The sequence below is a fragment of the Vanellus vanellus genome (assembly GCF_965231255.1).
Source record: "Vanellus vanellus genome assembly, chromosome: 5".
Classification (NCBI taxonomy): domain Eukaryota; kingdom Metazoa; phylum Chordata; class Aves; order Charadriiformes; family Charadriidae; genus Vanellus; species Vanellus vanellus.
The window spans coordinates 63,339,059-63,441,146 of NC_138910.1; the positions used below are offsets into that span (position 1 = coordinate 63,339,059).

A 102,088-nucleotide genomic window follows, 5' to 3' on the forward strand; every position below is an offset into this window, starting at 1 on the left:
CCATTCTATCAGTAGGAAGCCGTGCACTGCCAGCAAATGTCAGACACTGTGAGCACCACAGCTTCCGAGGAAGGGAAAATGCCTCAGGGGTCCAGCACTGGGGCAAGAAGTTCTCAGGACAGCAGCCATGAAGGAAGAGAGAGAACTCCTCAGCAAACTTTCTAATTTATATTGAGTGTGATGCTCATGGTATGAAATTATCAAGCATGGAGCAAGTCAGTCCTCGGTGTGGCCAGGGCCTCTCCAGGGGCCCCTATCTCCTTTCCTCAGCCCTCAGGAGGAACCACGGCTGCTCCTCACCAGCCTCGCCTCACAGGTCTGAGGAATTAAGAGATGGCAAAAACCCCCTCCCAACGTCCAAATTAAGTGCACGTAACTTACTGCTAAGAAAATAACTCAAGCCTTGGTGGGAAGTGAGGAGGCACCTGGATGCACCTGGATGCAGCTGCCTGCTGCTCCGTGTTGCCCTGCAGTGTACGGGGACTGGTTTCTGCTGGGACACTGCTGAAAGCTCTGTCTGCTTGTCAGTGTCCCCATAAACGTCACCCAGAAACTTGGTGTTGGCCTGAAAGACTGCTGCCGTGCAAGTATAGATGGTGTGGCACATGATGAAAAGGACTGAAAGGACAAAAATGTGGAAGGGCACCAGGCAGAACAAGTGGGTGTAATAAACAATAATGGTAATAAGTCTACTTTTGCATAGGAAAAAATCTTGAGGGAGTGTTGTTAATGGACAGCTAATTCTGCAGCTATTTCTGGGGAAGAATACTCCAAATTGTTTTCTATGACATTCTAAATATAGAAGTTACATGGTACAAAGAATTAGCACCACTTTCAGTGAAAGAGAAATACTGAGAATGTTGGAGCTTCTTTTTTTATCATATAAGAGGAAACAGTACTTTTTTTGTATGGTAAAGAAGAGCTGGAGTGTAGAGTCATTAAAAGTACTGAAAAAGAACATTCATTTCCAGCTCTGCTCTTCACCCAGTATGTGATTCTAGGCTCATGCCTATCTACTGAAGCCAGTATTTTTACTGAAAATCTGAGATTGTAGTAAAAGCTTTTCCTTTTTAAACTCTTTTTGGACCATTTTAAAATAGAAGAAAGTGACCTCATTTATATATTAAAAATGATACATTTAAATAGCAAATTGTATGGCTTGCAAAGAAATAATTAGACATCTTAGTGATTTAAAGATGACTCTTCTTTTTGTTTCAGACAAATAAGAAGTGGATTCACATCTGATTTCCTATTTCTGTTGGTCAAATGCATCTGAGTTACAGTTACCCCTCACTGCAAGGGTATGGAAACATCATGCTACTTTTGATAGTAAGTCAAATATTTCTACTACTGAATTTCTAATTTCTGTGGAATATAAATGTGAAAGCGAGCAAATTAAAGGAAAATAACAGATGTATGAGGTATCCCAGCTGCATTGTTCTGGAGAGCGGTGACAGGACCAACAAACTGAGGCTGTTTCCTGTCACACAGTGGAGCCGTGTCCTCTGACTGCATACTAAAGTCAGGGAGTTAGGAACATCAGGAATTATTTTAAAATACATTTATATGATAATAAGGCAGTTTTATAATGAGAACTGATGATCCCTGACATCTGCTGACGTGAGTTTTGAATTCATGCACACTATGAATGAATTTGTGTTTCAGTACGAGAGAAATGCCAGCAGTAGAGAGTAGGAACCGGTTTGTTGTAGTGGTTATACTTGATTTATAACAACTATAGTGTATCTGAATTTGTATTTTGGAATATGTATAACATGTACATGCATTAATTGCATTACAACAATTCAGATGGAGAAAAAATAATACGAGGGAATAGAATGGAATAGAAAGACAATTCACAAAGTAAATATCTTTGACAGGTGAGTAGATTTTTGTTTCCTTCAGTGTAATACTGTTAGAAATGTATGGTACATAAAAGTAAGTATAAATTATTACATTTAAAAAAAAATACAGAGAAATTAGAACACTGGATTTAGGCTCCTGGGATACCAGCAGATGCCTTTTTCCCCTATAGCCATTTATCGTTCATGAAGTTGGACACTCCTTACCCCCCAACTCAAAATACCCATTTGAGAGGCATCAAAGTACAGTGATGGGTAAGTGCAGGATAATGAGAAAAAACAAAACCTTAACAGCTTCCTGTCAGTATTTTGACTCCAGTTGTTATATTTTAACTTGTGGAAATTCTGTGTATCTTAATTTCAGTTGGCAAAAAGTTATACTGGCAAATTAACATATTTCTGCCTGTCATCACATTTGATAATAGTTCACATTTGAATTAAGACTCTTTCTGAGTTAGAAATTCTGAGGGGAACAGATCCCACTGCCTCCTGGGTAAGAGCCTAATGCTCATCTGGTCCAAGTCTTATGCAATGGGACATGCTGAGCCCTGGGCTAGAACTGCTCAAGGGACAACTTGGGTAGTAGTTTGTTTTGCAATGCTATTTGGGTCTGAATCTCACTACATGACTTGACTTTCTCTTTTTTTATGCGCCTGATGTCAGAAGGCTAAAGAGAGCTTGGACTCAAAGAAAATAGGTTTTCCTGGACTGCGTATTCTTCAGAGTATTTTTCTCCCCAGTAGTTTCCCTTCCAAAAAGTGACTTTGAGGGATCCTGTGCTACCTGATGTTATGAGCAAAATTTATTTTACCATTTACAGTTATCTCTGCTGTGACAGATTCTGGAATTTTGCTAGTCTTAGCTTTTAATCTCAAAAGCATTCATTTTCCACATACTTACATGGTGCATTTCACATACAGGCGAAGCTGCAAGAGAGAGACAGAATAGAGCTGTGTCTGGCAGCACATCAACTCCTGGGAGCAGAGCAGAGAACCCCATTTAGGCAGCAATAGAAGGATCTTGGGATTAGAAATCCCATATGATAAAGATAATGGCTTAAACATGTGGATGAATAACTACTTTATGACAAGGCAAAATCTCTCATGAAATTAGTGTTTCTCTGCACTCTCCGGGGCCATATCCTCTATTTTTCGATTTTGTGGGGCATTTGCATAGGTATCTTCCTTCTCTGTAGATTTTCATATGAGAACTGATTTTTCATCTTCACAGACATCACCTGTCTTGTTCTCTGATGACATGTTCCAAGAAAAAGTAGTTTTTTTACTTTCAGAGGAAAAAAAGGAGTGAAGGTCCACTAAACAGATAGAAGAGGAAAATAACACTATTTTTTAAAATTTACAGAGCACAAATAAAAATTGATGGCAGCAGTCCACAAGTTCAATGAAGTACAATGACCCAGCATTTAAGTTACACATAGGATTTATTGTTTTCTGTCATACAAAAATCAACTAAGTATCTTCAGTATGTAGCATGGGGAAGGAAGCTTGTCAGAGTATGCAACCGTACAGAGATTGTGGAAACAGAAGACCATATTCACAAAGAGTCATTTGGAAATACGGTTACTTAGGCCCCAGCTAATTATCTAGGTTTGAAAAGCAAGCAGGTGGAAAACATGCAAGCATTCAGTTTGAGAGTTTAGCACCTCCCCCTCACCTTCTCAAAGACTGAGAGATCAAAATATTCTAGGACCATAAAGCCATGGACTACAGTTCGTGACTCAAACTTTTCTCCAAATGCATCCCATTATACATATATAGGATTAATCTTGATTACTAGAACATGATAACCCAGAAAATAGAGACTGTAGTTTCCTTCTCTACCACAAAGATGCAGGAGTACATTTTGTTACAGGTAGGAAGTTTGATCTATAGGTGGGTCTCATGTTCATGGAAATGAAAATTACCTCATTCTATGAGGGTAACAAAACGTTTTTACACTACCTACACTGAATCTGGCATGTACATATGGTTTGTCCTATTTATACTGATCTTAAACACATTGATACAATTCTTCTGAGAGGCAGGATGCCATGCCACACTCAAATGAAGGTTATAAAAAAAGAAGCGAAGAACTAAAGTAATTTCATTAAACACAAGCGTAAGAAAATCATACAAATGACTAAATAAGGACTGCATAAATGATGATACTGTAGAGTTAAGTAATTTGGTGAGATCAGTCTCAAAACTAGGTTATACAGTTATAAAGTAAGTCACATGAGCCAAAATTTTTACTCGGGTTACCAGTCTCTCTGTTCAGACACTTAAAAATATCCTGGTTTTTATAAATGTGGATCTGATACCACTCACGCTAATTTCAGTGTTCAGTGGGAGCTGAGAAGAAGTCAAGAGTCACTTTTACTTGCGTGCGTAAATATAAAACCTGGTAGACCACCTGGGCAATTGGGCTCAGTCCCCAGATTTGTGCATCTGAGCCTCTGTTCATATTCACCAGAATATGCACTCACTGTATTCCAGTTAACAGTCATCTTCTGTTAACACACAAAACCTATTTTGACCATCAATGTCCTTATATCTAGTTACTGAGATATAGTCAACCCCCCCAAATACTGAGGCTTCATTTATTGAAGATCCGATCAGTACTCATATTTTACTATGCAATAGTGAAAGATCTTTTGTTGCAGGTAATGCAAAAAGTTAGATCTTAGGACTTTGATTTCTCTAATGGAACAGTCTTCTGAGCTGGGAACTTCAGCAATAAATCAAGAACAGGGAAGCAACTTCATGGATTCCATTATTAATTATTTCATACTTTAACTGTGTCCAGATGGTTCATCAGGATTAGAACCTCATTAAGTACCATATAAAAACACAAGTATGCACAGTGCCTGCCCCCAGTGACAGTTCCATTACCCTTTCTGAAAAGTGAGTATTAACCTGAAAGCCAATCTGGAAATGTTTAAGTGGGTTCACTCCCACGTTTGCAGAACTCTGGCCTAATTGACTACACAGTATAGAATGCAAAGCAAAGTATAAAAGGAAAGCCAAACGCAAGAAATAAACAGGTGTGTGTGCATGCATGCACTGTATAGCTTCTTCAGTTATTAGTTACCAAAGTTAAAAATAATATAAAATATCAAAGCCAGTATTTTCCCCCAATGGATATCCACTTTGTATATAAATCACTTTCCTCTGTTACAGGTTTAGTTTCCTTAAATATACATAGTAATTTTTGATAGGAAGCTTGGTTTTAAATTAGCCGAAGAATAGATTTGAGCTGTAATTTTTCCCAAACTGAACACATCAAAGCTTATTTTTTCAAAATTAGCATACATAGCTTGTGTTCAAGAGATAGAGCTGAAAACCCCTGCAAGAGATGAAAGCTTAGATTGGTTTTCAAATCTAAAAGCCCATTTCCAAGGAATTGTCCATTGTAACAAAGCTGCTACTTCTCATTCATTTGTCCTCAGTTCTATGTAGTCCCGGCAAGAATGTCATCTATCAACGTACAAATGTTAAATCACCCCAGTCATGAAATATTAAAAAAATGCATACAATTATGACTTCTAAATTGAAGTCTTTCTAGCTGCAATTTGTCACATCTACCATTGTACAATGTTATTAGCAGAGTAAAACTAGAAAACTATGAAATAGATATATTGGAAAAATAGCATTTCTAGTACATGCATTTAATATAGGTAAGCCCTGAACCTGCTTCAGCTGAGGTCAACAGGAGATTTTCCTTTGACGCTAGTGGAAGCAAAATAATGACTTCTTCAATGTCTTGGTTCTGAGCAACATAATAGCAGTTCTTAATTCCTTCATGCAAAGGTTTAGATTTTCTGGAGCAAAGTAGAACAAACATGCTACTAATTATTTCCCAGATGGCAATAATATATATTCAAAGTTTTAAAATAGTCTCCTGCAGTCTGTACATAGAACAGGTGTGTTAGGGCTTGTTTGTTTGGTTGGGGTTTTTTTTACACGTTCCCTGAAAGAAACTGGGATGGACAATGTTAGGGGAACAAATCCTATCGACAGTCTTTGTGTGAGAAACATGGGAAGCTCTCTTGCCCACTAGTTCCTCCAAAATAATAATAAAATTTGCAAACTCAAAAATTCACTGTAATTTTGAAATAACTTAAAACTTTTAAAAGTGCGGAATAAGATTATTACATGTGTACAGTGCCATCACATATCATCCAGAACTTAAAAATATGGCAAGCAAGCCATATTTCTTGTACTTCATTACTAATAATTTCCAACAATACCCAAAGTAGTTTTATTATCTTTTTTTTTTTTATCTCAAATAAGTATTTCCGGTAAGCACTATGTTCTTGTCTGCTGTTTTTATTACCATTGTACGTACTATGGACCTTGATATGGCCCTAGCATCCTGATCTAACTTTGAAGTTACTCCTGCAGGAGGTTGGACTAGATACCCTCGGACATTCCTTCAAGCCTGCATTTTTCTGTAATTCTATGATTCTTCTGCAATTCTAAGCAAGTTTTTCTAAGAGAAAAATGATGAATATACAGAGTGTCCTTTCCACTACCCCTACCACAAAAGCAATGTTTGTCTTTTCTTATGCTCTTATCTGATCACTTGTAGCAGCCCAGATTGCGTGCTGATCTCATTTTATGCATACTTACCTCTCCTCATCCTCACTTTAGGTCTTAGTCTCCTCATTTCTTTTGCTACACTATGTAAGTATGGTATAACCTCATGCCTTTAAAAAAACAAACTAAAATATATTATGAACTGATGTGCTTTTCTCACTGTTGCCTCTCTCTCAATGCTTAAGCTCAGTTTCCTTTCTGCAATTCTGTCATACTCTACCAAACTGGGATCTGCCTGCCTTTCATTCTGAGGAAGCCAATATCTCATTTTGATCACAGTCCTGAAGAACCATGTCCTTAACCAGCCTCAAAACTACTATTTTATACTCATCTGTCTTATGGGCCACCTCAACGAAGCCAACAGTGTGTTTTCCCTTATTTCCCATCATCCTCAATTGACTCCTGTCACCATCTTTGTTTATTTCCTTTGCTTCCCTAAGTGTTTTTTTTGAGCAGATAATTTGGAAGAACCTCCACTTTCCTCAGTTTTCTGTAGTGATCCAAGTATTTGAGCCTCAATTTCCTTCTCCTTTTTCCCTCTGCAGTATGTCCACCAGTGATTTATTCCACAAATACTATTTTAGCTAGCATCTATATGTGAAAAACCTGCAGACCTGCTTCTCCAGTCCAGACTAGACTTTAATTTTCCAAGCAAAAAAGGTAATTATGCCTACTGACATAATCTTTTGTATGTCTGGCCTATTTTAAACTTAATACATCCATACATGTAAAACATCCTTCCTTATTTTTCACTTTCGTAACATGTCATTCAAGGTAGGCAAAACCAGGGTCATTGTCTTAAACTCTGATTTCTGCGTCCTCTCCTCTAAATTTCACTGAAATTTCAGTAAGTTTCTTGGTACTACCTGTAGGATAGAGACATCTTTACCCATTCACGTATAACAATCTTACCTAACTTCTCAGGCTTTGTCAAAGCAATTTCACTGCTCTCGCTCATCCGAAATACTTCTGCAAAGGTAAATTCTTAAACATTATTTTGACTATGCCATCTCTTTCTTTAGTTTCTTCACTGATGCCCCTTTCACTGTTTCATCAGATGTACATACTTTGTCTTTACTTTAGAGGTCATTCAGGACCTCTTAATCACTATTCACTTGGAGCCCATGACACTAGCTTTGATTGATTGTATATGAAGTTTTCAAACAAACCTTTGTCCATTCTCTCATGTTTTGGAGAAGAGGACAATCCAGCTGCAAAATCACTGTCAGGAGGCATGAGCAGGACTCCAGAGAACTCGAGTGACTGATAACTATTAAACAGATAACTACCTACACCTGCTTAAAGCTTGAACATCCTCCTGAATGAGGAAGGACTACTAAACAAGGTCAAACAGGAACAGAGTTTAGATGACACACAGGGCTGGTCAGGAATATAGATTCTTACAGCTCCCTCATTATCCAGCCTCCAAACCTCATGCTCCGATTTCCCCTTCTCAGAATGCATACAGAATAAAAAAAAAAAGACAATATTTAAACTGATGGTGTGCTGAAACCATTGCTAATCAGCTAGACAAATATTGACTCTCTCATTTTATCTTTCCATCCATGTTTTTTTTGTCTTTTGTCTTGACTTGGATTATAACCACTCTGGGAAGTCCTTGTTTTTATTCTGTGTTTGTACAACGTCTAGCCAGTGGGATGCTGGTCTGATTAAGCCTCACAGGCACTTTGGTAATGGGAATTAAAAACAATACTGCTTTCTATTCCTGCTACTTCTACAGAGACTATTTGGCTGTGGGAAGCTGAATTCTATGGCTGCATATGTACGAACTGAACAATACACCAAATCCTAATCACTGGTCTACTGCAAAACTATTAAAGGAATTGCAATAGCATCACTGGGGACTTGAAGAGAGAAGCTAATTTTCATACAACTGAAAAAGTAAATGCGAAGAAAAAAAAAAACAATTAAACCCCCCTATACATGATTGTATTTCATATGACAAACATGAAACTGTGTGCTACTCTTCAGTGTTATTTTTAACTTCATACTCAATTGAAAAAGTATGAGTAAAGCAAAATATAGACAAAAGGGACCCTTCTTCCAGTTTCTATCTCTTTTCCTAATCCTTTATCTTCTTCCTTCCATCATTTCGTTTTAACATGCGAATGCCCACTACCAGAATATCATCAGTATTTTAAAGTTGATTAAACTTTATTTTAAACAACTTTTACTTCAGTCTTTTACACAGAAATAGAGAAAACACCATTCCTCAGCTTTCTGTAAGAGCTTCTCTAGTTTCATCTTTTCCTAGGGCCAATACTGTAGTTCTTTCATTTATCCAAAAGATTATCCACTGTTGATAACTTATTTTTCACCTTCAAGGTATTTTTTGATGATTTGTGCTTCTAAAGGTTCTTCTCATTAACCCAAGATGAAGACTGGGGTAAATACAGCATATTACATTTAAAATATTTTGAATTATAATACCTCAGACTATTTATGCTCCTAAAAGCTAAAAGAGTAGGGGAAAGATTTTTATTATGAGACTGAACATCTTCCTTCCGTGAGTTTTGAGTCTTCATTATGAAGAAAAAGGAAGACTTTTCTCTTTCTTTTTTTCCTGCCTTGATATTAAAGAACTGTTTTGCCTTGGAGCTCTTTATTATGCCAAGTCCAAAGATAAGCCATAACTTCTTTAATCATACGCTGGGGCAACTTCATATTTCCACACAACTGAGAGTTTCTCACTATGAACAAAAAGAAATGACGTTTCTAAAGAAAATTAAGGTGCACTGTTGGAATTGTGCAGAAATTTGCAAAATTGACCATGTTAGCAGAGGTTACAGCTAGCTTAAGTTGTGCACTTATCTTAAATGGCACCCACTTCTGAAGGCACTTCTGTTAATGACTAAGAGGAGGTAGAATACTTCCTGTTTAGATTTTAAGCTATGTGAAAGAGAAGCCCTACTATTTCCATAATGCTGATATCTCAGAGGGTCTAACCTTAGCAGGGAAAACACCCTGTATGTTTCAGGAGGAGTTCTGACTTGGTAAGAATTACAAATAGCTTCTCACTCCCTCCCCTGTCAAATCAGAAAAGACAATAAACAGTCCCATCCACGCCCAAACGAATAACCGAAAGCAGCAAAATGAGCAGTACTGAGAATTTCACTCTTAGGCAGAAGAATTGTTATGCTGATGTTTAGTATCATTATAAAAGCTACACTAGAGATATTAATGAAGATGCAAGAATCCTGTTACCCTCCAAAAATGTATCATCTATGAGAACAAACAAAACCAAATTCCTGAGAATCTTGCTATGCCTCAGCCAGCATCAGAAGGGTGCAAGTATAATGAATTGAAGCTTGAAGGCAATTCTCGTCAATGTCACACTTCTGATGTAACACTGACCACGACTTCAGACTGAGATATACATCTGGAGATATCAGACATACTTTTATTTAGAACAGGAGCAGCATTCTACCAACTCCTCTGAATTCACGCACTATGCCATTAAAAATTTTTACTTAAATATGTGCATTTCTAAGAAAGAAACAGTGCTCTTCCTATAGCACAGACCCTCCAAAGTCTTATATTTAAAGGAAAGACAATTTAAAAAATTTATTGGAAACTTCTAAGCAAAACAAACCAAAAATACAAAAATCAAATCTGGAAGAAACAGATGAAACAAGCTGCTCATATTGGTAAGGCCCAAGGCAGATTGATATTGAAACGTTTTCTTTGAACATGAGTGTATCTTTCTGTCATTTAAAGCAGTGTTGGCACACATCACCTTTCGACACAACCATTCTGAATCTTTATTGTTGCAAAATGAAGTCACCATATAGAGAGGGAGGAAAAAAAGGAGGGGAATAGCTCCACTAATTGTGCAGTAATTTTTAAATCCTTGCTCAATGAGATTATTAAAATGTCAGAAAGGAAAATGAAAGGGAGGGTGGAAACCAAGATTTGTCTTTCATGTCATCTAATTTTTTCTAACAATTCTAGAAAATACATGCTCAAAGTTCATTTTTAGAAAAAGACATACATTTAAGTCTTGAAAAATTATTGTACTTGTGATTAAATCTAGATTATAAATTAACATATTTACCTCATTATATCAGAAAGATTGCCTCAGTATCAAGAATTGCTTGTTCTTGACTGATGCAGTATTTCATTACTGTATGGAAACAACTCATCAAAAATAGATTTGGGGAATGGGTTGGAGTTCAGCTGCAAACATTTGATGACCTTAATGATGGGTTTCCAGTTCAAGAATTGTCCATTCCCCTTGAGGGGACGAACAGTCTTCAGATGAAAAGCTTGCCACTGTAATGCTTGCTGAAGAATCGTCAAGTGGAGACATTAGTTCAGTCCACCTACTGAATGTGTCTACTTGTGATGTACCCTGAGGATTCGAACCATCTCGTGCCAGAAACAGTGTCTGATTGATAAGACATTGTGCTAAGTTAAGGTCTTCAGGAACAGAGTTTTTGAAACCTATATTTGAGTCCTGCTCAGATAACAATTGCCTGAGAAGAGTCCAGTCCTGTTCTGCAAACTGCTGATCTTCAAAATCCACATCTAGAACTGCTGTTTCTGAATCCATCCTCTGCTCAATTGCTTCTCCAACATCCATCTCATAAATTGGAGAAAGGGTTTTTGAAGGCCGATGCTCATACATGCAGGTTTGTGCCATTGTGTCATAATCATCTATGTCTCCTGAAATAATTCACAATACTGTACAATGTAAAAATTGCAGATGATCCTCCCCTCAGGGCTGTGTAGAGCAAAATTTAACTCATTCAGGAAGGACAATCCAACCAGGTTAAAAAAGGGGGGATGGAGGGTTATACAAAATTGACAAAATTTGAGGCATTTATTTCCTATATAAAAAACAAAGTATGATTTATAAATTAAGTTAAAGCAGCAATCACCACTGGTAATTAACAATAACCTCCATAATTAAGTTTCTGATACAGAAAATGACAATGTAAATATACACTTAATGCACATGAAATTTCTCATTTACTACATAAATTAAATTTAGACCAGGAGGTGCATGGAGGGAGTAAATAGAGAATGATTACTGAATGGTGACTTAAGCTATGTCAGCTTACAAGAGAATTAAAACCAAAATTGTTTATCCACAGGCTCATTTCTACACTGCACATGCAAGGGCAGCTGCAGGCAAGGGCAAGCAAACTTAAAAAAAAAAAGTACAGACTTTTAATGTCTTCTTGTTCTGTGGTCTGGCTGAACATAGATCATGATCAGCATTTCATTACTCTGAATACACAATAGTTGTAATCAACACTATTGTATATTTTTGATGGGATAAACAGACTGAATTATTGGCATAAAGAAGACAAAACACAAAACTAGACAAGTATTCATCTAGCTACATGAAACAAGTTAGAACTTTTCTGTATATAAGCATTAGTTCTAAGTATAATCTCTCTTTTAGGAAATAAGCTTTTACTGGTAAAATTTAGAATTTTAGACATCTCATAAGCTCTAAATCAGAGTTCAAGCCTGCTCCCACTGATGTATATGGCAAATATTCAGTTATATTCAGTGGGAGAAGGATCCAAATTTGTGTATAATATATAAATAAATAAATTACAACAATAATGCATATAGCTGTTCAGGTAAACAGTTCAGTGCGCTTTAGTTAAGGTTATTAATGTAGTTATTGCACATCCCATTCAGACATACTACATGTTGTCAAGCAGACAAAACAAATACTAAGATTCCATCAAAAGCTGATGCTGTCAATGTTAGATTGGATCAAAAATAACTGAAGTACAGACAAGTGCATCCAATCTTTCTTTTTAGCATTACATAAAAACTCTTTTCTTGTAGTCAAGTTTCTCATTGAACAGCAGGGTATTGACGGATATTTCAAACAGACAAGCATTCTCTACCCAAGTGAAATACTTAAAAATATTTAAATTTAATATAGTTTCAGCCAAAATTACTTCAGTTCAGGATTCAATCCCAGACAAATTGCCAAAGCTTTCCCTATTAATTTGGTTTTGAACGACTGATTGTTTCTATTTCTGTACATTACCTGGAAGTAAATCAGTATTAGCGCATTCAGTAGTTGCTGGTTGACTGTCTCTCACTTGACCTTCCTGAGTCAGTATCTGATTCTTACTGGCTTCTACAGGTTTTGCAGAGCTGCTCTTTTGCACATCAGAATTAGTTTCTATCTGATGAAGATCCAAATGACATGGCCTTTCTTGAGATTTTGCATCATTGTCTAAGTATTTATTGCACTGGTGCAATTCACTAGCCACATCATCCTTCACATTTGATATTTGTTTTTCTCCTGGACAGGGACTAGCTGCTGAACAGACTTTCTCTGGGCAATTTTGTTCAGTCATTGAAGCACCTTGATTGTCCTTCCCCAGGACGTCAGTGTCGTGAAGATGTAGGAGAGAACTTTCACTTTTATGCGATCTATTGTCCCTATCCTTATGCTGTTTGCAATCCAGGAATCCATCTTCAATTTCCAGTGAGTATCTTGAATAAAAAGTATTTCCATGGTGCTCTTGAGAAACACTGTCAAATACTTCTGAAGGAGTAAGAGAATCTATTGAATGCTGACGTGACGTATGAGCTTCCACTCTATCATCAGATCCCAATTCTTCGCATTCATCTACTGAAAGTAAAACAGATCGTTTGAAATGTTTAGTTTTAGAAAACTCTTGACTTGCAGTATCATTTTCTGTTGCATCTTCAAAAGCTAAATTATCAATTCCTTGGAACTGTTGAGTAGGAACATTTGATGGAGGAAAGTTTTCTGCAACATTCTCTGCTTCAGATTTGTCATCTTCTGTTTCATCAGCAGAAGAAGAAACTTGGTCTGCTTCCTGAGTAAACTGTGTATTGCCAAAAGTAGAACTTTTGCTTTCTCTGCTATTGGTCCTTACACTTTCTTGATGGGACCAAATTTCAGGTCTCTTTCTTGGTATTTCATCATCACTCGTTGAATTAACACGGAAGAGATCAGAACCCTCTTTTTTCATTTTCACTTCTATTCTTAGGCTGCTGTCATAAATTTTTAATTCCTCAGGTGTACTTGTGTCACTGCTGCTTCTTCCAAGAAAATCATGGCACAGCATAGTGCTGCATTTAGAAATCCCTCTTTCATTGGATCCTTCATCATCCTGAGAGCCTCCAGCATCATAATCTTCTGATCTTGGTTTTATATCATCAGAGGATGTGGTTGCACTGCCAGTATCTGATTCAGGACTCTCTTTTGGATCTAGTGCACCAGTATTCCAGTGGTCCACAAAGGGAATTTCTGCATTTTCATGGTTTTCTGGCATTTCTGTAGGATCTATAGACTCTGTGTAACTGGGTGAACATTTTTCTGTTATTTGTTCTGTGGAACATTCTGAAACATCATCTAAATCTGCTGTAACTGATTTGTATTCAGTCAAGGCTGATGTATCACACAGCTCATCAGCTGTAAGAAATCCCTCCATATGAATCTGAGGAGATGATGTCTCATCCTCTTTATTGGTTATCATTCTGGAAAAGCCTGGTAAAGCATTTTCACCGTAGTTAAGACCTGTTTCAGAGTTTAATTTATCACTTTGTTCAGTACAGACTTTTGTTGCTTTTGAATGTTTCACCAGTTCTCCTGAAGTCTTTTGATTGGTTTCCTTGGAAAAATCTGAGTATCCATCACTGGAAGACTGTGCATGGCAGTGAAATTCAGCTGTATTGTCATCTTTCTCTGTACCTCCAATCTGTTTAATTCCAGTCTGATCTCCACAAATCTGTCTTGCTTCCATTTCATTTTGCAGTGAAACATGCAGTTTAGAAAGAGTTTCTTCTGTAATTGGTGGAGAAGTTTCGGGTTGTATTTTGCATTCCACATTTTCAGAATGCTCTGATAATTTTTGATTATTGGGTTGACAGGACACCAGCAGTTTATCTTCACTGCTACTTTCCATCACAGATTTTAAAGATTCACTTTGCTTTGCAGAATAGCATTCATTATCGTGAAGCTGACCTGCCACAGCATCAGTCATGGTTTTTTCAAGTTTCTGTCCTGAACTTCTGTGCTCAGAAGAGTGCACATTCTTCTGGACAACAGGAGATTCACTCCTTGAATGTTTTGGGGCAGAGGACTGAGATTTTAACACAGATTGCCCAGCTGTTTTTGGTTTTGGGTCTTTATTATTCACAGTTTCAGCATTTTTTGATGGAGCCAGAGTTTTAGGTGTTATTTTTGCAGTGGCTTTGGCTACAGGTGTTTGCAACTGCTTAACACTCTTCTTCTTGGCTGAAGAATGTTTTTCTGAGGCTGTTGTCTGAACCAGATGTTGTAACACATTTTTTTCTTCGTTATGTTTTGGAGACATTCCTGATTTCAGCGAATTTGGCGATTCCCCCTGAAGTCCTAACAAACAGCAAAAAAAAAGACTATAAAGATTGTATATGCCAGTCAAAATATATTCACCAAATTTATGTGAGTTTGTTTATGTTGAGAAGCAAGTTACTAAACTTTTTATGTAACTAAAGAATTTAAGGCTTGTTAAAGACCTAAGAATTGAGATCTTAAACAAATACTAGACAAAAATACCACCTTGCATTTACATGCCATCTTTAGAACTAAAGCACTTTATGGACTGTGCATAAAGGGATTACTTCAACCTGTAACTGAAGTGGTCACCCCTGGAACAGAAAGCAGCAGCTATCTAATAGCGCAGAGAAGCACTGCACAGCAGCTTAACACAGGAAGTGATGAGTACTGTATTCAATTTATATTGTAGAGGAAATGAAAGCAGGCAGAAAATAATTACATTAGTTATAATGTGATTAGAATACCCGAATTAATATCCCTGCTCAGTCAGAAAATACTGCAAGATCTTTAATGACCACAAATTGACAGGACCTGTGTTTTCTGTATCATAATGCATTTAAGATAATACAACTTGAATATTTCCCTCCACCTAACAAGTGCCAAATCTAAATGGGATTAAAAACAGCTCCATCCTTAACACTTTGTATCTTTATAAAGCAGGGTTTCCTCTCTGTGGTCTACAATGTCATTTCCCATACTTGATACAAATAGCTGTTGAAATCAGATATTCCTTTATGGGGTAGGTCAGTATCAGTAGTGCTGCCCCTAGGGAGGGGTCACCAAAAAAGGGAGGCATAAACTTAACAGTTCATAAAGAAGTCTGAGGTCCAGATCTTTGATGCATATTATAAATGCTTGACCTACAGAATTTCTGTTGAACTCAGTCATGGTTCCAAGTGCAGAAGTGCAGGGGACCAGCAAATAAAAGACTCTGCAAAGCAGATTAAACAAGCAGAAGAAAACAACAATTGGAAGTGAAGACCATCTTTTAAATATTTTGAAGTTGACACACATTCATTTGCATTTTAAAGTTTAGGATCGCCACCAAAAGCAAAATATGGAAAATAAACAGAATTGTTCAGAAGATTTTGCCAAATGCTTGTGGAAAAAAAAAAAAAAAAAAAAAAAAGACAAAGCTTTGCATAATAAATGTCAGACTGTTTCACTGCTGTACGAAACTTTACCTTGGTTCTTGGGAGAATTAGCAGGTGTGTTTTGAGCCTTTTGCTGTGCTGCAGAATTGCTACTCACATTCCCTTTTTTCTTTAGAACAGCTTGTACATTTTGTTCATTACACCCTTTTCCAGCTGATTTTTTTGTCATGCTGCAAAGAAATTATTTCATTCATTATTTCCAAGCCTAAAATATAGCAATGTTTAATTATATTTAGACAATATAGATGTTTTAATATAAGCATTGAAAAGGCAACCTAAAACGTATACTAAAAGGTATACTTTTTGAAAATAAAACCTATGTCTGCATTTTTTTTACATATATATATCTACACACACACATATATATAAATGACCTATTTCACAATTTCATAGTGCTTCAGCTGTCCAGTTTCATCTAAACTATCCCAGAAATGGTAAGTTTACAACACCTTGTGTAGTCATTAACTGTTCCAGTGTGCAGAATTCTGAATGACCTATAACAATTTAAAAATGATTAGCATGAAACAATCCAACACAAAAGCCAAACCAATTTTATCTTTACGTTTCCAACAGCTAACTCAAATTGTTTTGCTAGTAACATGCAACAGACAACCATTCTCAGATTAAAAAGAACATGTTTACTTAACAGTAAGTTTAATAGTTCACCTGAAACTTTTTTCACAAACATAGACACACACATACCTCTATGTGTAAAGCAGCATATTGATATGTAACATACCTGCTTGTTGTGATATTAGCCTCAAGCTCAGTCTTCTTTTTTTTGTTGGTGACTCCATCTGATGTCTTCGCAGATGGCTTTGTTTTCACTATTGTAAAGTAAATTCAAAATTAACTATAGAGGAAAACGCATTGCAGATAAGTACTGAAAAAATTCTAATATATGAAGATCAGCTATTGAAAACAGCACAGATGCTAAACTTTTAAAACTTTTACTATTTTATATGGCTATCAGTTAATCATAAAATAAAGCCAGTTAATAGAGAAGAAATTTAATATTATCTCCAGTAATATTCATTTACAGTGGAAGAAGGTGACTTTTATCAACCTATAGTAGATTTTTTAAAGATTCCCAGGCTGCTTTTCAGTGTATGACCAGCCTGGGACAAACCAGAAGGGGACTTTTAAATAAATAAATAAATAAATTAATAAAACCCCAAAAAGTTACCAGTCTCTTTTTTCCCTTCCTCTACCAATTTATCCTCTTTGGGTTCCTCTGTCTGTTCACTGGGAGTCTGGATATCTATGCTTGCATTTGCTGACTTGCTGGAAGTTCCTGCCACAGTCACTAAGGAGGGAGATTCCTTCCCTGTCGTTTTTTTCAATGGTTTTGTTTTGATCTGCACACTTGAGGTTACTGTCAGCACTTTAGGTCTGGCACCTGCGATTTTTCCTTCATGGTTTTTTAGTCCTTTGCCACTTCCTGAATTTTTTTGTCCACTTGCAGATGATGTCTTTTCAACATCTTGCTTGCTAAGCATGCTTTCAGCCTTCACATTTCCATTATTTTCTATTTTTGTCTTTATAACAGCTCTAGCCTTTGGCGAAGCAGCTTTTTCCCCAGGTTTTGAATCCTTAGTAATCTTGGAAACTATTTTTTTGCCATCTTTCCCCTTTACATCCTCATGCTTTGAAGCCTTATTAGCAGTGTTTCTATTGGTGCTTGATGTATGTCCAGATGCTCCTAATCCATCAGATTTCATTTTATCCTGATTAGTGGAAGAATCTCCCCAGCAATCTTTCCTGCTGTGTTCTGTCCAGGAAGTATTCCTTATACCAACAGATTCAGTAATAGATTTGTTTAGCTAGAAAAAAAAAAGCATCAGGGAAAAAAAGAACAACCAGAAGACATTTAGAACACCAGACTATCCATTATCTTTCATTTCTGAAACACAGCTACTTTTTTAGTAGCACATGAATCTAAAGCAACAATATTCAGCATAGAAATAATTAAAAGGAATTTTGTATTTTAGCTCAGATTGGTGGCTTTCAAAGATATACAAGTACCAGAAATAACTGGAGTGTCTAGTAAATTTCATGTGAAATACTGCTCTATATAGAGGACATAAGTAGAGTTTCTATATAAGTAGAGTTTCACTTTTACTTTAGACAAATTACTCTGTAATATTTATTTGTATTATTAGAGTCTGCTGAAGTAAGAAAGCCTTTTTTTTTTGAGTTATATGTGCATATTTTCCAAAGAGAAATAAAGACTATGAATTATATTACAGACATAAAAGCAAAAATTAATTTGTAATACATGTGATGTTTTTAACCATTACCAACAGCATATCCACCAGATAAGTGACAATATTCATAACTCTCTCAGGTAAAGATATATACTGAAACATGGAGAATTGAGTGCATGAAAGGGAATCTTTGTGATACCAGTTTCATTGCAATGTATCCAAGACTGTCAAATCATGTGAAACCCATCCTGTTTTTCTACCAAACAGTAATGTAGTTTTGAGTGTGAGTCTCAATAGAAGAGTTGAGGGCCCTAAAAAAATATTTTTTCAGGGCAGGGAGCGTAACAGACTCAGTGTTGTGATGGCTTGTGATAATAGCAGAGATTAATTAGCTCAGTAGCAAACCATTTGCTCTGGGAAACAGATCAGTTTCATTACATAGCAACAGGGGAATGTGAGATTCTGAACACAAATTCCCATCTTTTATTTGAGCTTATCTCTTTGAAAATGTAGCAGAGCATAGGCTGAGTCCTAAGATGTTTCCAGTAATGGACATTACTGATTCTGCAGAAATAACAGTTCACCAAAAAAATACAAATTTATCAAAAGCAAGTTGCATTAAATAATACTGACAAAATAATACTGAATTTAAAACACACAATGAAAATACTTTTGTTTGCAAGATTCTCAGTATTATTAATGTTTGGATAGAAATGTTTACCTGAGAACTAGTGAATATAGGTTTTTTGCCAAGTCTTCGGTCATCACCCTTGTCAAATGCAGCTGGAAAAGGAACAAGCAGTTTCTTTACTATTTAGCAGGAAAGAAGCGAGACAGAAAACAATCCAGACTACTCAATTAACATCATCTGAAAACAGAAAGCAGTTCTTTGGGTCCTGTAATTATTCTAGGAAGGCTAATTTTGGTGACATGGCAAATGTTAAGTGGAAATACATGGTTTTATGTTCAGAACAAAAAATGTGGTATCTGTAATGATGTCACATGGCCATAATAAGCAAGTTGTTTAACTCTTCTGTTTCCCCATTTCCATAGTAAGACACACTTTTGTTTATCCAAGCTTAGCTCACTTAAAGCTTGCAGTGCACTGAGACCTTTGAAAGTGTACACAATTTACAAAAAAGAGAGACCTTCAAATTTAGAGTACTAATGACTTTTAAGTAATGTACTGTAAGTTACAGAATATTTATTTATACTATTTATAGGAAAGATTGATTAAAGTAAATTATATTAGTTTTCAAAAGTGGTAAAGTCAAAATATCTAAATGTACAAGTAAGATCATAGTGCCTCTAGACAGCATGCAGAGCAATGTCATGAGTTATCCCTGTGATTGTCATGTGGAATTTTTTTTTTTTTTTTGACTGGTCTACTCTGAGGGAAGCATTTTCCAATAAAGCCTTTAAATCAATTGTGCTTGTAGAATACAGAAAGTATATTTATAGACACTGTACAGACCCAGAATCAATAAGGTTTCATTTTTGTTTCCATTAATGTTTCAGCTGAAAAAAGGTTTTTCAAAAAAGGTATTAAAAAAATGTAAGCATTCAGTGCCTCATGTTCTGACATACTATTTATACATACAAAAAATGTATCTGTATAACACAAACAAAAATTCTGCTGAATTCTTATTGAAGATACTAAAAGTAATTTTTATATAAGTCTGTAAAAATCACACAAAAGGTATGCTGAAAATGGCACCCTAGGGATCTAATCCTTTTTCTAGCGATGACTCTGCACATTAATACATACCAATATATTAAGACAAAATCCACATAAACTTGTGCCTAAGAAAAATACAATACATGTTGTGAATTAAAAAAACCCACAATATCATCTGTCTTGTTTTGGCATATTTCCTCCTCTATTATAGCCTTCTGATTCTATGCAGGTTAAATCTCTAGAAGATAAACCACCACCAGAAATCATTAAGATGAAAGTTGATTAGAGTTATCCTAGATATATTTCACCTGAAGATTAAAATTTGTATACCAGTATTGTGTGATTGCTTTGCCTGTAATTAAAACCAGATAATTTATGCAAACATTTCAGCCTATCTGTTTACATATAAAATGTATGCTAGCTCTGAGTTACAATTTAATCTAAAAGAAAACAAAACAATTTCTGGCAAGATGGAGTTTGGACAACTAAGGCACACCTTCGTCTCAAATATTTTTTTGTGTTGAAAGCACTAGTGCAAAGCAGCCTAAACATTATTTACAATAAGGACACGATCATCCTAAAAATAAAACACCCCAAACAAAAAAAAACCACCCTTGTTTCTAAAGCCAGCTCCTCAGCTTCTGAAGGATTTTATAATCCAGAAAGAAATCATAAGACTGTTTGATACAGTAGCAGTGAGATGTTATTTGACTACATCCCTAAATCATGCTTAGAAAGACTGGCACTGCATCTTTCTTTTGGCATGTAATTGTAGAATAAAATTTTATCTATCTATAGGCGTAAACAATTTTATAACTATCATATCCTAGCTGCTAATGTCTTTAACAAAAAGGACAGCAAAATGTGTCCTTCTTCTATTTCTCCTTTGAATCAAAAGTGATTCAATTTTAGAGGAGCCTTCAACACATTCTTTTCTTTGATAACACTGTACTGTCAAAGCTAATATTCAACCATAACCCGAACTCCACCATCAGTTCTGCAGCCTTAGAATACTTGTGTACTTCAAAACAAAGAAACGTTCAGAACAAAAACTCCTTTTTGTTGGAAGTGCTGCCTGTTAAATTTTTGAGAGAATACCGTGCAGCTCCTTAGGGGCTCTCTGCAGTAGCATACACAATATCACAATACCAATCAACTGTGAAGCCAAGCTATCTGCATTTACTCACAGTGCACGAGATAAACATTATGCAAGAGACAAGCAATATTTATACATTATGTCGAAAATGATAAAGGATAGGAACTGAATTCATAGAATGGGTAATCTGCTTTGTGCAAATTTAATTCATCCACAGTGCTTATCTCCTTAAAAATAAGACAGATAAGGTTTTTAATCCTACTGCAGTATTTTCAGTAATTTAGACCAGCTGTAAATAAGAACAGAATCAATCTACATGGTTTTGGTTCCTATTATATACACACACCTAAAAAGAAAAGCAGAGGAGACTTTTCACAGAAAATGACTTACTGATTTCCACGTTTGAAACTAGCTAGGCATGCTATTCTGCTTCTATTCTAAAATACCACTTCAGAAACCTAGAGCATCACAATTCTTGCTTTAATATGTATCTGGCTCCACAATACCACCTACATTTTATCTACCAAACTGATTGCTAAAAAATTCTAATGCCGTTTGATGCCAGACATACCTGCTTGTATTTTCTGTTGATGGTCTGGCCTCATCAGCTTCCAGCCTTCTGTGTGACGAACAGCATAAAAAGACTGAACCAGGAAGACCCAGAGCTTATCACGCAGAGCCTGGATCTTGCACGTAAAACCCTGTGTTCAAGTAACAAATCAGCAGCTGGCGAGGGGCATATTGTCATAGCAACCAGTCATTATTCCTTTCAGAATCTACTTACTCCCTAAGCTAGATCAATGATGTCATCACTTATATTTTATAATGGCCTGGTAGATGGAGATGCTGTTTTTGAAGAATTATTGCCCACCACAGTAATTTTTACAATACTTTAAAACCAAGTCACTGCAAGGCATACTACAGCACTAGAAAACACCACATTGCTCTTTTTTTCCTTCCTTTTCTTTTTTCCTTTTTTTTTTTTTTTAAATGAACCCCATAATAGCTCTTCACTGTCAGCTGTGTCACAATAAGGTCAAATACTCTAGGGAAAAATAATGTATCTGATTAAATTTTCATTACTTTTACCAAGAAGATCTACAATAGCACCAGATTGCAGTAATTCATTTTGCATTTATTTTTCATTCTTTGCTTTTAGCATCATTCTGGATTTTAATCAGTATGTCATATTATTCATGAATTATCCCCAACATTACAGTCAACCACCGCTTAAATATCATTATTTAGATTGTGCGAATATACATGGCATATTACACACACGGAGACTGACAGACACCCCACCCCCCCACCCCCCCAGTCCAAAAACCACACTAGATTAAGAGACAGTCCTTGCTTCAGAGGACAGTCTTAAACAAAAGCAAATGTAGTTGTGACTTTTACCAAAAGAGGGAAAAGATACATACAGAGAAAAAGAATAGACCGTCTTCACCTGTAAGTTAAGGTAATGCAACAATTTGATAATTTTTTTCTCATCACAAATTTAAAGTGATAGCAAAGAACAACAGAGCAGTGGTGCCCATGGGACTTATGTTCTCAGTAATACACCATATTTTTTTTTATTGCCATAGACAGGGTTTCCTCTTTAAAAGAAAGAGGTGTTAATATCCAGTAAACAACTGCCAACATTTTCTGCACTTCCAAAAGGACCTTGGATTTATGCAGATGCTTTTCTGTGTGACCCCAACCGCAGGACTGAGCCACCTGAGCTTAAACCACATCATCTGATTTGAACCATTACATGAAACAACACCAGAACAGTTTCTCCTACAAACACTGCACATTGAAAAACCTACCATCTCCTTCACATTTGTGGAGTCCAACAACGTATCCACAGCTACAAGGAGAAAGCAGCTATTTTCGTTATTAATACTTTTTTCAATTGCATTAAAAATTAGTTCTAGAAGGTCAGGTTTGCTGCTCATTGCCTGTGCCTGAGGAAACAACAAAAGGCAGCCATTTAAAACAAAAGAGTGTACTTCATATGCAAAAGCATTACTGAGCAGAGAGGATCTGCTGTCACGCTGCACAGGAGGTATTCCAAAGCTGAGCATCTTCCTTTGTATCCGTTCCATAACCCCACCCCTCCCCAGGCCTCTACCAAATCATTCTGGGGCCTCTCGCTAACACAAATTTTAGGAACAAGCACACTGTGATGAATTTACAGCCACATGCAACTCTAGATTGAAAGACAAAATGCTTTAACATCTGCCTATTTATTTTTTTAAACCTCTATACATACTAAAAAAATCTTTCATGGGAGAAGTGAACCAGCTAGATGACTAGGTATGTTCTCACCAGGACCTGCAGCGTTGCCACATTCTTGCAACAAAAATCAGAAGAAGTCTGATTATGAGTATTAGTAGTATACTCAGTATACTCATTCTTCTAAGCACGTGCTGTTGTTCTAGGGGTTTTAAAGCTCGTTTGAAGCTTATGTATATACTTATCTCTTTGCAAGGCAGAAACTGTCCTGCTAAATTCATTGGAACTTTTGCTTAACTAAGGCATGTAACCTGAACTCAGTATCAACCCTCCGTACCAAAGTATTAATATGCTTTAAAACAACACTGTTATTTTAACAACAACAAACAACTTAGCACTGCCTGTTTTTGTTTTTAATTTTCCAGAAATCGTACTTTAAAGCAAAAGTTGAAGCTATTTTGATTATTTAGCAGCCTGAACTATCCAAAGTGTGATATAATTAAGTTTATTTGGAAACATACAATAACTTGGGGGCACTTTTACCTGCAACAAAATAGAGAAGCCTTCACTTTGTACTACATGTGGGAAGTTTGCCACAATAAATGTTACACATTCTTCTTGTAGCCTAGATGCCAAGGCCACAGCTGACTCCGTCCATTTCACTTGGGGAAGACTATTGATCAGCCGGTCACTCTCCATCAAAAGGAAAGCAGCATTCTTGTGGTTCTTAAAATAAAAACAGAAATTAGCCTGTTGCCAAGTAATCACCTAAAGAATTGCTGCTCGTAAAATAGCTTCTATTCAGTTACTGAACACTTAACACAAGGATCCAGTCACATATTAATTTCCCTTCTCTAAATAAATTTGGATTTTGATAATTCTGAGCACTATACCTACCTTCAAAACTAAAGCAGAAAAGGAATAATCTACTTCCTGCTGAAGTTGGGAAGTAAAGTTTTCAGCAGGTTTTATTGTGTTTTTCAATTGTGTTTCATTACACACTGCAGTCCTGAACAAAATAATGCCAATGTTAACTGGAGAAACTGAATAGAGAAAACCCTTTTAGGTCACTGAAAGATGTAATAATTTCTCAAATAAAATGGGTAAGTGAAAGTTTTAGGTGAGTGTGGATGGCCTAGCATTCAGCATACATAGATACCCAAACACTTTCACAGGTATGAACCCTTTTGCTTTATTTAAAGGAGTCAGACATCAAATATTTGTCTTCCCAGATGGAGTTTTAACTGAACTTACCCTCTTTTGTTGTCTAATGTTTCTCTAAAAAAATATAACTGTTATGTTTATAGTTACATTTAAAACAACCAAACGTATTTCCTAATATTTATTCCCCTGTTCCGTGCCTTTGGTTCTTTTGTGCATTGCATCAGCACAGTACCTAAGTGCAACTCCTACTGGCTAACACATCACTTAAAAAGAATTTGCAATTTATTGTCATCCACATTAGAAAGGATTGAAAGCTCTAGTCTACGTGACCTAGCAGGTCACTGATAAATTATGTATTAAGCTCAGTAACACTAGAGAAAGTAACAATTCAGACAGATATTTGACATAGAAAACCCTACTGTAAATTCAGATTATAATCATGTTTGTCCCATGCAAAGTAGAAAGCAGGGAGGATTTTCTTCATGTATATTGTAGTTATAACATCTGGCCAGCCATTATTCAACTACACTTTTTTTATTTTACTTATCTGTGAGCAAAACCAGTTTGCCTCTACGCATATAAAGTAAATTAAGGATTAAGTATATGCTTATTGTTTGATCTTGCTCCCACTGGACTCAATTACAAGCTTTTTGAATTGTCCAGAATTCAGCCCCTGCTCACAAGACAATAAGCATTTACTCCCATTAGACACTTCCACTGAAATATAGAATTCCTTCATTGTCCTCTAATTAAATCAGCACTTTATAGAGTGGCTCTAACTGAATTTTACTTCTTGTTATATTTTTTTCCTAACCATTCTATAGTGGAGTCCACTTTACTTATCTAAAAAAAAAGGTAATTTTCTTGCATGTAGTTGAGACACCAGGGGTAGGTACCTGTACAGTGTTTAAACTGCACTCCCTTTTTAATGTTTCTGTGTTCACCATTGTGGCTTCCCAAAGATTTTCTGACCCGCAATCTCCTTTTCTTTGCACCTTTTCATCCTCTAAAGGGCTGCCCCACATTAATTAGGTTTTATATTTCCAAGATTGGTAAATGAAAGCATCAGTAGAGTCATAGTATTTAACTGGGTGTAACTGTTAAAAACTTTTACAGCAGAGAACTGTAGCAGCAAAGAAGATCATAAAACATACAGTAGCCCCTTCAAAATTCATGTCAGACCTCTTCTTCTTCCTCCCTTAAGCAGCCTTAAGTATTTTTGCAGGTTGTAAAAAACTCCACTGGGAATTCCACAAGTTTTTGGACTGTGTGTCTTAAGAGCTCAGAGTTAAACGAACATTTACCAGAACTGTTCTGTGGGCAGAAGAGGCTTATGCTTTATTTTTAAATTTTGCAATTCTTAAAGCTTTCTAGGCTCCAGTCTGTTAAAATATCAGTGAATCTCGCAAAGCCTCACCAACACAAATTTTAAATCAGTAAAACGGGAACCAAAACACACTTCCGGCCAGACTGCAAAAATCTTCCAGAGGAGCTGAGTACACAGCTGGAGCTGTACTAGTACTACAGTGCCACGACTGTTCTGCAAATGCTGGTAGCTTAAACATAGCTCAGGTATTTCAACACAAACTGTAACCACAGTATCTTGATAGATTATAGTAGGCACAGAAGGGAAGGAAGGTCTGAAGTGGCTTAGGTTTACCTGTAAGCTGTTCTGATTATGTTGCACAAGGGTGCCTGGAGGGGAGCCTAAAACTGCGTCTACATACACTCTCACCTACACAACACACCTGAGCTAGTTCGGAGATGGGTGGATGGTGGTGTAACTATGAACACCTGTAGATCAGAATTAACTGATCTATAATCCATAAAACCTTACTTAAAACTTCTCAAATATTTATACAATATATGATGTACAAAGCTATGTATATATTCTAGGAATAACTGAGTATTCTGATCTAATATAACGGCACAACACCTAGAATCTTAAGAGCTATATCTACTGTCTTTTTTCTGTTAGAAATTATGCATTCTAGTAGAAGGACTGTTTGGTTTTTATAACTTTGGATACTCTCAAGCTTCTCTTGGTACAGCCACATAGCTCTGAAATCTCTTGTTTTTCAGGCTTTCACCAGAATATGTAGTAGCAGCCACCACTCACAGCTGACCTGCTGGCCTCAGTCCTTCATGGGGTAAGTACTTCACATCAAAGAGGTCTGGAAAAAAAAACAGTCCCAAGAAGCCTTTGCAGCCCTTTCAGCAAAGGGCAGTTCTTGGCCAGAACCATTTAAGAGTGCTTCTCTTGAACTAGGGGTATGTTTGGCAGTGTGGGTAGCCATACGTGAGCTATTTAGATTGGGTAACAACAGTAACAGACACGGGGACAAGGACATAAGCATGAGATGTATGAGACATCACGTAGCTGTCTGGTGTGTGCTAGAACCAAAATCCTCCTGTGAATGTTACCTGAGCTACCTAGATTAAACTTTGTATATGCCAATCCACATTACAGTCACATACATGCTTGGCAGTGGCTGTACAGCTTTAGCTTTAGCTCCTCTGCCTACTCTTTATACCTCTGTTACAATTCTGTGTATTTACAGGCTAATTACTAGACCAAATTCCTGTTAACAGGTCTAGCTCAAATCAGTTGCTTTTAAGTCAGCTCTAAGGGTAGTTTTAAACAGAAACCCAATTAGAAACCATTTAAGTTTAGGCAGATCTGAATTGGAACAATGTAAATAAGTGCCACAAAAAATGAATGCTGAACTCTGGGGGGACCAATTCAGTACTGTTATCTGAGAAGTAGAAGATATGTATACTATACTGTTACTTTATTTTTGAAATGTCAGCTTGCCTGTAAACAAATGGCTTGTGATCACCCGAAGTCTGAAAAAACATACATTTTTTCCAAATTAGAATATAGGCAAAGAGGAAAAGGACATCACAATGTATGCTGCCACCTAACACAGAAATTGATACAGCAATTTGCTGTTCTTCACTATCTGAATACATAATGTGGTGCTATGATGTCACAGCTGTGTTTCATAAATTTATTTTGTATTATTATGCTGGACTTGGATGCGATTATCACTAGACTGTGTGCCGTGAAGCATAACAATGACATCTACACATCAAAATCTGTTTTTAAATTGTTATTTTAATGGGAACTTTTGACATAGTTTAAGTGCACTGCAGATTTAGAATACTATATTTATTATCTCTTAAATTACACTGCACAGCTAAAGAAAGAATTTACATTGCTCTATTTTTATATAAAGCACACTAAATACTACTTACCAAAGAGTTAATCAACATAACAAGACAGTTGTTTTGAAGTTCAGTAGGTAAACTGGCAAAGCTTCTCTCTGACAAACATTTTGCAAAATGTTTTCCTACCCACCTGTTGAAAAAAAGAGCCTTTCTTAGGTAAGGAAGATAAGTGTTCTATCTTCACTTGTTAGCATCAGTGATACTTCTAAAGTATTGTGAAGAAAAAAATGCTTAAAATATGAACATTTTATATGCCAAAATAAACCAAATCTTGCAAAGTAACATAATGTCAACAGAAAGCAGAGAAATGAAAAACATAAACCATAATTTATTTTATTTTACTTACTTCATGCAAGCGGCATATAGGCTTTCCGCTCCCACTGAATGAGCAATAGCCATGCATTCTAGTACAGGTTGCTGTTTTCCAGGAACAGGCTAGAGTTGTTAGCAAATTATCACAATTATTATACATTCTGACTTACAGAAACTGAACAGAATTACAAAATCTTCAGTTCAACCAGGAGTACTATTAGGTACCATGTTATTTAAGTTTGTTTGCCTTTACGCAGAGTAGGGAAGTCATCTGCTTCCACACACGTCAATAAAGTAGTATTCTGCCTAGTGAGCCTAATGCATGAAAATGCTCGACTGTAAGCAGTTGTTCGTTTTTAAACTGATTTTAATTGAACAGAAATATTTTCTAAATACATGACCATGAAATCTGATATGCAAATATATAGTTTTTCCATACTCCTATTAAGAACAATTACATATACGATGGAATGCATTAAATTATACTCTTAGGTATATATTGAATTGATCACGTGGAATACTGGTTTTCATCACTTGTGGTTTACAAGCTTCTATAAATAGGTGGATGATACCACAGGCCTTACTCCCATCACCAATCCTAGTGAATTTGGCAGATTTACACATAAGAATAGCATCTGTTGACTTAAGCTAACACCTTGACCACACAGTTAAGTATCTCATCAATATGATGTAAGTAATAGAATGAAAATTATTCTTAGACTTACAGTTCACAAAATTGCACGAGAACTGACATACCTTTTGGAAAAAATTGCAGTAATCTCTTTTCAAAATGTAGATAGCCACTTCTTTCAGCCCATCTAGCCCATACATATCTGCAATGCCCAACATGCGACTAAAGAGAAAGCAGTTGCAACAGGAATCAAAAAAACTCGTTTTCATGTATGCATTTTGCATACAAGACAATTTACATGCTAATTTCACCTCTTTGTTCTGTCAGAATTTACTGTAGAAATAGACTGATAACCAAGTGTGAAACTTGGCAAAGAATAATCTTTGAACAGGAACATGTATTGACCTAATAATAATCTCCCAATCAGCGGCTCTGGTCTATATAAAAGTAAGCCTCAGCCACTGGCTGAGAAACTGTTTAGAAGACTCTCAATTTCTCTATTTTCAGGGTAGCAAGTGAAAAAGAGAATCGTGCCAGCAGAGTTTTGGCATTTTGTAGTTTTTTTTTCCCAAACATTACAGGATTACATAAAATGTTATTGATTACAACATATTTGAGAATTTTGTCCCTTCCAAATACTAAAAAGCACAGTGAGCAAACTATTAATTATTTTACATAATAATCAATACCATATTTTTATTTTTTATATCAATTCATTACTTAAACATTGACATTGGGGAATATTTTAAACAATTCCGTATTTTTATTTCGGATAGATGTGCTTTAATTTCTAACATTAAGAAATTGGAAATTGTAGTGTTTTAATATTTGGTGGCAGAGTTCAACAGCTAATGTATAAATAGTTTCAGGGAATAATTCACACATTTCAGAACTTACTTCACTAATTCAGGATTCTGTATAAAACTGATTAAAAGCTATCCCAGAAGAAAATGCCAACATTTATATTGTTTGCTGTATATCATATTTTATGGATCTAACACTAACTACTTGGCCTTTGCATCAACTCAGTTGGTTATTTAAAAATAAATTCCAAATATTAACTTAAATATTATCACACACTCTACATATTATTCTGAAAACTAAAAGGAAGGTACAGGCAAATTGGGAATTATTTTGGTATAAAACACCCTCCTGTTTTTCATTCTCCTTATATAACATTCCAAAAACGTCTGGCTCACCTTTTCCAGTAGCTGCCAAATAAACAAGATTTCTTCAACAGCTTTATTTTTGGAATTTCCTCAAGTAAGTTTAGGTGTAATGATCATTAGATTTGACATCTTTGTCTTATTTATACTACATGAAGAACTTTCATTTTGACACTTAACTGAGAAAATACAGAACAAGCACAAACTACAATTAAAAATAATAAAAGTTGACATGTACCCAACATCAACTTTGTCTGGGAAGTCCAGAACACCTCCATATATAAAATGCAAGATGACACTCATTTCTACATGGCTTATGCTGCAAAAAAAAAAAAGAAAGAAAGAAAAAAAAACCAAACAAACAAGTAAAGACTTGTCCAGAATAAACCGCACCACATTTCTTAGCGAAAGGAAGTTGGTCAAAAGGCTGAGACATCATCCAAGCCGTTCTGTGAATGGAAGGTAAATAGTCTGATAAAATTAAAGCTATTTTCAAGATTACTGCAATGTAAAAATATCTAAATGGACTACATTTTGGATGAATGCTGCTACTCAGTAGTCTTGCTGAAACTTTGTAATACTTTAAATCTTTGAAATTAAGTCATAAAGAGACTAATACTAGTATCTAGATTATTTACACTGAAAATATGAAGGGATTTTTTTTTCATCATCTCCAAGTTCTTTACTAGTAATAAGTCAATTATTAAGCAACTATATAGTTAAAAATTGTATTATAAAAATTATTTTTAATTCTTGATTTTAGGAATATATTTAAGCTTTTTCCACAATAAAAATACATTTAATAGTTTTACTACAACACTAAGTAGGAATGTTGCATCTCAAAATATTTAGAAAAAGTCTTTATGCCTAGATTCAGATTAAGAAATACAGAATTTCTACACAGAGTTGTGTTTGCATCCTTCCATTATCCCAGCACCATAACAGGGAAAGGCACAGAACGTCTGTTTTAAATGGTGGACACGATCTCCTGAACAATACATTATTGTACTTGTGTACGTCTCGGTATGCACTCTTCAGAACCCACAAGTGCCGTGTACATTAGTATAAATGGAACATAATGCAGATCGAGCTAAGATACTTTAAAACATTAGGCATGTTTAAGCGACAGACATTGATGACTAAAAACAAAAGAAAAAAAAAAGGTTGCAACACACTAAGAAGCAAAATCAACACAGTTGTCTCTCTATGTATTAGTACATGATAGCCATAAAATCAGCAAGAGTTTCCCCACAGTCTTGACAGCTGTTATCTTAGGCAGAATTTTCATTAATTCAGAATAAGCCATATGTACTTTATTTATAAGTGTTTAAAAAGACAGCATGGAAATCTGCACCAAGCAGAAAACTGAACTAGAAAAGGTAAAATAAAAGGATATGGTTCTTAATAACAGAAATTATGAGATTTTGGCATGAGAATATACTCGTATAAATACTAAGTACTTCTCAGGAGAAAGCATCTACTGAAAAAGAGCGATGAAAATTTCTTAGCCATATAGAAATCAATTACAGGGAGAGAAGTATAAATACCAGAGTCGTCGTTATGTATAGCATGAAAGCTAAGGAATCTATTAAATTAAAAGTGTATGGCTTTATAAGAATTAGGAAGCTATAACTAAATCAACAGATAACCTTCCTGATTTTGCAGCAATATTATTACACTGACAGAAAATTAAAATTATGAAAATATAAGAAAGTATCACTTGGCCAAGCAATTTTATATGAACACAAAGCAATTATATTTTGCAACACTGTAAGGTACACAGTTCTCCCTGAAGAAAGCTGAGTCAGCCAACATCATGCCTGAACTCACAAAGCTAACACGTACAAGTATCAGTATTGGTTTGCTTTAAAAGAAAATGTAGTATATTGCAATTGATTTTTCTGATACCAAAAAGAACTAACCTGACAGTCCCCAGTCTATCTACAAAGTCTTAAGTGTTCATCCTACACTGTCAGTTCCCTTATTTTCAGCTCTCACACAGAAAGCCATTGTGGACAGGCACACTGGTCAAAATTGGTTTTGTGTATGATGCTGAAATATCATTATTAAACACTATTTAAGAAATGTAATTGTTTATTTCTCTTTGCATTGTAAGCATACTCTTACTGTACTGTAGGAAAATAAATTACATTGTTGAGACATTTATACTACTTCTCATAACATGTACAACATGAAGTGAGAGAATTTTAAGACTGACTGTGAATACTAAAACATGCTCTACACAAAAGGATTAGTTCTCTTCTGCTGATGAAAAAGACTTATTCCCTGAACCATCTGACAATATTAACAAATACACTATACTCCCTGTTTCATACTGAAGTCGAAACAGCACTCAAGAAATGTATCAGGTTGAAGAAAAGTGTCAAGGAAGATTAATCTTCAGTGCTCTATACACAACACAGTTGTTACATATTTGCAGTGATTTTAAATTGCCTACCTTTGCTCCCACACGACTTGCAAAGACAACACTTACCCTTGAAGAGTGATGTGCTCTTGGGAACTTTCAGCCCAACTTCCACTCAGCATAGCAGCAAAGTAACTAGATCTGGCACATAAAATGGCCCTGAGAGAGAAAAAGTAAACATTATGCCACTAGATACAAATATTTATTATGAGACTCTTTGATAACGTTGACTTAAATCTTTGCCCTTTATGCATTAAGGTGTTATCTGTGTACTGCACACCTTTTCTTCCACTATGTTTGGAATTTCAAAATATGCTAAAGAAAAAACAGTATTCTACATTTCTCAAAGCTTGTTCCTAGTTCCTTCACACAGGATGTTAGTATAACAAGCATTTTCCTTTTATATAATATAAAATTGCAAATTTATTTCTTCTGGTTTATTTACCAAATAACAGTAAATAACCTTGTTTATACAGCCCCATTTTAACCAAATAATTACATCCTGAATTTCTTAAATTCTTTTTATACTACAAAATGTATAATTATTAAAATGAAAAGGGAAGTATGAAACGTCTCTTACTTGAAATTGGCTGTCCACCTACCAGCACATCCTAAGTCAAACAAACTTGATATTAACATATGATAGAACAATATGATGCGTGTTTCCAGCACTATTTGAGAAGAGCTATCAATTACTTCTTTTTAGACTTATTACCATCAGTTATTCAAAAGTCATAACTGTCCATAAAGGAGCTAATTCGATTTACTACTACTTCCAAAGACAATAAAGAAACCCCAGACCAGTAGTCTGTGTAGCTCAGTATCTCCACCAGTATCACAGTCTTCAAAAAAACAGATGAGAAGACCTTTGCAACAGGAACTTCTTAAGGTGGAAGTGGAAGGGCAAAAAGGAAGACAGTAGATGAAAACTGCTTTATGATTTCAGCCTTCCAGATTTACACCAGTTCCCTGTGTGTATATATATCTTTATATATCTTATCTGGGCTACTGCAGCCGTAGATAATATTCTCGTATATACAATTTTTTCCTGACACTTACAAAGCTTCCTATTATTTATAGAATTACTTAATGTCGTGTATTTCCTGTGGCAGAAAAAGCAAAGTGTTATATTAGGCATGAGAATCCTTTCTTTTACATGTATTTGTTGGCTCTTAAAATGTTTCAGAGCACTCTGATTTTGTGTAGGAAGTAGTAAGAAGAATGCTATTTATGGTTTCTTTTCTCATCATTATATATTCTGGAATCTCTCATCTCTCTTCCCTCCTCCTGCTTCAGAAGTCTCAATACATTAAATTAGGAATTTCTCGCCCATTCCTCCTATGATTCATCCAGCAATAATAATGAAGCTTTTACAGAATACTTCATATCTCAGTGAAATATGTCCACACGTAAAGGGGTACTACATCACAACTTTGAGTATGTGAAGTTCTGAATATACACACGATCTTGTTTTTATAAGATACAATAACACAATATCATGGAGATATGAAATACACTATCTATGATTTTGTCATCCTCTTCCAAATAAATTTTAGTAACAAACAGGGCTAGATCAAGTGCAAGAGCATAGTTGAAGTGGATATTTCAAAGACTCATTTAAAATAAGACGGCTACTCAGTAGAATATGGACAAGTATGTATTACATAAATATACATTGATAAAATTTGAACTTATAAAATACGTGGAGATACCAAAATGAATTTGAAGTAAATTTATCTGTGCTTTCCTACTGTCATGGTTTGTGCCCCAAGTTTATTACTGAACAAATTGACTTGCTCCACTGAGACCTCTGTAAGAATACAACACAGCACAAGGAAGATGTAACTTGGCAACTCTCTCAGAGCACTGCTGCTCACACTGTGAGGTCTACTGGAAGTTCATGGGACCTCATAAGAAAATAAGGAATGCTAAGATAAGTCGGTGGGAAAGGGTGGTGGCTTAAACTATGTCGTGTTTGAGAACTTAAAAAAAAAACCCAAACAAACAACCCTTCAAATAAATCAATCATACGGAATCAATATGAAATACTGGTGCTTTCACCACAATTATAAGTTAGATTTCCCTTATTCACTCCTACTGTTCACATGATGCAGTATTAAAACAAGCAAGTCCTGTGCCTGTTTCAGAATATCCTTGTTTTCTCTATGATTTACCGCTTTATTTTTTGATGCTGGTTAGACTAGATACACTGCTCCAGGCAATAAGTGGCCTAAATTAACGAAGATCTGCTGATGGAATCTTTTTGTTGACTTTCTTTTTGCATTAAAATATTTGTTTCTCAAAGTTATGAACCTGAGAACATGTCTTCTAATAGTGTAGACCAGAAGAAAAAAAGCGTGGCTAACTACACTACATTCTGGAAATTTAGTATATATCCTAACTCTATTATTAAAAAAAATATATTATTATTAAAAAAACCCCTATTATGACATATCTTCTGGAAAGATATTTGCCATGTCAGTAATACAAACCTCCCCACCGGTTTTGTGTTGAGAAAGTACTAAAAATAGCGGAGGTTTTTTATAATCTCTCAGTTATTTATATATTCAAAGGGAACAAAATACAGGCTGTCTAGTTTGCTATCTCAAGTCAAACAGACTCATATCAAAGGTGCAAGGAATTGCACTGACACTTTAATTTGCTTTCCCAAGCTACAGAAGTCAAATAAGCCAAAGTTCTTAAATGGTCTTGGACTTTAGCTCTAATAAAGGCTGCTGACAATCTTTACATCTACATGACTGAAGTAATGAAAGTAAAAATCACATTCTGTATGCACAGATTCTGAAGAGCAGAAAAAAAAATTACTACTCCAGAAATGTTATACCTGTATGGTAATTTTATTCAGCATTAATAGCTAAATAGCTTGTTAATAGATTTTTCATTTTCTTCAGAGAGCACAGATTGTTTAAAAAAAGGTAGCAAGGAAAACCTACAGGGTGCTTATACATGAGTATACTCATTGTAAACTCATTGTATGAGTTTACAATGGCAATCCTGAAAGTGCTAAAACCGCATTTGTTTCCACAATAGTTATCATTAATGAGAGAAATAATTTTCAATAGTATCAAAGTATGCCCACTTCACACATAAGACCTAAAAACTATAACAGTTCGCAGCTAGATAACAACACCAGCAATAACTTACTATAGATTTTATACTGGAAGGATTTTGGTTGAAAAACTTTACAGTACATACTTATGTACCTGTGAGCTTGAAAATCTTTGCCTTCTATGCAAATATTAATATCTGGACAACAGCACTTCTTGTAGAGCATCATTAAGTCTTCTCCTAACACAGATGCAGTTTCTAGTTTTGAATTACCTGCAGATGGGGAGAAATAGCTATTTTCACTTTGTCCGGTGTAGACTAGAGTATTGACAGTACACAGACAACTTACAATATTTGAAAAGAAATATTTTTTAATATTGCATATTCAAGCTAGAATTTTCCTTGAAAGGTTTTCCAGATCTTACATTTTACTTCTCGTTTTGAGATATCGGAAATTTCACCAGTGCTTCATATTTAAGTAAGAAGTGCTACAGGTACTCCGTTGTAAGATTATATAGCCAGTTCATTTTTTTCTACAGACATCTGGTACCTCTGCATTAAAGAAAAGTAGACTCTGAAGAAGTTCAGGGTCATGCAGTGCTACAAGCTTCTGCCTGAACAGTTGTTGCTTGATCCTATCTTACTGACACAGCTGTAGCAGGCAACACCTCTGTTGTAGATGCAGTTACACATTTCCTCGTGTTACTTATTTCATTCACAGTTGTTGTAGGGAAGATTCCAAAATCCTCATAAAACAACAGTGGAACTAGCATAATTTGCTAGAAAAGGAAAGGAATGGAGAGATTCTGCTCTGTGAAATCCCACATGGTAAGGACTCAAGTTTGCTGTATTACAGAGAAAAGACGGGACACAATGCTGATGAACATGCCCGATGCCTGGCAAGTGCTGTCAGATTCGTTATGCTACACACTGGCTGAGAAGTCCTCCTGCCAAACATCTGCAGCAGTTCCTTTTTTCAAAGTGTGAGAGAATGAGGTAGATCATAGCAAAGAATATCCATGTAAGCTGTGTTATAACAATGCCTTTAACCTTTGCCTGCATTTTTACATCTATATAAGTCTTTGGATAATTATTTAAAGAAAATAAAATCAACAAACAAAAGTAAAATTCCAAACCTACCTGGAGGGACATTGTTACTTTCTGCATCAACGACTACGTCTGGAATTTCCTCTTCAATACAAGATGAACAAGCAACTTCTTTCTCCACAGCTCCACTTGGAGTATTCTGATCAACAGGTGTTCTTTTGCCATCTCCAATACTATTTACATTTGTTTCAGTGTTCTGAAGAGTAGCAATGTTGTTTTCATGTATTAATTTGGGTTCCCATACTTTTTTCATCATAGCCAGCTCTTCAGCTTCTTTAAGATTTTTATCAGATGAATACACAAGCCTAGAAGATGACACTAAGTTTACTCCTGTAATTTTTTAATTGATCAAAACAAACAAACAAGAAATGACATTTTTTTTTGTCTAACAAAGTTCATGACCAGAAAACAAAAGCTGGACTCTACAGTGCTTAATAATAATAAAAAAATCCTCTTTAAAAATCTATCTGTGGAAAACTTATTTCTGCAATGCTTGAAAAAGCATACACAAGCACTAGACGTAAAATGTAATAATATCAGGCTAAAAGGAACAAAATTTTCTCTCTCTCACTTTGCTTTTTTAATTAAAGAAACTTTTGTCTGCTCCTTATAGCTCATCTACTGGCAAAAGCAGAAGCAAGCTGTATCAGTAATGACAGATGACCTATTTATAAGTCTTAGTATGACCAAAAAAAGGCATTTGATTGTCCTTTAATATCATCAAATTCACAAACCCAAAAATATAAAAACCTTCTAACATCAAGATTACAAGTACAAAACCATAAGAATGGTACAGAGATATAAGCGAATGGTATTAGAGATCATAGAACAGTTTAAGTTGTAAGGGATCTTAAAGATCATCTAGTTCCAACCCCCCTGCTGTGGGCAGGGACATGTCCCACTTGACCAGGTTGCTCAAAGCCCCATCCAAACCGGCCTTGAACACTTGCAGGGATGGGGCCTCCACAACTTCCCTGGGCAACTTGTTCCAGTGTCTCACCACACTCATAGTGGAAAATGTCTTCCCGATATCTATTCTAAATCTACTCTCTTCCAGCTTGAAGCCATTACCCCTCATCCTGTTGCAACAGGCCCTTGTAAAAAGTCCCTCTCCAGCTTTCTTGTAGGCCCCCTTCAGATACTGGAAAGCTGCTATAAGGTCTCCCCAGAGAGCCTTCTCTTCTCCAGGCTGAACCACCCCAACTCTGTCAGCCTGTCTTCATAGGAGAGGTGCTTTAACCCTCTTATCTTCCTGGCCTTCCTCTGGACCCACTCCAACAGGTTCATGTCCTTCTTATGTTGGGGGTTCCAGAGCTGGACACAATATTCCAAGTGTGTGGGCAGAATCCCCACCCTCAACTTGCTGGCCACACTTCTTTTGATGCAAGCCAGCATACGGTTGGCCTTCTGGGCTGCAAGTGTACATTGCCAGCTCATGTTGAGCTTCTCATCCACCAACACCCCAAGTTCCTCTCCTCAGGGCTGCTCTCGATCCATTCTCCATATAAATTTTAATTTCAAAGGAAGTGCTTGAAAGCATGAAAATTTGCAGTTAAGATTACCCAAGAGCTTTCACTTTGCCCGTATAGTCATTCCCACTTCCCACCTTCCCATCTGTTTTGCCAGCTTATTTTTGGATCAAGATCTGGAAAGGCTAACAAAGCCTCTGCAGCCTCTGACTGCAAAGATCTTGTATTTATAGAAAGACACTGCACTCCAGCAACTTAACGGAGCCTTAAAAAGTCAATATGAACTGATAACATGCTTCATCTATATGGTATGAAACCACTGATAAAGTTACCAAAGTTTAACAGAAGAACTACAGTTACTTTGGATTTAGCAGACATGTACTTACAGATCTGCATTTAGTCTCTCATTCCATGGCAAAGAGGCTTTATTGTTAATACTGGGAACACAGTAATTTGAGTATTCTATTTGAACACTGTCCTCTAATGGCACAGAGAAAACATACAAAGAAATCATCTTCCTTCTTAAGTCCTGTACTTAAAGGACTGAGTGAGGGAGAATTTTTTTTGTCTGTGTGATACAGGTTTGTACCAAGAGAGAATGACAAGAAACAATAACATAGGGAATTTTAACATTTTATTAGATTTTGAAAGCAAAGGCCAGGAAAACATGTGACAGGAGTAAGAAAATTTCACATTGAAAGAGTAAGATTGGTGGACCCTCTTTACATAGGTTTTTAAGGTTGTACCTGTGTGTGCTTTCAGAACTCCTAATCTGTGAACTTGGTTTGACCATCTATTGCTTTTCATATTTACAGTACTTAACATCTGTGTTTTACAGCTCTATGGCAGTAGGACTCAAGAACAGAAATTCAGAGTAGAAACCCACTTAACCTAGAGATGTCAAAATTCCACAGAAGTATTCTGAAGTTTCCTCTTCAAGTAATTTCTCCCAAGAAATTTCACTTAAAGTCACATAGACAATGCCACCACTAGACAAAATCCAATCATTCACACTTCACACCTGCACCTTCAGTGGATGTAAGCAAATACCACAATTACAGAAGTAAACTGGTAACATATATTGAATGTGGAAAAACTGCAGGAAGACGCATAGTAAGAGTTTGTTGAAAGAAAACTGCCATTCATAACACGTTAAATTTGCACTGGAACTTTACTTACCTTTCTGTTGCTACATAGTTATTGCATATTCAACATGTAAACACAGTGCAAATTGACTTGGAGGGAGAACAAAAATTAGCAGCAACAGATACACTGCTCTGCCATAAATTCACTGTTTTAATATTCTTGCTTACATTCTGCCAGTAACTGAAAAACATATCCACAGGGAATCTGATAAGCTAAGCAGTGAGGCAAAGATCTCCTGGGAATCCTCGGGGCATTTTCAGATAATCTACATAAGAAACCTGAGGAATGCAATTGTATTATCACTAGGGCTTAAGTCAATACAAATGGCACCCTTACCACAACAAGGAATTCTGTAAATAAAACAAGTGTAAGTGGCACATTGTTAAACCAGAACTAAGTAACTGGTTTCTAGATCTGAAAAAGTTATTCTATTAGAAATAATCTTTCCTGTAAAAAGTCAAGAAACCTTGATTATTTCAGTTAATGTTTAAAATCCAGCCACAGTCCAGATTTATTACTTCTGAAAACTCAGCAGAATATTTGTATGTTACAGTCCTGCTTAATACAGACTGTAAATTCACTACTTTGGAAGACTCATGGAGGCATCCATTATTCTGCTTTACAGGGAGCAATAATGTTTTTAGCACATCTTCTAGAAGTTTTCCTTTGTCTCAGTTAAATCTCACTAGATGTTCTTTCCAGAACGGAAGATTCTGCAGTTTTCTAAAACCTGCTATAGAAAACTTTGCTTGGCAACACCCTTTACTTTATAGGCTTGTTTCTAAAGGCAGAGTGAAGTTTTCTAGACTGTCTTCTACAGAGTATCAAATGGCACCTTACTGCATAAATAAAAGCTAGGGAAGCCTTTTATCCACAGCAAAATGCATAGCTCAGACCTTGAAGCTCAGATGTTTTAGTGATAATGTAAAACCATCTCTTTAAAACCCAGTTGCCGTAAGAAACCAGGACCCTTACTGCAGAATTATATGAATAGTTTTTACTGTTCCAAACCTCTTGAATAGGCATCATTTCAATGGGACACCTTAGTTTAGTAAGTTTAAGTGCAGAAGATTACAATTCTATAAAGTTATAAACGTCTTTAAAAGCATGAGGAACCCATTTTGATTGTTATTTCCAAGAACACCAAAAGTCACTGGAATTAACACTATCATCACCAAACTTTATTGAAAGCTGTTAAGACAGCCCCTCCTATTGTCCCTAAGTGGTTGTTACCCAAATAAATAAATTAAAAAAAAAAAAAAAATCACAATGAATTAGACATTCCTGTTTCAAATGCTCTCTACAGCAGCTTCCATTTGCTCTGAGTAAGAGTTCTTCACTGAGAGCCCATCTGGACTTGACAGTTACCCGCCAGCTTCTCCTTACCCACATTATCCTTAAAGTTATACATATACTTCATGGATGTCACTAGAGAAGTGCTTTTGAGTTCTTAGATACTTGCTGTTTAAACAGACAGGATCTTGTATATGTTGTTATTGCTATGTTGTGTATATGCCCAGATTTGCAGAGCATTAGTAAGGAGATTACAAAGCAGGCCCAAACAAAAGCCATTAATGCCAAGGGAGAGGATTTTTTTCCCTCCCGGATCTTGATTATTTTTTTTCCTATCAGCTAGCAACACAGGCTGATTTTTTAATGCTAAAGTCTATCAGAAAATCAGAAGCGTCTCTGTCATAAATACTATGGATAGCATGAAGCTGTCAGTACAAGAGTCCAACACATATGAAAAGAGGAAATTCTGCTGTTTGACAGTACATCAGTTTAATTGCCCTGAAAGAAAAGACACTACAGCAGTCTTAGAATAGAGGGACGAGTACAGATGCCCAAAACAGGATACTTACTTAGTAGTGTAGAGGATAATGCAATTAAAAACAGACAAATCAGATAATGTTTTTCTTTTATTTTCAAGTTGTATAGATGCTGTGTGTTGTTTTCAATAGAACTTGGTATGGCACATACCAGAACTCCATGTAGTAACTAGATTAGCAGTGAAATATCTTCTGTACATGTGTAAAATACCATATTATACAGTTTTACTTAGATATGTTATCACAATTAAATGCCCAAGTAAAACCAATATCTATTAACTTCCTACATTCTCAGCATTGTCTTTATTAACGGAAGTCTCTGAACCACTCCCTGCTCATGGTTTTGATGCATTGATGTCTCTGGCAAACTCAGATGCAGACAAATACTCTCATACACTGCATTTAACCTTGGTGGACTTGCAAAAATATTTCAGCAATACACGTATAGCAGTGAATCTTTGTTAATGCAAGTTAGGCATGTCACATGCACAACTTCAACCTACCTTAATCACTTAAGATTCTTCCATTTCCCTTTAGATTTGCCAAAAGAACTGCTCTATTTTTGCAGCCAAGATGGTTATTTTAGCCTAATTGATTTCTTGAGATGAGTATTTCAGTAAATTTCTTCTCTTGAGATGCAACATCAATTGCTTTGCTGCCTCACACAGATACTGATTAAATTTTCTGTTTTCTTGTGTTTTCTTCTTCGGCAGAAGAATCTGGCCCTTAAGCAATCATGGTCCCAGTGAAAGTTTTCTACCCATTTCTCACATAAATTGATTTTTTTTTTCTCCTTGAGGCATAAATCCATGGTATTAAGATACTATGTCTTCCAAAGTAAGATGTTAATATCACACACATACTGGATATACTGCGACTTGACAGTTTAGCTTCTCAACTTCTGCTGAGAAATTGAGATTAGATATAAACATGGATCAAAAAAAAAATCCAATAAGAAAAGAGACAAATTCATTGTTTCTATGTATGTGGAAAGGAGATAAGGTTGGCATTGTTTGGCAGGTGTTTAAAGCCTGTTTTCATCAAAAGAAACAAGGCATCATGGTGAAAGCTTTCTTCTCCAAACAAGAAATAGCACAAAATCTAAACTACAAGCTGCATGTATCATTTTACTTATTTCTCTCCCTCCCACCTTCCTTGCTTAACAAAATCTAATTATTCTCAATGACTAGCTTAACTCATGTTTATAACCACAACAAACTAAATTGGTGCTGTAGTAACAAACTCCAACTAGACAGCATGGTTGTATGAACAAAAGCCATTAAGTTAAAACATCTTAGCTATTCAGAGGAGCAAATTCCTTAATCTCTTAATTTGGGAAATAAACACTTTCGTTCACAACTTTCTCGGTTTTCACTGTTCACTGGAGATGAGCCTTTACAGAGCATTTTAGCTTCTGCAATTCAGGATTTATCATTTCACAAATTTTAAGACAAGTCACATCAAATTTCCCATACTGCCCATATTTATAGGGCAGGGTTTTTTAGGTTTGTTAATTCCACTTGTTTTGTGAGGGATGATTTTTTTCAGCTGCATTGCCAATTCCCTTATGTCTTAATACAAGGGAAAGAATAGTTGTTGAGCCGTAAAACGGACCCGCAAGTGCCACAGGAAGCTCTTTTTGCTTGTTTTCAAGTTACATGACTCAGTCACTCAGAGAAGATACTCCTTGCACGGAAGGGTACACCACATCAACAGGCAAGAGGATAAAAGGGAAGGATCATATTAGAGTAAACTGCATAACCCACAAAATTTCAAGAACATGGGAGGCATGCTATTCTTCTGAACTAGAGTGGTCTGCGATCATAACCCACTAGAGGGGAGTGCAGAAGCCTAGATATTAAAGGTAAGATTGCTGAGGCATAAGCATAAAGAAATTCAGTGTACATGAGCAGAAGTCACATTTGTTTCCTCCAAAATAGCCAGTATCTGATGGGATTACGACAGCCTAGCAATCAGTAAGAATATTTTCACCTACAAGTTGTTTAAAGAAATGTTTCCCCTTTTCACTGCTTTGTACTCCAATGTTATGGAACTGTAACTGGGAATTGTATTTAAAGAACAAATATTCCCAAACAAGTTGTGTTGTATTTGGTGCAACTGCTTTACAAAAACCTCACATGCAAGTGAAGGTCAAACTGAAAATAGAGCTAAGCCATCATCTTCTGTAGTGTCAGTCTGATGGCACTCAGTCTGATGGCATGTAATTTTAACAGGTATCCCACCTTATCCCACCTGACAGACACGAGCAACAACGAGACTGCAAGAGGTGTGACTAAGTGGCAGATGAAACTGGAACAACACTATAGGGTATCTGGTGTATTAATAGCAGTTGCTACAGCCTAAAATTTATTCTACAAAAGAAAGGTGTGCATAGAGTCTACAGAAAGAAGTTACTGTCATCATGCTGTCCAGGAGTTTACCTTCAAGAATGCTTTTGTGTGCACTTAAGCTAGATGTAGCATCCTTCTACTGCCTGATACAGAACTACACAAACAACACGGTCGAAGCCTTGGCTGGTCTACTTTGAATCAACTGCTGGTGCTGCAAATTAACCCCCGTGGCAGTAAACGTCACAATGACAATTGTATTCTTTTGTATTTCATGCGTATTTATTGCTTTTTAACTGGATCTGTCATTAGGTCCTTCTCTGTCCTTCTTCAAATCAGATCCCTTTAATACAAGTATCAGGAGACAATAACAACTAGATTTTTATTTCTCAAGCTATATTTTTCCTACCAAAATGGTAAAAGCAGTTTGCCTCTCAAAAGGCAAGACATTAACGATCTAATGATCTGTGACAGACTATTATCCTTCAGGGATGCTAAATTGCTCACTTCTTGAGGCAGACTGCAGAACCCTGCTTGCGCAGTCATCTCCTGCCATTGACATACTTGCAATTGTTGACCCTTTTGTAGTTGTGTTATGAAGAGTGACAGAAGGCTATTGTAGGGCAGAGTCAATACCTTAGCTTCATTGGGCAAAAACGTAGGGTGAATAGCATCTACAACAGGGATGCTGCACTTCTTGGTGACCAGCAGTTTCTTGCTGATGTCCTCAGACAGTTCAAGTAGGAAGGAAACAAAGCAGTGCTCCATTGCTCATCTATTTCATGCTGAGGCTATGCAGAAAAAGTAGCATGAAGTTCACCATGTCCTCCATCCTGCTCAAAAATACTTAGAAGTTTGGCAAGAGGAGCTGCACGGCCTTCAGCACACAAGTGATGTGTAGCCTACATCTCTCCCCATTAAGACAGACAGAGGCCCAAAGGAAGTATGTCTCACTGAGATGCATGCCAGATACAGACTGTGAGAAAAAAATCCCTAAATCCCCAAGGAAAGATCATTTTTTACTTGGGAAACTAAAATAAAAGCTGAACACAAACAGGAAAAGGAATGAGATTTTGTTAGAGCTTTGATGGACTCTTTAACACTGTACCAGCATTCCACTTCTGTTCTACAGAGAAACAGTATTTATAAGCAGAAAACTTAGAACCTTTATAGAAGACTGGAAGACTGCAAATATCTCTCAGGAGCTCAGCCATAGCTACGGGTCTTTGCTACAATTCATCACAGGGATTCACATCCTTCAGGAACTAGGCTAGCTTTCAGGCAACCTCAAGCTGCAATTTAAGGCACTGTTTTGGATTTTCGATCCAATTCATTCTCATGTTAACAGTAAGAAACCACTGAGATTCAACAGCTACTGATATTAGCAGAAGTCATCAGTCCAACAACGAAATTAGGCACTTTTCAACCAAAGCTGCTTCCTTTCCTTGGTTCAAAGCAGTTCACTGTAGTCGAACTCCAGTGCACTGTCACAAAATATGCTAGCTTAGAGGATTCAAAAGCTGAGCTATTAAACAGCACTGAAGACTAAGTTAAGAAAAACCAACCATCTTGCAAAATGCACTTCATATATAGTTTAGAATATAAAGGAAGACTCTAAACTCACATTCAAAAGATAAAAAGTTTATAATTAGATGAGCTGATTTGCGTTTAAAATACCATTTTTCAATATTCAATGGTTTTTCAATACCATGCTTTCTGGAGAACATGGAGAACTCCAGGGACCATTACTTGCTTTACAGCAAACAGACAAAATTGAAAGCAAGTATCAACGAACTGTAGGCATATTAAGTGCTTACATTAGGAAAACAAAGGAATTATATAACAGTATATAAATAATTATTCCCAATAATTATTTCCCAATTTCCAAATTGAAATTATTTGGAGGTTTTTAAATTTGCACTATTATGCTTCTGCATGAAAGTCTTCTGTCCCATCACGTACATGAATGTGAAGCAAATTAATGAAACTGGAGTACTAATGGAGTTAAAAAAAAAAAAAAAAAAAAGAGACAAAACCCATGCTGTTTTATTTCTTACCACTTGTTTTGCTCCTGACAGACTTTGACAGTAACCTAACAAATGCTGTTTATCAGTCTGTTCTAGTGCAGTCATTCTGTGTTTTAGATATTACTCCCAGTTCAAAAAATTTCTTTCATACTTATTTTAACTTTAGTACCCTGAATACATCTTTTTAGCCATCTGCTGCCTTATTTACAAATCTAAGGAGAGACTGAGTGAAAGCAATAGGGAGAGGTCAGCCTTGGTTAATATTTTAGGCGCTAAACTTTAAAACTGCAACACCTTCCCCTTCCTCTTGCCAACACTCTCAAGATCTCACCGGGGCATACATTTTTGAGGCACAACCTGAATTCATCTGAAATCCCAAAGTGCCTATCTATTGCTCTGCTCCTGTGGATGCCTCAAAGTGCCGACGGCTCTGACACCAGCCCTGTTTTACAGAAGGTAGGTGGCACCACCACAGCCTTGCTAGAGAAAAGCAAACGCTGCTCAGTTCTTTGAAAGAAGGATTACAAGCACTTACAGGCAAGGAGGACTGTGAGGTCCGGTAATGGCACCCACCAACACCCCAATGTAGTCACTGAAGTTTTGGAGTGAGATGACGAATATACGCTAACAGCTGGCAATGGGAAAACAGGCTGGCCCTTGCTCACCTCGCACTGGGATCCCAGTTCGGCAGGAAAGTTATGCTTTTTTTGGCCTAGGCCATAGATCAGTAGGAGTTCAGCAATGACCACACAGTTTCTAAGTTCATGCATCCTCTTGACGCATCTTCATCTAACTTGATGAAGCCCTCCTAGGCTTCCATAACTTTTTTTTCTTTTAACATGACACTAGAGTGTTGTTTTTCATTAGGTAATCTTGCTAACAAGGGTATTAGTAGGCACAGACAATTTTAAAGGCTACATTCGGGATTTTTGCTGTGTTTTCTCTTGTTCTATTATGAAGCCTTTACATAAGATAAAAAAACATTCTACAGTGGAGAGTTTACCCATGTGTTGTCAGCAGCAGGATGAAGGCAGAAGAAAATAAGTTACAGGAAAGTCCTCTGCAAGCGCTGCAAGAAGGCTGCAAAGATACCGCTTTGAAGAGGAAAGCTTTAAAACAGGTGTTAACACCAGGAAAACAGAAGAGGAGGGACACAGGAGGGACAGTGCTACAGAAAGCGGCCGGAGTCCGCTGCTCCGCCACGGCCGCGCACTCACCGCAGAAAGCTCCGGACCTCGGCGGGTCCCACGCCGTCCAGTCGCAGCACCTGGCGGGGCGGCCGCCCCCCGCCCAGCCCAGCGAAGAGCCGCGGCGCCCGCGCCAGCAGCACCGCCCGGTGCGCCCGCAGCGCCGCCTCGCCCACGCGAATGGTCACGTCGGAGCGCGTCCCCTCAGCCAGCAGCCTACGGGGAACACACCGTTACCGCCGTGCCCCCCCCGCCCCCGGCCCGGAGCCGCCCCCCGGCCTGCCCCGCCGCCTACCTGCCGAGGTCCTGCCGGAGCTGCTCGGCCAGCGCCTCCTTCAGCCGCTGCCGCTCCACCGCCGCCGGGCCGGGGCCCTTCGGCGCAGCGCCGCCACCGCAGCGCGCCATGTGCCGCCACCCGCTCGCTCCGCGCCCGGCACGGCGGCGGCGACGCGGGGCGGGGATTGACAGACGGTCCCTTAGCGGCGGCGACGACGCCGAAGGGGCGGCCCGCCCTACTCACGAAAACAAGCGGGACGGCGCCCGCCTTCCCGCCAATGCCCGCCCCGCCGAGAGCCCAGGGGCCGCCTCCCAACGCGGCGCGGGAGCCGCACGGTGCGAGCTGCGGCGCCTTCCCCGCTCCCTCTCAGGGGGGCGTGGCCAGCAGTAGTCTCCACCAATGAGGGTCGGCGGCCCTCCGCCTGGCCCCGCCCTTCTCGGTGGGGTGTGGGAGGGCCCGGCCCTCCCCTGCGGCCGGGGCGGTGCCTCCCTGCGGGGAGCAGGGCGGGGTCGGAGGGGTGGGGCTGGCGGGAGAGGCGGGGCTGGCGGGAGGGGCGGGGCCGGCGGGGGGGCGGGGCCAGCCCCGCCAAGCCCAGGCTGCCGCGGGGAGGGAGCTGTCTGCCGGCGGGCCCCGGCGCCCCCGCCCCGGCCCTCGGAAAGGCCCCGTCTTTCCCTGCTGCTCTCTTACCGAAAAGAGCCTGGCTTTTGATTACCGCCCGTTACGCGTCCTGCTCCTGCATACCTCACAGACAGCAGGAGCCGGTACCGGCCTGCAAGCCGGAGCTCCGGTGGGCAGCTCGGTGTGGCAACAGGCCCCAGGGAGCAGGTGCCCTTCAGGAAAAACCACACTCCCCAGTGACGGCTGCCTCAGCAAGAAATTAAACTGCTGCGTAGATGATAAAAGTGACTTTACAACACCTTTCTGAGACAAGGAAGAGCTTTTCCAACCTTATCGTTTAAGTAAAAGCAGCATGTAACCATTTCAGTTGATAAGTGCTGAAAATATTAAGGCAGGTACCAGCTATAGATGGGAAAGGCAAGATCAATACCATTATGACAATACTAAGGGGACCCACACCTCATATTCTGTGAACAGCACACAAGGGAGCAGAGTGCCACCACAAGCTCATACGTGGCTGATGGCTCCTCTCCGTCCACTTTCTTGTGAAGAACACGTCCAGTGAGATGTCAGCAGGGGCTGCGTCAAGGACCTGCGCAAGAGACTACAGCTCGAAAGAGACAACACACATGACAGCATGGGACTTGTTGGCACCCCCAGTAATTGTCAGCTGTCTTCTACTTTTGGTGCGGACAGTTGGTTCAGGCCCACCTGGCTTTGATGCCTCCTCTGATGGGTCCGTGTTGATCCGTGCCTGTTCCCAGGGCACCATGCTTGCTCTGCGGGTGGAGAGGGAGCCTTTGGAAATGGTGTAGGCAGGTGACTCACATCGTCTGGGGACTTGCGTTTTGTGTTGCTTTTTTCTTTGTAGTTAGCACCCACTTTTCTTCTCCCCTGCCATCACACGCAAGTTAATTCTACCCTCTGTTTCCATAATCACTGTCTCTCTTCCTCCTATAAACACAGGAACTTGGCAGTGGTTCTTGGAGGCAAGAACAGTTGCTAACATAGGAAGGATAATGCCAACAATGAGGCATTATTTCCAAGAAACTACAACAATCATAGCATGAGGAAGGCTGCACAGTGGACAGACACTTCAGCTATTCAAACCCAATTCTTAACTTCAGTCAGAAACCTCCCCCTAGGAAGTCAGATAAAGGGAGTAGCGTAAGTTGCATTTTATTAGACAGAGGTGGATTTGATACATGTTATATCTTAATTTTCCATTCTTCTTGTTCAGACATGTTGAGTGTACAGGTTTCCCATTTTTTAGTCAAGAAAGAAAAACACATTGCACAAAGCAGCTGCATTGAACAATACAACAAGAACATTATTCACTTCAAGACTAGAAATGTGCCCAGAAATTTTTCAATCATTCAGTATGCTAAAATATAGATAATAAAAAGAGTTAGTTACTGTATAATGGTAAAATACATTAAAAAAATTCAGGTGAATCTAGAATGGAAATTCATGACCTCCTTCAGTATGGCACCGCTCTATTGTTTCATTATAAATTTGTAAAAGGCACCACACGTTAAAACCGTAAAGCAAGGGAGAAAACAAAACCAAGCAACTTTCCATGATTTTCTTTCTGTACAAATACATATATATCTTAAGGCAGGTGTTTTTATGTGCAAAATACAAGTATACAGGTAAAACCAATGTTGGTATCATATATTCTCATACTCACTTCTTCTTTTAGCAGTAACATTAGTGTCCAAATGTACAGTACACTGAAAACACTTTTCTCTAACAGAGCTCAAAATAGAAGGCAGGCTGGAAATATGGCCCTGATAACAATTATTTTTTAAATCTGAAGAGCTTTTATGTAGACCCCTTAAAACATGTACAAACAGTCATTCTCTTTTCCTTGTTGTTTCCTCCTTTAGAAAGGTCCATATCAACTTGTTCACTATGTCAGGTTGATCCTGCTGGAGCCAATGACTGGCTTCAGACAAAATAGTTAATCTGAAATGGTTTTTAACATAAATGCGTGTAATTTCTGCCATCTCAACTTCCATAAACGCATCTCTCTCTCCCCATAACAGCAGGGTTGGCATGACGACTTCATGGTGCTGCAGAGGCAGGCAGCTTTAAAAAGAAAACACACTTAAGTTAGGTCTTTTTACAAAAATCACCACGACAGATTTCAGTCAACGTTGCTTTTGCAATCAACGCAGTGAATCTCATTGCAAGCTTTCTACAAGACCAAGAAAACACTCCTGTGACTCAAAGTCCTTTAACTGTTTTTAAGGATGGTAAAATTGTTAGAAGATACTTTTCCTATAACATGTCTGTAATCAGCAGTTGATTGCAACAGAGGTCTCATTTTTGGAATGCGAATGATGCTTCAGCATGGTGCACAGCTCAGGAGCCCCATGATTTCTGTAAAAGGGAATGTAGAACAACACGGCCAGAGCTTTGTAGGTCAGTGGCTTTCCCTTGGTTTATGAATGCTATGGCAAATTTCTGAACCTGCGCTATTTACTGCAAGTAGGTTTTAATGAAAGATGATGCTCTGAATCACATTTAGACTACAGTGTGCAAGGCATCTAGCTACCCGAGTAGCCAAACTGCTTTACCAAAAAAAAATGGTTGCCTAGGAAACAGCAGGCTGCCGTTTTTGGACACTATGGAAGATACCAGCTAGAGTGTTTCAGACCTACTCAAAATTAAATATCACATAGTACAGCTAAAAAAAAAAAGTAGAAAAAGATATTCTATAGAACATTGACATCTGAAATGCTGAATTGAAGTCAGTTACATTCACTCGTCTATGAAATTCATGCTAACATTCAAAGTGCATCAGAGTTCCCTTTACAAAGGGCTACAGTATGCTTTTGAAGACCTTGGACTTACATAACTACATCTGTATGCAGTGAAAGAAAACTGTTCCTTAAAAATTTGCTTTTCATGGAGTCATAATCTCTTTAAAACTGCAAAATCACAACCCAGAGCTTTGGTGGACTAGGAAGCTTTTGAAGATAAATACATTATAAGACATTTTATTGATACTTTGAAGAAAAGCCTTTAGAAAGTAAAATGTTAGTAAAAATTATACCACCACAATGACATATTTAAACTTTCCGCAAAAAGATATTATTTTTTCTCAATACAATTATTTAAATTGAATATTTTATAAACACTTCCTCACATTAAAGGTACATATTAGGAAAGATACAGGTAGCTAGAAATGAAAGACTATTTCAACATAAACCATATTGACCCACCAGAATTTAATCCAGCATATCTATTGCAGACATGCTGAAAAATTTATCTAATTTATGCTCAAATTGCTTAATCTTAGCCACATATTGTAACAGACTAGCTGTGACAATTCAAAACAGATTTCATCTGATCAGATACAAATCTTTATTATACTAATGCTCAAACTTGATTCTTTTAAACCAGTAATGTATAAAGATTTTCTGAACAAACTTTTATGACAAACTTAAGTGCTAGGAGTTAGTTAAGAAACTATGCTCTGTAAAAAGGGAAAGACAAAAAAGATAGCATGCATTAGTTTAAGACAAAGAAATGGAGACTTTGAAGACATTCCTTCTCTCTACTTATACGTAATGTCAAGACATTATTAAAAGGTCACTTTAAATAATAATTTAATTTCATCTTGATTGATGAATTAGGAAAATTCTTAAAATGGCTTTTGTAGGATCGGATTTAAAATCTCATTTTTCAAACAAACTGACTTAACCCGCTGAACCATAATTTATTCATAGTATCAGTTTTAAAAATTGATAATCTGATGATCTGATTCACTGCATTTAGACTAATCTCTTTACATTTTAAATCCAGTGTCTTGGATCTCTTCACTATTTATATGTGTATTTTTTCACTGCTGCAGGTTTTGCTATTATTCTTTTGCGGCTAAGTGCCATACAAGATTTGTAGCCTCGCTTAGGAAAACTCTACTGGGCTTTGTATGGACACTGCATAGATAAACAACCTGTCATTTTTCATTGCCTATGAGCTACACTATATTTCTTTTCAGTCTGGAATATGGCACATTGCACCGTGCCTGAAGTTTCTAGAAATCTCCTCTAACAAGGATAAACACTCAGATTTCACATTTAGAAAGGGAAGTTCCACTTGTGATGTTTAAGTTTTTGAAAAGCAGACTCAAACGTTCATACAGCACTGTCAGCTGACCAGCAGTATTTCTATAAAGAAATACTGAAGTACTTCTTAACTGCCGTAAGAGAAGTAATCCCATTTTCTAAAAAATGGCATACCAGAAGTAATTCAAGCTTCAACTGCTTACCTATCTCTCTTAACCAAGCATGATACAAAAAGCTTCATGATTTTTATTCCAAAAATGTTTGTATCTTAAGTATGGCGAAAGGAATGACTGCTGTGCTATTTATACACGGATGTGTTGGTGATGGATGGAAGTAGGTGATTTCAATCGTATCTTTGGAAATAACTTTCCAGAAAAATTAAGCTCTGAAGAATGAAACTCCAGGTGGATATTAATGAGTTGGAAGCCTTTAACTCGTAGGTCACCAGTGCCAGCCCACCGGGAGTCACGGTGAATACAAGTCATTACCATCAAAGTGCCGCTCAATGCCTTATATGAGAGGAAGCGAAAATTTCAATAGTTTTAATATTTAATGATTCACATCCCATAAGGTGTGACCATCAGAATTGGTGGCAAGAACTGAATGAGCTGAGGACCAATTTTTTCCTTTCAGTCCAAAGCCTGCTGCACTGTGGCTGATCGCACTTAGATTAATATTCTCTGAATTTAGTACAGGTACACTTTCATTAGAAAAATAAAGCAAACAATGCATGAACATACACACACACACACACACAGAGGAATTAATAGCTGTGAAGATACTTTCTGATTAATAACTGATACTGGGCATTTTTTGAGCCTGAAAAGGCCTGAAACAATAGTTTAAACACGCACAACTCTTACATTCCTCTCATCTGAATCCCATAGCAATTCAGCAATCACACATATTTCACTGTTATTGTCAGAGAAGCATCTGGTTAATGTGCACACTCACTGATGCGAGGTGCAAATGTAACGAACGAGGCTCAGGGCGCTCATGCCTCTCCAGCTCCTCATTAGCCCTACCCTGGGGGCTCCCGCAGTGCAGTTGCAGGGTCAGGGAGCCGCTGTGCAGCCGCGCAGCTCCCAGTTGCCCTTGGACATCCCAGCTGATGTCATCACCACTCTCTGCATACTTTAAATAAGTATACTGTTACCAGCACAGCCATCTCATTTATTCCCCATTGGTGTCTGTACCTGGTATTCTCTTGTTTAGAAGAAAATATACCAGCTCTCTACTTTCTCATTTTATCTCTTAGCATGTACAAGACGGCACCTAGCGCAGATCCCCGTTTTCCTCACAGTATTTCCCCGCTGACTGCTCTCCTGACAATGACAGCATGGAAGACACAGAAAGGTGGCACTAAATTTGGACCAGGGAAAATGAAAAGTTAATCCACTTCAAAAATTGACTGTCTGAGTTTAGGGAAGGAAAAGAGCTGTAATTTTTAAAGAATATTGGGAAGCTGGTCTTGTGTTAGAGATGCATGCAGGAGATTGGGCACTGCTAAAGACCAGAGGCAGTAAAGGAAAAAAGAGTTCCATCCCACTCTTCTTGGTATAGTTCTTCAAGTTACGGCTGCAAGTCCTAAGTAGAGTAAATGAGAGTTAAAGACCTTCTGGCTCTGTTATGTTTTTAGTAGATAAAAAAGGGGCGTCAGTCTCCAAGGCCAAGCCAACTCCTTCCAGGAAAGTTAAAACCGTTAGAAAACTGCTGGAGAAAATAAAATAAATATTAAGTTTGCAAAAGTATTTCCTATTATGACACTCTCTCAGTTTTAGTCTATGTGTGTTTCCGGCTATACGTGCTTACTGCTGTCAGGGAGTCTGATGAAACCAATGCAGGAACAAAAAAAAACCAAGTAAGGGTTAGTTTTAGGCTTAGTTACAAAAAAAAAAAAAACACTACCCCACTTTTTTTTTTTAAACCAAACCAGCCCAAACACAATAAAATAAAGTCAGACATGGTTTTTGTAGTTACAAGTGAGGGTAACTTACTTGGATGCCATAATATCTAATACTATTATCTAATAATAAGCTCTATAAAGAGGTTATTATTAGATAATATGAACTCTAATGCAAACAATTAATTGATGTTAATTTTGTAAGTATTATTTAGAGATGGATTTTTGTGATTGCCATGGGTTCTGTGAATGAGGAAAGGTCTTTGCTTTATTAGATTTTGAAACAAAGATTTTTCCTTATCTGCACTCTGTTTGTGTCACTGTTTTGTGTGGATATCTCGTACAATTCACTTTGCCTCACACTGCTTGACACTGAATGCATTTGTTACCTGTTGAGACTTAAGAAACATTTGTGTTTTTTCCTTCGACTTTAGCGGCAGAAGGTGCAATAACACTTTTGGCCTCCAGGAGTCTCTAGAATATTTTACCTTCTTTCAGAATGTTCTACTCACCTGAAAATACTTCTGTAATGGTTAATGGGTCCAGTTAATGCTCCAGGTTGTGAAAAGACATAGAGATAAGCTTCAATATCCTCTGCTGTTAATCTGCAGCCTTTCCTCCCAATTCCAGTGGCCTGGCTGGTAAATAAACTTTTCAGAACCTACAAAAGAATAAAAAGCCACCACATAAGATAGCTAGAAAACGTGATTTCTCTCCTTCAACAGGACACACCTTTCTAAAAGCTAATTGTACATTGTTTGGAGTATAATGAACGGTTTAAATGCTTTTTTTAGACAGTTATGTGTAAAGCACACAGTAAACTTATTTCTGGTGTAACTTCAGAATAATCAAGTATAGGCAAATACCAGTATTACCAAGTTACTCAGTTCTGCACCCTGACCTGCCACCTGTGAAAGCAAAGGCAAGTTCAGGCACATACTTTTCTTTGGGGTGGACCCCAGCAGCTGAGAGGGCGGGAGGGAGAATGATTCAGTACCTCCCCAGCTTGCTGTGCCCTGTGCGCGTGCAGCGCTGGGCGCTCGGCGCTGGGCTGTGTGCACGTAGGAGGATGCATGCCTGCAGCTGGCTTTTCCCCTTTCTATATGCTTGTACTTATTTTTCAAGGTTATACAAGGTGTTGGCCTTGTTGATTCCTTAGGCAGAATTAATCACCTGGCTGAATTTGATGCCCAGCCTCCCAGGCTGCCTGCCCTGTGGCAGGCTCCGAGGCATAAGAGGCTGTCTCACAGCACACAGGAGCCTCAGATAAGTCAGCAGGAGTTCCCCAGGCACCAAACGTGTCCCACTGGCACAGGCACAAGTAAAACCAGCAGACTGTCTAGGTGGAGTAATGCACTATAGTGCTGGAGGTTAAAAGTATGTACCGGAACGCCTCTCAGAAATGTAAAAGCACGAGTTAATCTCACAGACTCTATGTACTTACATCCTACTTTATAAAAATATATAAAGCTTAAGAAGAAAAATCAGAAAGCTCTGTATTTTTTCCAGTAATTATAACTACATCAGAAGGGATCAATGTAGGTGGCAATTCTTCCATCACTCACAGTTAAACATATAAACAAGAGCACTCATTTTGCTCACCTTGAAATCATTTACTGTAAACATGAATTCAGGAAACCATGGCATTTGGAAAAAGAAGTAGTAACCAGATTTAATCAATTGTGATGGATGTCGTAGAATGTATTCTGAAACATAAATGCCCATGAATTAAAAATGAAAACTGATGACTCAAACAAAATTACTGTTAATATTACTATTTTTTAAACTTAAAGGAATGTTTTAAAAATATTACATTAGAGCATGCTATGTGACAAAAGATGATTATTGTTTCAGGAGTAGGTATATGATGTGGCCATTAAAACATACTTTTATATGTGTTAATAGAAACAGTCAGCAAACCAGAAGCCTGCCAAAGATTAGGTGAGGACAGTGACATTGGAGAGTTTAATCGCATGACAGGTTTTCACTTAGCGATCTATTTGTGTAGCTAGTCCGAAACATTTTTTTCAGCTACGGAATAAGAGGCATTAATACAAGTCTTTAAGTATTTCTCTCATCAAAGACGTGATGCACAGAAATCTGTAGATGATAAACCACTTACATTCTAAAGACAGCATCAATCCTGTTCACAAATGTACAAAATTTTTTCTAACAGTTCTCTTCTTGGCAATTTGAAGAATCACAATCAAGATTACATAGTGTCACTTTTTAAAGACACTGGAGCATATATAGCAAAAAAAAAAAAAGATATAGCCAAATTTGCATCGTCTTGTTTTGTTTTTTTTTTAATTGTAATTTTGTGTCTCCAACGAGTTGCATGAGCCAACACTGACACTCAAATATCTAACTTCCTCGAAGCAACCACAGCACGTATGCAGGTACTAGGAAGTCTAGAACCTGTCCTTTACAGATGTGATTTCAGGAAAGTAAAATTGCACTCCCAACATAGGAGATAATCTCTGAAATACTAATTCTGACAGTGTATAAAAACACTGAATGCAGATCTAATCCCTATGAAATGTTTTGTAATTCTGGGTAGTAGACAAGCCTGCACACAACAAATTTTGCTAGTGCGCCTAAATCCTTGTTTCAGCTCACTACTAGTACATTCCTGAGCCTCCAGTAAGCAGCCTGGAAAGGCTGTCTTTTTCCAATTAATACTGTACAAGATCATAAATTGTTGCCTGTCACATAAATCCGGATTAAATTCTAATGTCTGATTCGCATTTATACGAAGGCTGTTTATGCAGATTTAATAATACAGTCAGGCCTTAACCTAGGTGAAATGCAATATATACACCTGTTCAGGGAATTTTATCCTGCCGAAGTGGTATAAAACAGATTAATGCATATGAAAACTATGTCTGTGGACCTTCAAGGATTAAGAAAAACATCAGTAAATTTGGTTGCAAGCACTCCCACTTCGTACTATAAATTATTTCCATAAGTCAAATACTTGATACCTTACTGCTTCGTAAAATACAGTCCAGATTGTGAGAGGCACTAAGTACCAGCAACTTATCTACTGAACATCTAAAGGGGCAAGTAGTTGGCTCTTCTTTAGCAACCTCAAAGCAAACGCAATCTTAATGAAAATGCAGATACTCTGGATTAACAAAGACTACTATAAAACTCACCTGTAAACACAGAAGGATGAGGAAAATTAACAACAATCAGCTTAGTCACCATTTCAGGGTAACATATAGCCACTAACCAAGCGATCATTCCTCCCCAGTCATGGCCAATCAACACACACTTGTTGTATCCTACCACATAAACACAGATTTGTGCTTTTATTTCAGTGGAATTTGTATCCATACAAATTATCACATACAATAAAATCATTAATGGGCAAAATAGGTTGTCCAGCACATTTATTAATCTAATTATCTAATACCACACTGCTTCCATTACTAATGGCCAGAAAAAAATAGTGCATTATTGCAGTTTAAAAATTAACAAGTAATTAAAATTATTTAACTGGACTTGCATTACACTTTAACTACACTACTTCAGTATCAAACTAAAGTCAGTCTGTATCCAAATGGCCACCCTGTTCACATCTTGGCCAACGCAGGGTCAGATACACAATTCAACTTGCAGTCATTATAATGCATGTACATTTGTCACGTTTAGGGAATCTGGAGTTTGAAACTGCAGACAGAAAGACTGAGCAATCTCCTGAGCCCCTCCTGAGCAAAACTAATCCTTATGAATTTCTCTGAATATGGGAGGTTATCTAAGCACTGAACATCATCATTATGCAAAAAGTGGGCGTTATGCTTAATAGCCATATATATATACACACATAAATACACACATTTATATACTTAGTAGGCCTGTAGCTTTTCTCCATATGCTGTTTTGATAGCAAATTTAAAGTTCTCAGCATTCACTTACTTATTCTTCCATAGATAAAAACGATAATCTAGCAGCAATAAAAGGGGGGGGAAAAATCCTGACTGTGTTTTTGAAAGCCTAACCATTCCGCCTTTAATCACTGCTGGAATACATACTATATTGTCAGATACCATCACCCTCCTCGTTGAGGATTGTCATACATTACAAATGAAATGTATAAAAGCCAAATTGTTTAGAATTCTGACACAAATTTGAACACAGTTGTCAAAGCACCTTATAACCCCTCTTGCATAGAAATCTTTTGAGGCACTTTTGATATAATCAAGTTCTCCAAAAGAATTTAACTTGGGATTAGAATAAACAAAGATAACAAGCCTCAGAAATACTTTTTAAAAAAAAAATTAAATCCCTATGAAATTGAGTTATGATGAGAGCACTTCTCAAGCATAACCATGGCATTACCATGGAGATTAACACAACCAGCAAAGGCTGGAAAACGTAAACACAGTGTGGGGACTGCCTGCCCAATCTTTTGATAATATTCAAACATCACAAGCAAAGCAAATCCTAAATTCAGACCTTAGAACTGCAATCCCTGCTTTATTATTTCTTCATGTGATGTGCAGTAAGTTGTTTCACTATCCATAGAGTATCCAGGGAATTAAAATGATTCCGAGAATGACGGTCTAATCCCTTGTCATTCTGTTTGGATGGAAGGGAAATACCCTTCATTACGTGTTACAATTTATCGCCAGAACAGCACGCTTCAAACTGAACTGGAAGGGCAAATTTTGCAGACTCACTTCAGCTCTAGACCGTTACACCATGCATTTGCCACAGGGAGCAATGTGTCCCTCGTTCTCCCTTCTGTTCTTCTCACTGTTGTATAAGACTGAGTGATTCAGCTCTCGAGAACGGACTACTGTGCAGGAGTAGTATTTAGGGATTGTTTTTTAATACAGCAGATGTACTGTCATCATCTTTATAAAGCCCACAATATTTATTCTAACTTGTTTGTGCAAGAAAAATGTCACCTGATTTAAATTCTTTACTCTGCAAGTGCAATTAGACTCTAATTCAGAGCATTATCCACTAAATGCACTGGCTAGGAGTAAGCAAAGACCTTCTTAGGGAAAAAGACCATAGGTCTGTACTGCTGGATTTCACAGCACATAGGGAAGATTTTTGTTTAAACTCATGATGGAAAATCATCTTTACATATTGTTTATACTAGCATACACATCATAATTAGAAAACAAAGCTTTTTCATTGATAATAGTCCATAAAATATGAGTATCCTTAGATTTATATGTATACATATCTGTAATGTGTATATATTAAAGAGAATGCAGTTAAAAAAAAAACAAACAACGCTAGATCTTTATGGGTTTTTTCCCCAGAAAATCAAGTCATCTATGAGCTGAGTAGTTTGTCTTCTAGTAACGCACCTAGAGATTCCAAAATATCCTTTATATCTGTTATCAGGCAATCTAACTTGTAATTTTCTTTGTGAGAAGGAGCATCTGTTTCTCCATAACCTCTTAAATCCAGAGCCACCACTCGATATTCACTTTTAAATTCCCGCAACTGATGGCGCCAAGAATACCTAACAAAGGGGAAAAAAAAGTTGGAGTTATCAGGTCAAGCAGTACAATACCAAAATGCACTCAATGCTTTTGATCCCAAATAGTTGAGGGTAAATTAGCATGGCTTTGTTCGCAATGAGATTCTTTTTTTCTTTCTGTGGTACGTTCATGGTCCTTTGTGGCTACAGTAGTTTTGTGGTCCCTTCCTGAATTCCCCAGTAAGCAAGTGCAGCTGCCAGAAAGGGGGCATGGCCAGAGCCTGCGTGTTTCAACAGTTCTTGGAGTCTGGCATGGTCCCTTTGCTGCAAAAGAAGCAGGCATAAGCCAGAGCACACAGAGGACTATTCTGTTTTATCCTTGGAGTCGTAGTACCACCAAAAAAGTAAGGTTTGAAAAGCTTTCTCTTCTCTCTGGCTTGCTCACACACACATTTTGATGCAGTAGGGAAAAATGCCTCAAGGCATGTTTTAGGTTTTTCTTTTTCTTTTCAGAAAAGGAATGTCAGATAATTAACACACTAAATAAACCAAAGAAAGAAATACAATGAATAGCAAATGAACCTGGTGAAGTTTATATGATTTATATTATGTACACTTTCATCTGTATCTCTATATTAGAATTGCTCCAGTACAATCTCTCAATGTGTTGGTACTACACAGAGTATTTCATTGCTCGTATTTCTACGGAAAAGAGAGATAACATTACACACATTAAAAGACATACAAAATTAAGAATTCAGGCAAAGGCCTGGGCTCTTCCTCATTCTGTAGTAGCATGTAGTGACTAGATGTGTGTTATGAAGCAAAAGTAACAAGAAAATGGTGGGTCTCATCCTGCAAGACCTACCTGCCCTTCAAGTGTTATTCAAACCAAATAAATTTCAGAATAGCCAGTACCAAGACAGACATGACCTTATCTTACACTGTAATAGAAAGTTATGTAAAAAACATGATCCATCTAGGCATATATAATAGTGGCTGCATCCCTCTGTGCTAGGATCTAGTTTTTACTTCTGCTCTTATTTCAACAATGTCAGCCAAATGATGTATATATAACATACGGATCATCAGCGAATGTAACAGTGATGCACAGAATTCTACCTTAATTCAAACAGTGTCTATATCATTGGCTCTTCCACTTTAGCTTTGCCTGTTAGGGAATTTGAACTTAATTACTTAATATTACAGTAAAGATTGTTAATTATAGAAATTTGTATTCTTATAAACAGAACAGAAAAAAAGACAGAAAAAACAGAAAGTAAAAACTTTTTCATTTCAGTACCATATAATGCAAACACAAGATTTAGCTGAGATCTCCAGGAATGAAAATTTTAAAGTCATTACACAACGACTTGGTAGCTGAATTTGCCATGGTAACTGTTGTAGCTATCCTATATACTTCAGTAAGAAGAAACAACAAAGCCCATAAATAAATAAGTAAACTATTTTCATTTTTAGAAAATGTCTACTAGCTATCCTCATCTTCTGTTTTCATGACAGTCCATCGAGCACCAAGAATCTGACCTACCAAAAAGATAGGTTCTATATTCAAATAAATCCTTTTACCGTGTATGAAATGTAACTATTGGACAACTGTTTTGCAAGCAGAATTTGGAAATGGTGGTGAACACTTTCATTTTCATAAGGTTGAATAATGGAAACTATTTTGTCACTTTCTGATCACATTATTTCTGAAAGGCAGCTTGTACAAAATTTAGCAGCTCACACAGAACTCATAGATACCCAGCTGACTCAACACATGCCTGATTTCAAATATTTTATTATTGTCTTTCAACAACATTGACAGTAATTTTCAAGTTCTCATGCATCTAAAACACTCAATGGCTCTGGTGTATTATATTCTTAAGTGATCTTTCATCTTTGGACAGTCTCACTCACTAAGGTCAGTATTGTCTGGTTATAGTTGTCCTACTTATACCTTGAGACATTTGAAGGCAGAGGATTTGTTGCAATTAAGAATTGTAACTGTGTATCATACCCATTTTGGCGGGTTTGGGGTTTTTTTCTAGCCAAACGATACAAATTTGATGCTGCTTTAAATATCTCTTAAATTGTGATTATTTTATCTTGTGCTCTCAGAACAATATTCTTGCATAAAAAAATCCTTACTGATTGAATTAACAAACCAACATCAGTATTGGTAGCATGACTATTTTATAGACTATTGGCATGTCTTTTTTTAAAAACAGTTATATAAACTATGCTACTGGTGGTCCCAGTGACCTATATAACAGTTTCTCATTCATTCCTTTTGAATGGTCAGATAATACAATATATTAACTGCTACTCACCATTCTAAACTGTAAGAATAGCTTTCTTCTTTTTGAAAATAATATACCAGATCTCAGTAGAACATGTATATGACATGCTAAATTTTCCATTACTATTCCCACTGTAGGGGAAATGAGCTGTAGTCTCAGCTGTCGTATTGTGTTAGATTATGCATTATGCAAGGTGTGCATACTGTTTGCATAGAATATGCATCCCCCCATCTAACTGTCTTTTTAATCAAAGCCTACAGTTTTAAGCCTTTTAGATAGCAATTTATTTTTAGAACAATCTGCTTCCTTGAAAATTTATCTTAAAATAAATATGACTTTCTACCACCATCTTCCAGGCCGTTAGTATCTATAGGAAATTGCTAAGCAAAGAGAACTGACCTCTCTTTTACCTGGGTCAATTTATCATGGTATGACCTGAGTCCAGCTTGAGAGATCACAGTTCCAACAGTGGAGCCCTAGCTCCATATCTGAGTTCAGAAAGGAAAAGGATCGTTTAACTGGCTGAATTACTGGCATCGCCACCTCCACTATTCCCTTATTGGTTTTTTGGTGCAAGTTCTGTAAGCCATGCTTCACTAGTTAAACCTGGCAATGACAGCCTGAACAATTTGCTTAAATCATTAGACACATGACTGCTTTTCACTGTTACAAACAAACATTTAGGATTCGGTTTGATTCATCATTCATCTTATGATGAACTAATAATAGAACCTTTCTCCCTGAGTAGCATTCTGAAATTAGGCTGTACAATAGCCTATAGAACTCATAGTTCTTCTTCCCCTCCCCCAGTTAAAAATTCATGCATAGTATTTTTAACGCAGCAATCCATATTACACTTAACATATAATGGCTTCTCATTTTAACACCCTCTGCTATAATTCATAAGTTTAGCCATATTAGTACAACTGTTACCCAAACAGGAGATTCATTAAATATGAGCAGTTCCTCCCCAAAGTTTGAAAAGAAGTGTACACACTAGGGGAAAATGGATTGACAATGCAAAAAAGAGGGCTGGTTTGCATAAGCCTGCAGGAATTTTTTGTGGATGCTGCAGTTTAAAAATGTTTCAATAGTTTGTTCCCTACTAAAATTTCATGCCATTAGTTAGTACTCTTAGATAAATGCATCACACTGGGGATACTTAAGCTGAGAAGATCACTCTCAGGTATCTTACGCAGCCTCTTTTATACAAGAAAGGTGCATAGGGAGTTTTACCAGAATTCTGGAAAGCCATGAAGCAGCAGCATGAGTGGTTTACCCCTTTCTCCGGCAGCCACATAGTGGAATCTTAATCCTGAATCCTAAAAGGAGAGAAAAAGAAGTGTGTTTTTGTTGCTGCATAGAACTGTTATACTGGGGTTTGAGAATGAATATGGTTTCAGACAATATTCAAAGAAACGATATCTTGCCCCTGGGAAAAAATATCAAATTGTCAGGTTTTGAAGCTGAAGTCTTCTGTGATTCTGAGATCGGATACCTGCGACACCCCGGCAACGTTGAGTATCCGTTGAGTATCCCACCCCAGCTGCCACAGCTTCTTCTGGGGACGACCATCTTTAATACATGTCAGGTTACGTTGACTATGTGCCAGTTCAGCCAAGAGCATGCTAACCTTTCTGAAAGAGCACCGCCTGGCATGGTGACGAGGAAACGCAGATTACTGTTGAAGCTAGCACCTTGCTTTCATGCAGACACCAGTCGTGCTTTACGGAAAGGCTTTAAAACACAGTATACTTTAAATGCACTTTCAATCTTTCAGTTAGTTTGTAAGATTATGCAACTATTTAAAAGCATCACATTGCAATTTGGCACAACAAAGGACTGCACGGATCCTTAAGAACCAAAAGCAATCAAAATTAAGTAACTAGAAAGCAAGTGGGTTTTGTCGTTTTTACTGTTCAAGGTTTCCGACTCACTTCAGAAAAGAAAGCCTTAATGTTATAGTCTTCTTTCTGCCCTATCTATAGTCGCTATTTCTGATGCACCTTTTAAGAAAATGGGTCTTATGAGAATTACCAGCAGGCAAGTTACTTATTGTTAGCAGTGCAGAGGCTGAACACTGAAATACCATTGAAATGAATGGATGTACACAAGTTTACACTAACTCAAGGTCAAATCCAGCAGAACTTAAGCTGAAATTATGACCTAGAGTGTTTGCTGAATTCTGGCACAGAAGTGGATACAGAAGTTGGGAGTTAGCTTACAAAATACAACATGCTGTTTAGAAGTCATGTGAAAGAAACTGCAGGAAGAAGGGTTGTAGAGCTCCTGAACAAATGTCAGAGCCTGCCCTGTCTCTCCTACTTTAAAGAGGGAAGAAAAGACCTTTGCTGTACATCAAGACTTATATTGTGCCAAGGATCATAAATGCATAGAAGAAGTTTTGCTTGCCAGAGATGCTTCAAATTCTCTGAGCTATTTAGCACTGCTAAGTTGCTAACCAGCTATAAAACCGTAACTTACATCTTGATTCTTGAAAGGGCTGTGAAAAGGGAACACCTGGGTTTTTTATACTCTCTATGGATATAATAGGGACCTTTTGCTCAGTTCTGCCCAAAATTACACTGGTATTTCTCCTCTGCCAATGAAGTTACAGTCCCTAGAGATAAAAGTATCTATATGTTTCCAGTTACTTAAATGATCTCTTCCTAGTAAACCGTAGGGCCATTACATCATCTTCACCATTCTCAATATCACTCTACCTTTAGTCCTTTCATATTTAAAAAAGTAGTAGCTTCTCAGTTTCCTTCCACAGTTTTTCTTCTCAGCTTCTTTCAGTTAGTGTCCTCTAGGGATTTACTTTCAATGTTTTTATTTTAATCTATTGCTTTTAATGACATTCCCTTTACTCATAGAAATTCAGTCACCACTTGTACAGCATCAGTTTAACTGTCACATGCCCCAAACTAAGCCCATCCTCTACCCTTTCAGTCGCTCCTTTCTGTCCCCTTTTTTCTGCCCCCTCAAACAGACATAGGATGTTGCCATCTTTTCTGAAACATACTTTTTTCTTTGTTTTCTTGAAATCTGTACAGATCTGTAGGATACATGCATTTGGAAAGTAACACATAAGCCTGCTGTTGCCCAATGGCAAGAGCGTTTCATATTTCCCAAAATGAGTGTCAGGCTGTCGTACTGACAGCAATTCTGTTTTCCTCCAAATGCTCTTTTTTTGCTTTCACCCCCCTTACTTCCCCAGCAACCCATTCATTTACTGCTTGGTGCTATAAGAAAAAAGAACATGGCATATGAGTAAAAAAGCATGCACGTGCCTCCTAATGATAGGAAAATCCCCCCCAAGCAAACCGTGTGAAACTGGGAGGCTCAATAATTTATATCGGTCCTGCTTGGCGCAAAGTCATCTGCACAGATCCCTCGGAACTGAGATCTTTATGCTCATTTTATTAAAAATAACACCTGTCAAAATTTGCAGCGGGTTCTTTGCTCACCTGTAACTAGAAAAGAAGCCAAGCCAGTGCAGCTTCGTTTAGAGCATTTAGTGGAGGAGCAAATCACAGGTGGGCAGCTGAGACAAGTATAAAAATTCACTGGTGGCTTCCGCCGTCCAAACCTTAGAGGCAGGACTTGTCTTTTCACTCTACGTTTTCCCCCTGCGACCCTGATGCACCCACCGAGCTGCCGGGCGCAACCGGCCGGCCCGTAAACACCGGGGAGGGCACGGCAGAGGAGGAGGAGGGCGCGGGGGCGGCGGGGCACGTACCCGCAGGCGGGCTGGGAGAGACCCCGGGGCCGGCGAGCGCCTCTCCCGCCCACCGAGCCCCGCACCCCGCACGGACGGGCACCGCTCCCCCCCCACATCCCCCCGCCCCGGCAACCGGGCCGGGCCCGGCCTGCGGCCCCTCCTGGCGGACCCCAGCGAGGCCGGCCGGGCAGCGGCACTGCTTCCCGGGGACCGGGCGCCTGTATGGCAGCGGAGGGCGGTGGGTCGGGCGGGCAGCGGTGCCGTTGCACGGCAGGGACGGGCGCGGGGACGCGTGTGGGCACGGCGGGGCCCGCTCCCCAACCCCCCCCCTCCCCCTCCCCGTCGCCCTCACCTTGATCCGGACGTAGCAGTGGGTGCCCAGGGAGGGGTCGTTGAGGCAGGCGGGGGGGTTCTCCCGCACCACCCAGCGGAAGGTCTCGCCCGGCCGCCGGCCGATGCTCCAGAGCAGCCGCAGCCCGGCGATGCAGGCGCACACCCCGCAATAGCTGTACACCAGCGCCCAGAAGAGCAGAGCCCGGGCGGCCACCATCACCCGGCGGGCGGGCGGCGGGCACGCAGCGCCGGGTCTCGCCATCGGGCCCCGCCGCCGCCGCCGCCGCCGCCGCCGCCGTCGTCGTCCCCGCCGGCCGGGAGGGGCTGGGAGCGCCGCCGCCGCCAGGAGCCGCCCGAGCGGAGGCACCGGCAGCGGCGGCGGCGGCGGCGGCGCGCCCGCCCCGCGGCCCCCCGCGGCCCTCGCCCCGCGCCGCCGCCGGGCACAGCGCCGCGCCGCCCGCCCGCCCCGGTACCGGCCCCGCTAGGCCCCGGGCAGCGCTTGGGGCCACCAACTCGGCCACGGAGGGCTCCCCCCCTCCCCCGCCAAATATTTCGTGGTGAAAAAAGGAGAAAGCGTCCCTAGAGCTGTTAGCCGCGCGCGCTCTGACGGAACTGCCAAATACAGCGAAACTCACCCGAAATGTCATTGCGAGAAGCGCGGCTCGGGGTAGGGGGGACAGCCTCCCCGGCGGGGGTCCCCGCGGGCCGTCGCTTTGCCTACTCTGATCACGCAGTGACCTTATTTGCGTGTGAAAGGGAGCGTATTGGTATGTGGCTGTGCCGTTGCGATTTAGTATTCTTCAAGACCGTTCATTTTCTCACTGCTGCTTCACTGTTACCCATTTAAAGGTGATTTTGTAAAGGTATCACTCCTGTAGTTATTACATGCTATTCCTGTGAATATTTCTTAAAAAGAAACAAATTTTGAGCTCCAGCACCGAAACTCACAATTTTTTTAAACTTAACTTATTCTAATAGAGAAATTCACTAGTAGAGGAGGTTGGATCATCATTGCTAACTCTGTTTCAACAGAGTTAATTTAGTACTGAGATCTCAGCTGCCCAAGGTTGGCATTAGAAGCTGAACAATCTGATGCCTGTCCATCAGCTCTAAAATGCCACGTGCACAAGGCGAGGAGCCACAGTCACGGGTGAGGCCACAGATGCTGGGATAAGGAAAAAGGCTCCAGTCAGCACCTATCTTGTATCAACCTACTGATATGCAGGGCAAAGGGTAATTTAGAATCAGAACGGTTCACGTAATCCAAAACTGTAAGAAAAAGCATAACTATATTACGCAATTGATTTTGCATGTTATAAAGATGCAGGTTGTGAAAAATTACAGTTTATTAGTTCTAGGAGATAACGAAATGTGGGCATAGTAGTTGCTGAGTACAAGAAAAGCAGAATTGAGTTTGCATGTCAAATCCTGACAAGTCCTGCTCCAACTCACTGCACAGCCAGCTCACCTTTACTCCTTGATCTAAACCCTTTGCTTCTCAGACTAGAGGGTACAGGCAGGTTCGAGACTTGGAGAGGCCACAGGAGAGTCACAGCTAATGACGTAGGCCTGTGTGCAACTGCCTGCACTTTGGATTTTGCCAAATTTTACTTGAATTTGACCAAGACCAGAATTTCTTCTTGGTCCAGGTGAGTTTGGAGGATTAGGACTTAACTTCCAAGTATTTTTTTTTTTTGCTCTGTACAGCAGTGGAAGTAGAAGCTGGTACAAAGGCATCATACATCTGTTCACCCTAAGATATGTAATTTAATGAGCTATTTAAAAAATAAAACCCAACAAATTGGATAAGCATGTGTACAGATGGAATATATATAATTTTTCACTATGCATGGAACATGGCTTGTAGACAATTTTTGTCTGTAACATACCAAATGCTTTCTCCTACTTGTTCTAAATTCAGACTTACAAATATAGACACTGATGTTGAATCCTAGTCCTGTTGAAGGCATCAACAGAATCAATGCTAGTTTCAACTAATTCCAAATTTCTCTTTTTTCTTTTTAAATCAAATAAAAAAGCAGCAGAAAGAAATGTTGTAAAGCATTGCCCATTACTGCCTTTTCATGCATTTTAAAGTAAATAAGACACAAAACCATTACCTGAATTTATTTTTTACTAATAAAGATAACATCTTCAAGTAGCTGTAAAAAGCTGCGTAACTTCCTCTTCCCAGTAACACAAATATCAGCAACCCACATCAGCTGACAACGCTGAATCATGCTGTTCACCATCCCTGCTCTTTGTCTCAATGTGAGCCCTGAGCCCTACAAACTTAAGGTCAGGAATTTTATCAGGCTGCTGGGGAAAAAGGTGCTGGGCTGTTTAAGACTCCTTCCTTCTCTTGGGCAAGAAGAGAAGAAACAACATAAGAAGCTGATGATTCAGTTAAGACACTAACCTCTGCAGACTCTGGTAGGATCATATGAATCATGCCTACCAAGCCTGAGCCTTCCGTTCATGCTCAGATTACTCATACTGCCAACCCTAAGATTGGCATATAGCTATTTTTTTATGCATCAGACTTTGTGGTAATAACCCTTTTTGTAGGGAAGAAGCCTTTGCAGCTTCTCAATATCCGACTAGCCGTGGCAGGATTTTCCCTGAAGTGCACCTCAGTAAACCAGTGACCCAGTTAGGTAAGTTAGAAAGTTTGGCAGGAGCAAAGCAGCCAATGTTGTTGTTTACACAGTAGTCATCACATTCCTTAATCAAACAGTAATCAGAATGAATTCGTAGAAAACATGCCCTAAGAAAAATTGGAAAACCAAGGTTGGAAATCCTGAAGTTCACCACAAGCTTCCACTTACGTCTAAAGAAAGGCTGATGGAAGCCCAGCGACAGATATCTCAGGGAGGCTGGGGAGAACATAGTGCGTTCATGATGTGCCTGAACAGTGTTGATGGATTTGTGTGGCATGATATAAGATGGAGAGGGGATAATAATTCCTCCTGGAAACTCTGCTGAGGCACGTAGAAAACAAGGAGGTGATTGGTGACAGCCAGCATGGCTTCACCAAGGGCAAGTCAGCAAGTCATGCCTGACAAATTTGATGGCCTTCTACAAAGGGCTACAGTGGCAGTGGACAAGGGAGGACCAACTGCTGTCATCTACTTGGATTTGTGCAAAGCGTTTGACACTGTCCCACACGATATCCTCACCTCTAAATTGAAGAGACGTGGATTCAACAAATGGACCACTCGGTGGATAAAGAACTGGCTGGACGGTCGCACTCAAAGAGTTGCAGTCAATGACTCAATGTCCAAGTGGAGAGCAGTGACAAGTGGCGCTCCTCAGGGGTCAGTACTGGGGCCTGTACTGTTCAACATTTTTGTCAGCGACATGGACAGTGGGGTGGAGTGCACCCTCAGCAAGTTTGCCGATGATACCAAGCTCTTTGGTGAGGTAGACACGCTGGAGGGGAGGGATGCCATCCAGTGGGACCTGGACAGGTGGGCTCAAGACAACCTCATGCAGTTCAACAAGGCCAAGTGCAAGGTCCTACATCTGGGTCGAGGCAATCCAAAGCACAAATACAGGCTCGGCGGGGAATGGCTGGAGAGCAGCCCTGAGGAGAAGGACCTGGGGGTGCTGGTTGACGAGAAGCTCAACATGAGCCAGCAGTGTTTGATCACAGCCCAGAAGGCCAACCGTATCCTGGGCTGCATCAAAAGAAGTGTGGCCAGCAGGTCAAAGGAGGTGATTCTGCCCCTCTACTCCACTCTTGTGAGACCCCACCTGGAGTACTGCATCCAGCTCTGGAATCCCCAACATAAAAAGGACATGGACCTGCTGGAGCGTGTCCAGAGGAGAGCCATGAGGATGATCCGAGGGTTGGAGCACCTCTCCTATGAGCAGAGGCTGAAAGAGTTGGGGCTGTTCAGCCTGGAGAAGAGAAGGCTCTGGGGAGATCTTATTGCGGCCTTCCAGTACCTAAAGGGGGCCTACAAGAGAGCTGGGGAAAGACTTTTTACTAGGGCATGTAGTGATAGGACGAGGGGGAATGGCTTTAAACTAGAAGAGGGCAGGTTCAGATGAAACATTAGGAAGAAGTTTTTCACTGTGAGGGTGGTAAGGCACTGGAACAGGTTGCCCAGAGAGGTTGTTGAGGCCCCATTGCCGGAGGTGTTCAAGGCCAGGCTGGACGTGGCCTTGGGCAACCTGGTCTAGTGAGAGGTGTCCCTGCCTATGGCAGGGGGGTTGGAACTCAATGATCTTCAAGGTCCTTTCCAACCTGAACCATTCTATGATTCTATGACAGGTTAGACACAGCATTCACAAAATGATAGTGGCCATCTAAAATATAAGCAGTATCAAAGGTGGAACAATGATGTGTCATATTATAAGCAAGTTATTTAGCCAAGCTATGCCATATTTCTTGTACAAGCTGCAGAGCTATTTTTTTCATAAGAAGTGAGCCTATTTTTAGTTTATACATCACGAACTACTTAGGTAGTTTTATGGCAAACTTCTAAATTATACAAACCTTTTGCTTGTGGAGTTTAGCTATGTCATCTTCAGATATTAGATATGGATCCAGTATCAGAGCTGGGAAGAAGATAGTGCTGCGGACCTGGCAGTTCTGAGTGGCTTTTGCATGATGAAATTGCAGCATGCCCTTCAGCACACCCTGGCTTAGTATTTCTGGGCATCTCCACCTCTGCTGCCTTAGCTGTCCTGTTTGCCAAGGAAGCAGTAGAATTCTTCTTTTATTGAGGAATGCTGTCTTTCTACTCCAGGACCACACTGTCTACATGTGTGGCAAACCTGTTTGTACAAGGCAAATACCTTCCACGCATTTCCCAACATTTTGCAGAAGAATGCTTAGAATCTTCTATGTATCTCATACGAATAAGAAAAATTGAGAACCCCAATAATTTTTTTTTTGTCTTCCTTATATTTTGATTTTCTCATTTTCTGCTCTAAATTGTTCTAATGGGTGCCAAGCCAAACCATCCCCAGGGCAGATTGTCTTATGAGCTTTAACAATGTGCTTTGCCCTTTATGATGCGCCATCTGCCTGCTAATCTTTTGTCAGTTCAACTAATCCTGTTTCTCCGAGAAACAAAAGAGGACAACTTTGCACATCACTGACTCTGCCTCTGGCCTGACCAAGTTATAGTTGACAGTAAAAGATTTAACGTTTTCCATTTATTAGTGACAGAGGAACTTTTTAAAGCTTTTAACTATCTTACCCTTCATTTACATGGAGATACAATCTACTACTGTAGACAGAAGCACAAAAGTGACACATTAGCGCAGCTGTTTTCAGAAACGATCAAGGTAACTTAATGGCCTAACAGATCTTAGTACGCATTTTAACAGTTAGGTAAGTAGCAATATTTAGTCTGTTTAAGCAGCTTTTTGTTTTCAGGCCGTGTCTCCACCAGTGGTCTTCCTGCTTGCTGGAGTGCAGTGGCAGCTTTGGGCAAACAATCATTTTAGGCTTGCTCCTCACTCATGTTTAGAGGCCATCTCCCTTTCCTCTGAACTCAGCCTTCTGTCTGGAGGCAGGAACTCATTATCCTCTTTAACCAGCTTGTAGGTTGCAAATAAAGGGTTTATCAGATTAGCATTAGCAGCACCAACATCGTGACTTTAAGTCATAATGACAATATAGAGTCATGGAAGATGGAATTAGTTTTTGAAGCAGCAAGTGTACTACTTCATGCTGTTAGCAGTGCACATATGGTTATATAGAATGGATGGAATGCAGAGGGTAAGTTCTTGCCCTTTCTTCTGTCACCTCCTATTTCCAAAGCAAGGGATCTTGAGCTTGCATTAACCCAGTCAGAAAATACATCCAGATGATGGCAAGGTTGGGAGTCTTGAATGTGAATTGTAGTATTTTATTGCTGGACAAATAGCTATTAATGATCTATCAGCTACGGATGAAGACAGGCCTCAATCACTTTTGATGTGGATGTGAAACAAGACATCCTAACAGCACCACTTTACATTACGACTCATCTTTTACCCTTAATCCCCTTCTTAGCTGAGTACTCAAATCTCCCAAACAGTGAACGTTTGAGCATGCCTCCGAGCAAAGCTCACGTAAGAGGACTTCCTGAGACATTTCAAAGGGTGATACTCCAATCTGAGCAGTTGTCAATATACACTCTTTCTGCCACTGAATGAAATACTACCCTTCCAGCAATGGCAGAAGGAGAAATTATGGAGCATTATTTTATTGCAGAATAGGTATTTTTGAACTAGCACTAGCTTACCAGCCTGCTACCTGAAAGACCAGGTTACTATTTTCAGGCACGCTTTTGCTGTCATTTATTAATTTATTGTAATTTATTTCCTTTATCTGACAATTCAGTTATTTATAGAAAGTCTTTTCTACTCAGTTTACTTAGTTGGGTGGTCTGTGACAGACCTTCACCACAACACTGGCAGTGTTACCTTCACTTCCAACTTTGATCCAGGAACTTGACAGACCAGAGGTCTCCATAGGGAGAGAGAGTTTTGAGGAGGAGGTTCAACTAGATCAGTGGTCTCTGAAGTGGAGTGTGGGAAGAAAATATTTAATACAAAAATATATTTTTTTTAATTGCAAAAAAACCCCAAAAGCATCACTAAGCAAAATTAAATAAACAGTATTAAAAATATTTTCAATTTTTGTGTTTTTTTTTTATAAGGTACATAATGTATTAGTATAGTAGAACATTATATAATTTATAAATGAATAAATATACATGTCTTGGGGCTGCATGCTTAAAATTTTTTACTGATGGGATGCATGAAGAAAAAGATTTAGAGACCACTGAACTAGATTATCTCAAGGGGGCCCCTTCCACCCAACATTTCTGTAATACACATTGTGTTTTGGTATTAACTCCATAAAACAATGTTTTATTAGTCCTGTACTTAATCTGAGATAGCTATATGTAATCAACAAGAATGTAGGGTTTTTACACTCTAGTTTGTACTTCAGACAAGTATCCCAACATTAATAAAATCTTGCATTAATCAGAAAAATCAAACTGGAGCCAGAAGTGGGGTATTTTCAGTAATTACTTTCTGTGAAGAACCATAACCATTTGGCAAACATGCTGGCACCCTTATCCAAATGTTATGTTAACATAAAATACATTGAACAGAAGGTCATCATGTCTGGGCCTTAAAAGACAAGCAAGTATACAGGATTTGCTGTTGAAAATACAGAGTTCCAGGAAATTGGTTTTTATGGTTACAAATAATGTTACACACCCTTTAGAAATTATCACTGTTATAGAGGTCTTTTGTCGCAGTCCAGATTCTGTGCGTGTCATACTGAAGTAATTGTTTTAATAGCAGTCACATAATTGACAGACAAGACCTTGGTTTAAAGTAGTTTCTATAGGTGCTTGTTTAGTACACTATGACTCAATACAGTCAAACACAAGAATTTGGTTATGCTCAGTATAACAGATTCTCAAGTGTTTTTGAAAAAAAAAAATTAAAAAAAAAAGAGAAAAAATCAAGAAGCTGATATTTTCTCATATACATACACAACATAAAACTGTAATCAAAAGAACAACTATGTACCATCGTGTAACAGACTAGATTACATATATTGTAAACAAGCAGCAAAAAGATTTTATGATGCTTCAGGTGTCAATGAACAAGCTTTTAATAATAAGCATTTTAGAGGAGCTTACATGTCTTTAAAGTGGTCTTAACATTTAAGCTTGTAACTAGTACATTTTCAAAGTTGTACAGTTTGTAGTAGGGTTGAAGTTCTATGTTAATGACAGCTTTCACCCAAGATATTCTTCAAAAGATGCCATAATATCACTCTGCATATTCATATCAATAGTACAGGCCATCTGCAAGAAAGCAAATTAGTGTTTTCAGAGCAGTCAGACATTAGTTAGTACTATGCAGGTCAAATATTTAATAAAGATTTAAGAAAAAACTACAAAGCTTCTTCCCCAAAAGCGTATGCTTCCTCAGTTACTACAAGTTTGAGTATTCAATGTTGTTGAATTCCTCTCTGAAAAGAGCTGAACGGGATGAAAGCTTCAGTAGACCTTATCTGAATCTAGCATGATCTCATACTGCAGTTCTCACATTCCGTTGTACAATATTATGAATTTAAAAAAAATATATGTTTAATCTAAAAAAAAAAATAGTAGCAATTAAAAAACATTTGTTACTTACATCTACAAAAAGATCAAGTTAGTTTTAAAAAGGCTCAGTTTTGATATTTCAGACCAGAACGGTATGACTAGCACTTTTGTTGACATGGAATATGTTGAAGAGGGTAGATAGCTTGCAAACCTTGAGATTTGAAGTTATTCAATGGGCAGGGACTCCCCTTTAAAATTTGATTTTACTATGCAATTATTCTAAGCTTATGGGAATAATAGGACCAAGCAGATAGTTTTTCATATTCTGCCACTTGAAGACCTACTTTGAATTTCCTATTTTATTTTCTGGACTAACTCTTCAGGTAACATAGTTCTGTTGTTTTCAATCATTCAGGCCCTTTAACACAAGGACCTAAACTAACATTTCTTATTCTCTACTAAAGTTGAAACAAAATCAGCCAGCAAGAGGCAGCAACTTACTGCTTCTCTCCTCCTGCGTTCTTGTTCCATTTTTCTAGCCAAGTTTCGGTCTTGAACAAGAGTATGTTGTTGAGCTTTGGGCAGTTGGTTGCTCTTTTGCTCTTTTTGGGGTTCACAGTCTGTCACTGCCATGGCATCCAATCCTGTGCCTTCACGGCCCCTTTAAAGAAAGCAGAAGAGATCCGTATAGGATAAAAGCTGTTTCTTCTTCTTCATAACAAGCCTTTGCACCTGAAAAGAATTCTGCAAATAACTTAAATCAGCGCATAGCACTCAAACTGTGGTTCTGTTTTACATGTTGATTCATAGGAATTTCCCTTCGCAAGAGGTATGTGCTTGCAATTGTTGCGCTGTAGTAGGATAAGGTTTCCCATGTTCTGCATCCAATCCATATGCACACAGGATTTTTATACGTGCTACACAAAGCTTACATGCACTTTCTTTCACAGACATACCCACTTAAATTTCTGTTACTTTCTTGGCCCATGATGTTTTGCTTCTACCTTCTTCCTCTTCAACTACTTATTCAAGTTAGATTTCACTAACTTCAGGCAAGCATCTGTAATGTTTTATTCCATAGAGCTACATGCCCAGTTTCCCCCTCATGGAAACCTGTAGTAGCCAGAGGTCCCTGGACTGTTCACTATATGTTCTGAACAAGGAGTGTACTCTTAAGTCTCTCGAATGCTCTGTTTATTAAAATAATACACTCAAAAGAAGTGCCCTGTTCTAATACAGCGAGTGACGTATAGGAGCAGGAGAATTTAGGAACTGGTACATACCTATCTTTCACAGGGTCAAACAGACAAGAAGAAAATCAAGACTACTGAAAAGGGAAATATTACCAAAAGCAGAGTTTCAAAAAAGTGGCAATCAGCAATCTAAGATATTACTGCAATGCAGTAATTAGTAGGCAGTCATGTATCCCACTCAGCATAATAATAGACTGAGATACACATGTGGGCACTCACTAAAACAGTGGCTGCAAACAACTAGGGAAGAATACTACAGCAGTAGCTTATTGAATATGTTTCTCTACAACAATGCAAAGAATTCAGCTGTCTGAAGTGGTGTGCACTGGAACTCCTTTAGCTATGTTAACACCAAGTTCTTGAAAACAAGATTATCCTGCTTCCCCTTAGCACAGCAATGAGGTGGAAATTTTCCTGGCTACAGATACAGGGAAGTAATATACTGAGGAGAGGTGCGAATTCTGGTCATGACCAGAGAAATTGAGGGCTCCAGAGGACACGCCAAAAAAAAAAAAAAAAAAAAAAAAAAAAAAGAAGAAAGGAGTCCCTGAGAAGTTCCTATGCTGAAATGATAAGTGAAAAAGCCACTTTGTGCATTTCGGATGTGCAGTTGTGCTTAGAGTGGTACAGCTTCCCCCCTCGTCTGACACACAGTGATTACCTAATCCAAACCACTTGTTCCTGAATAACTAAGCCATCTAGTACCATACAAGCAAAAAATAGAAAAAAATTTAAACATGTGGTTGCAAACCTCTCTTTTTCTTGAGGAAGGTTTTGCACCCTCTCAGCTTGCACCAGAGGCTTTTTTAACTCCTGTGCTTCATCAATTCTCTTCTTTAATGCTGCTTTCCTGAACTGTTTGAAGCTCTCAGCAGATGTTTTTATAGGAGCTGGAAGCGTCATCGTTTTACATAAGCTTACCCAGGAATCCACTTTCTTAACTTCTGTATCCTGAAGTTATTAGAAAAAGGAAAACATGGAAGAGGCAAAAATACTGTACTACTAAACATCCATTTTTTGCTTAGTTCTTACATTAGCACAATGTTGTTTTGACTGGAGATGTTTGGGAATATCTAAAAAAAAAAATATCCTTACTTTGGCAGAGTATTAGTACAAATACAGCAAAGCAGACTTCAGTGTGTTTTCTTATCAACTTTGAGATTCTTTAGCAATATGCTAAAAATTGTTAACATTTGTAGCTATTCTTGCCCAATCCTTTACATTCACCTCTCCAATTTTTAATTCTAGAAAACATCAATTCACAAGACTGAGCTTATACAAGGTGCATTGATGATATTTCAATACAGAGAACATCCATCTCATTTCTATACTTAATCCTTACGTAATAATAGTTTGGTATCAGGCTCGTGGGCTTTTGTTGTTTTAAATACCTGTGTTTCCCTGGGCCCCTCCACCCCCCCAGTGGCATTTTCTTCACCATAAGGCAGCATAAACCCAGTATTCTTAAGAAGAACTGCTTCCAGTAGGTCATATGTTTATGAAGGAAATCAGAGCCTATAGATTGTTTTTGTTTGCAGCACTAGAAATAAGATAAATCTGTACAACTTATAACAATACCCAAGACCTATTAGACACTAAATATTTGGATCACAAAAGACCAGATTTTCAGAGAAAATGCCAGGACAGAGAATTATTTATCCTAGTAAATATAGTCAGATTCTTCTCCTCAAATAGGACTTGAGCAACACTTACCTTTTTTGGAAGAATTTTGGATGTTGGCTCTAATACACTTTCAGGTTTATCACTAGGTGTACCTGATGGAAGAATATAAAAGATTTTTCATTCATGTTGATATTATGGACTGTTTCCTCAAATTTAAGTGATAAAAATGAATTAATGCTAGAAATTGACTTAAGAATTTACACTGCATTTTTGTCTTATTATTATTATTTGGTTCAGAATCACAGAAATGCTCCCAAACATTTTCTAAGCTTAAGTTGAACCGGGCCACTTCTCTCCAGTTTGGGGCAGGGAAAGGAATGGTTAAGCTCAACTATAGATGAGAAATTAACTCCTGGTTAATTCTAGGAGAGGTCCCAGCAGAATGCCCAAAAAGTTTCATCAGAAAGTCAACACAGCATCTTGCCAGTTTCTCACCTCCTGTCCCATCCCCTCCCCATGCAGCCCTCTCCCATTTTTATTCCATTGTTATTTAAGAGTATCTCATTAATCATGTAAACTCATTTAACTCATTTTGCCTAAAGTTCTCCTGCCTATTTACTTGAAAAACAAACAAACAAACAAAAAACAAACCCCAAACCCACCACCAAATAAATCAGCCAGTAAGGGCTAATCATCACATTTCCAGTAGCCTACAGGATGTATGGGTACTCCATGCTGTTACCTCTTTATTACTCGTGAGGAAAAGAAACCACAACACTTACACACGTGAAGTGGAAGTGCTATTTTGACCATACTAACTTCAGATTAATAGTTCTGATATACTGCGTTACCGTAGATTATCCGTATTATTTTGTGTGAAAAACACTGTCTCCAAACTTTTTACAACTTAAAAAAACTTTTAAAATGCTCGAACAGGTATGATTTCCTACAGTCATTATAGTAAGCCTGAAAATAGACTTCTGTAATACTAGAGATTGGCTAGAATACCACACAGTTAACAAAAGCCATTTATGGTAAGGTAGGTTTGGTTTTTTGGTTTTGTGTTTTTTTTTGTGGTTTTTTTTTTTTTTTTTTCTTATATTGCTTTGTTATATTCTCTTTCTGAAGAGCTCTTGGGATGAAAATCTAGGTACTCTGAAAAAGCCACTATTTTAGAACCAGGTTATAAACAACACAGATACATAAAATATCATTCAGCAATGATCCTCTACTGCAGTTTAAGATGCTTCATTATTTAACTAAGTGTTTAATAAGAAACTTAAGATAACTTTTTTTATGCAAAGGAAAAAGTTCTTGGATGCTCGAATCTAGAATGCTGAAGGCAGAGTATCAAACCCTCAGTCAGTTTGTCATAAAAGGGGTTTTCAGAAAGACCTCGGCCTCCAAAAGTCAACACAAGAACAGTGCCTGGCCTTTACCCTATACCCCCATGCAATTATACCATCTCAGAGGCAATATAACTGAGCAGGAGAGCTTTTATTATACAGTGGAATAAAATAGGATGAGAGACCTCTAGAGACTCTCGAATACTATTGAAGAGTGTTCCAAATTCTGATATCTCTATTCTCATGGATTCTAGATCCAGTTAAGCCAGGTCGACCTAGATCAAATTGTGTTACCAGAGACTTACTCTCCTGCAGAGTAGAGAACTAGTGTATTAAGGCATCCCTCTTAATACAACAGGCATCTTTCTTTTGTCAATCATTTATCCTCATACAGGCAGCTTGAATCTTCATCTAAGAAAGCTGACAGTCTTGAGCACTGAATACTTCAAAATAAAGCAAGAACTTCACATACCCCAAAATGTCGAAACCATTATTGGGATCAATTTGATGAACCTGTTATAGCTGCCAAGAAGATGTACCTGAAGCAAACTTAGGATGAATTTGAGTTTAGTCATGTCTGTCTTAAAACTCTAGATATAACACAGGAATATGAGGTTGCGTCAAAAGTATTTGCAGCCATGGGCTTCGAAACACGCGTTTTAGAGCTACTTACAGCAGCAATACCAGCCTACACAAAACCTTTCATTGAGATACACTGCTTTTTAAACTGAAGGGAAGCGTGTGGTTACCAGTTTCATAAGTAAAGCTTCTTAACAAGCCACCACTGAATTCGGCTGTACATCAAACCTGCACCCATACCATCAGAGGTGTCACAAGTCTAAAATCAAGAACTCTTGTTCCAGAGATGCAGGTAACCTCACAGAGATGCCTGAGACAGTGGGATCCTCTACAAAATTTAATGAGTTACTCTAAGCATCCAATTCTAAAATGAGTTTCCCTGGTTTGATCTAAGTAGATGCATCTAATACTGAACACTCTCTACGCTTTCTATCAATAGATTACAGGCCCTACAACAGTTCCAGAATAGCAAAGTTTTTGTTGTTGTTTAAAAAACAAAAGCCCAAATCCTGTATTTCACCTCCCTCCTTCCAGTTTTCTACAGGAGTTAATAGTGGAAAGGCTAAGATAACACTGAGTACAGCTGCAGGAACTGCAGAGTGTATCATTGCAGGAACATACACCACCATGTTATGGAAGGGGCAGATAACTACACTCACATAACAGTGTTAAAAGCTCTGCTGTGCAGCACAACGCTGAAGTTCAAGTTTACTCAAAGGCACAGTCTCATAACTGGATAGTTCCTATATTAAACACAGGAGCTCCTCTACAACTGCCCTTCGAAAAAGGGGAGAAGATAGAAACAGTACAAATTAACTGAGGATTAGGAATAGGAAGTTAAGAGGGATGAAGACTAAGTAGTAAACAATTAAGTACAGGAGGGAACAAGCTTTCCCCAATAATTTTGGTTATGCCTTTTTTTTTTTTTTTCTCTGTGAATATTGAAACAGTGAGCTTGATTTGTTCCCGCTTGTTTTCCTAGTCCTTTAACATATTAAGATAACACCAGGATCTTGATAGTTAGTCACGCAGTATACAGGACAGGAATTCAAGTTTTAGGCAGCCTCAAAACTTTATAAGTGAAGATCATTAGTTGAATCCATGGAACCCGTGTACCAACTCCAGCCGCTACAAGTCTAAACAAAGGCGGTTAGTATGTGTATGGATAGGTGTGTTAAGACCATGAAAATACTGAATAGAACATCTTGGAGAATTAAATCTCAATTTTCAGAGTTGCTTTACTACAACTCAATTACCCAGCATTATTCTTTGACAACAATTAACAAGTTAATCAGTGAGACAGCTGTGCCTTTTAATTTAATCAAGTTTTCAGAATCTCACTCCCTCCCCTGTTCCAAGTCTACACAGAGACTCTAGAGAGGAAAGAGTAGAGGAAGAACCAAAACAATCAATGTCTGGTAGCACTAGGGTCTCAGCATGGATGTTCAGTGCCCAGCTCAGAATTCTTTAGTTTGTGATACGTATCAAGTCTGATGTCTCTTTATATGGAATGGAGCTTCCAGGGAACCTGTGTTCTTCTAATAAATTGCAAATTTGTTCCATGGTGAAAGCCTGTTTGACATTGCTTTACTGTCAGATCCTTGTCACTACGAGCTGGAGATGGTAACTCAAAATACACACAAAATGCCCTGGGAGAAGAGATCCATAAAGCTTCAGCAGAAGACGGGTGAAGTTCGACAGATTGGAACATCTGTTCTCTCAGACTTTCTGGAGGACTGGATTAGCTTTCTAAATTTAGTACTAGGAATAGGTAAGTTCTTAAATCAAAAATTGATTTGCTTTACATATTTTAACACAGAACAAGAACTAAGCATCCATTTAACTTAACTTTTTTTTTTAAAAAAAAAAAAAAAAAAAAGCAGCAAATCAAAAAGAAAGAGAAAGAACAAGGGAAAACTGCACCCCCTCCATTATTCTGCCAACTTATTAACCTACAAGTGTTCAGCATTTTATTTCTTTAAACCAGGTTCGTATACATTTTCAACTTTTCACCCCTGATATCAGTTACAGTTTTTATTATGACAATACATACTTTGTTCTTGACTTATGGATATTGAATCAGCAGTTGTCTCACTGGCCTTGTTTTGAAGTTTATTTGATTTGTCTAGATGTATTGTTTTCTCAGCTTGTTTACTCAAATCAGCACTGTCAACCTGGGAAGTTGTATTGGATACCTAGAAAAGAAGTTAGACTTCAAAATATGTTCTGAAGTGCTAAACATGTGGATTCTTATTATACAGCAGCAGGATTAAAGACTTAGAAGCTGAGAGCTGTGAATTGTTGCAGCTCTAGCTCCTGTAAACACCAGGGAAGAATTTGACTTCATTTATATTATGGTAGTCAAAGCAAGTTCTTACATTAACACTTTGGATTTAGAACATGAACTTCTCAGAGATCGCGAGTGATGGAGTGGGTAGAATATGAGAAACTGATACAAGCTCTATAGTCCTTAACATGGTACAACATAATAGAAGTTAACTTTTACTGTTGTAAAGCCAGTTGCTCCACTCTAGCTTATGGATCAGGGAAAAAGGCAGCTGTATTACTTCAGTTCCGTGGTTGTTTTTCTCTGTGCAACACTGTAGTAATCCCCTTGAACTGGGGAAGGCGTTGCACAAACCTGAGTCTCATAACTTATAGTACTTGCTGCCTTTGGATAGTGGACACAAATGGGAAAGGGCAAGTTGCTTTTCTTCCTTTCTTGCAGGACACACTCCTGTGCTTGTAGACTCAAGAGGTAGTTTCTGTCCATTTCAGGAAATAAAAACTATTAAAACCTGGCTAAAGCAGCTATGCTTGAAACCATGTTGAGAAAGATAGTTAAACATCTTAAGACGGAAGAGATCATGCTGCTGCAGTTAGATCAATAACTCCTTTTGTAACACAGAGGCCCTTCTAACCAGGATCCTCTCCAAGAACATATTAAGACAGAAAACAACAGTGACTAAGTATTTCACAACCTCATCTATGACCCTGAAAGCCCCAGTTTCCATGGCTTTAGGAACAGGAAGAAAAAGCAACACACTTTTCTAGAACAGCCTCTACAGTCTTCAGAGTATTACTGAGTTTGAGACTGGTATTTCTAGAAAACAGGAACGCACAGTATAAGCTGCCCATGTCTTCTGAAACTGGAGGTTTACAGGGTCAGCTTTTAACCTGTAGGTGTGCAAGGGTTACTTAAGTTTAAGCTATAACACTGAAAAGAAATAAAATAAGCTTTATAGTGCATTATAAACTTGATATATTGATCAGCCAAACTCCTTTTGTGTTGCAGTCAACAGGCAATGAGTTAATGTCTTATTAAAGGATAAGAATCACTTTGTTAGTGGGGTTTGAGATAACTTTTGTCATAAATGTTAATGGCCTTCATTGCATCAAATTCAAGCCTGGAATGCTATATTAGATCTTAAAGGAGTAAGAACATGCTTTAAAGATGTTATTTGAAATGAGTGCATTGGAGAAGCACGTATTCACCTCTGGAAGAGCATGTGTGCACTGGGCGACAGAAGACCGATTTGTCCTTGGAGCACTCTGAGGAGTTTGCTGGTCTGGTGGATCATGTGGAACAGATACAGCTGAGATTATACCTGAGAAAGAAGTAGTGTATGATTTCCCCTAACATGCAAAGTGTAGTCCCACATCTCAAAATTAGGTCATTGGTTAGATCTGTGGATTAACTGGATGCGAAGATATGTATCCTAGCTGCATGATTTGAGATAGTTATTTTTAATTAGTTTTTAATTGATTTCTCAGTTAATCAGCCACCAGCTCAAACTGTCTTTTACCAAAAACTCAGAAGTGTCTGAAGTTATTAGACCTTCTGAAGTGAAGAATAGCTCCTTGGATCAAGTTTCTAAGCAACTTAATATTCAATGTCTAGACAACAGCAATCGATTCAGAGGGCCTATGGTACCAAGCCTTTAAGTTCACCTAATGGGGATTTCAGACATGAGCTTGAGTGGTGGCGATAGGTTCAAGCACCTAATTCCTGCTTTAAGGTGTTCAGCACTTCCTGTAACTCTAGGTTCATTTAGGTATCATTTTTCATCTTATGGGAGGGAGGCCTGTTTTAATACTCTTCCGCCCCACCACAAGCGCCCCAGTAATCTGAAACCCTAGCCAGTCCTCAGTGCTGCCACACTTATTTATGTCATGCTCTTTATAATCCATATCCTGCAAGAACTTTTTCTGTTACCACTTGATAACCTTCAAAACCAAGATAAGCTTATTGAGCAATACAAATATTAATTCTGCCATCCCTTCTTTCCTCAGCAGTCAAATATAGCCATGCTTCTTGCCATAAAGATGTTACCTGAGGGAGACTGGGAATTTTGTTCTGATGATTTAAGTGATCTGTTCTGCAAAGGCTGAGGCCTCTGCAGTATATTGGGAGGGGGCTGCTGCAATTCAGATGATCCACAATTTTGCGAGCTACTAGTAAGAGATGAAGGCTGTGCTTGCAGAACAGCATTGCGGGATGTCCTCTGTAAACACAGTGGTATTCTCTAGAAAGATATTGCAGTAGTTAATACAGCCAAATCTTAATTTTTATAGTTATTTGATCCCCTTTCCCCACCCACCACCCCATTTCCACTGTTTATAGGAGTCAGTACTTCTTGTATTGTGATGCTAATCTAGCATTTTCTAAGAGTTTAGATGACAAAACCCCATAAGGTGAAGTGCACTGCCTTGGTCAGACAGATACAGAAAACCCACGAGAACAAAACGTAACATGAGGATTTGAAGTATGATGTTTGTTGTTACTCAGAAAGTCAGAGCCTGTTACAAGCGACCAACCTGAAGTCTAATTCCTGTATGCTGTTTTCTCAAGTTTATTGCTGTCATTATGTCACTGCAGAGACTGCACTTTTTGAACAACAACAAAGTGTGTTGCGTAATTCCTCCTCTCAGTCTTTGCTTATGAAGATGCAGAAGGGGCAGCTGAATAATAAATTTGCAGCCTAGTTTCCTGTATGCAACTAAGCACTCCAAGTGAAAGCAAGTCTATTGTAAGAAGAATTAAGGCTTTGCTGTGATCTTGCTTTGAAATCTGAGGTCTCTGTCTCTGGTAGCTTCAAGGGAAATCGTGAAAAGCAGCTAACCCTGACAAGAATTAACACCCACTGTATATACAGGAATAGAGCAATTCAATCTTAAAGGCATTAAAAATTATTTCTACATAAAGCTGCTGTTACTTATAATAATACCACAGTATAAATAATATAAAGTATCCTGAAAATGACTAGTATATTGTACAGTTTGTTTATTGTCAGGTGTAGAAGTGAGGTTATTCATAGATAAAGAAAAACTATTTAAGTGGGGTTTGCACTGTTTATTAGGTCAATTCTATACTCAAAGTTCAAGCTGGAGAGGATTTTCTTTTTTTTGGGGGTGGGTGGGGTGTATGGAGCATTCTCCCCCTCACTTTTCCTTTCTCCTTTACCCAACATAGAGTTACCACAGTGATTGTACGAGGTAAGAGCCTCAGGAGTTTGCTCAGTACGTCAGTTTCCATACAAATACATAAGCTACTTTTAACAAACAGTGGATTTTACATCTACATGTAAATCAGTCCTACAGAATGAATATGGCTTGAATGCTACTTGTCATTTCCTGATAAAGTTGTGTCTTTTCAAGTATCATTGTATGTTACAAATAATTTTAAGGGCAAAAATGTTATATCCATTCCAGTCAGTTTACCTTATGCTTTTCCATAGAAGTTGGAGAGTTCTGCCTGGCTCCAGCCTGTTTTGAGCAGGTTTCAGTAACTGTAAATAGACCGAGGTAGGCAGAAAGAGGGGGATGGAAAAAAATTAAATCAGTCATTCGCATATGTTTCATTATTCACACGTACAAGATGCGAGTTGCAGTTGTACCTAGAGAGCCAAACCTCACAGTGAAAGGAACATTCTTATCTTGAATACTTTGACTTCAGCTCGATGTGTTTAGAGAACTTCTCCCAGATATAAAAAAAGACCACAAGGATTCCTGCAGGATCAAGGTCTTTGCTGCCATCAATGACTTCACTGTGTTTGCTTCCCCACACTGCAAAGGGTTGAGTATTCATCTCACCTTATACTGTTGCCTCATACAGATATCTACATTGTAGACCTCCAGCTTGGCAGATCTATTCTGTCCTGAAAACTAGAGAGTTTTGTGTACAGACAGAAACATCATTCTGATATCTTGATGCCACAGCACTGTAGCATCCCTTGAACAAGCTTGAGACAGCTTAAGCACCAGGGTAGACTTTACAGTCAGTGCTGTTGGTACTTTTGTCCCTCAGCTTAGGGACTAATCCTTACTCACAAGGTAGGGCTCCTTTCATGCTGCAGACCAGAAGATGAAAATAAAGTAAATCACAGTTTCAAAAAGGAATCAAATCCACTATAAGCTACAGCCTGATCGTCAAGTCTCCAGGTTAGATACACAGACCTCTTGCTAGCTAATTTTGGTCCCTAAGGTTTTTCATTGATAAGTTGAGTGGATGTTGTAGAGTTCGGTGTTTTTTTTTTTTGTTTGTTTTTTTAAAACCTACAGACTCAGTATTAAGACACTCATTTAATAGCACTAGAATTGAGCCTTCAACATGGAGCAAACCTACAAGGGTAACCAAAGTCCTTGGTAAGCATGTGGAACAGTAAATGCTAACTGAGAAGGCAGATGTTTTGCCTACACAAATGGAAGCTTTCTAACCTGATTCAGAGTCACTGCTATCCGAGGAGCTTGAACCACTGCTAGTACTGCTGCCAGAGTCTGAGGAGCTAGTACTGTTGCTGCTGTCGCTTAGTCTGCTTGGTCCCATACGGCACTCAGCATTGTTTTCAACTGCAGGAGAAAAAGAAAGAATTTGGAACAACCTGCAGTGGAGCGGGCTTCATATACGAGACTAGAATCAACCTTGCTATGTCTATTCTCCCATATAGCAGTTCATCTTCTGCCATTTCCCTGTCCGCTATCCATTTAGCGGTGAATTTGGACCTTTATAGAGGGGCTAGTTGGACGAATGAAATAGCCAAGGAGGAGCTGTAATCACACAACTTACAATCCTAAAGTAGGTTTAAACTGTGCTGTCATAAGATGCAATTCAGGCAATTTTCCCCCATGAGTTTTCCTGCTGACAAGAGCCTGTCTCTGCGCTTGTTGCTGCCGCCAGACTTGCATACTGAAGTCTTTATCTATAGCCAACTCTCCTCTTTCCTAAGCCATATGTATTCCAGAATTGGCATCTTTTGCCACCTCCCCACCATCTGGGTATTTTGCATCTGCAAGGTTGATTTAACTCAGTTTATAGTGATTTTGCAGTTAAATTTTTTTTTTTTTTTTTTTTTTTTTCCCCAAAGTGTGGTGCTCTGATGGAAGCTTTGAAAATGAGAAGCTATGTGGATACCTGGACACCAATCTTTGAGTGCCAGCTTAAGGTTTTCCTTGTAAACAAGCTGGATGCCAGTTGTAAAGATTCCCTAGCCTGCATCCTCTCTCTCCTCACAACACATCTTTCGCAGTTGATTTTAGCTGCTTCTTTAAGCTATTCTTTCTAGAACATTTTCAAGCTGTCATATATACCAGACAGGAAGACTGTTGCCTGAGCTAATGCTGGATGCAAGATATCTTGGCAGGGCTGCCTCTGTCATTTCAGCAAACTGGTTTTACATAGGAGCTTAAGAGATACCCAATAGAGGGCATTAATAGCACCCAAGTCTAATGAACAACTATAATAGTAGCATCAGCTGCATTGATCTATTCTCAGTCCCTGACGAGAACCACCAGTAAGTGTAGATATGCTCAAGTATGTACTGACTTTGATATTGAGACGCATTATTGCCTGAAAAACTGAGTTGATTCTCCTAGGGCACTTCCTTAAGATTAAGGGAACACAGCACACCTGTCACTGACACAGAAGTTTCACTAGCATGACAGCATTAGCCAGGCTGCAGTCTAACAAGTATGACTTGAGTTTGTTATTCTTGAATCTCTAAGCTACAGGAAGTGATTTGCAAACAAATACATAGACTGTGGGGCACTTCCCCACCTCTTGTTTTTATATGTCAGCATAAGGGAGAAGTTGTTCAGTGTCCCTTAAGCTCTAAAGCTGTTATTTTTGCCTGTAATAGAGGATTAGATGCAAGAATAAGGAAGATATTTTAGACAGGACAAGTAACTGACCAAATTTGCTGCTGCGACTCCAGCTCATTCAACATAGGAAGAATCTTAAGACTAGCAATGGGAAGCTTAAGACCTCAACTGTTCAGAGGAGAAAGTCCCCAGCTGCATAACAGTACATAAGCCCAAGGGGAGAATCCCATTTTAAGTTATTTCTGTTGCAAATGAATAAGAGCCACGTTACACTTGAGGTTCTCCTTCTTTGGGTTTAGTTGACCACTGACGTCCAGTAGTCTCTTCTCTAGCTCCTGTTTCCTCTCAGAATTAAGTTGTTCTTTTGACTTTGTTGGTGTTTTACCTGCATGTGAAACAGAAGTTAACATTGCAGCAAAACAGAAAACAAATCTAGTTTGTTGGGTTTTTTTAAAGCATCATTTCTGCTACATACCCCTCTGCTTTCTTGGTCTCTTCCTCAAACAGGTTGCCACATATTTCTCTAGTTCTCTAAGTGTTGAAGCCTTTAAAGTTTCGAAGTCTATTTCTATCTCATCGGGGTTAGAGTTCCTCAGTGAAGGTTCTCTTGACTGTATTATATGGACTACTTTCCCAAGCTTATCTCCAGGGAGTTTATTTATGTCCAAACTCAACTGTCTTTTTTCATCATAATTCATAGGTTTGGCACCATCTTCATCTTCTGACTTACATGCCAGCAAAACCTGCTGCATGGTTTTCTTTGACTGACTGCAAGAAAAAAAAAAAAAGTGTACTGCAGTAACAGCAGTTTAAAATAATTTGACACCCACACAAGTCCCACACACTTACATGTTTAAAGACAGCTTTTTCTTAGATTTCTTCTTGTGTTTTAAATTTTTCTTCTTTTGAATCAGGCTTTTTATTTTGGCTTTTTCCTTGTTCTTACTTTTCTCCCTTTTAGCCTTCCCTTTTTTCTTTTTCAGTCTAGGTAAGTATGCTCTGGTCAAAACCTGCAACTGTTGGTGAACAGCTTTAAGCTATCGAAAGCAAGAAAAAGTTAATGCTGATAATCTTAGGCAATGTAGGAAGAATAATAAACTGGCCCTAAGTATCACAGGGATTTGTAGCAGCTGAGCTGATATTAATAGGATGTTTGCTTTCCAAACGACGTTTGTTTTCCAGGCATCTTACTATAGTATGCATTAGTCACAGACTACGTATATAGAAGATGTAAGGCTACTTATTTTATGCAGACATTTTAACAGTATATGTCTTCTAGCATCCTGTGAAGAATAAAAAAGGCAAAAATCATTGTAGGAGTATCCAGCAGCTTCTCTTTAATTTTAAGTGTTTGGGAAGCACGTAAGTGCCTTATTAGGTTAGACCTCTACAATGTTACTCAGTTAGGCTAGCGGGACTGGGCTTGTGCATCTTCAACACATAAACCCCAGATATTTTGCAATATAAACCAGCTAGTTGGGACATACTAACAGCTTCAGAGGAAGACCTAACACAAGTTTGTTTAAACCTGATAGGAATTAGAAGGAAGACGGACAGATGATGAGAATTCGAGTTCAGACACACTGAGCTACTTTACTATTGCAAAGGCTGTCTTGTAGACTTTTGGTTGTCCTTGTGCCTATATTCATAAATTGATGACGTATATGCTACTCTGACAAACGCTGAAAGCTAAACTGTCCCTATTTGACAAGCAGAACAAATGCCAGTTTTCCCAATAGTTTATAGATACAGCAGGTTAAAGCATTATGTTCAAGCAAAAGCAAGACCCATTGCACTCTTTGCCAGTGAAGCAGAGCCATGCTTCACATTAGCATGAGCGTCCTTCTATTTTACTTGATACTGAGCTTTTTGAAGTAGAATTCCATGACTTGCTTTTGTGTAGCTCACAATGGACTGAGAAAAAAAGAGCTCTTACCCATATGAAGAAAATGCCATTGTTAGAAGAATATACCACAAAGCTATGTGTGGACTATCTGGATGCTTTCATCATACCACCGCAACACAGTTTTATTTTTCAGAAGTTTGAGTCATCTGAAGAAATAGTAGGCTAGAGTACTAGAGTAATGATTTACTAAAACCAGTTTGTATTTGCTTAGGCACTCTTTACTTAACATTTGGAGGTGCTGTCAAACAGAAATAAATTTCTGTATTAAGAAAAAACAAATGTCTATAGAATCTTTTAAATACTGATTCTTGGTGCTAAACCTTAGAATGAAAAATTGCAAGTGGCACTACCAGCGATAAATCACGTACTAATGCTTACTTGCTCTTGAAGCTTTGCAAGGGGTACTGCTCTCTCTTCAGAGCCTTCAGATGATTTTTCTTCAGAAGAGTCATAATTACTGCTCTCACTGGAATAAGCTTCTGTCATTTCTCTTGTAGGCTGTGGCAGAGGAACACTTGCGATGGGTTCATCAGGAATTTTGGCAAAGTGCATCTCAAAAACATCCTAAAGAGTCAGGTTTGGGAACAGCAGAGAGGTCAGCATGTTTTTCGGATTTCTAAAAGCATTATGAAGTTGTTGCTTGTTTTCTAGAACTACACGGCAACATAGTAGTTGGTAACATTAGTAGATACTACATCAGGACACGAGATGACCACAAAGGAATCTTATTAGTCCTACCCTTTTTCAAGTCTGACTTAAGTGATAACTCACCTGAAGTTTTCTTGCCATAGCAACTATTTCCTGGTCTGGAGAATTATGTTTGTAGCAGCTCATGAACATTAATCTAACATCTGTAGCAAATTCTTGTATATCTCTATATTCAAGATTATCCATTTTCTTCTAGAGGAAAAGAAAAATTGATGCACATTTAGGGCTTAAGAGTAGATACCATTATGATGAACTGGCAGAAAAAGAGGGGGAGCAAGAATTTTGACATCCAGTATCAGATTCAGCTTGTATCAAAATAGTAAATATTGTAAGAACCATTATGGAAAGACCTGCTTCTCATTTCAACATTGTCCCTTTAACAAAGTAAAAGAATTTCCTCTTTTAAACAGATTTGCTAATTGTAATTGCTGTAAGGAATTTGCAGTACTAGTTTCAGCACTAGGTCAAGACAACAATGTTTGGGTGATTTTATTTGGTTATGTACTCAGCACTTGGTTTTGATTCTAAGCATAGCATTTATAAAAAGCCTGTTCCATAATTGTTTGAGTCAAAGTAATGGGCTAGAAATTGGGAAAGAACCTTTGTATTGCACAAGACAGTTTTCAAGATAATTCAATAGACTGTTGAAATTCAACCCTCCCCCAAAAGTTAGATCTTAACTTGACTAAATACTTCAACTCCAGACAGGTGTGCCCAGTGTTCACAAAATACTGGCTACAGATCTCTATCTGGAAGGCTTGCTTTTCACAGAAAAAGTGAACGGTGTCATGTGTTGAGGTTCCAGGGCACTTCACCAAGGATTATGAGATTCAGAGAGAAGCAGAAGCTGACATTACAGAATTGCATTTTGTTTTATAGAGCATTAGCAACAGCATTGTGTATACATACTGAAAGATACTTAACATGCGGCCTGCTTGGAAGTGCTTTGTGGATATGGTAATGTTCTCACTACTTATATTAGGTTGTTCAACAGATAAATAGATTAGCCACTATGCATATAGTCACAATGAGACTTCAAATACTAAGCCACAGCTTGCTGAAGAAAGTATGTTGAGAGGTAAGTGTATATGGTTTCTATGCTCATTATTTCTTTTAGAGGAGAAGGAGCTTTCATGACACCTTTTCAGCTAATGCTATTAAAATCCAGTCATTACACAAGTTATTCAAGCAAACAAATAGTCCAATTCGCTCTGAAACATACTTACTTTAATGGTTCCCAGGTCTGTAGGACATTTGGTGATCCCTTGGTTCTCACCAAGTGAGAAAGATGCAACATCTACAGGTTTTAAGAAAGGCCATGCATATGCTGCATGTTTCTTTGAAAACATTTCTTTAAGTATTTCATTACAATGTTTTAGTTGTTCTGACAACTGGATCTTTTTAAGAATTTCAGGTGACTGTTGAGAATCTGGCAGGTATCTTTTCAGAAGCTTATTTGGCATCACACATTCATTTTCACCTCTGCATGCTTTCACAGCTTTTCTTTCATTAAATGTTGCAGAAGATTCACTACTTGCTGTGAATATTGAAGTAGTAGGAGTTGTAGTGTCAGCCTTCCTTTTCACACCTTTTTTTACCTAGGAAAAGAAAATTTTACAGTCTAAAATACAGGTGTCCAGAACACTGAGAGAATGGCCAGCTTTCAGACTACACAAACAAAACTAAAAGAATCTAAGAAGCGTCAGAACTCTTACAGCTATTGAAGTCAGAGCAGAATGTGGCACTTCCACAAGCTTAGACTGAAAACCTACAAGGCATTACAAGATCAGCACACCAAGCTCAACCTTAGATGTAAAGGAAAGAACAGGGTGTACTGCAGGTCAGGTTGTGGTCAGTTTTTAGCCTTTTGAGAAGACACCAAGAAGCTGGTAGGTTATGAAGTTACCACAAGATGACTGCCATGGGAAGGAGAAAAAGTTACTAGAATTCGTTGTAAGCCTAGTTGAGGGCTTTATGTACAAGGTTTATCTCTATTTTTCTTTAACCTGGGTGGTATTTGGTTTGAAAGTGATACAATGTATGCTTTGTCACCAGTGTTCGGGCTCTTCAGTAAAGTGTAAATATACACTGTAGGAGAGCCAGGCACATGTGCCTGTTCCTCACTGGAAGAGCAAAACCAAAACTAAGTCAATACAAGCGTGTTTAACTGATAAAAATGTCAGATGTTCAAATACAATTCAGATTGCCATTAAGAAGAATTTGCTTTTGTGAGCTACTAAAACCTATCAGGCTAGTTACACAATGTTTAAGCAAACATGCTATTTTGGGGGAGTCAAGCGTTTGATTTACATTGAAAACATGAGAAGTTATTAAACAGAATTTAGAAAGAGCTTTATTTTAATAGCAAAACCATTATCTACACCTCAAGGAAAGAGCAGTTTCACATTGAGGTGAAGCCTGCAGAAGTGTAGCAGTACACTTCAAGAATGACCATTTTAAAGTTAATTTTGTTTCTTTAAGAGCAACATTTTCATACCACATTCCTAAGAAAAGATGTATCAAGCAGTCATCCCAATTTCTGCTTAGTTTCTAGAATCAGTACTGGCCCAGTTATTTAGCAGAGACCTAGAAGATCTAATAGAGATCTCTTATTATCTTCTGTCACAATGGAAGTTTCGAAAAGATATTGCAATCAGCATGGCTCCTATGGTTTCGCTGTTAGCGCCTGAGGCGGCAATTTCAATACCTTTCTGTCTCAAAGTTATTTGAGGAAACTTACTTTTGTTATAGGGACTGCAGTTGGCAATAAAGCAGTCAGCTGAGCTGCAGACAAAGGAGCTAGTGTAACCTGATGTAGCTCTTGACTCATCACTGGAGGCTGCTCACTGATTTCAACTTGTTTCTGCATTGTGCTTTGTTCATTTGAAGTCCCAGGGTTGGGCTGCTGTGTTTCTGGTTATTTTAAAACAGAAAGTTTTAAAGTTAAATCTTAAACATTGCAGTTAATTTCTTTCATAATCAAATGGAACATTTGTCAATGGAACAACTCTTCCACACCCAAAATGTACAAATAATTACAAACAAGATCATTGTTACATAGAGCAACATTGGTATCCTCTCCTACTCAGCACCATTAGTACCTCAGCTAGATTATTGTACCATGTTACACGTACTTGCCTTTGAGGAAGCTGTGGATTAACCTTAGAAGGAAGATTAAAGAGACATCATGCTAAAATCTGTAAATTGTAAGAATGTTCTTGCCAAGAAGGCAATTAAGTTGTTTTCTGTGTACACAAAGACCAAGCAGGAAAGGCTGCAAACTGCATCATGAAGGTTCAATTTTCCTAAGCATAGTTAGGACCTGCATATATTGCTTTGCCATATTACAGATATACATCACTGATTTGAGGGCAGTTTAGACCAATGTTTTCCTGTATTTGATTTAGCTGGTTAGATTAAGAAAGTCTTTTACAGCTCTGTGGCTCTGTTTACTTGCCATAGATGTTCACACCTATTAGACTGTGTAACACAATGCTGAGTAACACAATGACATTCTCCAAAATGGAAGTCAGTTGCTTTTTTTTTTTTTTTTGGAAGGGAAATAAACTTTGTGTATAGATCTGTCTCTGAACCCAAAGTCTACAAAAGACAGCATAGAAATATTTGCTTGCTCATAGCAGTGTGCTCTACCATCCTACTCAAAAACAAGTGCCTGGAACATTTCAAAATTTGTACAAGCCGCATATTAGTGTGTGCAAAGGGAATGAGGGGACTTAAACAGCAACATGATGTTACAAAAGCATCTCAACATATTGTTGCAATCATTTGAGAACCAAAAGCCTGACTCAGCTTCCGACACATCTCTTGACAGTGATCTCTTCTGGGAGTCACTTCTACCTGTTCACCCAACATATTCTGCCAAGGCAGTGAATTCCATGAGATTTTACTCAAATAAGCTAGTAAAAGCAGGAAGCCAGATAAGTATCCTCCTCTTCCTCCTAACCTACTAAAAATTCTTGTGAGAGGACAAAGGAATCCACAGCTTTTTCTTATCCAACTACCAGATCACCAAAAGGTAATGTTGCTCCTGAAATATACTTTGAGGAGAAAGCTACAGAGATCTACCAAACTGTAATACTATTTTGAAGAAACGTTTGTTTCAGATACTACCAGCAACAAGGACTACCACACCACAAACAACAGTAAGAGGAAGAAAATGAAGTCATCAGGAGACCCTGAAGAGCTGTAGAGTTGCATAGTTAAATAAGAGTGTCTGTTAAGTGACCCCATAAGAACTGAGCTAGCTAAGATCGTTGCTCCATGCCTGTCAGAAGGCAAATACTTAAGAGGTATCAGGGTGAAGAAGTGTTGCAGCTCTTTCAAGGCATAGCTAACATTTTCCCAACAACTGACAGCGGTACCTCCAGACCAATTTGGAAGACTACCTTGGAGGTCTCCAAATTAACCCATTGAGATGCACATGTGATTCCAGCCACTGCATAGTTTTACTTCTACCAGTGTAAATATATATTATTTGGCAATGTTGAGAGCTTAGATGTAGAAATGAGCACTTGGTATAAGTGAAACAGGTTATAAGAGCAATTAAAAAGACATAGGAAGTCACTGATGAGTAATGAGTGGCAGCTAATCACCTGACCCTTTGCAATTAGGCTTCCCAATGTCTCTTCAAGGACTTACTATCTAATTTCCTCGTAAATTTGACCTGTCTTGATCTAATTGTCTTTTTTTTTTTGTAGGGAAGAGCACTGCATTTCACCAGAAGTTTGCTTGAGAAGCTATGCTGTTACACTACTGATGAAGTTAATTCTGATTTTTACCCATGCTTAAACACACTCCATTAGTAGAAAATAAGAAATTTAGCTAGTACCTATAAAAAAAAAAATATGGCTGCACTGAGTCTGCTAGAGCCTTATAGCAACGTTGTTACTTGTCTGATATGTTCTGGGAAGAGCAGAAAACACCCTGATTGCTCCAGGGTTGAGTTGTGACAAGCTACAGAGGATTGCCTGTTTCCAGCTTTTGCTTAATATGTTAACAATTCAACACCTAATACAGGCCTTACCTTCTGGCTTCTTTCCTTTTCTCTTGCCTTTGTTGACAATCACTAGTCTTTCTTCTGGAGGCATTTGGGCTATTTTCTGCATAAACACTTTTTCTAGTTCTTGGGCCATAAACACAACGTCATCACCTGGCTGCAAAATATAGTCAGTAACATTCAGAGTAAAGAAGAGGCTGCAGTAATGGAGGGCTACCTTGTAAAATAAACAGTCTACGGAATCCTGCTCCAACAGACTGAAACAAGCCACCAGTACCAGAGAGGTCTAAGTCCTTGCCATCCCTGCCCCCGCAACTTGCTTTATTATTGCAATACTCCTTCTCCCACTGTCCCATTGCACAGTCCTACTTGCTTTATAGCCACATACTTCCCATAGCAGAGGAAAACGGGAGCAGATGTGTAACTCCCTTACTCATTCCTATGTTCTGAAAGCTTAACCATATTAAGATACAGCCAACAAACATCCAAGTGCAGGGAGATGCTCACACTTCATTAGGTTAAACTTGTTGGAGGAATGGAGCACGGCTCAGGGTTGCTTGCCTTACACTTGTATAGCAGCTACAACGTGCTTGCTGTTCATGACCTCTGCAACTAATCCCCAGAGATTTTGCAGGCAGAATCCTTGTGCAGAAAAAACTGCGCAGTCAGTTGTACCAGCAGGCTAGACTTCACTTACGTGCCCTCAGTCAATCCTAGCAACAAAGCCCCCCCACCTTTCAAAGAGAATAGTTTCAAAAAAACCATGAAGACATTGACTGATTTAGTGTAGGCTCTAATAACCATTTGCTTGTTTTAGGCTTGTTTGTATTGTTCAATAGAATTGGGTACTGGTAAGAGGTTGTGTTCCGCATACCTTGTTATATATGTAGCAGTTCAAGAACATAGTTTTAAAATCCTCAATGCATTCTGCAGCTTTTGTATAGTAATTGTGTTCCAGACGCTTTTTAATGGTGCTCAAGTCCATAGGTTTCTTTATAATACTGTAATAATCCTGTGGTTTTGAAAAAGAGTTAGTCACACAACAGATATCTTTAATATTAGGACATGAAGATTCTTACACATTTAGTTATGAAAGTTAAATTGCAAAAGAGGGGAATTGCATTATGTTGGAAGGACTATTTTATTTAAATGAAAACTTTCCCCTATAGCCATAGGTACCACAGAAGTAGGTATTCAGGAACTCTTCACATGATTTTTTTTTTTTTCTCCTTGCTCTTTCATATAACATCCACCTTTCAAAGCCTCAAAGAATATTTATTTCAATAGGATCCAGAGCTATACAGGTAGAGGTACTTATGAAAAGTATATGTACTTTTCTTTTCTTATCCCAAAGCCATTCACCTGAAGTAGCACTCCAGTTTACAGACTGGGGGAAAAGACAGGGAAAGACTTAGTCACTGACAAAAAGAAGCCGCCAAGTTTTCACAGTTGCTGATCAAATACTTCATCCCCTGGGTTATATTGGCTCTTCTCTCAGGGTTAGCCTAGTGAAGATGTGGCAATAGGACTGAAAGGCAGCTGGAAAGTGAACTATTGTGATTATTTTAGTAACATGGCCAAAAGCTTGTGATTAGGAGCATGAGGCCATTTTCCTGCTGGTGCACTTAAGAAATCACTGCAGGAATATCCCTATTAAGTTCACATATACGTTGCAATTGTGTGAAGTTACTGCGACTTCAAGAGTCTTCTAAAGCTGTCCTAACAATCTGTTTTAGTGAAATAAAAAAAAGCAAAATACTTCATAGGGCAGACTGTTGAATTTAACAGAACAAAACCATTAACACTTTTAAATAATGCAGCTAAAAATTAAGTATTGTCCATTTTGCATCTTCTAACACCTGGAGGAGAGGCAAAGGAGGCAAGTACCTTCATTGTCCTTGCCACAGAGCCAGAGGATTGCTTGTTATTGTGCAGTGGTTGAACTAACACATACTTTTAGAAGTCAAGTGGCTGCCTTGGAAATCCAGAAAGGCAGAACTGGCCTGAGGCCAGCTGCAAATGTTGCTACAACTCTGATTGAATGACCCTTAATATTAACCTTAAGTGACAGTTCCTTCCAAGAAGGAAAAATAATAAGAAAGAGACACAGAGAGATAGTCACTTTGACTGTGCTTTTGAACAAACTGACCAAATGAGTTTGTCATGAGAAACAGTTGCAGATAAAGGCTTTTGTCTGCTCTAAGCAGAACCACTGATTTTGTAGAATTAGTCTTGGAAATTTGAGAGAACTAAATACAATTGCTTAAGCGGGGGGGGGGGGGGGGGGGGGGGGGAGGGGCAGAGAAGGAAATAAACCCAAGGTTTTATTTAACACCTTTCTACTTTTCTACTAAGAGCAATATCTTCCAGGTCTTTTAATACCATTATGTGAATAACCAATGTTTTAATTTGACTGAAAAAGCTGGGGTGATCCAAAACTGGAGTCTAAAGATACCTAAATTAAGACAATTTGTCACAAGACATTATATTCTTCCACTTTGTTGCAATTAAATTGTAACATAAATAAAACCCACAATGCAATACAGAACAAGAATTTAAGCATCAGCTCTTCCATTTCCTAGAATAACGTGGAGAACACCATATTTCTTTTTTTTTTTTCTCCTTATTTTTGTCAGGACATTTAATTCCTCTAGAAACTTCAGAGCAAGATGCCAAAGTTGATTTGAAATTAAGTAGTACTACAAATGTAATTACTTCTATGCATCAAACTGAATACAGATTTGACTATTTATTTTAGGGTCAATCAGATCTGCTTTTCCATCATGAAGTATTTGACATTGAAAGAGGCTGGCCACCTCCTATTAAAAAATAAAAAACACATCATATGCAGTCTTAAGAAATATGGCTAAACAAGCAGGGAGGTGGAAAGAAGAGAAAACAGAATACCAACATCCAGAAATTCCAAGAGGCCTGTCTAAGCATTCTTCTTATCCCTTAGAAATACTGATTTACTACAGTCTCAGATCAGAAAGCAAACAAAGATGCAGCATTTAGTATGAACCAAAGAGAAAGCACAGTTGTCTTGCAGTCTTGGATTAATGAAAGCAGTTCATATGCAAAAGTAGCCTTCCATGATCTGTTAGATCAGAAAAGGCTTTTAAACCAACATTAATTCACAAGTCCTGTAATACTTTACATATTAATACTCCAATTCCAAAATGGTTCTTACAGGAAGGTTCAGTGCTGCTGCATCTACAGGCTGATGAAACGGCCAGGAGAAGTTGTGTCTCCACATGGCTTTCATGACCACCCTCTGTAAATACTGAAGTTGGTTTGTTTGACAACCACTGTTTTTGTTATTTATATATTCTGGTGGAGGAGGGTTAATAATGCGAGAACAGCGTTGGCTTGGAACAGACATCTTTAGCAAGTTTGTATATCCACTTGTTCAGAGATCTTCGTTACACATCTAACCTGGGGAAAAAAAAAAAAAAAGAAAAATAGTGTTCAGTGAAGATATCTAGATTTAATGCTGTTTACATGTTCACTTCTGTTTGTGGAGTGTCACTACTGTAGCAACAGGCATACCTTCACAGTTTAATCAAGACATTTGTTTTACAGTGCATAATTGGATGTGCTGTACCACTAGAAGTCAGTTCTTTAGGCTATAAACAGCTATATTTGTAAAGGCTTAAAGAGGCGGCACATTGAGATCTGTAAAATTTCCCTAGAAATAAGCTTCCTCACCAAGGTTCGTCTGTCAAAGTCTAGGAATACATCCTCTGCCTTCCCCATTCCGCAGCTTGAGTCCTATAGCAGAAGTTTAACCTAAGAAGCAGCTTTACAGCACACGCTGCAGGTCTCACTTAGCACACAGCAATAGCTAGGTATTGCCTTCCTCGTGCATATCGGCCAAATCACCACACAGAAGTCCTACAACTGACAATAAAATGTTTTAGCATAAGTGTATTTTGAAACAGCACTTTTCAGGTTTGTATATATTCACAACAGCATTTCCTGTCACTGTGCATGGAGTTTGTTATGTACCAGAGGACTATAAAAGGTTGATTCCCCTCACCAAACAGTTTTGGATCATTTAAAGAATACTGTAAGGAGCAACCACGGTAATTTGCCTTTAGCCAGCACAGTATTGCTATGCTGGAGCAGAATATAAAAGGCAGGTGTGTGTGGTGGTGTATAACACCAGCACTAAGCTAAGCAAGACCTTCACCAAGCATGATTACAGAAGTTCCAGTCCTTGCCCACCTTCTTAGCTCATCATTGAGCTACACTCAGTCAAGAGTCTCACTTTCTTCTACCCATTAAGACAAAAAAGCTTCATATTTTCTCATTCTAACATAAGGCCCTTGGTTTACCAGTGTAACAGTTTCTTTTTGTGTTCATTTGATCGAGCATTACTTATTCCATTCTCAATTTGTCCTGCTTTCTGCTAAAATAATCCAATAGCCTGCTTTTCATCATGGTATAAGGTATTTTATGAATTTCAGAAAAGGTCATAATAAGTTAGCTAGCTACTGTCTTCAGTACACTGCTAGAATAGTATCTATGCCCTACTCTTACAAACGTAACATCCCATCAGACATTACATATCACACATCCTGCATTTTCATCTTTGTTCTTTATTTCAGAATTCAAAAGCATGCCTCTTCTCAAAAAGCTCTTGAAGCTAAAGAGCTGTTCTGATTTCTCCCCCATGTGTTCAGTCTAGTCATTTACAGAATGCAGATGTCTTTCATTGAACAGTACTGCCATCAAGGTAAGAGTTTTCTTTTTTGTTAAATAAGGAAAATGTATCAAACCTGAGCTGTTAATAGCAGGAGCAGTTCTGGGCTATGAGCCAGGATACCTACTTAGACATTACATTAGTAATAAATTTAGTACAAGATCAGATTCTTTTGAGGTCCGCAGTGAGGCAGGTATCAAAGCTACCATTATTTGTTGTAATACCGTTTTCACTCAAGAGGACAATTTTAATAGTTTAGGCATGAAGTTCTAGTTGCAAGTCACATAAATAACAAGCTGTGTTAATTTTAAACTGGAGAATAGTCATCCTCTGTCACCTGTGTCTTCTGATGAGACCAAATCTAGCACCTACTCTAAAGCAAATTTCAAAAAACCCAAAGACAACCTAGTTTTCCTGGAATAACATATTCAACTGCCAGGGTACAGCATGTGCATAACAGCTTGCACTCCACAGACAGAGAAGATAGAGCCTGCCTTGTGCTTAACAGTGTGCTAACTCTGAAGTTAAGCATTTCTCTGCTGCCTCGTTTCGCATATCTATTTGGTACAGTGGTAGGTACTGGAGTGTGTTGCGGTAGGGAACTTGGTTTCTTTTTTAATTCAGAAGTGACTTCACAATCTAATTTTTTTTTCCCTTCCTGTTCCCACTCTTTCCTTGTAGAGGGGCTTAGAAACACCATAACTCACAATAGCTCCTCTTAAAATACTGAAGTCTCAGCTACCTCCTTACAAAAAAGTTAGCAGTTTTAACTGTTAGCTATATATCATTTTGGTCTCAGGTACTGAGGCACTAACAATAGAGCACAAAATGCATTGCATTTTTGTGGTTGTCAGTCTTGCAGTAGCTTCTTTTCTCCTAGGGAGAGGCTGGTAGTATCAGACAAACCTGCTCTTTTTGACTACTCATTCTGTACTTTCAGTTGGAGATGCCCATAGCTACTGAGAGGGAACACAGCCAGCTGGGGTATTGGGAACAACCTTACTGGCACTGTCCTTCCAGTCAGCGCGGAGCCCTGCCTGCCTCCTGGCGAGCTCACCAGACACCTTCTCTTGATGCAGTGCCACAGTTAAGGCATCCTTATCGACCTCACTCTGCACAAGCAACATCCGTTTGTTTTCTAGACTTTGTTGCACACATTTGTGTGCCTTGGAAAATAGCAACATCTGCCTAATATGAAAGGCGACAAATGTATTTTCTGTTGCCAAGTACACAATCTCAGGCTTTGCATGCCTTTTATTCAGATGGAGACACACAAGCCTGTAGCAATATCCAAAACAAGAAAGGACCAGAACTTAATAGAAAGTTTTATGCTGAACTTAGAGTCTGGAAGGCCAAGTAAATTCCACATACTGAGTTGTTTTGTGTATTTTAGCAAGAGGGGGAGGAAAGGAAGGAGGAGAGCTCGAAGATGAAGGGAATAACAGTTGCAGAAGTTGCAGTTTCCTCATCCTTTCCAGCACTACAGACATACAGAGATTTTATAACATGCACAAACAACTATGTGGTATCCTCCATTCTTTCCACCCCGATATATGTTTCGTACTTAAAGAAGCATACACTCTCACCCCCAAACAACATACAGCCGCATCCAGTCCTGAGAGTAGCTGCTTTGAATATAAACCATTTCTACTGCTATATGGCATTTCTTGCACCAGCAACACTCTACAATAGAAGTTAAAACAGTCCATAAAAGCTGAAAAACTTAAGTTAAACTCCATAGATATTATACCTTAGATAAGAAAAGTTCATATAACTTGTACCGCCACACATCATGCAAAGTGCTAAGCTTTTCACCAGTGTATGTACCTCAGAATGGAAAAATCCAGACACACACATGATCTGCCTCTCCTGTAACTGGTCAGTATTAAATCTCAGAAAAGTTCTGAGGCAGTTTTAAGAACCCCACAACCCAGCCAAGTCCATCATCCACAGTTTTCATCTATTAGGCCACGCTATAATTTCTCCCCGATTCTTTCTGCCAAAACCCCACTTTCTGTGATATAAAGTGCAAGTTGTGCACCTTCCCCATGTGAAGCACAGAAGCTAGAAATTAAAGAAAGGAAGGGAACAGTTTGAACTTAAAAAATTCCCATCATAAAAAGCAGATAAATAACCTTTAGTACTGAAATAAGAACATAAAATAACATCTAAGTTCTTGAACATTTTATAAATTAGCACAGTAGACTCTTGAAGGCAGCTCAAACTTGGCATTAAGAGTGCCCAAGGAAACCAGGAGACTCAAGTTTTGTGTACATAACACAGTGTCTTGGGCCTAGATGCCTAGCTTTTACAACCTTAATTTATGCTGTGGAAACTAACTTCCATGCCAACAAAAGAGCTAAGGCTGCATCTTTCTAAAGGACAGAAAAGGGTTTATGTTTTGGTCAACTCATCCTTTGCTACCTCCCCCACTTCTCCCTAGTCACAGAGCACTTTTCTCTAGCTTAAAATAAAACCCAAGTTCATATACCGAAGCAAAAGTGTGATCAGATTCCAGTCAGCTAGATTGTTCGATATTTTTCATACCACCCCTTCCCAGCCCCATGTGTCCTTGAGCTGCTAAGGCAGGTTGCAAAGGTCAAGCAGTCTCAAAAGAGAAGCCTTGGGTGTTTCCTTAAGGCCCAATTTGAAGTTTTTAGCTAACCTGATAGAGGTATGTTTTTTAATTTAAGAGTAAAAAGCAAATAGCTTGCATGAATTACATCAGTAGAGAAGTCGAGACTTTTGGCAAAATATCACGTCTTATGAGAAAGAAATTATTTTTTTTTTTTTTTTAATAAGGGATTATTTGTTATTACTGACAGCTCTCTCAAAGCAGACATTAGCTAGCCTACTGAAAAGGTGGCTATTTCCCCTTGTTTTAGCTCAGTATTATAGCTACCAACATAGACCCTGTAGATACCATCCTACAAATCAGGGACTGAAGCTCAAAGAAACATTGGCATACCACATACATGACAGAAGCATACCATCTACCAGACTCTACACACTAAGAACATTTCATCCTTCCAAGCCTTTTTAACAGGCTTTGTTTAGCTGATAATCAATTATCACATAGAAGTTTTATAAACAATATTGAACACCCCAAGGTTGATACAGTAAAGCTGCCCAGAACAGAACAGAGCAGAGCCTTCATAGTCCAAGTAGCACAATCTTTTCTTTCAGAAGGACAAATATCCCCTTACAGACATCCATAAAGCAACATTTCATTATTTTTAGTACCTCTCCTGGAATACCTCAAGCAAATGTTAATTGGAGAGACAAGCCATGTAAGTATTAGATCCTGAAAAAACACTGACTTCCAGCTACTATCATAGCCAACCAGCTTTGCCAGCCTTAGGCCATTCAAAACTACCACCCACAGAGCAGAGGAGACAGCTTTTTACCTTTGTTTTAGGGAAAGCCACAACTCATTTCTTCCCCACCTAAGGGGTGAAGGAAGAACAGAGTTTTAGAAGAAAGACAGAGAAGTCTTTATAATCTACCCACTCCCTCGTTTTACTCTCTAGCCCACACCTGCAACCCTAACTAAAACCTGCCCTATCAGTAGTTGTCACTGGAGAGTTATCAGTATAAAACAGGAACAGCTGCTAAGGGCTAAGACACACCAGATGGTTATTTATGCCAGAGCTACTCACTGGTTAGTCAATAAAACAAGGTGAAGGGATACAAAAAGATGAGTGAATCTAATTAGATCAATTTTTGGTTTGGGTTTCTTATCTTAGTTTTGAAGTCTTACGCTTAAAGATAATGGAAATGCTTATGTTTTATCAATTATCCTGAGTCATACTGTGTTATGGTA

General features: G+C 38.4%; 3 protein-coding genes across 3 annotated transcripts; all 3 read right to left on the reverse strand.

The window, feature by feature from the left end:
- Positions 1-10,190: 10,190 nt before the first annotated feature.
- Positions 10,191-46,681, reverse strand: BTBD8 (BTB domain containing 8; the record flags this gene model as incomplete). The annotated part of the gene is made up of 20 exons (XM_082484478.1): positions 10,191-11,146; positions 12,498-14,843; positions 15,992-16,131; positions 16,411-16,455; positions 16,701-16,788; positions 17,148-17,784; positions 18,890-18,951; positions 21,514-21,643; positions 22,757-22,894; positions 23,709-23,900; positions 27,153-27,176; positions 27,588-27,690; positions 27,907-27,995; positions 28,629-28,725; positions 29,908-29,988; positions 32,164-32,253; positions 35,319-35,436; positions 36,304-36,575; positions 46,307-46,492; positions 46,572-46,681. The coding sequence occupies 20 exons, from the start codon at positions 46,679-46,681 to the stop codon at positions 10,677-10,679; spliced, it is 5,418 nt and encodes a 1,805-aa protein (XP_082340604.1). The 3' UTR covers positions 10,191-10,676.
- Positions 46,682-48,340: 1,659 nt separating this feature from the next.
- On the reverse strand, positions 48,341-65,218 carry EPHX4 (epoxide hydrolase 4; the record flags this gene model as incomplete). The annotated part of the gene is made up of 7 exons (XM_082484523.1): positions 48,341-49,262; positions 53,663-53,811; positions 54,753-54,856; positions 56,309-56,437; positions 58,481-58,638; positions 62,136-62,221; positions 64,976-65,218. 7 exons carry the CDS (start codon positions 65,216-65,218, stop codon positions 49,028-49,030), a joined length of 1,104 nt encoding a protein of 367 aa, XP_082340649.1. The 3' UTR covers positions 48,341-49,027.
- Positions 65,219-72,719: 7,501 nt separating this feature from the next.
- On the reverse strand, positions 72,720-96,942 carry BRDT (bromodomain testis associated; the record flags this gene model as incomplete). The annotated part of the gene is made up of 19 exons (XM_082484052.1): positions 72,720-72,788; positions 73,533-73,692; positions 75,036-75,235; positions 75,998-76,059; positions 79,886-80,027; positions 81,328-81,440; positions 82,166-82,337; positions 83,554-83,621; positions 84,550-84,681; positions 86,201-86,314; positions 86,405-86,697; positions 86,779-86,966; positions 88,214-88,399; positions 88,607-88,735; positions 89,770-90,141; positions 91,284-91,456; positions 93,588-93,717; positions 94,435-94,572; positions 96,751-96,942. The coding sequence occupies 19 exons, from the start codon at positions 96,940-96,942 to the stop codon at positions 72,720-72,722; spliced, it is 3,033 nt and encodes a 1,010-aa protein (XP_082340178.1).
- Between the last annotated feature and the right edge of the window lie 5,146 nt (positions 96,943-102,088).